The sequence below is a fragment of the Podarcis gaigeae genome (assembly GCF_964106915.1).
Source record: "Podarcis gaigeae genome assembly, chromosome: 8".
Lineage (NCBI taxonomy): Eukaryota > Metazoa > Chordata > Lepidosauria > Squamata > Lacertidae > Podarcis > Podarcis gaigeae.
In genome coordinates this window covers 7,965,342-8,107,533 of record NC_139684.1, presented here as the reverse complement: position 1 = coordinate 8,107,533, position 142,192 = coordinate 7,965,342, and the positions used below count along the sequence as shown (strand labels likewise).

General features: G+C 44.6%; 3 protein-coding genes and 1 long non-coding RNA gene across 7 annotated transcripts; 1 reads left to right on the top strand and 3 right to left on the bottom strand.

Annotated features, from left to right (window-relative positions):
* Positions 1-53,840: 53,840 nt before the first annotated feature.
* On the bottom strand, positions 53,841-68,830 carry LOC310851272 (maestro heat-like repeat family member 5). Its single transcript, XM_083753496.1, has 20 exons — positions 68,702-68,830; positions 67,862-67,929; positions 63,155-63,323; positions 62,666-62,807; positions 62,470-62,588; positions 62,207-62,356; positions 61,687-61,829; positions 61,433-61,547; positions 61,185-61,321; positions 60,880-60,999; positions 60,632-60,746; positions 60,230-60,364; positions 59,921-60,085; positions 59,469-59,627; positions 59,256-59,360; positions 59,033-59,138; positions 58,724-58,786; positions 58,295-58,477; positions 58,037-58,205; positions 53,841-55,809 (listed from the first exon to the last, which is right to left on the bottom strand). The coding sequence occupies exons 1-19, from the start codon at positions 68,723-68,725 to the stop codon at positions 58,171-58,173; spliced, it is 2,253 nt and encodes a 750-aa protein (XP_083609622.1). The 5' UTR covers positions 68,726-68,830; the 3' UTR covers positions 53,841-55,809; positions 58,037-58,170.
* A 2,838-nt stretch (positions 68,831-71,668) lies between these two features.
* Positions 71,669-73,073, top strand: LOC310851243. Its single transcript, XR_014567639.1, has 3 exons — positions 71,669-71,843; positions 72,088-72,283; positions 72,626-73,073. It is a non-coding gene; the product is annotated as an uncharacterized lncRNA (long non-coding RNA).
* Positions 73,074-74,674: 1,601 nt separating this feature from the next.
* Positions 74,675-108,131, bottom strand: MAPKAPK5 (MAPK activated protein kinase 5). Of its 2 annotated transcripts, none has more exons than XM_083753307.1 (14): positions 107,083-108,131; positions 102,818-102,891; positions 102,037-102,112; positions 99,465-99,562; positions 98,512-98,624; positions 94,146-94,231; positions 93,008-93,103; positions 90,817-90,897; positions 89,172-89,359; positions 88,204-88,324; positions 85,756-85,886; positions 83,272-83,393; positions 79,221-79,325; positions 74,675-78,411 (listed from the first exon to the last, which is right to left on the bottom strand). In XM_083753307.1, exons 1-14 carry the CDS (start codon positions 107,116-107,118, stop codon positions 78,317-78,319), a joined length of 1,422 nt encoding a protein of 473 aa, XP_083609433.1. In that variant the 5' UTR covers positions 107,119-108,131; the 3' UTR covers positions 74,675-78,316. The 2 variants fall into 2 exon arrangements, with proteins under 2 accessions (XP_083609433.1, XP_083609434.1); XM_083753308.1 differs by having other exon boundaries at positions 83,278-83,393.
* Positions 108,132-110,847: 2,716 nt separating this feature from the next.
* ALDH2 (aldehyde dehydrogenase 2 family member) lies at positions 110,848-140,242 on the bottom strand. Of its 3 annotated transcripts, XR_014567586.1 has the most exons (14): positions 139,994-140,242; positions 131,724-131,828; positions 127,250-127,390; positions 125,923-126,002; positions 122,698-122,809; positions 121,072-121,200; positions 120,384-120,497; positions 118,330-118,432; positions 117,084-117,268; positions 116,160-116,324; positions 114,428-114,759; positions 113,593-114,305; positions 113,110-113,292; positions 110,848-111,418 (listed from the first exon to the last, which is right to left on the bottom strand). XR_014567586.1 is itself a non-coding variant. In XM_083753299.1 (13 exons), the coding sequence occupies exons 1-13, from the start codon at positions 140,123-140,125 to the stop codon at positions 111,386-111,388; spliced, it is 1,572 nt and encodes a 523-aa protein (XP_083609425.1). In that variant the 5' UTR covers positions 140,126-140,242; the 3' UTR covers positions 110,848-111,385. The 3 variants fall into 3 exon arrangements, 1 of the variants encoding a protein (XP_083609425.1); XR_014567585.1 differs by lacking the exon at positions 113,593-114,305 and having other exon boundaries at positions 113,110-113,224; positions 114,602-115,129; positions 115,255-116,324; XM_083753299.1 differs by lacking the exon at positions 113,593-114,305 and having other exon boundaries at positions 113,110-113,224; positions 114,602-114,759.
* Between the last annotated feature and the right edge of the window lie 1,950 nt (positions 140,243-142,192).

Below are 142,192 nucleotides of genomic sequence, written 5' to 3'. Positions count from 1 at the left end.
GTGAATAGCTGAATGTCACATTTTTGCTGAAATTGTGACCGCGCGGCTTAGGGTTTTTTTCCTAAAAATGTTTTTCGGATGTTGAGGGCTAATTCTCTTTCCGATTATAAAAAACCGTCTGTTTCCACCGAAAAACCTTTCAGGGGAGCATTTGCAACAATTTGGCACCATTTTTGAATGAAATGCAGGACGTCAGATTTTTGCTGAAATTGTGACCGCGCGGCTTAGGGATTTCTTCAAAAAAAGTTGTTCATTCGTCGTCGGCTAATTCTCTTTCTGATAATACAAACCCGTCTGTTTCCACCGAAAAACCTTTCAGGGGAGCATTTGCAACAGATTGGCACCATTTTTGAGTGAATTGCTGAATGTCACATTTTTGCTGAAATTGTGACCGCGCGGCTTTAGGTTTTTTCTCAAAAAAAGTTGTTCATACGTCGTCGGCTAATTCTCTTTCCGATTATAAAAACCCGTCTGTTTCCACCGAAAAACCTTTCAGGGGAGCATTTGCAACAATTTGGCACCATTTTTGAATGAATTGCAGAACGTCACATTTTTGCTGAAATTGTGACCGCGCGGCTTAGGGATTTTTTCAAAACAGGTTGTTCAGACGTCGTCGGCTAATTCTCTTTCCCATCATAAAAACCCATCTGTTTCCACCTAAAAACCTTTCAGGGGATGGTTTGTAAGAGATTGGCACCATTTTTGAATCAATTGCAGAACGTCAGATTTTTGCTGAAATTGTGACCGCGCGGCTTAGGGTTTTTTTTAAAAAAAACGTTTTTTGGACGTTGAGGGCTAATTCTCTTTCCAATTATAAAAACCCATCTGTTTCCACCGAAAAACCTTTCAGGTTGAGCATTTGCAACAATTTGGCACCATTTTTGAATGAATTGCAGAACGTCAGATTTTTGCTGAAATTGTGACCGCGCGGCTTAAGGCTTTTTTTCGAAAAAGGTTGTTCAGACGTCGTCAGCTAATTCTCTTTCCGATAATAAAAACCCTTCTGTTTCCACCGAAAAACCTTTCAGGGGAGCATTTGCAACAATTTGGCATCATTTTTGAATGAACTGCAGAACGTCAGATTTTTGCTGAAATTGTGACCGCGCGGCTTAGGGATTTTTTCAAAAAAGGTTGTTCAGACGTCGTCGGCTAATTCTCTTTCTGATAATACAAACCCGTCTCTTTCCACCGAAAAACCTTTCAGGGGAGCATTTGCAACAATTTGGCACCATTTTTGAATGAATTGCAGAACGTCAGATTTTTGCTGAAATTGTGACCGCGCGGCTTAAAGCTTTTTTTCAAAAAAAGTTGTTCAGACGTCGTCGGCTAATTCTCTTTCCGATTATAAAAACTCGTCTGTTTCCACCGAAAAACCTTTCAGGGGAGCATTTGCAACAATTTGGCACCATTTTTGAATGAATTGCAGAACGTCACATTTTTGCTGAAATTGTGACCGCGCGGCTTAGGGATTTTTTCAAAAAAGGTTGTTCAGACGTCGTCGCCTAATTCTCTTTCTGATCATAAAAACCCATCTGTTTCCACCTAAAAACCTTTCAGGGGATGGTTTGTAAGAGATTGGCACCATTTTTGAATCAATTGCAGAACGTCAGATTTTTGCTGAAATTGTGACCGCGCGGCTTAGGGATTTTTTCAAAAAAAGTTGTTCATACGTCGTCGGCTAATTCTCTTTCCGATAAGAAAAACCCGTCTGTTTCCACCGAAAAACCTTTCAGGGGAGCATTTGCAACAGATTGGCACCATTTTTGAGTGAATAGCTGAATGTCACATTTTTGCTGAAATTGTGACCGCGCGGCTTAGGGTTTTTTTCCTAAAAATGTTTTTCGGATGTTGAGGGCTAATTCTCTTTCCGATTATAAAAAACCGTCTGTTTCCACCGAAAAACCTTTCAGGGGAGCATTTGCAACAATTTGGCACCATTTTTGAATGAAATGCAGAACGTCAGATTTTTGCTGAAATTGTGACCGCGCGGCTTAGGGATTTTTTCAAAAAAAGTTGTTCAGACGTCGTCAGCTAATTCTCTTTCCGATAATAAAAACCCTTCTGTTTCCACTGAAAAACCTTTCAGGGGAGCATTTGCAACAATTTGGCATCATTTTTGAATGAACTGCAGAACGTCAGATTTTTGCTTAAATTGTGACCGAGCGGCTTAGGGATTTCTTCAAAAAAAGTTGTTCATTCGTCGTCGGCTAATTCTCTTTCTGATAATACAAACCCGTCTGTTTCCACCGAAAAACCTTTCAGGGGAGCATTTGCAACAGATTGGCACCATTTTTGAGTGAATTGCTGAATGTCACATTTTTGCTGAAATTGTGACCGCGCGGCTTAAGGTTTTTTTTCAAAAAAAGTTGTTCAGACGTCGTAGGCTAATTCTCTTTCCGATTATAAAAACCCGTCTGTTTCCACCGAAAAACCTTTCAGGGGAGCATTTGCAACAATTTGGCATCATTTTTGAATGAATTGCAGAACGTCAGATTTTTGCTGAAATTGTGACCGCGCGGCTTAGGGATTTTTTCAAAAAAGATTGTTCAGACGTTGTCGGCTAATTCTCTTTCTGATCATAAAAACCCATCTGTTTCCACCTAAAAACCTTTCAGGGGATGGTTTGTAAGAGATTGGCACCATTTTTGAATCAATTGCAGAACGTGACATTTTTGCTGAAATTGTAACCGCGCGGCTTAGGGATTTTTCAAAAAAGTTGTTCAAGGACAATGGTCGTCAGGCTAATTCACTTCAGAATGGATGCCACAGTCTGTTGCAGAAATGCTGCCCGCTGAAAATTTGCAACAGATTGGCACCATTTTTGAGTGAATTGCTGAATGTCACATTTTTGCTGAAATTGTGACCGCGCGGCTTAGGGTTTTTTTCCTAAAAATGTTTTTCGGATGTTGAGGGCTAATTCTCTTTCCGATTATAAAAAACCGTCTGTTTCCACCGAAAAACCTTTCAGGGGAGCATTTGCAACAATTTGGCACCATTTTTGAATGAAAAGCAGAAGGTCAGATTTTTGCTGAAATTGTGACCGCGCGGCTTAGGGTTTTCTTCAAAAAAAGTTGTTCATTCGTTGTCGGCTAATTCTCTTTCTGATAATACAAACCCGTCTGTTTCCACCGAAAAACCTTTCAGGGGAGCATTTGCAACAGATTGGCACCATTTTTGAATGAATTGCAGAACGTCAGATTTTTGCTGAAATTGTGACCGCGCGGCTTCGGGATTTTTTCAAAAAAATTTGTTCAGACGTCGTCGGCTAATTCTCTTTCCGATAATAAAAACCCGTCTGTTTCCACCGAAAAACCTTTGACTGGAGCGTTTGCAACAGATTGGCACCATTTTTGAATGAATTGCAGAACGTCGGAATTTTCCTGAAATTGTGACCGCGCGGCTTAGGGATTTTTTCAAAAAAAATTGTTCGAACGTTGAGGGCTAATTCTCTTTCAATGATAAAAACCCATCTGTTTCCACCGAAAAACCTTTCAGGGGAGTGTTTGCAACAGATTGGCTCCATTTTTGAGTGAATTGCAGAACGTCAGAATTTTGCTGAAATTGTGACCGCGCGGCTTAGGGATTTTTTTAAAAAAAATTGTTCGAACGTTGAGGAATAATTCTGTTTCAATGATAAAAACCCATCTGTTTCCACCGAAAAACCTTTCAGGGAAGCGTTTGCAACAGATTGGCTCCATTTTTGAGTGAATTGCTGAATGTCACATTTTTGCTGAAATTGTGACCGCGCGGCTTAGGGTTTTTTTCGTAAAAATGTTTTTCGGATGTTGAGGGCTAATTCTCTTTCCGATTATAAAAACCCGTCTGTTTCCACCGAAAAACCTTTCAGGGGAGCATTTGCAACAATTTGGCACCATTTTTGAATGAAATGCTGAACGTCAGATTTTTGCTGAAATTGTGACCGCGCGGCTTAGGGATTTTTTCAAAAAAACTTGTTCATACGTCGTCGGCTAATTCTCTTTCCCATAAGAAAAACCCGTCTGTTTCCACCGAAAAACCTTTCAGGGGAGCATTTGCAACAGATTGGCATCATTTTTGAGTTAATTGCTGAATGTCACATTTTTGCTGAAATTGTGACCGCGCGGCTTAGGGTTTTTTTCCTAAAATGTTTTTCGGATGTTGAGGGCTAATTCTCTTTCCGATTATAAAAACCCGTCTGTTTCCACCAAAAAACCTTTCAGGGGAGCATTTGCAACAATTTGGCACCATTTTTGAATGAAATGCAGAACGTCAGATTTTTGCTGAAATTGTGACCGCGCGGCTTAGGGATTTTTTCAAAAAAAGTTGTTCAGACGTCGTCAGCTAATTCTCTTTCCGATAATAAAAACCCTTCTGTTTCCACCGAAAAACCTTTCAGGGGAGCGTTTGCAACAGATTGGCTCCATTTTTGAGTGAATTGCAGAACGTCAGATTTTTGCTGAAATTGTGACCGCGCGGCTTAGGGATTTCTTCAAAAAAAGTTGTTCATTCGTCGTCGGCTAATTCTCTTTCTGATAATACAAACCCGTCTGTTTCCACCGAAAAACCTTTCAGGGGAGCATTTGCAACAATTTGGCACCATTTTTGAATGAATTGCAGAACGTCACATTTTTGCTGAAATTGTGACCGCGCGGCTTAGGGATTTTTTCAAAAAAGGTTGTTCAGACGTCGTCGGCTAATTCTCTTTCCCATCATAAAAACCCATCTGTTTCCACCTAAAAACCTTTCAGGGGATGGTTTGTAAGAGATTGGCACCATTTTTGAATCAATTGCAGAACGTCAGAGTTTTGCTGAAATTGTGACGGGGCGGCTTAGGGTTTTTTTTAAAAAAAACGTTTTTTGGACGTTGAGGGCTAATTCTCTTTCCAATTATAAAAACCCGTCTGTTTCCACTGAAAAACCTTTCAGGGGAGCATTTGCAACAATTTGGCACCATTTTTGAATGAATTGCAGAACGTAAGATTTTTGCTGAAATTGTGACCGCGCGGCTTCGGGATTTTTTCAAAAAAATTTGTTCAGACGTCGTCGGCTAATTCTCTTTCCGATAATAAAAACACGTCTGTTTCCACCCAAAAACCTTTGACTGGAGCGTTTGCAACAGATTGGCACCATTTTTGAATGAATTGCAGAACGTCGGAATTTTCCTGAAATTGTGACCGCGCGGCTTAGGGATTTTTTCAAAAAAAATTGTTCGAACGTTGAGGGCTAATTCTCTTTCAATGATAAAAACCCATCTGTTTCCACCGAAAAACCTTTCAGGGGAGCGTTTGCAACAGATTGGCTCCATTTTTGAGTGAATTGCAGAACGTCAGAATTTTGCTGAAATTGTGACCGCGCGGCTTAGAGATTTTTTTAAAAAAAATTGTTCGAACGTTGAGGGATAATTCTGTTTCAATGATAAAAACCCATCTGTTTCCACCGAAAAACCTTTCAGGGAAGCGTTTGCAACAGATTGGCTCCATTTTTGAGTGAATTGCTGAATGTCACATTTTTGCTGAAATTGTGACCGCGCGGCTTAGGGTTTTTTTCCTAAAAATGTTTTTCGGATGTTGAGGGCTAATTCTCTTTCCGATTATAAAAACCCGTCTGTTTCCACCGAAAAACCTTTCAGGGGAGCATTTGCAACAATTTGGCATCATTTTTGAATGAACTGCAGAACGTCAGATTTTTGCTGAAATTGTGACCGCGCGGCTTAGGGATTTTTTCAAAAAAGGTTGTTCAGACGTCGTCGGCTAATTCTCTTTCCGATAAGAAAAACCCGTCTGTTTCCACCGAAAAACCTTTCAGGGGAGCATTTGCAACAGATTGGCACCATTTTTGAGTGAATAGCTGAATGTCACATTTTTGCTGAAATTGTGACCGCGCGGCTTAGGGTTTTTTTCCTAAAAATGTTTTTCGGATGTTGAGGGCTAATTCTCTTTCCGATTATAAAAAACCGTCTGTTTCCACCGAAAAACCTTTCAGGGGAGCATTTGCAACAATTTGGCACCATTTTTGAATGAAATGCAGGACGTCAGATTTTTGCTGAAATTGTGACCGCGCGGCTTAGGGATTTCTTCAAAAAAAGTTGTTCATTCGTCGTCGGCTAATTCTCTTTCTGATAATACAAACCCGTCTGTTTCCACCGAAAAACCTTTCAGGGGAGCATTTGCAACAGATTGGCACCATTTTTGAGTGAATTGCTGAATGTCACATTTTTGCTGAAATTGTGACCGCGCGGCTTTAGGTTTTTTCTCAAAAAAAGTTGTTCATACGTCGTCGGCTAATTCTCTTTCCGATTATAAAAACCCGTCTGTTTCCACCGAAAAACCTTTCAGGGGAGAATTTGCAACAATTTGGCACCATTTTTGAATGAATTGCAGAACGTCACATTTTTGCTGAAATTGTGACCGCGCGGCTTAGGGATTTTTTCAAAACAGGTTGTTCAGACGTCGTCGGCTAATTCTCTTTCCCATCATAAAAACCCATCTGTTTCCACCTAAAAACCTTTCAGGGGATGGTTTGTAAGAGATTGGCACCATTTTTGAATCAATTGCAGAACGTCAGATTTTTGCTGAAATTGTGACCGCGCGGCTTAGGGTTTTTTTTAAAAAAAACGTTTTTTGGACGTTGAGGGCTAATTCTCTTTCCAATTATAAAAACCCATCTGTTTCCACCGAAAAACCTTTCAGGTTGAGCATTTGCAACAATTTGGCACCATTTTTGAATGAATTGCAGAACGTCAGATTTTTGCTGAAATTGTGACCGCGCGGCTTAAGGCTTTTTTTCGAAAAAGGTTGTTCAGACGTCGTCAGCTAATTCTCTTTCCGATAATAAAAACCCTTCTGTTTCCACCGAAAAACCTTTCAGGGGAGCATTTGCAACAATTTGGCATCATTTTTGAATGAACTGCAGAACGTCAGATTTTTGCTGAAATTGTGACCGCGCGGCTTAGGGATTTTTTCAAAAAAGGTTGTTCAGACGTCGTCGGCTAATTCTCTTTCTGATAATACAAACCCGTCTCTTTCCACCGAAAAACCTTTCAGGGGAGCATTTGCAACAATTTGGCACCATTTTTGAATGAATTGCAGAACGTCAGATTTTTGCTGAAATTGTGACCGCGCGGCTTAAGGCTTTTTTTCAAAAAAAGTTGTTCAGACGTCGTCGGCTAATTCTCTTTCCGATTATAAAAACTCGTCTGTTTCCACCGAAAAACCTTTCAGGGGAGCATTTGCAACAATTTGGCACCATTTTTGAATGAATTGCAGAACGTCACATTTTTGCTGAAATTGTGACCGCGCGGCTTAGGGATTTTTTCGAAAAAGGTTGTTCAGACGTCATCAGCTAATTCTCTTTCCGATAATAAAAACCCTTCTGTTTCCACCGAAAAACCTTTCAGGGGAGCATTTGCAACAGTTTGGCATCATTTTTGAATGAACTGCAGAACGTCAGATTTTTGCTGAAATTGTGACCGCGCGGCTTAGGGATTTTTTCAAAAAAGGTTGTTCAGACGTCGTCGGCTAATTCTCTTTCTGATAATACAAACCCGTCTGTTTCCACCGAAAAACCTTTCAGGGGAGCATTTGCAACAGATTGGCACCATTTTTGAGTGAATTGCTGAATGTCACATTATTGCTGAAATTGTGACCGCGCGGCTTTAGGTTTTTTCTCAAAAAAAGTTGTTCATACGTCGTCGGCTAATTCTCTTTCCGATTATAAAAACCCGTCTGTTTCCACCGAAAAACCTTTCAGGGGAGCATTTGCAACAATTTGGCACCATTTTTGAATGAATTGCAGAACGTCACATTTTTGCTGAAATTGTGACCGCGCGGCTTAGGGATTTTTTCAAAAAAGGTTGTTCAGACGTCGTCGGCTAATTCTCTTTCCCATCATAAAAACCCATCTGTTTCCACCTAAAGACCTTTCAGGGGATGGTTTGTAAGAGATTGGCACCATTTTTGAATCAATTGCAGAACGTCAGATTTTTGCTGAAATTGTGACGGGGCGGCTTAGGGTTTTTTTTAAAAAAAATGTTTTTTGGACGTTGAGGGCTAATTCTCTTTCCAATTATAAAAACCCATCTGTTTCCACCGAAAAACCTTTCAGGGGAGCATTTGCAACAATTTGGCACCATTTTTGAATGAATTGCAGAACGTCAGATTTTTGCTGAAATTGTGACCGCGCGGCTTAAGGTTTTTTTTTTCAAAAAAAGTTGTTCAGACGTCGTCGGCTAATTCTCTTTCCGATTATAAAAACTCGTCTGTTTCCACCGAAAAACCTTTCAGGGGAGCATTTGCAACAATTTGGCACCATTTTTGAATGAATTGCAGAACTTCACATTTTTGCTGAAATTGTGACCGCGCGGCTTAGGGATTTTTTCAAAAAAGGTTGTTCAGACGTCGTCGGCTAATTCTCTTTCTGATCATAAAAACCCATCTGTTTCCACCTAAAAACCTTTCAGGGGATGGTTTGTAAGAGATTGGCACCATTTTTGAATCAATTGCAGAACGTGACATTTTTGCTGAAATTGTGACCGCGCGGCTTAGGGATTTTTTCAAAAAAAGTTGTTCATACGTCGTCGGCTAATTCTCTTTCCGATAAGAAAAACCCGTCTGTTTCCACCGAAAAACCTTTCAGGGGAGCATTTGCAACAGATTGGCACCATTTTTGAGTGAATTGCTGAATGTCACATTTTTGCTGAAATTGTGACCGCGCGGCTTAGGGTTTTTTTCCTAAAAATGTTTTTCGGATGTTGAGGGCTAATTCTCTTTCCGATTATAATAAACCGTCTGTTTCCACCGAAAAACCTTTCAGGGGAGCATTTGCAACAATTTGGCACCATTTTTGAATGAAATGCAGAACGTCAGATTTTTGCTGAAATTGTGACCGCGCGGCTTAGGGATTTTTTCAAAAAAAGTTGTTCAGACGTCGTCAGCTAATTCTCTTTCCGATAATACAAATCCGTCTGTTTCCACCGAAAAACCTTTCAGGGGAGCATTTGCAACAGATTGGCACCATTTTTCAGTGAATTGCTGAATGTCAGATTTTTGCTGAAATTGTGACCGCGCGGCTTAAGGTTTTTTTTCAAAAAATTGTTCAGACGTCGTCGGCTAATTCTCTTTCCGATTATAAAAACTCGTCTGTTTCCACCGAAAAACCTTTCAGGGGAGCATTTGCAACAATTTGGCACCATTTTTGAATGAATTGCAGAACGTCACATTTTTGCTGAAATTGTGACCGCGCGGCTTAGGGATTTTTTCAAAAAAGGTTGTTCAGACGTCGTCGGCTAATTCTCTTTCTGATCATAAAAACCCATCTGTTTCCACCTAAAAACCTTTCAGGGGATGGTTTGTAAGAGATTGGCACCATTTTTGAATCAATTGCAGAACGTGACATTTTTGATGAAATTGTGACCGCGCGGCTTAGGGATTTTTTCAAAAAAAGTTGTTCATACGTCGTCGGCTAATTCTCTTTCCGATAAGAAAAACCCGTCTGTTTCCACCGAAAAACCTTTCAGGGGAGCATTTGCAACAGATTGGCACCATTTTTGAGTGAATAGCTGAATGTCACATTTTTGCTGAAATTGTGACCGCGCGGCTTAGGGTTTTTTTCCTAAAAATGTTTTTCGGATGTTGAGGGCTAATTCTCTTTCCGATTATAAAAAACCGTCTGTTTCCACCGAAAAACCTTTCAGGGGAGCATTTGCAACAATTTGGCACCATTTTTGAATGAAATGCAGAACGTCAGATTTTTGCTGAAATTGTGACCGCGCGGCTTAGGGATTTTTTCAAAAAAAGTTGTTCAGACGTCGTCAGCTAATTCTCTTGCCGATAATAAAAACCCTTCTGTTTCCACTGAAAAACCTTTCAGGGGAGCATTTGCAACAATTTGGCATCATTTTTGAATGAACTGCAGAACGTCAGATTTTTGCTGAAATTGTGACCGAGCGGCTTAGGGATTTCTTCAAAAAAAGTTGTTCATTCGTCGTCGGCTAATTCTCTTTCTGATAATACAAACCCGTCTGTTTCCACCGAAAAACCTTTCAGGGGAGCATTTGCAACAGATTGGCACCATTTTTGAGTGAATTGCTGAATGTCACATTTTTGCTGAAATTGTGACCGCGCGGCTTAAGGTTTTTTTAAAAAAAAGTTGTTCAGACGTCGTAGGCTAATTCTCTTTCCGATTATAAAAACCCGTCTGTTTCCACCGAAAAACCTTTCAGGGGAGCATTTGCAACAATTTGGCATCATTTTTGAATGAATTGCAGAACGTCAGATTTTTGCTGAAATTGTGACCGCGCGGCTTAGGGATTTTTTCAAAAAAGATTGTTCAGACGTTGTCGGCTAATTCTCTTTCTGATCATAAAAACCCATCTGTTTCCACCTAAAAACCTTTCAGGGGATGGTTTGTAAGAGATTGGCACCATTTTTGAATCAATTGCAGAACGTGACATTTTTGCTGAAATTGTAACCGCGCGGCTTAGGGATTTTTTCAAAAAAAGTTGTTCAAACGTCGTCGGCTAATTCTCTTTCCGATAAGAAAAACCCGTCTGTTTCCACCGAAAAACCTTTCAGGGGAGCATTTGCAACAGATTGGCACCATTTTTGAGTGAATTGCTGAATGTCACATTTTTGCTGAAATTGTGACCGCGCGGCTTAGGGTTTTTTTCCTAAAAATGTTTTTCGGATGTTGAGGGCTAATTCTCTTTCCGATTATAAAAAACCGTCTGTTTCCACCGAAAAACCTTTCAGGGGAGCATTTGCAACAATTTGGCACCATTTTTGAATGAAAAGCAGAACGTCAGATTTTTGCTGAAATTGTGACCGCGCGGCTTAGGGATTTCTTCAAAAAAAGTTGTTCATTCGTTGTCGGCTAATTCTCTTTCTGATAATACAAACCCGTCTGTTTCCACCGAAAAACCTTTCAGGGGAGCATTTGCAACAGATTGGCACCATTTTTGAGTGAATTGCTGAATGTCACATTTTTGCTGAAATTGTGACCGCGCGGCTTAAGGTTTTTTTTCAAAAAAAGTTGTTCAGACGTCGTCGGCTAATTCTCTTTCCGATTATAAAAACCCGTCTGTTTCCACCGAAAAACCTTTCAGGGGAGCATTTGCAACAATTTGGCATCATTTTTGAATGAACTGCAGAACGTCAGATTTTTGCTGAAATTGTGACCGAGCGGCTTAGGGATTTCTTCAAAAAAAGTTGTTCATTCGTCGTCGGCTAATTCTCTTTCTGATAATACAAACCCGTCTGTTTCCACCGAAAAACCTTTCAGGGGAGCATTTGCAACAGATTGGCACCATTTTTGAGTGAATTGCTGAATGTCACATTTTTGCTGAAATTGTGACCGCGCGGCTTAAGGTTTTTTTAAAAAAAAGTTGTTCAGACGTCGTAGGCTAATTCTCTTTCCGATTATAAAAACCCGTCTGTTTCCACCGAAAAACCTTTCAGGGGAGCATTTGCAACAATTTGGCATCATTTTTGAATGAATTGCAGAACGTCAGATTTTTGCTGAAATTGTGACCGCGCGGCTTAGGGATTTTTTCAAAAAAGATTGTTCAGACGTTGTCGGCTAATTCTCTTTCTGATCATAAAAACCCATCTGTTTCCACCTAAAAACCTTTCAGGGGATGGTTTGTAAGAGATTGGCACCATTTTTGAATCAATTGCAGAACGTGACATTTTTGCTGAAATTGTAACCGCGCGGCTTAGGGATTTTTTCAAAAAAAGTTGTTCAAACGTCGTCGGCTAATTCTCTTTCCGATAAGAAAAACCCGTCTGTTTCCACCGAAAAACCTTTCAGGGGAGCATTTGCAACAGATTGGCACCATTTTTGAGTGAATTGCTGAATGTCACATTTTTGCTGAAATTGTGACCGCGCGGCTTAGGGTTTTTTTCCTAAAAATGTTTTTCGGATGTTGAGGGCTAATTCTCTTTCCGATTATAAAAAACCGTCTGTTTCCACCGAAAAACCTTTCAGGGGAGCATTTGCAACAATTTGGCACCATTTTTGAATGAAAAGCAGAACGTCAGATTTTTGCTGAAATTGTGACCGCGCGGCTTAGGGATTTCTTCAAAAAAAGTTGTTCATTCGTTGTCGGCTAATTCTCTTTCTGATAATACAAACCCGTCTGTTTCCACCGAAAAACCTTTCAGGGGAGCATTTGCAACAGATTGGCACCATTTTTGAGTGAATTGCTGAATGTCACATTTTTGCTGAAATTGTGACCGCGCGGCTTAAGGTTTTTTTTCAAAAAAAGTTGTTCAGACGTCGTCGGCTAATTCTCTTTCCGATTATAAAAACCCGTCTGTTTCCACCGAAAAACCTTTCAGGGGAGCATTTGCAACAATTTGGCATCATTTTTGAATGAATTGCAGAACGTCATATTTTTGCTGAAATTGTGACCGCGCGGCTTAGGGATTTCTTCAAAAAAAGTTGTTCATTCGTCGTCGGCTAATTCTCTTTCTGATAATACAAACCCGTCTGTTTCCACCGAAAAACCTTTCAGGGGAGTATTTGCAACAGATTGGCACCATTTTTGAGTGAATTGCTGAATGTCACATTTTTGCTGAAATTGTGACCGCGCGGCTTAAGGTTTTTTCTCAAAAAAAGTTGTTCATACGTCGTCGGCTAATTCTCTTTCCAATTATAAAAACCCGTCTGTTTCCACTGAAAAACCTTTCAGGGGAGCATTTGCAACAATTTGGCACCATTTTTGAATGAATTGCAGAACGTCAGATTTTTGCTGAAATTGTGACCGCGTGGCTTCGGGATTTTTTCAAAAAAATTTGTTCAGACGTCGTCGGCTAATTCTCTTTCCGATAATAAAAACCCGTCTGTTTCCACCGAAAAACCTTTGACTGGAGCGTTTGCAACAGATTGGCACCATTTTTGAATGAATTGCAGAACGTCGGAATTTTCCTGAAATTGTGACCGCGCGGCTTAGGGATTTTTTCAAAAAAAATTGTTCGAACGTTGAGGGCTAATTCTCTTTCAATGATAAAAACCCATCTGTTTCCACCGAAAAACCTTTCAGGGGAGCGTTTGCAACAGATTGGCACCATTTTTGAGTGAATTGCTGAATGTCACATTTTTGCTGAAATTGTGACCGCGGGCTTAGGGATTTTTTTTAAAAAAATTGTTCGAACGTTGAGGGATAATTCTGTTTCAATGATAAAAACCCATCTGTTTCCACCGAAAAACCTTTCAGGGAAGCGTTTGCAACAGATTGGCTCCATTTTTGAGTGAATTGCTGAATGTCACATTTTTGCTGAAATTGTGACCGCGCGGCTTAGGGTTTTTTTCGTAAAAATGTTTTTCGGATGTTGAGGGCTAATTCTCTTTCCGATTATAAAAACCCGTCTGTTTCCACCGAAAAACCTTTCAGGGGAGCATTTGCAACAATTTGGCACCATTTTTGAATGAAATGCTGAACGTCAGATTTTTGCTGAAATTGTGACCGCGCGGCTTAGGGATTTTTTCAAAAAAACTTGTTCATACGTCGTCGGCTAATTCTCTTTCCCATAAGAAAAACCCGTCTGTTTCCACCGAAAAACCTTTCAGGGGAGCATTTGCAACAGATTGGCACCATTTTTGAGTTAATTGCTGAATGTCACATTTTTGCTGAAATTGTGACCGCGCGGCTTAGGGTTTTTTTCCTAAAATGTTTTTCGGATGTTGAGGGCTAATTCTCTTTCCGATTATAAAAACCCGTCTGTTTCCACCAAAAAACCTTTCAGGGGAGCATTTGCAACAATTTGGCACCATTTTTGAATGAAATGCAGAACGTCAGATTTTTGCTGAAATTGTGACCGCGCGGCTTAGGGATTTTTTCAAAAAAACTTGTTCATACGTCGTCGGCTAATTCTCTTTCCCATAAGAAAAACCCGTCTGTTTCCACCGAAAAACCTTTCAGGGGAGCATTTGCAACAGATTGGCACCATTTTTGAGTGAATTGCTGAATGTCACATTTTTGCTGAAATTGTGACCGCGCGGCTTAGGGATTTTTTCAAAAAAGGTTGTTCAGACGTCGTCGGCTAATTCTCTTTCTGATCATAAAAACCCATCTGTTTCCACCTAAAAACCTTTCAGGGGATGGTTTGTAAGAGATTGGCACCATTTTTGAATCAATTGCAGAACGTGACATTTTTGCTGAAATTGTGACCGCGTGGCTTAGGGATTTTTTCAAAAAAAGTTGTTCATACGTCGTCGGCTAATTCTCTTTCCGATAAGAAAAACCCGTCTGTTTCCACCGAAAAACCTTTCAGGGGAGCATTTGCAACAGATTGGCACCATTTTTGAGTGAATTGCTGAATGTCACATTTTTGCTGAAATTGTGACCGCGCGGCTTAGGGTTTTTTTCCTAAAAATGTTTTTCGGATGTTGAGGGCTAATTCTCTTTCCGATTTTAAAAACCCGTCTGTTTCCACCGAAAAACCTTTCAGGGGAGCATTTGCAACAATTTGGCACCATTTTTGAATGAAATGCAGAATGTCAGATTTTTGCTGAAATTGTGACCGCGCGGCTTAGGGATTTTTTCAAAAAAAGTTGTTCAGACGTCGTCAGCTAATTCTCTTTCCGATAATAAAAACCCTTCTGTTTCCACCGAAAAACCTTTCAGGGGAGCGTTTGCAACAGATTGGCTCCATTTTTGAGTGAATTGCAGAACGTCAGATTTTTGCTGAAATTGTGACCGCGCGGCTTAGGGATTTTTTTCCAAAAGAACTTGTTCGGACGTTGAGGGCTAATTCTCTTTCCGATTATAAAAACCCGTCTGTTTCCACCGAAAAACCTTTCAGGGGAGCATTTGCAACAATTTGGCACCATTTTTGAATGAATTGCAGAACGTCACATTTTTGCTGAAATTGTGACCGCGCGGCTTAGGGATTTTTTCAAAAAAGGTTGTTCAGACGTCGTCGGCTAATTCTCTTTCTGATCATAAAAACCCATCTGTTTCCACCTAAAAAGCTTTCAGGGGATGGTTTGTAAGAGATTGGCACCATTTTTGAATCAATTGCAGAACGTGACATTTTTGCTGAAATTGTGACCGCGCGGCTTAGGGATTTTTTCAAAAAAAGTTGGTCAGACGTCGTCGGCTAATTCACTTTCCGATAAGAAAAACCCGTCTGTTTCCACCGAAAAACCTTTCAGGGGAGCATTTGCAACAGATTGGCAACATTTTTGAGTGAATAGCTGAATGTCACATTTTTGCTGAAATTGTGACCGCGCGGCTTAGGGTTTTTTTCCTAAAAATGTTTTTCGGATGTTGAGGGCTAATTCTCTTTCCGATTATAAAAAACCGTCTGTTTCCACCGAAAAACCTTTCAGGGGAGCATTTGCAACAAACAATTTGGCACCATTTTTGAATGAAATGCAGGACGTCAGATTTTTGCTGAAATTGTGACCGCGCGGCTTAGGGATTTCTTCAAAAAAAGTTGTTCATTCGTCGTCGGCTAATTCTCTTTCTGATAATACAAACCCGTCTGTTTCCACCGAAAAACCTTTCAGGGGAGCATTTGCAACAGATTGGCACCATTTTTGAGTGAATTGCTGAATGTCACATTTTTGCTGAAATTGTGACCGCGCGGCTTAGGGATTTCTTCAAAAAAAGTTGTTCATACGTCGTCGGCTAATTCTCTTTCCGATTATAAAAACCCGTCTGTTTCCACCGAAAAACCTTTCAGGGGAGCATTTGCAACAATTTGGCACCATTTTTGAATGAATTGCAGAACGTCACATTTTTGCTGAAATTGTGACCGCGCGGCTTAGGGATTTTTTCAAAAAAGGTTGTTCAGACGTCGTCGGCTAATTCTCTTTCCCATCATAAAAACCCATCTGTTTCCACCTAAAAACCTTTCAGGGGATGGTTTGTAAGAGATTGGCACCATTTTTGAATCAATTGCAGAACGTGACATTTTTGCTGAAATTGTGACGGGGCGGCTTAGGGTTTTTTTAAAAAAAAACATTTTTTGGACGTTGAGGGCTAATTCTCTTTCCAATTATAAAAACCCATCTGTTTCCACCGAAAAACCTTTCAGGTTGAGCATTTGCAACAATTTGGCACCATTTTTGAATGAATTGCAGAACGTCAGATTTTTGCTGAAATTGTGACCGCGCGGCTTAAGGCTTTTTTTCAAAAAAAGTTGTTCAGACGTCGTCGGCTAATTCTCTTTCCGATTATAAAAACTCGTCTGTTTCCACCGAAAAACCTTTCAGGGGAGCATTTGCAACAATTTGGCACCATTTTTGAATGAATTGCAGAACGTCACATTTTTGCTGAAATTATGACCGCGCGGCTTAGGGATTTTTTCAAAAAAGGTTGTTCAGACGTCGTCGGCTAATTCTCTTTCTGATCATAAAAACCCATCTGTTTCCACCTAAAAACCTTTCAGGGGATGGTTTGTAAGAGATTGGCACCATTTTTGAATCAATTGCAGAACGTGACATTTTTGCTGAAATTGTGACCGCGTGGCTTAGGGATTTTTTCAAAAAAAGTTGTTCATACGTCGTCGGCTAATTCTCTTTCCGATAAGAAAAACCCGTCTGTTTCCACCGAAAAACCTTTCAGGGGAGCATTTGCAACAGATTGGCACCATTTTTGAGTGAATTGCTGAATGTCACATTTTTGCTGAAATTGTGACCGCGCGGCTTAGGGTTTTTTTCCTAAAAATGTTTTTCGGATGTTGAGGGCTAATTCTCTTTCCGATTTTAAAAACCCGTCTGTTTCCACCGAAAAACCTTTCAGGGGAGCATTTGCAACAATTTGGCACCATTTTTGAATGAAATGCAGAATGTCAGATTTTTGCTGAAATTGTGACCGCGCGGCTTAGGGATTTTTTCAAAAAAAGTTGTTCAGACGTCGTCAGCTAATTCTCTTTCCGATAATAAAAACCCTTCTGTTTCCACCGAAAAACCTTTCAGGGGAGCGTTTGCAACAGATTGGCTCCATTTTTGAGTGAATTGCAGAACGTCAGATTTTTGCTGAAATTGTGACCGCGCGGCTTAGGGATTTTTTCAAAAAAAGTTGTTCATTCGTCGTCGGCTAATTCTCTTTCTCATAATACAAACCCGTCTGTTTCCACCGAAAAACCTTTCAGGGGAGCATTTGCAACAAATTGGCACCAATTTTGAGTGAATTGCTGAATGTCACATTTTTGCTGAAATTGTGACCGCGCGGCTTAAGGTTTTTTTTCAAAAAAAGTTGTTCAGACGTCGTCGGCTAATTCTCTTTCCGATTATAAAAACTCGTCTGTTTCCACCGAAAAACCTTTCAGGGGAGCATTTGCAACAATTTGGCACCATTTTTGAATGAATTGCAGAACGTCACATTTTTGCTGAAATTGTGACCGCGCGGCTTAGGGATTTTTTCAAAAAAGGTTGTTCAGACGTCGTCGGCTAATTCTCTTTCTGATCATAAAAACCCATCTGTTTCCACCTAAAAAGCTTTCAGGGGATGGTTTGTAAGAGATTGGCACCATTTTTGAATCAATTGCAGAACGTGACATTTTTGCTGAAATTGTGACCGCGCGGCTTAGGGATTTTTTCAAAAAAAGTTGGTCAGACGTCGTCGGCTAATTCACTTTCCGATAAGAAAAACCCGTCTGTTTCCACCGAAAAACCTTTCAGGGGAGCATTTGCAACAGATTGGCAACATTTTTGAGTGAATAGCTGAATGTCACATTTTTGCTGAAATTGTGACCGCGCGGCTTAGGGTTTTTTTCCTAAAAATGTTTTTCGGATGTTGAGGGCTAATTCTCTTTCCGATTATAAAAAACCGTCTGTTTCCACCGAAAAACCTTTCAGGGGAGCATTTGCAACAAACAATTTGGCACCATTTTTGAATGAAATGCAGGACGTCAGATTTTTGCTGAAATTGTGACCGCGCGGCTTAGGGATTTCTTCAAAAAAAGTTGTTCATTCGTCGTCGGCTAATTCTCTTTCTGATAATACAAACCCGTCTGTTTCCACCGAAAAACCTTTCAGGGGAGCATTTGCAACAGATTGGCACCATTTTTGAGTGAATTGCTGAATGTCACATTTTTGCTGAAATTGTGACCGCGCGGCTTTAGGTTTTTTCTCAAAAAAAGTTGTTCAGACGTCGTCGGCTAATTCTCTTTCCGATTATAAAAACCCGTCTGTTTCCACCGAAAAACCTTTCAGGGGAGCATTTGCAACAATTTGGCACCATTTTTGAATGAATTGCAGAACGTCACATTTTTGCTGAAATTGTGACCGCGCGGCTTAGGGATTTTTTCAAAAAAGGTTGTTCAGACGTCGTCGGCTAATTCTCTTTCCCATCATAAAAACCCATCTGTTTCCACCTAAAAACCTTTCAGGGGATGGTTTGTAAGAGATTGGCACCATTTTTGAATCAATTGCAGAACGTCAGATTTTTGCTGAAATTGTGACCGCGCGGCTTAGGGATTTTTTCAAAAAAAGTTGTTCATACGTCGTCGGCTAATTCTCTTTCCGATAAGAAAAACCCGTCTGTTTCCACCGAAAAACCTTTCAGGGGAGCATTTGCAACAGATTGGCACCATTTTTGAGTGAATAGCTGAATGTCACATTTTTGCTGAAATTGTGACCGCGCGGCTTAGGGTTTTTTTCCTAAAAATGTTTTTCGGATGTTGAGGGCTAATTCTCTTTCCGATTATAAAAAACCGTCTGTTTCCACCGAAAAACCTTTCAGGGGAGCATTTGCAACAATTTGGCACCATTTTTAAATGAAATGCAGAACGTCAGATTTTTGCTGAAATTGTGACCGCGCGGCTTAGGGATTTTTTCAAAAAAAGTTGTTCAGACGTCGTCAGCTAATTCTCTTGCCGATAATAAAAACCCTTCTGTTTCCACTGAAAAACCTTTCAGGGGAGCATTTGCAACAATTTGGCATCATTTTTGAATGAACTGCAGAACGTCAGATTTTTGCTGAAATTGTGACCGAGCGGCTTAGGGATTTCTTCAAAAAAAGTTGTTCATTCGTCGTCGGCTAATTCTCTTTCTGATAATACAAACCCGTCTGTTTCCACCGAAAAACCTTTCAGGGGAGCATTTGCAACAGATTGGCACCATTTTTGAGTGAATTGCTGAATGTCACATTTTTGCTGAAATTGTGACCGCGCGGCTTAAGGTTTTTTTAAAAAAAAGTTGTTCAGACGTCGTAGGCTAATTCTCTTTCCGATTATAAAAACCCGTCTGTTTCCACCGAAAAACCTTTCAGGGGAGCATTTGCAACAATTTGGCATCATTTTTGAATGAATTGCAGAACGTCAGATTTTTGCTGAAATTGTGACCGCGCGGCTTAGGGATTTTTTCAAAAAAGATTGTTCAGACGTTGTCGGCTAATTCTCTTTCTGATCATAAAAACCCATCTGTTTCCACCTAAAAACCTTTCAGGGGATGGTTTGTAAGAGATTGGCACCATTTTTGAATCAATTGCAGAACGTGACATTTTTGCTGAAATTGTAACCGCGCGGCTTAGGGATTTTTTCAAAAAAAGTTGTTCAAACGTTGTCGGCTAATTCTCTTTCCGATAAGAAAAACCCGTCTGTTTCCACCGAAAAACCTTTCAGGGGAGCATTTGCAACAGATTGGCACCATTTTTGAGTGAATTGCTGAATGTCACATTTTTGCTGAAATTGTGACCGCGCGGCTTAGGGTTTTTTTCCTAAAAATGTTTTTCGGATGTTGAGGGCTAATTCTCTTTCCGATTATAAAAAACCGTCTGTTTCCACCGAAAAACCTTTCAGGGGAGCATTTGCAACAATTTGGCACCATTTTTGAATGAAAAGCAGAACGTCAGATTTTTGCTGAAATTGTGACCGCGCGGCTTAGGGATTTCTTCAAAAAAAGTTGTTCATTCGTTGTCGGCTAATTCTCTTTCTGATAATACAAACCCGTCTGTTTCCACCGAAAAACCTTTCAGGGGAGCATTTGCAACAGATTGGCACCATTTTTGAGTGAATTGCTGAATGTCACATTTTTGCTGAAATTGTGACCGCGCGGCTTAAGGTTTTTTTTCAAAAAAAGTTGTTCAGACGTCGTCGGCTAATTCTCTTTCCGATTATAAAAACCCGTCTGTTTCCACCGAAAAACCTTTCAGGGGAGCATTTGCAACAATTTGGCATCATTTTTGAATGAATTGCAGAACGTCATATTTTTGCTGAAATTGTGACCGCGCGGCTTAGGGATTTCTTCAAAAAAAGTTGTTCATTCGTCGTCGGCTAATTCTCTTTCTGATAATACAAACCCGTCTGTTTCCACCGAAAAACCTTTCAGGGGAGTATTTGCAACAGATTGGCACCATTTTTGAGTGAATTGCTGAATGTCACATTTTTGCTGAAATTGTGACCGCGCGGCTTAAGGTTTTTTCTCAAAAAAAGTTGTTCATACGTCGTCGGCTAATTCTCTTTCCAATTATAAAAACCCGTCTGTTTCCACTGAAAAACCTTTCAGGGGAGCATTTGCAACAATTTGGCACCATTTTTGAATGAATTGCAGAACGTCAGATTTTTGCTGAAATTGTGACCGCGCGGCTTCGGGATTTTTTCAAAAAAATTTGTTCAGACGTCGTCGGCTAATTCTCTTTCCGATAATAAAAACCCGTCTGTTTCCACCGAAAAACCTTTGACTGGAGCGTTTGCAACAGATTGGCACCATTTTTGAATGAATTGCAGAACGTCGGAATTTTCCTGAAATTGTGACCGCGCGGCTTAGGGATTTTTTCAAAAAAAATTGTTCGAAAGTTGAGGGCTAATTCTCTTTCAATGATAAAAACCCATCTGTTTCCACCGAAAAACCTTTCAGGGGAGCGTTTGCAACAGATTGGCACCATTTTTGAGTGAATTGCTGAATGTCACATTTTTGCTGAAATTGTGACCGCGGGCTTAGGGATTTTTTTTAAAAAAATTGTTCGAACGTTGAGGGATAATTCTGTTTCAATGATAAAAACCCATCTGTTTCCACCGAAAAACCTTTCAGGGAAGCGTTTGCAACAGATTGGCTCCATTTTTGAGTGAATTGCTGAATGTCACATTTTTGCTGAAATTGTGACCGCGCGGCTTAGGGTTTTTTTCGTAAAAATGTTTTTCGGATGTTGAGGGCTAATTCTCTTTCCGATTATAAAAACCCGTCTGTTTCCACCGAAAAACCTTTCAGGGGAGCATTTGCAACAATTTGGCACCATTTTTGAATGAAATGCTGAACGTCAGATTTTTGCTGAAATTGTGACCGCGCGGCTTAGGGATTTTTTCAAAAAAACTTGTTCATACGTCGTCGGCTAATTCTCTTTCCCATAAGAAAAACCCGTCTGTTTCCACCGAAAAACCTTTCAGGGGAGCATTTGCAACAGATTGGCACCATTTTTGAGTTAATTGCTGAATGTCACATTTTTGCTGAAATTGTGACCGCGCGGCTTAGGGTTTTTTTCCTAAAATGTTTTTCGGATGTTGAGGGCTAATTCTCTTTCCGATTATAAAAACCCGTCTGTTTCCACCAAAAAACCTTTCAGGGGAGCATTTGCAACAATTTGGCACCATTTTTGAATGAAATGCAGAACGTCAGATTTTTGCTGAAATTGTGACCGCGCGGCTTAGGGATTTTTTCAAAAAAACTTGTTCATACGTCGTCGGCTAATTCTCTTTCCCATAAGAAAAACCCGTCTGTTTCCACCGAAAAACCTTTCAGGGGAGCATTTGCAACAGATTGGCACCATTTTTGAGTGAATTGCTGAATGTCACATTTTTGCTGAAATTGTGACCGTGCGGCTTAGGGTTTTTTTCCTAAAAATGTTTTTCGGATGTTGAGGGCTAATTCTCTTTCCGATTATAAAAAACCGTCTGTTTCCACCGAAAAACCTTTCAGGGGATGGTTTGTAAGAGATTGGCACCATTTTTGAATCAATTGCAGAACGTGACATTTTTGCTGAAATTGTGACCGCGTGGCTTAGGGATTTTTTCAAAAAAAGTTGTTCATACGTCGTCGGCTAATTCTCTTTCCGATAAGAAAAACCCGTCTGTTTCCACCGAAAAACCTTTCAGGGGAGCATTTGCAACAGATTGGCACCATTTTTGAGTGAATTGCTGAATGTCACATTTTTGCTGAAATTGTGACCGCGCGGCTTAGGGTTTTTTTCCTAAAAATGTTTTTCGGATGTTGAGGGCTAATTCTCTTTCCGATTTTAAAAACCCGTCTGTTTCCACCGAAAAACCTTTCAGGGGAGCATTTGCAACAATTTGGCACCATTTTTGAATGAAATGCAGAATGTCAGATTTTTGCTGAAATTGTGACCGCGCGGCTTAGGGATTTTTTCAAAAAAAGTTGTTCAGACGTCGTCAGCTAATTCTCTTTCCGATAATAAAAACCCTTCTGTTTCCACCGAAAAACCTTTCAGGGGAGCGTTTGCAACAGATTGGCTCCATTTTTGAGTGAATTGCAGAACGTCAGATTTTTGCTGAAATTGTGACCGCGCGGCTTAGGGATTTTTTTCCAAAAGAACTTGTTCGGACGTTGAGGGCTAATTCTCTTTCCGATTATAAAAACCCGTCTCTTTCCACCGAAAAACCTTTCAGGGGAGCATTTGCAACAATTTGGCACCATTTTTGAATGAATTGCAGAACGTCACATTTTTGCTGAAATTGTGACCGCGCGGCTTAGGGATTTTTTCAAAAAAGGTTGTTCAGACGTCGTCGGCTAATTCTCTTTCTGATCATAAAAACCCATCTGTTTCCACCTAAAAAGCTTTCAGGGGATGGTTTGTAAGAGATTGGCACCATTTTTGAATCAATTGCAGAACGTGACATTTTTGCTGAAATTGTGACCGCGCGGCTTAGGGATTTTTTCAAAAAAAGTTGGTCAGACGTCGTCGGCTAATTCACTTTCCGATAAGAAAAACCCGTCTGTTTCCACCGAAAAACCTTTCAGGGGAGCATTTGCAACAGATTGGCAACATTTTTGAGTGAATAGCTGAATGTCACATTTTTGCTGAAATTGTGACCGCGCGGCTTAGGGTTTTTTTCCTAAAAATGTTTTTCGGATGTTGAGGGCTAATTCTCTTTCCGATTATAAAAAACCGTCTGTTTCCACCGAAAAACCTTTCAGGGGAGCATTTGCAACAAACAATTTGGCACCATTTTTGAATGAAATGCAGGACGTCAGATTTTTGCTGAAATTGTGACCGCGCGGCTTAGGGATTTCTTCAAAAAAAGTTGTTCATTCGTCGTCGGCTAATTCTCTTTCTGATAATACAAACCCGTCTGTTTCCACCGAAAAACCTTTCAGGGGAGCATTTGCAACAGATTGGCACCATTTTTGAGTGAATTGCTGAATGTCACATTTTTGCTGAAATTGTGACCGCGCGGCTTAGGGATTTCTTCAAAAAAAGTTGTTCATTCGTCGTCGGCTAATTCTCTTTCTGATAATACAAACCCGTCTGTTTCCACCGAAAAACCTTTCAGGGGAGCATTTGCAACAGATTGGCACCATTTTTGAGTGAATTGCTGAATGTCACATTTTTGCTGAAATTGTGACCGCGCGGCTTTAGGTTTTTTCTCAAAAAAAGTTGTTCATACGTCGTCGGCTAATTCTCTTTCCGATTATAAAAACCCGTCTGTTTCCACCGAAAAACCTTTCAGGGGAGCATTTGCAACAATTTGGCACCATTTTTGAATGAATTGCAGAACGTCACATTTTTGCTGAAATTGTGACCGCGCGGCTTAGGGATTTTTTCAAAAAAGGTTGTTCAGACGTCGTCGGCTAATTCTCTTTCCCATCATAAAAACCCATCTGTTTCCACCTAAAAACCTTTCAGGGGATGGTTTGTAAGAGATTGGCACCATTTTTGAATCAATTGCAGAACGTCAGATTTTTGCTGAAATTGTGACGGGGCGGCTTAGGGTTTTTTTAAAAAAAAACATTTTTTGGACGTTGAGGGCTAATTCTCTTTCCAATTATAAAAACCCATCTGTTTCCACCGAAAAACCTTTCAGGTTGAGCATTTGCAACAATTTGGCACCATTTTTGAATGAATTGCAGAACGTCAGATTTTTGCTGAAATTGTGACCGCGCGGCTTAAGGCTTTTTTTCAAAAAAAGTTGTTCAGACGTCGTCGGCTAATTCTCTTTCCGATTATAAAAACTCGTCTGTTTCCACCGAAAAACCTTTCAGGGGAGCATTTGCAACAATTTGGCACCATTTTTGAATGAATTGCAGAACGTCACATTTTTGCTGAAATTATGATCGCGCGGCTTAGGGATTTTTTCAAAAAAGGTTGTTCAGACGTCGTCGGCTAATTCTCTTTCTGATCATAAAAACCCATCTGTTTCCACCTAAAAACCTTTCAGGGGATGGTTTGTAAGAGATTGGCACCATTTTTGAATCAATTGCAGAACGTGACATTTTTGCTGAAATTGTGACCGCGTGGCTTAGGGATTTTTTCAAAAAAAGTTGTTCATACGTCGTCGGCTAATTCTCTTTCCGATAAGAAAAACCCGTCTGTTTCCACCGAAAAACCTTTCAGGGGAGCATTGGCAACAGATTGGCACCATTTTTGAGTGAATTGCTGAATGTCACATTTTTGCTGAAATTGTGACCGCGCGGCTTAGGGTTTTTTTCCTAAAAATGTTTTTCGGATGTTGAGGGCTAATTCTCTTTCCGATTTTAAAAACCCGTCTGTTTCCACCGAAAAACCTTTCAGGGGAGCATTTGCAACAATTTGGCACCATTTTTGAATGAAATGCAGAATGTCAGATTTTTGCTGAAATTGTGACCGCGCGGCTTAGGGATTTTTTCAAAAAAAGTTGTTCAGACGTCGTCAGCTAATTCTCTTTCCGATAATAAAAACCCTTCTGTTTCCACCGAAAAACCTTTCAGGGGAGCGTTTGCAACAGATTGGCTCCATTTTTGAGTGAATTGCAGAACGTCAGATTTTTGCTGAAATTGTGACCGCGCGGCTTAGGGATTTTTTCAAAAAAAGTTGTTCATTCGTCGTCGGCTAATTCTCTTTCTGATAATACAAACCCGTCTGTTTCCACCGAAAAACCTTTCAGGGGAGCATTTGCAACAAATTGGCACCAATTTTGAGTGAATTGCTGAATGTCACATTTTTGCTGAAATTGTGACCGCGCGGCTTAAGGTTTTTTTTCAAAAAAAGTTGTTCAGACGTCGTCGGCTAATTCTCTTTCCGATTATAAAAACTCGTCTGTTTCCACCGAAAAACCTTTCAGGGGAGCATTTGCAACAATTTGGCACCATTTTTGAATGAATTGCAGAACGTCACATTTTTGCTGAAATTGTGACCGCGCGGCTTAGGGATTTTTTCAAAAAAGGTTGTTCAGACGTCGTCGGCTAATTCTCTTTCTGATCATAAAAACCCATCTGTTTCCACCTAAAAAGCTTTCAGGGGATGGTTTGTAAGAGATTGGCACCATTTTTGAATCAATTGCAGAACGTGACATTTTTGCTGAAATTGTGACCGCGCGGCTTAGGGATTTTTTCAAAAAAAGTTGGTCAGACGTCGTCGGCTAATTCACTTTCCGATAAGAAAAACCCGTCTGTTTCCACCGAAAAACCTTTCAGGGGAGCATTTGCAACAGATTGGCAACATTTTTGAGTGAATAGCTGAATGTCACATTTTTGCTGAAATTGTGACCGCGCGGCTTAGGGTTTTTTTCCTAAAAATGTTTTTCGGATGTTGAGGGCTAATTCTCTTTCCGATTATAAAAAACCGTCTGTTTCCACCGAAAAACCTTTCAGGGGAGCATTTGCAACAAACAATTTGGCACCATTTTTGAATGAAATGCAGGACGTCAGATTTTTGCTGAAATTGTGACCGCGCGGCTTAGGGATTTCTTCAAAAAAAGTTGTTCATTCGTCGTCGGCTAATTCTCTTTCTGATAATACAAACCCGTCTGTTTCCACCGAAAAACCTTTCAGGGGAGCATTTGCAACAGATTGGCACCATTTTTGAGTGAATTGCTGAATGTCACATTTTTGCTGAAATTGTGACCGCGCGGCTTTAGGTTTTTTCTCAAAAAAAGTTTTTCATACGTCGTCGGCTAATTCTCTTTCCGATTATAAAAACCCGTCTGTTTCCACCGAAAAACCTTTCAGGGGAGCATTTGCAACAATTTGGCACCATTTTTGAATGAATTGCAGAACGTCACATTTTTGCTGAAATTGTGACCGCGCGGCTTAGGGATTTTTTCAAAAAAGGTTGTTCAGACGTCGTCGGCTAATTCTCTTTCCCATCATAAAAACCCATCTGTTTCCACCTAAAAACCTTTCAGGGGATGGTTTGTAAGAGATTGGCACCATTTTTGAATCAATTGCAGAACGTCAGATTTTTGCTGAAATTGTGACGGGGCGGCTTAGGGTTTTTTTAAAAAAAAACATTTTTTGGACGTTGAGGGCTAATTCTCTTTCCAATTATAAAAACCCATCTGTTTCCACCGAAAAACCTTTCAGGTTGAGCATTTGCAACAATTTGGCACCATTTTTGAATGAATTGCAGAACGTCAGATTTTTGCTGAAATTGTGACCGCGCGGCTTAAGGCTTTTTTTCAAAAAAAGTTGTTCAGACGTCGTCGGCTAATTCTCTTTCCGATTATAAAAACTCGTCTGTTTCCACCGAAAAACCTTTCAGGGGAGCATTTGCAACAATTTGGCACCATTTTTGAATGAATTGCAGAACGTCACATTTTTGCTGAAATTATGACCGCGCGGCTTAGGGATTTTTTCAAAAAAGGTTGTTCAGACGTCGTCGGCTAATTCTCTTTCTGATCATAAAAACCCATCTGTTTCCACCTAAAAACCTTTCAGGGGATGGTTTGTAAGAGATTGGCACCATTTTTGAATCAATTGCAGAACGTGACATTTTTGCTGAAATTGTGACCGCGTGGCTTAGGGATTTTTTCAAAAAAAGTTGTTCATACGTCGTCGGCTAATTCTCTTTCCGATAAGAAAAACCCGTCTGTTTCCACCGAAAAACCTTTCAGGGGAGCATTGGCAACAGATTGGCACCATTTTTGAGTGAATAGCTGAATGTCACATTTTTGCTGAAATTGTGACCGCGCGGCTTAGGGTTTTTTTCCTAAAAATGTTTTTCGGATGTTGAGGGCTAATTCTCTTTCCGATTATAAAAAACCGTCTGTTTCCACCGAAAAACCTTTCAGGGGAGCATTTGCAACAATTTGGGACCATTTTTGAATGAAATGCAGAACGTCAGATTTTTGCTGAAATTGTGACCGCGCGGCTTAGGGATTTTTTCAAAAAAAGTTGTTCAGACGTCGTCAGCTAATTCTCTTTCCGATAATAAAAACCCGTCTGTTTCCACCGAAAAACCTTTCAGGGGAGCATTTGCAACAATTTGGCATCATTTTTGAATGAACTGCAGAACGTCAGATTTTTGCTGAAATTGTGACCACGCGGCTTAGGGATTTCTTCAAAAAAAGTTGTTCATTCGTCGTCGGCTAATTCTCTTTCTGATAATACAAACCCGTCTGTTTCCACCGAAAAACCTTTCAGGGGAGCATTTGCAACAGATTGGCACCATTTTTGAGTGAATTGCTGAATGTCACATTTTTGCTGAAATTGTGACCGCGCGGCTTAAGGTTTTTTTTCAAAAAAAGTTGTTCAGACGTCGTCGGCTAATTCTCTTTCCGATTATAAAAACCCGTCTGCTTCCACCGAAAAACCTTTCAGGGGAGCATTTGCAACAATTTGGCATCATTTTTGAATGAATTGCAGAACATCAGATTTTTGCTGAAATTGTGACCGCGCGGCTTAGGGATTTCTTCAAAAAAAGTTGTTCATTCGTCGTCGGCTAATTCTCTTTCTGATAATACAAACCCGTCTGTTTCCACCGAAAAACCTTTCAGGGGAGCATTTGCAACAGATTGGCACCATTTTTGAGTGAATTGCTGAATGTCACATTTTTGCTGAAATTGTGACCGCGCGGCTTAGGGATTTTTTCAAAAAAGGTTGTTCAGACGTCGTCGGCTAATTCTCTTTTCGATTATAAAAACCCGTCTCTTTCCACCGAAAAACCTTTCAGGGGAGCATTTGCAACAATTTGGCACCATTTTTGAATGAATTGCAGAACGTCACATTTTTGCTGAAATTGTAACCGCGCGGCTTAGGGATTTTTTCAAAAAAGGTTGTTCAGACGTCGTCGGCTAATTCTCTTTCTGATCATAAAAACCCATCTGTTTCCACCTAAAAACCTTTCAGGGGATGGTTTGTAAGAGATTGGCACCATTTTTGAATCAATTGCAGAACGTGACATTTTTGCTGAAATTGTAACCGCCCGGCTTAGGGATTTTTTCAAAAAAAGTTGTTCATACGTCGTCGGCTAATTCTCTTTCCGATAAGAAAAACCCGTCTGTTTCCACCGAAAAACCTTTCAGGGGAGCATTTGCAACAGATTGGCACCATTTTTGAGTGAATTGCTGAATGTCACATTTTTGCTGAAATTGTGACCGCGCGGCTTAGGGTTTTTTTCCTAAAAATGTTTTTCGGATGTTGAGGGCTAATTCTCTTTCCGATTATAAAAAACCGTCTGTTTCCACCGAAAAACCTTTCAGGGGAGCATTTGCAACAATTTGGCACCATTTTTGAATGAAAAGCAGAACGTCAGATTTTTGCTGAAATTGTGACCGCGCGGCTTAGGGATTTCTTCAAAAAAAGTTGTTCATTCGTTGTCGGCTAATTCTCTTTCTGATAATACAAACCCGTCTGTTTCCACCGAAAAACCTTTCAGGGGAGCATTTGCAACAGATTGGCACCATTTTTGAGTGAATTGCTGAATGTCACATTTTTGCTGAAATTGTGACCGCGCGGCTTAAGGTTTTTTTTCAAAAAAAGTTGTTCAGACGTCGTCGGCTAATTCTCTTTCCGATTATAAAAACCCGTCTGTTTCCACCGAAAAACCTTTCAGGGGAGCATTTGCAACAATTTGGCATCATTTTTGAATGAATTGCAGAACGTGAGATTTTTGCTGAAATTGTGACCGCGCGGCTTAGGGATTTTTTCAAAAAAAGTTGTTCATACGTCGTCGGCTAATTCTCTTTCCGATAAGAAAAACCCGTCTGTTTCCACCGAAAAACCTTTCAGGGGAGCATTTGCAACAGATTGGCACCATTTTTGAGTGAATTGCTGAATGTCACATTTTTGCTGAAATTGTGACCGCGCGGCTTAGGGTTTTTTTCCTAAAAATGTTTTTCGGATGTTGAGGGCTAATTCTCTTTCCGATTATAAAAAACCGTCTGTTTCCACCGAAAAACCTTTCAGGGGAGCATTTGCAACAATTTGGCACCATTTTTGAATGAAAAGCAGAACGTCAGATTTTTGCTGAAATTGTGACCGCGCGGCTTAGGGATTTCTTCAAAAAAAGTTGTTCATTCGTCGTCGGCTAATTCTCTTTCTGATAATACAAACCCGTCTGTTTCCACCGAAAAACCTTTCAGGGGAGCATTTGCAACAGATTGGCACCATTTTTGAGTGAATTGCTGAATGTCACATTTTTGCTGAAATTGTGACCGCGCGGCTTAAGGTTTTTTTTCAAAAAAAGTTGTTCAGATGTCGTCGGCTAATTCTCTTTCCGATTATAAAAACTCGTCTCTTTCCACCGAAAAACCTTTCAGGGGAGCATTTGCAACAATTTGGCACCATTTTTGAATGAATTGCAGAACGTCACATTTTTGCTGAAATTGTAACCGCGCGGCTTAGGGATTTTTTCAAAAAAGGTTGTTCAGACGTCGTCGGCTAATTCTCTTTCTGATCATAAAAACCCATCTGTTTCCACCTAAAAACCTTTCAGGGGATGGTTTGTAAGAGATTGGCACCATTTTTGAATCAATTGCAGAACGTGACATTTTTGCTGAAATTGTAACCGCCCGGCTTAGGGATTTTTTCAAAAAAAGTTGTTCATACGTCGTCGGCTAATTCTCTTTCCGATAAGAAAAACCCGTCTGTTTCCACCGAAAAACCTTTCAGGGGAGCATTTGCAACAGATTGGCACCATTTTTGAGTGAATTGCTGAATGTCACATTTTTGCTGAAATTGTGACCGCGCGGCTTAGGGTTTTTTTCCTAAAAATGTTTTTCGGATGTTGAGGGCTAATTCTCTTTCCGATTATAAAAAACCGTCTGTTTCCACCGAAAAACCTTTCAGGGGAGCATTTGCAACAATTTGGCACCATTTTTGAATGAAAAGCAGAACGTCAGATTTTTGCTGAAATTGTGACCGCGCGGCTTAGGGATTTCTTCAAAAAAAGTTGTTCATTCGTTGTCGGCTAATTCTCTTTCTGATAATACAAACCCGTCTGTTTCCACCGAAAAACCTTTCAGGGGAGCATTTGCAACAGATTGGCACCATTTTTGAGTGAATTGCTGAATGTCACATTTTTGCTGAAATTGTGACCGCGCGGCTTAAGGTTTTTTTTCAAAAAAAGTTGTTCAGACGTTGTCGGCTAATTCTCTTTCCGATTATAAAAACCCGTCTGTTTCCACCGAAAAACCTTTCAGGGGAGCATTTGCAACAATTTGGCATCATTTTTGAATGAATTGCAGAACGTGAGATTTTTGCTGAAATTGTGACCGCGCGGCTTAGGGATTTTTTCAAAAAAAGTTGTTCATACGTCGTCGGCTAATTCTCTTTCCGATAAGAAAAACCCGTCTGTTTCCACCGAAAAACCTTTCAGGGGAGCATTTGCAACAGATTGGCACCATTTTTGAGTGAATTGCTGAATGTCACATTTTTGCTGAAATTGTGACCGCGCGGCTTAGGGTTTTTTTCCTAAAAATGTTTTTCGGATGTTGAGGGCTAATTCTCTTTCCGATTATAAAAAACCGTCTGTTTCCACCGAAAAACCTTTCAGGGGAGCATTTGCAACAATTTGGCACCATTTTTGAATGAAAAGCAGAACGTCAGATTTTTGCTGAAATTGTGACCACGCGGCTTAGGGATTTCTTCAAAAAAAGTTGTTCATTCGTTGTCGGCTAATTCTCTTTCTGATAATACAAACCCGTCTGTTTCCACCGAAAAACCTTTCAGGGGAGCATTTGCAACAGATTGGCACCATTTTTGAGTGAATTGCTGAATGTCACATTTTTGCTGAAATTGTGACCGGGCGGCTTAAGGTTTTTTTTCAAAAAAAGTTGTTCAGACGTCGTCGGCTAATTCTCTTTCCGATTATAAAAAACCGCCTGTTTCCACCGAAAAACCTTTCAGGGGAGCATTTGAAACAATTTGGCATCATTTTTGAATGAATTGCAGAACGTCATATTTTTGCTGAAATTGTGACCGCGCGGATTAGGGATTTTTTCAAAAAAACTTGTTCGGACGTTGAGGGCTAATTCTCTTTCTGATTATAAAAACCTGTCTTTTTCCTCCGAAAAACCTTTCAGGGGATCATTTGCAACAATTTGGCACCATTTTTGAATGAATTGCAGAACATCAGATTTTTGCTGAAATTGTGACCGCGCGGCTTAGGGATTTTTTCAAAAAAGGTTGTTCAGACGTCGTCGGCTAATTCTCTTTCCCATCATAAAAACCCATCTGTTTCCACCTAAAAACCTTTCAGGGGATGGTTTGTAAGAGATTGGCACCATTTTTGAATGAATTGCAGAACGTCAGATTTTTGCTGAAATTGTGACCGCGCGGATTAGGGATTTTTTCAAAAAAACTTGTTCGGACGTTGAGGGCTAATTCTCTTTCTGATTATAAAAACCTGTCTTTTTCCTCCGAAAAACCTTTCAGGGGATCTTTTGCAACAATTTGGCACCATTTTTGAATGAATTGCAGAACATCAGATTTTTGCTGAAATTGTGACCGTGCGGCTTAGGGATTTTTTCAAAAAAAGTTGTTCAGACGTCGTCGGCTGATTCTCTTTCCGATCATAAAAACCCGTCTGTTTCCACCGAAAAACCTTTCAGGGGAGCATTTGCAACAATTTGGCACCATTTTTGAATGAATTGCAGAATGTCAGATTTTTGCTGAAATTGTGACCGGGCGGCTTAGGGGTTTTTTTCAAAAAAAGTTTTTCGGATGTTGAGGGCTAATTCTCTTTCCAATTATAAAAACCCGTCTGTTTCCACCGAAAAACCTTTCAGGGGAGCATTTGCAACAGTTTGGCACCATTTTTGAATGAATTGCAGAACGTCAGATTTTTGCTGAAATTGTGACCGCACGGCTTAGGGATTTTTCCAAAAAAAGCTTGTTTGGACGTTGAGGGCTAATTCTCTTTCCGATAATAATAACCCGTCTGTTTCCACTGAAAAACCTTTCAGGGGAGCATTTGAAACAGTTTGACACCATTTTTGAGTGAATTGCTGAATGTCAGATTTTTGCTGAAATTGTGACCGCGCGGCTTAGGTTTTTTTTTCCAAAAAAAGTTTTTCGGATGTTGAGGGCTAATTCTCTTTCCGATTATAAAAAGCCGTCTGTTTCCACCGAAAAACCTTTCAGGGGAGCGTTTGCAACAGATTGGCTCCATTTTTGAGTGGATTGCAGAACGTCAGATTTTTGCTGAAATTGTGACCGCGCGGCTTAGGGATTTTTTCAAAAAAACTTGTTCGGACGTCGAGGGCTAATTCTCTTTCCGATTATAAAAACCCATCTTTTTCCTCCGAAAAACCTTTCAGGGGAGCATTTGCAACAATTTGGCACCATTTTTGAATGAATTGCCGAACGTCACATTTTTGCTGAAATTGTGACCGCGCGGCTTAGGGATTTTTTCAAAAAAAACTTGTTCGGACGTTCAGGGCTAATTCTCTTTCCAATTATAAAAACCCATCTGTTTCCACCTAAAAACCTTTCAGGGGATGGTTTGTAAGAGATTGGCACCATTTTTGAATCAATTGCAGAACGTGAGATTTTTGCTGAAATTGTGACCGCGCGGCTTAGGGATTTTTTCAAAAAAAGTTGTTCAGACGTCATCGGCTAATTCTCTTTCCGATTATAAAAACCTGTCTGTTTCCACCGAAAATCCTTTCAGGGGAGCATTTGCAACAATTTGGCACCATTTTTGAATGAATTGCAGATCTTGAGTTTTTTGCCGAAATTGTGACCGCGCGGCTTAGGGATTTTTTTAAAAAAAACTTTTTCGGACATTGAGGGCTAATTCTGTTTCAATGATAAAAACCCATCTGTTTCCACCGAAAAAACTTTCAGGGTAGCATTTGCAACAGTTTTGCACCATTTTTGAATGAACTGCTGAATGTCACATTTTTGCTGAAATTGTGACCGCGCGGCTTAGGGTTTTTTTTTTCAAAAAAGGTTGTTCAGACGTCGACGGCTAATTCTCTTTACGATAATAAAAACCCGTCTGTTTCCACTGAAAAACCTTTCAGGGGAGCATTTGCAACAGTTTGACACCATTTTTGAATGAACTGCTGAATGTCACATTTTTGCTGAAATTGTGACCACGCGGCTTAGGGGTTTTTTTCAAAAAAGGTTGTTCAGACGTCATCGGCTAATTCTCTTTCCGATTATAAAAACCTGTCTGTTTCCACCGAAAAACCTTTCAGGGGAGCATTTGCAACAATTTGGCACCATTTTTGAATGAATTGCAGAACGTGAGATTTTTGCCGAAATTGTGAAATTGTGAAATTGTGCATAGGTATTTTTTCAAAAAAAAGTGGTTCAGACGTCGTCGGCTAATTCTCTTTCCGATAATAAAAATCCATCTTTTTCCACTGAAAAACCTTTCAGGGGATCGTTTGCAACAGATTGGCACCATTTTTGAATGAATTGCAGAACGTCAGAATTTGCTGAAATTGTGACCACGGGCTCAAGGATTTTTGCAAAAAAAAGTGGTTCAGACGTCGTCGGCTAATTCTCTTTCCGATAATAAAAACCCATCTGTTTCTACCGAAAATTCTTTCAGGGGAGCATTTGCAACAGATTGGCACCATTTTTGAATGAATTGCAGAACGTCACATTTTTGCTGAAATTGTGACCGCGTGGCTTACGGATTTTTTCAAAAAATGTTGTTCGGACGTTGAAGGCTAATTCTGTTTCAGTGATAAAAACCCATCTGTTTCCACCGAAAAACCTTTCAGGGGATCGTTTGCAACAGATTGGCACTATTTTTGAATGAATTGCAGAACGTCAGATTTTTGCAGAAATTGTGACCGCGTGGCTTAGGGATTTTTTTTTTAAAAAGTGGTTCAGACGTCGTCGGCTAATTCTCTTTCCGATAATAAAAACCCATTTGTTTCCCCCGAAAAACCTTTGAGGGGATCGTTTGCAACAGATTGGCACCATTTTTGAATGAATTGCAGAATTTCATATTTTTGCTGAAATTGTGACCGCGCGGCTTAGGGGTTTTTTTTTCAAAAAAAAGTTCTTCGGACGTCTTCGGCTAATTCTGTTTCAATGATAAAAACCCATCTTTTTCCACCGAAAAACCTTTGAGGCGATTGTTTGCAACATATTGGCACCATTTTTGAATGAATTGAAGAAAGTCAGATTTTTGCTGAAATTGTGACCGCGCGGCTTAGCGATTTTTTCAAAAAAAGTTGTTCGGACTTTGAGGTCTAATTCTGTTTCAATGATAAAAACCCATCTTTTTCCACCGAAAAACCTTTCAGGGGAGCGTTTGCAACAGATTGGCACCATTTCTGAATGAATTGCAGAACGTCAGATTTTTGCTGAAATTGTGACCTTAGGGATTTTTTTAAAAAAAAAGTTCTTCGGACGTCTTCGGCTAATTCTCTTTCCGATAATAAAAACCCATCTGTTTCCACCGATAAACCTTTGAGGGGATCGTTTGCAACAGATTTTTTCTGAAATTGTGACCCTGTGGCTTAGGGATGTTTTCAAAAAAATATTTTTCCGCCGGTTAAGTTGTCGAGGGCTGAATTCTTGTCCTGTGATAAAAAGACTTCTGTTTCAACCCCCAAACCTTTCAGGGGAGTATTTGCAACCGTTGGGCCCCATTTCTGAGTGAATTGCAAAAAGTCAGATTTTATCTGAAATTGTGACCCCGGGGCTTAGGGATTTTTTCACAAAAATCATCTTCCGCCGGTTAAATTGTCGAGGGCTGATTCCTTGTCCTGTGATAAAAAGCCTTCTGTTTCAACCCCCAAACCTTTCAGGGGAGCTTTTGCAACCGTTGGGCACTATTTCTGAGTGAATTGCCAAAAGTCAGATTTTTTCTGAAATTGTGACCTCGGGGCTTAGGGATATTTTCAAAAAAATATTTTTCCGCCGGTTAAGTTGTCGAGGTCTGATTTCTTGTCCTGTGATAAAAAGCCTTCTTTTTCGAAGGCCAAACCTTTCAAGGTAGCATTTGTGTAATGGTTATAAGTGGGTTACTTGTGCGCAAATTGCCTTCAGTTTAGTTAGATTGTTTGCTCGACCATGTTTAGGGTTAGAGCTCGCCCTCCGTGACCTGTTAGTCACTTGCAGAATCCGTCAGTGGGCGTTTCTGGAATCTCTTCCAGCATAAAAGCTGTTTGACCCCAAGTCTCCTCCTATGTTCCCTGCGCGGAACGCGTCTGCGCAAGTAAGGAGACGGTAGGGGCATGCCAGCGCTCTCTCTGCTGGTTTCGGTTGAAGGGTCTTGGAACCCTGACACCGATTCCTCCATCTCCCTCTCCTCTCTATTGGTGTCATGCTGAATTCCTTCCCCCCGACTGGTTCCCTTTCCGGCATCGCTCGGGAGCCCTGCCTCCGCTTCCCGCTCTGATGTCAGTTCCCTGACAATTTGCAACCGTTGGGTACCATTTTTTAGAGAATTGCCGAAAGTCAGATTTTTTTCTGAAATTGTGACCCCAGGGCTAAGGGATTTTTTCCAAAACATCTTCTTCCCCCGGTTAAGTTGTTGAGGGCTGATTTCTTTTCCTTTGATAAAAAGCCTTCTGTTTCAACCGCCAAACCTATCAGGGGAGCATTTAAAACTGTTGGGCACCATTTTTGAGTGAATTGGCGAAAGTCACATTTTTTCTGAAATTGTGACGCCGGGGCTTAGGGATTTTTTTCAAAAAAATCTTCTTTCGCCGGTTAAGTTGTCGAGGGATGATTTCTTGTCATGTAAAAAAAAGCCTTCTGCTTCGACCACCAAACCTTTCAGGGGAGCATTTGCAACCATTGGGTAACACGTCTGAGTGAATTGCCAAAAGTCAAATTTTATCTGAAATTGTGACCCAGGGGCTTAGGGATATTTTCAAAAAAATATTTTTCTGTCGGTTAATTTGTCGAGGTCTGATTTCTTGTCCTGTGATAAAAAAGCCTTCTTTTTCATCCGCCAAACCTTTCAGGGGAGCATTTGCAACTGTTGGGCACCATTTTTGAGTGAATTGCTGAAAGTCAGATTTTTTTCTGAAATTGTGACCCAAGTTGTCGAGGGCTGGTTTCTTGTCCTGTGATAAAAAGCCTTCTGTTTCGACCGCCAAACCTTTCAGGGGAGGATTGGAACCGTTGGGCACCATTTTTGAGTGAATTGCCGAAAGTCAGATTCTTTCTGAAATTGTGACCACGGAGCTTAGGGATTTTTTCACAAAAATCATCTTCCGCCGGTTAAATTGTCGAGGGCTGATTTCTTGTCCTGTGATAAAAAGCCTTCTGTTTCAACCGCCAAACCTATCAGGGGAGCATTTGCAACCATTGGGCACCATTTCTGAGTGAATTGCCAAAAGTCAGATTTTTTCTGAAATTGTGACCCAAGTTGTCGAGGGCTGGTTTCTTGTCCTGTGATAAAAAGCCTTCTTTTTCATCCGCCAAACCTTTCAGGGGAGCATTTGCAACTGTTGGGCACCATTTTAGAGTGAATTGCTGAAAGTCAGATTTTTTCTGAAATTGTGACCCAAGTTGTCGAGGGCTGGTTTCATGCCCTGTGATAAAAAGCCTACTGTTTCAGGGGAGCATTTGCAACCGTTGGGTACCATTTTTGAGTGAATAGCCGAAAGTCAGATTTCTTCTGAAATGTTGACCCCGGGCCTTAGGGATTTTTTCAAAAAAGTCTTTTTCCGCCAGTTAAGTTGTCGAGGTCTGATTTCTTGTCCTGTGATAAAAAGCCTTCTGTTTCGACTGCCAAACCTTTCAGGGGAGCATTTGCAATCGTTTGGAACCATTTTTGAGTGAATTGCCGAAAGTCATATTTTTTCTGAAATTGTGACCCCGGGCAGGGCTTAGGGATTTTTTCAAAAAAGTCTTCTTCCGCCGGTTAAGTTGTCAAGGTTTGATTTCTTGTCCGGTGATAAAAAGCCTTGGGTTTCGACCGCCAAACGTTTCAGAGGAACATTTGCAACCGTTGGGTACCATTTTTGAGTGAATTGGAGAACGTGAGATTTTTGCTGAAATTGTGACCCCGGGGTTTGGGGTGTTTTTCAGAAAAGTCTTTTTTTGCAGGTAAAGTTGTCGAGGGATGATTTCTTGTCCTGTGATAAAAAGCCTTCTGTCTCGATCGCCAAACCTTTCAGGGGAGCATTTGCAACCGTTTGGCGCCATTTTTGAATGAATTGGAGAGCGTCAGATTTTTTCTGAAATTGTGACCCCTGGGCTTAGGGATTTTTTTTTGAAAAAAATCGTTTTCCGTCGTTTAGGTTGTCAAGGGCTGATTTCTTGTCCTGTGATAAAAAGCCTACTGTTTCGACTGCCAAACCGTTTTTTTTTTCCAATCTGATACTTCTGGCTGTAATAGAGCAAAACCTACGAAGAAAGCTACAGCAGAGGGCTTGGTTACCAAAGTGGATCCCTCTGGCAAGAAGAAGCTGCTCCAGGCATGGGTTTCACCCTCTGGAACACATCCCAGTCAGAATCTGCAGAGTGACGCAACTTATCCTGCTGAGCTCCAACTTCATCCTGTGAAACCAATGCATACTACAACAAGCAAATCATCTGCAAAAAAAGAACAACAGAGTATAACATCGAAGATCCTTCAGATCCCGCCTACACTTATGGTCAGCTGACACACAGCGAGCTGATCCAGCTGGTCTTGAAGCAGAAAGATGTGATTGCAAAGCGAGATCGGCAGGTGCGGGAGCTGGAAGACCACGTTGATAACTTGCTTGTCAGAGTTATGGAGGAAACCCCTAACATTCTTTGAGCTCAAGCTCGTGCGACTAAAAAAGCTGGAAAGATGTGAAGGAACCAATTTAACCCAATTAGTGGCTTTCTTACTCAAACTTTGGAAGTAGTGAATGTGGAAAAGCTGCTTGTACCGAAACACATTATTATTTACTTGTCTTAGGATAGAGTTGACTTACCTAGGAGACTGCCTTATATAATCTACAAAGTCAATAGTGAGTGAATTGGAGAACGTCAGATTTTTGCTGAAATTGTGACCCCGGGGCTTACGTCTTTTTTCAAAAAAATCATTTTCCGCCGGTTAAGTTGTCAAGGGCTGATTTCTTGTCCTGTGAGAAACAGTCTTCTGTTTCGACCGCCAAAGCTTTCAGGGGAGCATTTGCAAGTGTTGGGCACCATTTTTGAGTGAATTGCCGAAAGTCAGATTTTTGCTGAAATTGTCACCCCTGCAGCTTAGGGATTGTGTGCTGGTCCCGGGGGAAAGGTTACCGTTGGCCTGGGTCAATAGCCTGGAAACAGTCCACAAGGTGCTGGGTCAATAGCCAGTCAAAATAGTCAAAAGTCCGGTCCTGGGTCAATAGCCTGGAAACAGTCCACAAGGTGCGGGGCGAGGTCCGAAGCAGGAAGCCGGGCGGGGACAGGGGCACTGGAGAGTCAGGTCTGGGTCCGGGCAGGAACAGCTACTCAACAACGATGTTGCTCCCACAACCTGGGACCGGGCCGACTGGCCTTTATCTGTTCTGAGGCCAGGGGCGGTCCCGGCCCCCAGGGGACCCGCCTCTCCCGGCCTTAAGGCGAGCACTCCTCCTGGGAGAAACCAGCTCCCTTCGCCTCTCTGCCCTGAGTCTCTGCAGTTCAGGAGAGGCTAAAGGGTTACTGGGCCCAGGGGGAGACTCACCTGCAGGCACTGAGTCCTCAACCACCTCCGGAGCCAGAGTGGACTTACCTGGTGCCTGCTCCTGAGGATCCGGCACAGGTGCAGGCGCTTCAGAATCAAGGCCCTGCCCCAGTTCAGCCGGCCCTGGAGGCGGGGACTCCTGTGCAGGCTGGGATTCCTCTGGTTCAGCCTCTGAATCGGAATCCCAGGCCATCACAGATGGTTTCAGAAAAATGTTTTTCCGCAGGTTACGTCGTCGAGGGCTGATTTCTTGGCCTATAATAAAAACCCTTTCCGGGGGGAATTTGCAACAGTTTGGCACCATTTTTGAGTGAATTGAAGAATTGTAGATTGTTGCTGGAATTGTGACCCCGGGGCTTAGAATTTTTTTTTCACAGGTTAAGTCATCGAGGGCTGATTTCTTGGCCTAGGATAAAAACCCTTCTGCTTTCACCGCAAAACCTTGCAGGGGAGCATTTGCAACAGTTTGGCACCAGAGTGAATTGCAGAATGTCAGATTTTTTTGTGAAATTATGACCCAGCGGGTTAGGGCACAGACAGTTTGGAGCAGACCCAAGCCAGTTGGAGCAGGTGCAGGTCATTTGAAACTGGCCAAGTTGGATGGAACAGGTCCAGGCTGGTCGGAACCTGTCCAAGCCAGTTGGAACCTGTTGAGATCGGTTGGAACCGGTCCAAGCCCGTTTGAACAAGTCTAGGCTGGTTTGAATCCGTCCAAGCTGGTTTGAACCGGTCTAGGTTGGTTTGAACCGGTCTAGACCCGTTTGTGCTGGTCCTAGCCAGTTTGAACAGGTCCAAGTGGTTTGGAACCGGCCCAGACGGGTTGGAGCAGGTCCGGGCCAGTTGGAGCAGGTGCAGGTCATTTGAAACTGGCCCAAGCTGGTTAGAAAAGGTCCAGGCCGGATGGAACAGGTCTATGTCACTTGCAACCAGCCCAGCCCAGTTGGAACAAGTTCATACCAGTTGGATATGGTCCAAGCCGGTTGGAACCAGCACAAACCAGCTGGAAAATGTCCTGGCGGGTTCCAACTTGCCCAGACCAATTTGAACTCATCCAGACTGGTTGGAACTGGTCTAGGTTGGTTTGAACCAGTCCAAGCCGGTTGGAACATGTTCAGACCGGTTTGAACCTTTCCATGCCGGTTTGAATAGGTCTAGGCCTGTTTGAGCCCGTCCAAGCCGGTTTCAACCCGCTCAAACCAATTGGAAAAAGTCCAGGCTGGTTCTAACTTGCTCAGACCAGTTTGAACTGGCCCAGACTGGTTTGAACTAGCTCAGACTGCTTGGAACAGATCTAGGCTGGTTTGTGCTGGTCTCAGCTGGCTTGTGGTGGTCCAAGCAGGTTTGAACTGGTCGAGGCTGTTTTGACCTGGTTCAAGCAGTTTGGATCCTTTTGAGACTGGCTGGAAGCGGTGATCCAAGTCAGTTTGAGCTGGCCCAAACCAGTTTGAAGAGCTCTAGACAGCTTTGAGCAGGTCCAGGCCAGTTGGAGCAGGTGCAGGTCATTTGAAACTGGCCCAAGCTGGTTAGAAAAGGTCCAGGCCGGTTGGGACAGGTCTATGTCGCTTGGAACCAGCCCAGACCAATTGGAACAAATTCATACCAGTTGGATCTGGTCCAAGCCGGTTGGAACCAGCACAAACCAGTTGGAAAAGGTCCCAGTGGGTTCCAACTTGCCTAGACCAGTTTGAACTTGTCCAGACTGGTTGGAACCTGTCTAGGTTGGTTTGAACTGGTCCAAGCTGGTTGGAAGCTGTTCAGACCAGTCGAGGCCGGTTTGAACTGGTCTTGGCCAGTTTCAACTGCGCTAGGATGGTTTGAACCGGCCCAAACCAGTAGGAACCAGCCCAAACTGGTTAGAAAAGGTCCAGGCGGGTTCCAGCTTGGCCAGACTAGTTTGAACTAGTCCAAACTGGTTGGAACTAGCTTACACAGGAACAGGTCTAGACAGTTTTGAACCAGTCCAAGCAGGTTGGAACTGGTCCAGGCAGTTAGATCCTGTTCAAACCGGGTGGAACTGGTGCAAGCCAATTTGAAAAGGTCTAGGCTGGCATTAACTGGTCTAGGCCGGTTTTTGCCAGTTCAAGCCGGTTTGAACAGGACTAGGCCGGCGTGTGCTGGTCCAATCCGGTTTGAGCCAGTCGAGGCCAGTATGTGCCGGTCCAAAGTTTGAACTGGCCCAGACTGGTTGGAACTAGCTCAGACTGGTTGGAACAGGTCCAGGTAGGTGGAACAGGAGTATGTCTCTTGAAACCAGCCCTGATCTGTTGGAAACAGTTGATAACGGTTGGATCCAATCCAAGATGGTTGGAACCAGACCAAACGAGTTGAAAAAGTCCATGCAGGTTCCAACTTGCCCAGACTGGTTTGAACTGGCCCAGACTGGTTGGAACAGAGCCAAGCTGTTTGGAACAGGTTTATGTCACTTGGAACCAGCCCAGACCTGTTGGAACCTGTTCATACTGGTTGGATCTGGTACAAGCCGGTAGGAACAAGCCCACACCAGATTGAAAAAGTCCAGGCAGATTCCAAGCTCTCCAGACCAATTTGAACTGGTCTAACTTCCCCAGACCGGTTTGAAGTGGTTGGAACAGGTCTAGGCTGGTTTGAACCAGTCGAAGCCGAGTACAACAGGTCCCAGCCGGTTGGAACCGGTCCAAGCCGGTTTAAACCATCTCAAACTAGTTGGAGAAAAGTCCAGACAAGTTCTAACATACCCAGACTAGTTTAAACTGGGCCAGACTGGTTGGAACCGGACTAGGCTGGTTTGAACCAGTCCAAGTTGGTTGAAACCGGTCTAGGCCTGTTTGAACCAGTCCAAGCCGGTTGGAGCCTGTTGAGTCCAGTTTGAACCAGTCCAAGCTGGTTTGAACCGGTCAAGGCCGGTTTGAAATAGCCCAAGGCAGTTTGAGCAGTTCTAAGTGGGTTGGAACTGGCCCATACAGGTTGGAGCAGGTCCAGGCCAGTTGGAGCAGGTGCAGGTCATTTGAAACTAGCCCAAGCTGGTTAGAACAGGTCCAGGCCGGTTGGAACAGGACTATGTCACTTCGAACCAACCCAGACCAGTCACAACCAGTTCATACAAGTTGGGTCTCGTCCAAGCCAGTTGGAACCAGCCCAACCCAGGTTGGAAGCAATCGAGGCCGGTTTGAACCGGTCGAGGCCGGTTTGTGTCGGTCCAAGCTGGTTGGAACCTGTTGAGAATGGTTGGAACCGGTCCAAACTGGTTTGAACCAGTTGAGGCTGGTTGGTGCCAGTCCAAGCAGGTTTGAATCTGCAAGGGTGTACCAAATACAGACCCTTCCATTGGGGTTTGGCTCTGCTGGTGGCACCTCCCCCCTTAGGTTTCGCTCTGAGGTGGCATCTATTCTCCTACTTTCCCCAGTGGTGAAGAGGATCATTAAAAGATGCCTGCAGTCTTGCCACGTGGGCAGATGGGTTACCATGATTGAGGCCATTAGGTCCTGCATAGCTTGAGGCTTTTCAGAAAAAGGCAGGGTATGGGTTTTCCAGTTTAGCAGGTCAGTAGTAGTGAATGGCACATATTGCACGGTAACAGGCCTAGACCGGTACAAACCTGCCTAGACTGGTTCACACTGGCCTAGACCAATTCCAACCAGCTTGAACCTGTTTCAACCAACTTGGCCTGGTTTAAACCAGCCTAGACCTGTTCCAACCAGTCTGGGCCAGTTCCAACTGGTCTGGGCAAGTTGGAACCTGCCTGGGCATATTCCACCCTCTACCACGAGGATGGCATGCATCTTTCCAATGCGGGAAACGATGTTTGGTTGGCTGACATATCTGCGGGGATTAGGGATTGGTTGCAGGTCTGAGGGTACTGGCGGCAAGCTTTGCTCCCCCGGATATTGAAGGGTAGTCCGACAAAGGATTCTGGTGGGTTTTTTTTAATAATGTTTATCGAGCCTTGAATGTCCTACTGTATGCGGACGATGCCGCCCGATTAGCTACCTCCCCCATCGGATTAAGGAGGATGCTTCGAGCTCTTCATGAATATGAGACCCAACACGAGCTCCAACTAAATTATGCCAAGACCAAAATAATGGTCTTTGCCGCTCGACCGAAACCTAATTTATGGTCAATTAATGGTATTCCTTTAGAGCAGGTCAGTTGCTTCAAATACCTGGGTCAGGTTGTAAGATCAAATAGGTCCTTCTTGGCGCACAGAGAATACATAGCCTCGAACGCATCAAAGCAGCCTTGGTGATTAGAACCCTGTACTCCAAGAAACAGGCACAAACTGTCAAAGTTGCCTTGCGACTCTTTAAAATGACAGTCCTCCCTCTTCTACTGGTGGGCATTGCCTTGGGCTCACGTAGGGACTTTGAAAAATTGGAATCTATCCAAACCTAATTCCTCAGGGCCATACTCAGGATCCCCCCCCCCCTGTGGCAGGTGTGATCATGAGATTGGAAACCGGTTGTCAAGCCTTTAGGTATGTGGCCCTGAAAGTGAAGTTATGGCTATGGCTCAAGCTCTGTTTCAGACCGGTGGGTTTGGCCCCCTTGATTCTGAGGGATAACCTTAAATCTCCATGGGAAGGGGAGATAGTGGAGGAAGTGCAGAAGTGCGGGTTGTCCTCCCTTTATATAGAGTCCATGACGTATAGCCACACAAAGGCGGTGATCGCCCAAAGATTAAGGGATATTGTCAGACAGGAGGACATAGCCTGTGTGAAACCTGGGTTGTTTCTGGGGGAGCAGATGTATCGGGCTGCTCCAGCTCGCTACCTGGCGGATATCCACTACGTGGAATACCGCAGACTATTTACTGCGGCTAGGCTGAATGTTCTTGACTCGGCGGTTCTGAAGGGAAGATATGGAGGAGTCCCATATGACCAGAGATTATGCCATTGTGCGTTGGGTGAGGTAGAATCCACAGAGCACATTTTACTGAGTTGTCCCTTCCAACGGTTGGAACCGGTCTAAACTTGTTTGAACCAGCTAAACCAATTGGGAAAAGTCCAGGCAGGTTCCAACTTGCCCAGACCAGTTTTTACTGGCCCAGACTGGTTGGAACTGGCTCAGACTGCTTGGAACAGGTCTAGGCTTGTTTGAACCGGTCCAGGTCGGTTGAAACAGGTCCAAGCCGGTTGGAACCGGTCTAGGGTTAGGGTTAGGGTTAGGCCGGTTTGAGCCGGTACAAGCCAGTTTGAGCCGGTACAAGCCAGTTTGAACCAGTCTTGGCTGGTTTGAATAGGTCTAGGCCAGTTTGAAACGGCCCAAGCCAGTTTGAGCAGTTCCAAGTGGGCTGGAACTGGCCTGTTCAAACTGGCCTAGAACGGTACAAAACAGCCAAGACCAGTTCAAACCAGCATGGACCGGCACAAACTGGCTTAGATAGGTTCAAACAAGCCAAGACCGGTTTTAACCAGCTTGGACCTGTTTCAACCGACTTGGACCGGTTCAAACTAGCCTAGACCTGTTTCAACCAGTCTGAGGTCTAGGCTGGTTTGAACAGGCCCAAGCAAGTTTGAACAGTTCCAGACAGCTTCAAGCAGATCCAGGCCAGTTGGAACAGATGGATGCCATTTGAAACTGGCCCAGGCTAGTTAGATTTGGCCTACCGGAAGGGCATGGACTTAACGTGGAACATTTTCGATGATTTTGATGATCTGAGGATTTCTTTCCCAAATTTAGTCATAATTTGGTCACCACTGTTGGAAAGGCGCACTTGAAGGGACTGCCAATGTCCTATTGCTATAAACAAATCCAGAAAGATCCCGGAACGCTCAGTGGCTCGAAGAGTGGCAGCGCTGGGGGGGGGCGGGACATTGACCAGCCCAACATCCGGATATTGAAGGCTAGTCCGGTAAAGGATTCGGGGGGGGTGGCCCCGTCCAAAGCCTATGGAGGCCAGGGCCCAAGGCACGCCCCCGAGCGGTGACCCCGGGGGAGTCCCTAGTTGATGTGCATCAGCAGGGCTCCCCCTGCTGGTGTTAACCCTTCCGGATCTTCAAGCAAGCAGGCTGAAGCTGGATAGTCAGATAGGACCAATGCCTAAGCCAATACCGCTCATCACCTGTAATCAATAAAGTTGCAGGCAATTTTACAAGTACTATTACAAATATTGTATCAGAAGGAAAGTCTGTAGAGAACCCTGTGGACATAAGAAGATGCTTTCAGAACTGTATAAAAAGGGTAAAGAAGATAAAGCTAAAATTGAGCAATTTATCAGAACTAATGGTTTGCAGAAGATTCCCAAAGGTAAAAGGATCCTACTAAATGGTTTAATCACAAGACAGGAGGTGGAAAGCGCAATAAATTTAATGCAACTTGGCAAGGCCCCAGGACCAGGTGGTTTATCAGCAAAATACTATGACATTGAAAGACTGGCTTATCCAGCCATTGTTAGAAGTTTGCAATAAGATTATAGGAGGGGACAAAGCACCCGAAACCTGGAAGGAAGCCTATATTACTCTGATTGCAAAACAAGATCAAGATAGATTGAACGTCAAAAATTATAGACCAATTTCCCTACTTAATGTGGATTACAAAATCTTTGCCAATATATTGGCCAACAAGCTTAAGAAGGTCTTATACATGAGAACCAGACAGGTTTTCTGCCTGGAAGACATATCAAAGATAATATCAGGAATATAGTAGATATTATGGAAAAATTGGAAGCAAAAAAATCTGTAAAGCAATGTTAATGTTCATTGATGCGGAGAAGGCCTTTGACAATGTATCTTGGAATTTTATGACACAAAATTAAGAAAGTATTGGGGTGGGTCGGGAATTCTTAAATGGTATCAATGCGATTTATCATGAACAAAAAGTTAAAATTATAGTAAATAATGTGGTATAGGAGGAAATTAGAATTGAGAAGGGAACCAGGCAAGGGTGCCCACTTTCCCCTCTGCTTTTTATCTCGGTCCTTGAGGTCTTGTTGAGTATGATAAGGACAGAAGAACAAATTAAAGGTATAGTAGTAGGATCCTAACAATATAAATTAAAAGCCTTTGCTGATGACTTGGTGTTGATGCTTCAGTATCCAGACTCCAGTGCAGTAAAAGCACTGGAGATGATACAGGAGTTCAGACAGGTAGCAGGATTTAAGTTAAATGAGAGCAAAACCAAAGTATTAGAGAAAAGTCTGGACAATGAGGAAAGAATATTATTACAAAAAAAGACAGGCCTAGTCTTTGTGATAAAAGTTTAATATCTGGGGGTTAATTTGTCGGTGAAAAATTTGAACTTTTACAAAGATAATTATGAGAAATTATGGAATGAAATCAAGAGAGATCTGGAGATTTGGTCAAATTTAAAATTGTCATTAATAGGTTGGATTTCTGTGGTTAAGATGGATGTATTGCCAAAGATGCTGTTTTTGTTTCAAGTCCTCCCAATTATTGAGAATGTGAAATGTTTTAAAGAATGGCAGAAAATTTTATCTAGATTTATCTGGCAGGGGGGGAAACCCAGAATTAAGTATAAACTACTAACGGACTCAAAAGAAAGAGGGGGATTCTCCCTGCCCTGCCATATTTGAAGATTTACTTTGAAGCTGCAGCTCTTTGTTGGGTTAAGGAATGGATACAACTGGTCGAGGCCAGTTTGTGCCGGTCCAAAGTTTAACCTGGCCCAGACTGCTTGGAACAGGTCCAGGTCAGTTTGAACAGGAGTCTCTTGGAACCAGCCCAGACCTGTTGGAAACAGTTGATAATGGTTAGATCCGATCCAAGACGTTTGGAACCAGACCAAACGAGTTGAAAAATTCCAGGCGGGTTGCAACTTGCCCAGACTGGTATGAACTGGCCCAGATTGGTTGGAACAGGGCCAAGCCGGTTGGAACAGGTTTATGTCACTTGGAACCAGCCCAGACCTGTTGGAACCAGGTCATACTGGTTGGATCCGGTACAAGCCGGTAGGAACCAGCCCAAACCAGTTTGAAAAAGTTCAGGCGGATTCCAACTTCCCCAGACCGGTTTGAAGTGGTTGGAACAGGTCTAGGCTGGTTTGAACCGGTCAAAGCTGAGTGCAACAGGTCCAAGCCAGTTAAAACTGGTCGAAGCCAGTTTGAACCAACTCAAACTAGTTGGAGAAAAGTCCAGGCAGGTTCCAACATGCCCAGACCAATTGGAACTGGCTCAGACTGCTTGGAACAGGTCTAGGCTGGTTTGAACCAGTCCAAGTTGGTTGAAACAGGTCCAAGCTGGTTGGAACCAGTCTAGGCCAGTTTGAACCGGTCTAGGCCGGTTTGTGCCTGTAAAAGCCAACATCCAGTTCAGCAAGGTGACCCTCTACTGCGAGGGTGGCATGCATCTTTCCAATGCGAGAAACGATGTTTGGTTGACTGACATATCTGCGAGGATTAGGGATTGGTTGCAGGTCTGAGGGTATTGGCGGCAAGCTTTGCTCGAGTGGTGGTTAGGCACTGGTATGGGTATTGTTATGTAGATGTCTGGGGAGAGGAGCGCCATCACCTCCCCCGGATATTGAAGGCTAGTCCGGTAAAGGATTCCGGGGGTGGGGTGGCCCCGTCCAAAGCCTATGGAGACCAGGGCCCAAGGCACGCCCCCGAGCGGTGACCCCGGGGGAGTGCCTAGTGCATCAGCAGGGCTCCCCCTGCTGGTGTTAACCCTTCCGGGTCTTCAAGCAAGCAGGCTGAAGCTGGATAGTCGGATAGGACCAATGCCTAAGCCAATAGCGCTCATCACCTGTAACCAATAAAGTTGCAGGCTATTTTAGCCCATTAACCTTCAAATAATGGTGTCATGTGTCTTTATTCCTACTGGTGGGAGGTGGGAAATCGCCACACAACCTGGCTTGGCCAAATCAACTCACAATGCGTTCTCAGTCAGTTTGACACCATAGTCCCCTGAGAAAGCCCTTTTGAAATTTGCTATCATACAGCCTAGTGGAGTGCTTGAATTACAAGCTGTTGAACACTCCCCCTGCATCGCTATGTCCCTTGTGAAGTGCTTCTCACCAGATTATCAGAGATTCGCTTCCCTTTGTTCCCAATCAAAATGCAGTCGCCTGATTTGGAAATGCGGTACTGAAAGGTCCACATTCAGTGCCCCGGTGCCCTGTTACCATCAATTCTGTTGGAACCGGTTCAGACCGGTTGGAACCGGTCCAAGACAGTTTGAACCAGCTGAAACCAGTTGGGGAAAGTCCATGCGGGTTCCAACATGCCCAGACCAGTTTGAACTGGCCCAGACGGGTTGGAACTGGCTCAGACTGCTTGGAACAGGTCTAGACTGGTTTGAACCAGTCCAAGTTGGTTGAAACAGGTCCAAGCCGGTTGGAACCAGTCTAGGCCAGTATGAACCAGTCTAGGCAGGTTTGTGCTGATCCAAGCCGGTTTGAACCGGTCAAGGCAGGTTTGTACCGGTCTAGGCTGGTTTGAACTGCTCCAAGCCGGTTGGAATTGGTCTAGGCCAGTTTGAACTGATCCAGGCCAGTTGGTGCTGGTCCATACCAGTTTGAACAGGTCCAAGAGTGAGACGGGTGTGCGTCTACCCATGCCGACGCATGCGCAGTTCTGCTTGCACCTGGCTTTAGAGCTACTACAATTGGTGGTAATTTCAATTCTGCCCCTTTAGGCGTGAAGGCTATTTGAACTTGAATTTTAGATAGAAAATCACGTCCCAAAAGGGTAATTGGACATTCTAGTACATAAAGAAACTCATGAGTGAGGGACCTCCCTCCAATCTGGCACTCTTGAGGTTGCAGAAAGGCTTTTAGGGTTTTATTGCCAGCTCAGACTGGTTTGAACAGGTCTAGGTTGGCTTGAACCGGTCCAAGCTGGTTGGTACAGGTCCAAAACCGGTTGGAAGTGGTTAGAGCAGTTCAAACCAGCCTGATCTGGGCTGGTTCCAAGTGACCTATTCCTGTTCCAGCCGGGACCTGCTTGAAGCTGTCTGGAACTGTTCAAACTGGCTTGGGCCAGTTCAAACCAGCCTAGACCTCAGACTGGTTGGAAAAGTTCTAGGCTGGTTTGAACTGGTCCAAGTCGGTTGAAACAGGTCCAAGACGGTTAGAACCGGTCTTGGCCCGTTTGAACCGGTCTTGGCCTGTTTGAACAGGTCTAGGCCGGTTTGAAATGGCCCAAGCCAGTTTGAGCAGTTCCAAGTGGGTTGGAACTGGCCCAGACAGGTTGGAGCAGGTCCAGGCCAGTTGGAGCAGGTGCAGGTCATTTGAAACTGGACCAAGCTGGTTACAACAGGTCCAGGCCGGTTGGAACAGGACTATGTCACTTGGAACCAGCCCAGACCAGTTGGGACCAGTTGATACCAGTTGGGTCCGGTCCACACCAGTTGGAGCCAGCCCAAAGCAGTTGGAAAAGGTCGAGGCGGGTTCCAACTTGCATAGACCACTTGGAACTGGCCCAGACTGGTGGGTACTGGCCCAGACTGCTTTGAACCAGTCCAAGCTGATTTGTGCCAGTCGAAGCCGGTTTGAACTGGTCTAGGCTGGTTTGAACCGGTCAAATTCAGTTTCAAATGACCTCAACCTGCTCCAAGTGGTCTGGACCTGCTCCAACCTGTCCGGGCCAGTTCCAACCCACTTGGAACTGCTCAAACTGGCTTGGGCCATTTCAAACCGGCCTAGACCTGTTCAAACTGGCTTGTTCCAGCATAAATCGACCTAGACCGGTTCAAACTGGCTTAGACCGGTTTGAACCGGCTTGGACCTGTTTCAACCGACTTGGACCGACTCAAACCGGCCTAGACCTGTTCCAAGCATTCTGAGCCAGTTCCAACCAGTCTGGGCCAGTTCAAACTGGTCTGGGCAAGTTGGAACCCGCCTGGACTTTTCCCAACTGGTTTCAGCTGGTTCAAACTGGCTTGGACCAGTTCCAACCAGTCTGAACCAGTTCCAACTGGTTTGGACCCGTACCACCCAGCTTGGACCGGTTCAAACCAGCCTAGACCTGTTCAAACCAGTCTGAGCTGGCAATAAAACCCTAAAACCCCTTCTGCAACCCCAATAATGCCAGATTGGAGGGAGGTCCCTCACTCATGAGTTTCTTTATGTACCAGAATGTCCCATTCCCCTTTGGGACGTGATTTTCTATCTAAAATTCAAGCTCAAATAGCCTTCACGCCTAAAGGGGCAGAATTGAAATTACCACCAATTGTAGTAGCTCTAAAGCTAGGTGCAAGCAGAACTGTGCATGTGTCAGCGTGGGTAGATGCACACCCGTCTTGCTCTTGGAACTTTAAAAGCCTGAAAAACAACTCTCTTCAAACTGATAGCTGAGATAACTCACTGAAAACTGGGCTTAGCTCCAAGTCCTGGATTGGGGTGAGTTAGTGTTTAAAACGGTGGTTTATCTATTTATTTGGGAAAAACTTGAGAAGGACTTAACAAGATGGCCAAGTCTTTGAAGGAGCTGGGTGAAATGATTCAGCGTTCGGAAGCAAATGTTCGCGCTGATATGCAAGACTTGAAAGGAGAGGCGAGAAGAATGACTGCTACAGTAGAAAAAGTTATGAAAATAGCAGAGTATGCAAAAGAGGTAGCTGATGCAAACGTAAACAAAATAGAATCTGTGACAAAAAGGATTTCACAAATGAACGATAGACAGCGCAGAAGGAATTTAAAATTCGCTGGTATTTCTGAAGATATTGGGAATACGGACCTGGAAAAGGAGATGTTACAATGGCTCAAAGAGCAAGGAATTGAAATTGAGCAGAATGAAATTGTGTTCACATCACAAGGAAGCTCTGGACTTCCCAGGGTCGTAATTATGGCACTCACAAGAGAGAAGTTAAGAGATCAAATTTATAAATCACTCCGGCAGAAAGCAGACCTGCAGATTAAACAGCGGAAGGTCATAGTGAGACAAGACTTTTCTCAGGAAACGCTTCAAGACAGGAAACATATGCAGCGGTTTGCACAAGCTCTCTACAATCATAAAATCCTCTTTACCTGGGCCTACCCTGCTACACTGTTGGTTTTTAAAGACAGCAGGAAATATTCTGCTAAGAACCCTGGTGAAGCAAAAAAAAAAAAATGCTAGCTGATTTAGGAGTTGGACGACAAGGACAGACTGAGCAAGAACTCTCATGTTTGGAAGAATTACAGGTAGACCAATAGGGAGAGTCAAGTGAAGAATCTCAAGAATCTCTAGTGCAGAGACAAGAGAATAAAAGAAGACGGAAGTCGAGAGGGGAAGGAAACAGCAAGAAATAATTATATACTAGAGACATCTAAAATGGTCTTTTGTAAATATATATATGTTGCTTTTTCTGATATAAACTTTCCAAGAGCGAAGGGAGAGGAGTGTGTTTCTCCAAGATACCATGAGGCAGGGATCATGGAGATCCCTAACTGAGTCTCAGTGGGGAGTTGAATGGGCCAGAATTGAAAATATAATATATGTACACAGAGGGACTCAAAAAACAAACAGTAGCTGGGATAATGGATAGATCTTTAAAGGTTTTATCTTTAAATGTTAACGGGCTGGCCTCAAACACCAAACGCTACAGGGTACTGACATTGGCAAAGAAAACGAAAGTGGATATACTATGCCTTCAGGAGACTCATAGAGCCAAAGTAAACAACCGACCTTTGTTATGCTCTCAGCAATGGGGCCTAATAGCAGAATCGAAAGCGACGAACAAGGCTAGAGGCGTCGCTATACTATGTAATGCAAATCTTAAGCGGGAGGTTCTGAGCCAGAAAAAAGATAATGATGGTAGATTTATATTCTTAAAAATTAAAGACACAAGACTTTCTCTTATATTGACTGCGAGCTAATTAAAGAATGGAATGAAATCAGTGTTAGAACAGCAAAGACTATGGGAATATGGATTTCAGACCATACTCCACTATTTGTGAAGCTGAGACTGGAAGAGGATGGAAAAAGTAGGAGATGGCGGTACAATAACCTAATAATGGCAAAAGAGATTGACAGGGAATATATTAGAAAACCAATTGGTTGGTATTTTAAAGAAAACAATAGTTCAGCCGAGATCCCGGTAGTATGGGACGCTTTCAAAGCTGTTATAAGAGGACATTGTATACTGAAAGAGATTGCGATTAAGAAGGATTGGTACTCGGGGAGACAAGAAAAAAATGAAAGAGATTGAAATCTTGCAACAGCAGCAACAGGTTAAACTTCTAAGGAGGAGACAGGAGCAGTTAAAAAAGTTAAAACAGGAATTGGATGAGCTGAATATTCAGAGAACCTCAATAGGATCATATAAGAGACTGGCAAACTATCTAAAGAAAAGGAGGGATAAACAGAGGGTGAAGGCCATTAAGACCCGAAGGAAAATACTTACACAAAGCTCTAGAGAAATAAGGAAAGAATTTGCAGAATTCTATCAATCTCTATATAAAGAAGAAAATAAAAATATAAGTAGGGAAAGTTTAGGGTTTAAAATCGAAGAAACTGATAGATGAAGACTGAAGGAGGAAATTTCTCTGGAAGAAATAGAGAATGTAGTTAAATCATTTAAAAGTAAGAAATCCCCAGGATTAGATGGAATTACGGCAGACTTTTATAAAGAAACAATGGATATCCTGGGCTCAGAACTGAAAAAAGAATTTAATAATATCTTAGAAGGGGGGAAAGCCCCAGATACTTGGAAACTAGTGGAAATAGTAGTAATTGAAAAACTACAAAAGGACCCTACAGAGGTGGGGTCATACAGACCAATTAGCCTATTAAATCAAGACTATAAGATATTTACAAAGATCCTGGCAAGGCAACTGGAAAAGGTACTACCTAAAATAATTAAGGAAGATCAATATGGATTTGTTAAGGGAAGATACATAGGCCATCATATAAGAAATGTGTTTTAATAAATACATTTAATAAATATATATTTTTTATTTTTTAATTTTTTATTTTTTATTTTTTTTTATTTTTTATTGTTTTATTGTTTTAATAAATACATTTATTAACAAGCTGGGTAAAAGGAAAGTTGGTGGTCTTAAAATTGGATGTGTATAAGGCCTTTGACACAATTAGACATAAATTCTTATGGAATATTATGCAGGAGGTAGGATTAGGAGAGAACTCTGTCAAGGCAATCCGGGAATTGTATAGAGAAGGGAAGGCTGTGGTCAGAGTGAACGAGGGGGTTCCAGATCAATTCAATATACAAAGAGGAGTTAAACAAGAATGTTCACTCTCACCACTACTATTTGCATTGGGTATGGAGTACTTGGCAGACAGAATACGAAAATCAGTAAGGATAAAAGGATATAAGAAAGGAAAGGAAGAAATTAAGTTAAACATGTATGCAGCTGCTATCCTATTATTATTTACAAACCCCTTAGAGGGTGTGAGAGAACTTATGATAATCCTGAAGGACTTTAAAGAGGAGTCGGGGAGTAAATTTGGAGAAGTCTGAAATTTTATTTTGGGATGTAAAGAAAGAGGAGAAGAAGGAAAATGCAAAAATGACAAAGATGGATATCAATAGGAAAAAAATTGAATACTTGGGGTAAATATTATTAAAAATAGTGCTAGGATTCCAGATGTAAATTACAAAGAAGCGTGGAGAAAGATCAAGAAGGATATAAAACCATGGAATAATAAGAATTTATTTATTCTAGGTAGGGTTAGAGCAGTTAAAATGTTTTTGGTACAGAAATTATTATATTTATTTCAAGTAATTACACTACCCATTAGGAAAATATGGTTCAAAACATGGAATAAGGTATTTTAAAATTGGAATTTTTGGAAGTAAAAGAGTTAGAACCCCAGACATAGTAAATTATTCATCTCAAGAAGAGATGGGATGGGGAATAGTGAACTTAGAATTTTACTATGAAACGTTCCAATTGAAAAATCTAATAGATATTGGATATAAGGAAGGGATTAAATGGATAAGACTGGAGAATGAAATAAATGAAAGAATAGGAAGAGAAGGGCTATTTAACAGAGATATTAACACAAGGCAGCAAGGAAATCAGCCCTGGAGGAACCTCTACCAGACTCTATGATAGCCTCCCTTTTGCCGACAGTTATTAATATGCAGGAAATGAAGCCCATTTATACAGAGAGAGAAGCAAAATGGGCCCACCAGGAAGGAAGAACCAGTTTCCCTCCCCATAAAGGATGGTTCATATTGCCAGATCAGCGGGTTTTTGTCCCAGAAACCCTAGGCAGAGAGGTGGTGAAGCAGTACCACGAGTCCACTCACTATGGAGCCACAGCATTGCGAGAAGGCCTAGGCAGGCAATTCTATATTGCCAGGCTATCTCAGCTGGCTGAGGCCGTGTCAAGAACGTGTCTCCTATGTGCCAAAAACATAGGAGTACAGCAGACAGGCTTAATGCCAATGGAGAACATGATTGTGGAATTCACGGAAATGCCTAGGGCAAGAGACTATTGTTATCTACTCATCTTTGTGGATACTCTGACGGGGTGGGTTGAGGCGTATCTCACAAGGACTGAGACAGCCCTGGAAGTTGTTAAGCACCTCTTAACCGAGACCATCCCGAGATTTGGGCTACCAAGCAGTATAGGCAGTGATAATGGACCAGCCTTTATCGTTTTGTCAGTGGAAGGTGTATACAAAGCCCTGCAGATACAATGGAAACTGCACGCTGCCTACCGACCACAGAGTTCCGGCAAGACAGAAAGAATGAACTGGACTCTTAAATCACAGCTGGCCAAATTGTGCCAGGAAACTCATGGCAATTGGGTGGACTTTCTACCCGTAGCCTTGCTCAGGATCAGATGTGCACCCACCAAGAGGCTGAAGCTCTCTCCCTTTGAGCTTTTGTATGGAATACCTCCTCCACTTACCACAGAAATAAGAGCAGACTTAGTGCAAATGGGAGGACAGATTACATCAGAACAAATCTAGTCTCTCTCTCGTGTTTTGATTTCTCTTAACAGGTGGCCCCTTGAATGTATGCCAATCAGCCTGGCTGAACCAATACAGCCCTTACAATCTGGAGATGACGTGTGGGTGAAGGAGTGGAAGAACAACCCGTTGGCTCCTAAGTGGCGTGGTCCATATGCCATCTTGCTTGCAACGCCTACCACGGTGAAAATGGCCGAGGTGACCCCCTGGATTGATCACTCTTGTCTGAAGTGGTCTGAGGGTCATTGAAACTGTGAGCAGAATCCTTCAGACCCCCTGAAGTTGAAGATCACCAGGAACCCCTGCCCCTAGCCCCACCGGGAGTGGGTTAGGGCACGAGCCCCAGACACCCGGTCGGCTCTCACTGCACCGGAAGCCAGTGAGTCTAAGCACACCCGAAGATTGAGGAACTGCACTGCCAGATGGGAGGATCTTTACCAGCTGAATTATCAGCTAGTCCTCAATTTGTGCCAGATTTAAATACAGACCCGCTGTACAGATTGTAGTTAGGAATGTGGATGGGCTAGGGAACATAATTGATAAGTGGGTAGAGTTGTTGGAGGATTACGGATGTCATATCCCCTTGTATTTTCATGATTGGTACATACCCGTTTGGGTACAAGCATTACCAAGGCAGCTGTGCCATATACCCATATACCCTTAGAAGGGTTTCGGCCAAGACCAACCTATCATAGGAGGTAAATGCCCGGGGAACCTAAAAGAACCGTAGTCGGGTTCTCTCACCCACCACCCCAAGGTGCACTTCCTCCCACCATACTGGTCACAGTAGCCTTCTTTCCTCCTCCACCCACAAACCCTTTTTGAGTAGCAATAGCAGGGTGTATACAGTGTGAATTGACCACTCCAGTTTGACTAGAACCCGGGGACCACTAAGAGGCTCTACTGGGTGCAGCGGAACGGAGGGTTGGCTCACTCTCCAGGTATGCTCTGGTCTTGGTTACCTCCAGTTCTTCTTACAGTAATAATAACTGTTCTCCTTCTTATCTTCTTTTACTACCCAGGAGGAATTGTTGATATCCTTGGGCTCCTTGAACCCGTGGAGTTCCTTGATCATGATGAAGTTGATGTTAACCCTGATGTGCATCTTGACCTTGAGGAGACCAATGACAAAAGAAAATGTTGTTGTAAAGAATGCTAAGCAGATGTTTCAAATATATGGAGAAAATGTCACCCTTTATTATGAACACCCTAGAAAGGTAGCTGACATATCCCAGGACTAATCAGGGACCCTGACATTGTCTTGGCAGGCCTAGTGTATAATCAAAGTGGCCTTTTCGTGACACCTCCTTCTGAAATGAATGATACCTCCTACCGATATTTCCGGTTCTCCAGAACCACCCAGGGCTTGTGCTTTTGTTGTTATGCCTCTGGATCATGGAACGCCAAATGGAAAGATTGGCCGCATGTCCAGCACCACCAACATAAAGGTTGGCTGGGAAATTACACACAGTGCACTGCTAAGTTATGGTTGTGGGGTTCCTTCAATGCCTCTTACCAAAGCAACACCACATCCTCAGATCTGTATCCATACTTTCCCAGTCAACTTCACTGGACAGGGATCCATCTGCTCTGGCTGGCTGATCAAGGACCCGAATCTTTGGTTCTTGTATAATGGGCCAGCCACTAATTACCACCCTGGTGATTATCAGTGTGTGGGAATAGGTGCCTTTACTTTCCCTGTGACTGTGGAGGCTTTTCCTCCTCTACCCTCTCTTAGAAACAGAAAGAGGAGAGAAGTCCAAGGGGAACAGTGCAGTGATGAGATTTTCCTGGCCCAGTCTGTGGGTGCTATTGGTGGAGGCTTTGTTAGCATCCTCACCATCGGCATACATCCAGGAGTTGTGGCTGAACAAAACCGTGAAGCACTATTTGCCCTAACATGCAGGTTGGAGAAAACCATCAATGCCACTACACATATCCTCCGACAGTTGCAGTCTGAGATTGAGGATTTGAACCAGATAGCAGCAGCTAATAGACTTGCTCCTGACTATCTCCTCGCCAAATCAGGAGGTTTTTGTAAAATAGTCCCGGAAGGCAAATGCAGAGTGAAGTTTCATGACCTCAACAACACTACTGAAGACGAGTTGCCAAAATTACAGGCCCTTATAAGTGATAACCATTGCTGCGTCTGTCGATTCTTGAGCATATTTTAAATGGGTAACAGGTATTCCTTATAGGTTTGCAACATACGCTTCTGGTTTCTTATTGAATGGTTTTTTAAAAAATCTTAATGATTTCTTCATGAACTTTGTTCCAAAAGCTTTTTATCTCCTTACAGCCCACCATATATGGTACATTGTTCCTATCTCAGTGTTACATCTCCAGCACACATTGGTTTTTTGCTTATAGTTTTTTGCCGATTCCTTGGGGCAGGGGTTAGGTACCATCGGTAGATCATTTTCATTAGATTCTCCCTTATTGTATAACATGCTGTGAACTTGATGTCAAATTTCCACAGCTAACATTATGTTGTGGCCAAAATCCTGTGCCCACTTTATCATAACGTCCTTTAGCATCTCATCCTTGAGTTCCCATTCCAAAAGTAGATCATACATCCTAGATAGGGTCTTTTTATTAGTTTGTACTAATTCCTTTTGTAATAATGACTTCTTTTCTCCAAAACCAATTTTCTTATCCTGATTAAATATATGCACTATTTGGTGATATTGAATCCAGCCGTTACAATACTGTTTAATTTCTTCATACGATTTTTAATTGGCCCTGTTCTTCCTTTATTAATTGTTGGTAAGTTGCCCAATTTGTGTCCATGTTTGTCTTTTTTACCGTTATCATCTCCACTGGGGATACCCACCAGGGTATTTTGGGCTCTAATAGTCTGTGGTACTTATCCCAGACCTTGTATAATTAAATTCTTACTATATGATTTTAAAAGTCCTTATGCACTGCCACTTTGTTGTATGATAGGTAGGCGTGCCATGTAAACCTTGTATTCCAACCTTCTAAATCTAATATATCAGCCTTCTTCAAGAAGGTGGGGTTGTTTTAAATGGTTGTTAAATGTGTTACGTTGATTTAGATTTTGTATTGGTGGGCTGGAGTGTTGTTTCAGGGCTTTTGTATTGTTTATTAGTGTGCATACATTAGTCTTGTGGCTCTTTTTAGTATGTTTTTATTATTTTAATTTATATTATGTTCTGATATTTTTATTATGAATTTTGTCCAGTGATTATTCTTATTATGTATTTTGTGCTTCGTATACTTGGTGCTGTGAACCACCCTGAGATTCAAAATCAAAAAAATCAACAATCCAAAACAACATCAACAAGAAACACAAAACCAACAAAAAGGTTTCCTACCGCTGTGTACGGAAGGTCGTGAGGGCAGCACCACTCCTCTTGGTCCATCCTGATGGCGTTGATGTTCCGGGCGCTGGTCCAGACTGGATCCCGTGGAGAGCAGAAGATGGTATCACTGCAGCACAACTCTGATGTTACGTTGCCTTGGCCTGGCGCAACTCCGGATGTTCTGTGAGGAGGAGAAAGGAGCTCCTTGAGAAACGTCCCATCCAGACATTCCACCAGATGTCCCAATAGCCCACCAGATGCCTCACTCACCTGGCATGCAGCTCAGGAAGTCCTGTGGGTAAGGTTCCCTGTGAACGCAGTGGAGCAGCCTCCTCAAAAAGCGCTGGACCCTGCCTTTCTTCCGATGTTTATAGGCCCGCTGCATGATGTTCAGGCAGCTCCTCCCTGTCTGCCTGAGCCCTTCTTCCTCGTGCTGCTGCATCTCTTCCAGCCCTGAGTGGCAAGGGAGAAAGGTTGAGCAAGGCGGAGATACACAGGAAAAGAGCCATGCATCAACAATATGAAAACAGCCGTCAGGTGTATTTGTGTGTGGGAGAGAGCAGTGAAGTCACATTCCAATTCTCTTTGCATGTTCATCTTGTGGCACCTCTGTCTGAACATACATCTGGGAATTTGCCTTCCCCTGAAGACCTTTCTCAGCAGAAGCATCCCTCCCTGCCCTCCGTACGTCTCACTCACATGTTCCATAGGATGCCATGTCTTGATCGTGGATGAAACTGGCATCCCGGAAAGCCAGATGACCTAGAGAGAGAGAGGGGGCAAGAAAAGGGACGTCATCTCAGTGCAAAGCAAGTGGAGACAGAGGCAGCTCGGCAGGAGGACAGGTATGCTCTATTGGTCTCCACCCTCGCGGAGCACTCAGAGCAAGATCTGGGCACAGATGGAGGCCTACCTAGCAGGTGGCCTGGGGACTTGTCCATCCTCCCTGCCATCATTACCAAGACGTTTCTGTCCATCCCTACCAGGGAAGGACGTTGCTTGACTTACCCAGAAGCAGAGCTGCCACCCTGGAGACTGATGGCAGCCTGTTGGCGGACGGCTTCGTACATGTCAAGGCAGCACTCCGAAGGATGTCCTTGCTGAAGGTCTTGCTCTGTGGGCAAAGACAAAGGAGAAGTGGCATCAGAGAAGCTTGAGAGCACAGCAGAAGAGCCTTGCACTCCCAGAGACATGCCTGGGCAAAGCTGCCAACGAAGCAGAAGGACCTTACCAGATGCTTGGCAGCCTGGTGCAGAGCAAAGTGGAGGCTAAATTTGTTGGGATGAGCCCACCACTTCACTTGTAGGGCTAGATGGGAAAGAGCCCTCCTTGCAGCCTGCAACACAAGAAGAGAAGAGGGTTACAAATTGCGGTACATAGTCTTGAAAGCTCCTGAGAACAATCTGTCCCTCCTACTGTGTAAGTCCACCTCTTTGGCCCTCACCTTGGCCACCTCGTCCTCGTCTTCGAGGTGAATGAGGACCACAACCAGTTCGTGAATGGCTTCTTCTTCTGTTGATGTTATTGGAAGCCTTTGGTCTCTCACCCAGCCCCGAAGCAGCCCCAGATGTTGGATGGCTGATGCCCGGACGGAGGCTTCCTCCTGTAGGCAGAAAATATCAGAGGTTGTATTTCTCATCAGATCAGTTTCCTTTATCCTGCCCACTGGGGTGCTTTGAGGCTGCTCAGCCCCCTATCCTCCTCCTGGGGGAAACTGGGGGCAGGGGTGACTCTCCCCCTGTGTTTTCCAGGCAGGCTTCCAAGAGAAGGTGCTCCAGAGGAACACCCTCCTGAAACCAGAACATCTCCGCTGCATGCCAGTCTAAATCCCACCCTTCCTCTTCCAAAGCATTCCTCCTCCACCGGGTGTGATGTCATGTTTTCCTTCGTACTCACATGGGCAGCCAGACCGCAGTAGGTTGCCGCCAGCATCTTCAGGTCTTCCTCTCCCAGCTCCCTGGAATGGTAGGCTTGGTCTACTAGCTCTATCAACTCTGGGAGGACATCAGCTTCTGCAGAAGGGAGGGAATCCAGCAGCAACAGCCGCAGAAGCGAAGGGTCCTACACAAAAGAGAGAATCCTTTCAAAGGTCTGAAAGGCCTCATGCACAGGCCCTTCAGTATTGTGCCAGCAAAAGAGTGCTGGACCATGATTAGAATCGAGATCTGTACCCCTCCTCCCTCCCTCCCTCTGAGCATCACTTGCCATGTCAGAGTCCAGAAGCAGGGATATCCCTCTGATGCTGAGCTTCCGGACTTGCAGGTGGTCGTGTGCCAGCCAGTTGAGGAGCTGCTCCAGTGTATCCTCACAGGGATAGACCTCCAGACGGCAGCTGAGCAGCTAAAGAGGCCCAAAGAGAAAGAAACTCTTCAGGGATGAGAGGCTGAGGCAGGTTCTCCTTTTACCCACCATTTGCAATTCTGCACAGAGCAAACCCACTGAAGTGAATGGACCAAAGTTTGTCATGTACATCAAATCCAATGGGTCTACTCTGAGGAGCACTAAAACAGGCAACAGTCCTTAGGCTCAAAGTAGCCCAACACTTGGCAGAATCCAAGCCAGGGCCTCCTTGCTGCACCCATTTCCTCCCGCGTCAGTCCCCCTCACCTCAATGTAGATAGCTGCCGCGACTTGTGGCATTCCGGCAAACTCCTGGTCCTTGAGAGCAGCGATGATGCTTTCCACCATGGGAGGGATCCACCAGTGTCGCTTTCTGATAGCTCTGAAATGGAGAAACAGATCTTGGTAAGGAAGGGAAAGACACCGCAGGAAGCAAACAGGGGCACAGTCCGACCCCGTGCCTTCAGCTCCGTTTGCCGGACTACTGGGGAAGGTCACCGCGTTCTTCCTCTTACCTCACCATGGCAGACAACCCCTGGCTGAAAGTCTCCCGGCAGAAAAGTTGGTCGACGATGGCCGCCTCCACTTGCTCTCCAGTGGTGCCAAGAAGGAGGTGCAGAACTTCCTTAGCCCCTCTGCAACAAAAACAAGGCCAGTTTTACCAGAAGGGTCATTGCCACACACTCAAATTCCTTCCCCATCCCTCCTCCCCAGCAGCCGCCTGAAGGAGAGCCTCCCTTGGAAAACCAAGCTGGACCAGAAACCCCCCGAGGTTGAAGGGGAAAGGACTCCATTGGTCCCTTTGCAACACACTACTCACCCGAGGAATTCCTGATCATAGTGGAAGTTGATAACCATCCCCAGGAGAGCGATCAGCAGCTGTGGGAAGTTCCGGCGCACAGCTGCCTTGAAGTCCTCCATCCTGAGGATGGCGTGCAACAGGCTGGTGAGATGTTGCTGGAAGAGAGAGGGGTGCAAGTCACTTTATCTGCTTTCCTGCAGAATACAGGAATCCCTATATATTACCCTGGGAAGAAGGAAGCCAGAATGCAGGTAGTTGGTCCTTACCACTTGGGTGGCAGATTCCGCCAAGGGGCTTTGGTAAAGCTGCTCGGCCGTGAGATGGATCAGTTGTTCTGGGTCGGCCGATGCTAACACCTCCTTCCACACTCTCTCGCAGTCTCTGTGAATGCAAAAACAAGAGCAATGGTCAGATTCAAGTCTTCTGCTTGCTGCCATGCTCCAGAGAGAGGAAATTCTGAGCAAGCCCTGCAGCTTGCCAACCTTCCCCTTAGCCCAGTAGAACCTGGAGGGCTCCATACCTGAAGGGAAACTGGAGGAGGTATTCAACCACTTTGTCCAGGTGGTGGTGTGACAATATGGACAAAGCGAAGACGGCCATGCTTCTGCCTTGCACTGTAGGCCCCTGGCTGATCTTATAGAAGGCCTCCAGCAGCACCTTCACCTGTCAGAGAAAAGGAGAGGGTTGCTTGGAGAGTACAAGGAAGCGGGGCTGTCTGCAGGCGGATCCCTCCATCCCAGCCTCTTCCTTCCAAGGTACCACTCAGGGTCCTGGGGAGTATTGGACCCAGGCAGCTCCAGGTCACCAGTTCCCCTATCCATTGTGGGCCAAGAGAAGAAGCTTGCCAGCCTGCTCCCAGAAGGAGGAGGATTCCCCATCCCTGAATCCATTTTTCTCAGGACCCTTGGCTGAGGTTCTTGTCCTGACATTGCCAGGCCCCTCTCAACTAACATGTATCCTGGCCACCCAATGGCATGAGGTGGCCTCCCCTACACCAAAGCAGAGAATCTTCTTCTCTCCTACCTTTGCAGATGCCTTACCTCCACTTTTGTGCCGCCAAACTGCTTGATGAATTCTTGCAGTAAGTGGGAGATATCCAACGGGTTGAAGCTGCTCTCGACAACCAGGTCTCTGGCCAGGAAGCACATTGCCTCCAAGAGCTGGTCCGCAGGGAGAAAGGCGCCAAAGACCTGAAGCAAGAGAGGAAGGTCAGAGATGCCCACAGGTCAGGGCTGGGGAGCAGAAAGCCCAGGTGCTGCCTCTGCAGAACCCAGAACATGTGGCTTGAGAGACAGCGACTTACCCTGGCAAGATGGTAACAATTATTCACGAACAATTCAGGAACCAGTCCTCCGGTGGATTTGAGGACCTTCTCAGCTCTGGTGATAAGTATATGGTTCCATGACGTTCGTTCCAGCATCTCTGCAAAGGAAAGCCAAAGGGTTAGTTTGGGTCTTGCTCATCCCAACCCATTCTGGGATACATTCTTCTAGTCTTACCTTCGTTGCACCGCAGGATGGGCAGAAGATGGCAGAGAGCCTCTGCTGCCCGCTGCCTGCTCTCCGGGTCTGGATCCAACGCACAAAGACAGGAAATCGCCACCAGTTGGCCAAAGGAGGATGCAGAAACCGCTACTGATGGCTGAGAAGAAACCCAGAGAAGGGACTGATAAGAGAAGCAACCCATCACCATTTTTCCTATAACATTTTAATTAAATCTTCCAAACATTCCAAAACATTTAGCATCCTATGCAGAAAAAAACCATTTCTTTTTGACTCCCCACCCCTCTTTTCCTGATGTTCACTTTTTTTCTCAGCTGTTTTACTCACTGGGGTTCGTTCTGCTATGGCCCAGCTCTGTTCTCAAAATTGGGTAAGTGCTGGGATGCCTGATTGTCCCTTGGGCACCTTGCAGGGTGGGCCTAGAAGCAGCAGCCTGAAGGCCTTGACAGCCCTGCATGATTGCAATTCTTCCCTTCAGAAACTCACAGATTCCTGGATCTTCTGCAGGAAGGCGGAAAGATCTTGGAGCGCCTTCCTTCGGATCTTCCCACTCTTCATCGTTGCGACGACCTCCGTAAGTCTGGTCTTCAGCTGGTCTCTGCTGTTGCTTTCAGGAAGAAGATCAGCCGCATCCGGAGAAGCTGTGGTTGGGATGCTGAGGGGAGAGAGGAGGAGCACTTTTGTAAAATGGTTTTATTGCCTCCCATCCTTCAAAGACCCCAAGCACCACCACCATAGAAATGGACCGGGGTTTTTTGTTTTGTTTTGTTTTGTTTTAAATAAATTTTATTAGTATTTTCCACACAACAACAACACGAAAGATATATAAAAATAACAATATACAACACACAAAAATCAACCTTCGAAAACTAAAGCAAGCAACAAAAAACAAATAAAAAACCTAATCCATATCTTACAAGTTACTATTATAAACACTAAAACAACAACAAGAAGACACTGACTTCCACCAATCCCACAGCACCTCCTTTATCTCTCATTGTGTCTTCCTGTTTTCCTGTTTTCTTTATCACCTCTATCCTAACATCTAGATAAAAATCCCTCTTTCATATCCTTTCACTTCACAAGGTTATTCCAGACTCAGCCAGATTTCTGTCCTCGAACTTTGACTTTTGAGGTATTCATTTAGGCACTCCCATTCTTTTTTTACTTCACTTTTTGGTTTTTGTCTTATTATGTCTGTCAATTTGGCTAATTCTAAGTATTCTGAGAGCTTACATAGCCACTCTCCCTTAGTGGGTAACTGATTCCCTTTCCAGTACTTAGCCACCAGGATTCTTGCTGCAAACGTTGCGTACAAGAAAAATTTAGTTTTGTCTTTTGGAATATAGTCATTTAAAATTTATAAAAGGAATGCCTCTGGCCTTTTACTATATGATATTCTTAATATTTTCTTTATTTCTTCGTGGATCATGCTCCAAAATTTCCCAATTTCGGGGCATGTCCACCACATATGGTAGAAGGTTCCTTTTTGTATCTTGCATCTCCAGCACTTATTATTATATGAGCTTCCGGGGAAGATGGCGCCAGGTCAAGTCTCAACTGAGTCTCTGCTGCGTGAGTAGGAGCTCTAATGATCAAATTACCCTGATAAAAAGGCTCAACCTATGAAAATATCTGCCAACTTTTATCAGTAAAGGACTCCGGGAGCTGTCGGGTGGACTTTTAAACCTCCCCTCCCTTTTAAAGCTACTTAAATCAACTTTGAACCACCTACCTTGAAAAGCCCATAAAGTGGGTTGGATAAAACAGCCCCATTTATTTCTGAGTACGAAGATGGTACTTACGAGACAATGTTGCAAAGAACTGGGGATTTCACCTTTACAACCTGTCACAACTCCCCCAAAGAAAAAACAGGCCAAAATTTCAACCTACTTCCATCCCAAGGCTGATGAAGCAAATAATCCAGGAAACCTCCATTCTCATGAGTGGTCTATTGACCACACCTGGATTGGAAGGGAGGAAAAAACTAACATTGGAGGTGAGGGAGTGGACCTAGCAACAGAACTAAAACAAGCTGAGCTAGCCAAAGAGGGACCTGAAGCAAGTTTAGAACAGGAGCTATTCCTGGAAAACCTAGAAGCCATGTCAAACGAGCCTCCTTTCCCCTCCCTATCAGGATAGTTCCAATCTATAAAAAGGGCAACAGAGGGGACCCAGCAAATTATAGGCCAATTCGTTTATTAAGTTTGATCAGTAAACTCTACGCAAAGCACCTCCTTAATAAGTTTACAGAATGGCTAGAGAATGAAGATGTCCTGGCAATAGAACAAGCGGGCTTCAGACCTGGGAGGTCCATGACAGATCACTGCCTAACGCTACAACATCTCATCGACAATTACAAATCAGGAGGACAGGCCTCACTATACACTGCCTTTGTCGACCTAAAAGCAGCCTTTGATACAGTCTCCAGAACCAGACTCTGGGACAGACTCCAGCGTACCAATATAGATAGAAGGCTCCTGCTCTTAATCCAGGCACTGCACGCAAACACGGCTCTTAGAGTCAGGTGCAGCCGCCTAGGACACCTAACGGACCCAATTAATACCTTCAAAGGAGTCAGGCAAGGGTGCCTATTGGCCCCTCTACTATTTAATTTCTATCTAAATAACTTAGTATCTGCACTCAATGACTGAGAACTCCACCTGCCAAAGCTTGCAAATCGGCATATTTCGGTCCTGCTATATGCCGATGATGCGGTAATTCAATCTAGAACCCCCATTGGACTCAAAAGAGCACTAAGAAAGCTCACAGCATACTGTGAATCTGAATGTCTCAAAATCAACTATCAAAAGACCAAGATACTCACTTTTGGGGGGAAAACCAAAGCTTAGAAGCTGGGAATTCCAAGGCCATAAATTAGAACAAGTCACAAACTACAAGTATCTAGGAATGGTGGTACAGGCCTCAGGAACCAACAAACTACACATAAACTCCATCGGGAGTTCAGCGGGGGAAAACCGCAAATTGTATTCTTAAATTCTTCAGAGCACAAGGGGGCTTCTTCGTCTCCGCAGCTCTAAAATTATACAAGGCCAAAACTTTGGCACAACTCCTGTATGGTTCCTTTTTGGGTCCGTCTTCGTCTGCTTTCTCCCCCCTTGAGAGATTTCAATCTAGACTTCTTAGAGCTCTCCTCCAAGTCCCCAGATGTGTCTCAAACACATGGGTGAGATTGGAAACGAGGATGATGAGAGTGGAGGCTAGCATCTGCCTAACATCAATCTACAAATGGCTGACATTGAACCTGCTCCCCCGAGGGATAGCCCCACTGATCCTCTGTGACCAATTCCAGTCGGGCTGGCAGACTGCAGTTCTGAACACCCTCCAGAAACTGGGTTTTGCCCCTCAAGCCCTTCTAAGTCTGGGCTTGGGCCAGGCAAAAGCCATGGTCAGGCAAAGAATATTAGATACCGAGAGACAACAGGACTGTGCAAGGTGCCCCGACTATAAAATTGGAGAAATCGAGAGAGATATAGCTGCATCGGCAGCATAGCTCTTCTTTCTCGTATCTAGAAATGCAAGAAGGGCCTTTACACTCGCCAGAAGCGCAGCTCTTCCCTCGCCGGTCCTAGATGGAGCCTTTAGAAAAGTCCCCTATGCTCAGAGACTTTGCACCTGTCCATTGAGAGAGATAGGAAGCCCAGAACACTTGTTCTTTAAATGTCCCTTTTACGAAGAGGCACATAGTAAGTTCATTGATCCCCTACTGGTGAGGCTCGCCGACCTCCCGCAAAAGCAAAAATTTGACCTTTTGCTGTTAGGCAAAGATCAGAAGATGGTCGCCTGGATGGTCGCCAGATTCTCTGTACAAATCTATAGGCGCAGACCATCGCCCAACTCAAAATAGTCCGGCATGAAAATTCCCAAACTCGGTTCCATGGGTGACTCTGAGTCAACTCCCTGGGATAGTTTATTGTTGCACATTGTTTCTAAATTTATTGTTGTACATTGTTTTAATTGTCTGTTTTAACCATATTTGCACATCAGTTTCTAATGCTGTGAGTGTCCTCTATTTCAGAGGCTTCTACTCTGCAGCCTCTTATAGTTGTTTTAACTGCGAGTCTTTTAGTTCTTAACGCTCTTACAGTTGTTTTAAGTGCATGTTTTTATTTGTTTTAGTTCTTATCTGTTTTAATTATCAATTTTTATCCATCCATTATCCGTGTTTAATCTTGTATCTTATTCAGATGTTTTATCCTATGCTTGTTTCTTTGTTCTTATCTGCTGCAACATTTATCAGTTAAAAAAAATCCTACCCGCTATTTTATTTATATGTTGTTGTTTTTTTATCCTGGTCTGTGACCATAATAAAGTTCATTCATTCATATTATGTTTTATTCATTTTTGCAAGCCTTTCTGGTGCAAGGTACCACCTGTGATGCATTTTCATATAGGTCTCTCTTATTAGGTAACATGCTGTAAAAATTTATATTTTTTGTCCATAGTCTTTCCCATTTATTATATTCAATTGGGTGGCCCAGATCTTGTTCCCATTTTTAATAGTGTCTCCTTTTTCCTCCTTTTCTATTTTCCCATTTTGTACCAGTTTTTATATTTTTGAGAGAGTCTGTTGGTTGTTATATAAAATTTCTTTTTCCCATGCCGAGATTTTTTTATCAAACACCTTAAGCTTACTATCCTTCTCAAATATTATTTTTAATTGGAAATATTCTAATCAATTCACCCCCCCCCTCTCTTTTAATTCTTCAAATTTCTTTACTGTTGGGCAATCTTTGATCTCTTCTACGAGTTCCCTATATGTTAGCCAGCTATCTTTCATATTGCTTCTATGCAAGGCTGATGACTCTATAGGTGATAGCCACCATGGAGTTTTGGCTGTTGCTATTGTTTTATTTCTTTCCCAAACTTCAAATAGGGCCTTTCTCACCAAATGATTAGTGAATCCTCTATGTGTTTTTATTTTATCGTGACCCAGGTAGCCATGCCACCCGAAAACTTTGTCCCAGCCCTCCAGGTCTAACATTTCAGTATCTGTCAGTAACATCCAATCTTTCAGCCATGTCGTGCATGCAGCCTCAAAATACAGCTTGAGGTTTGGGGCTGCAAACCCGCCCCTTTCTCTAGGCTCCATCAGTACTTTGAACCTTATTCTTACCGGGGGTTTTTAAAAAAAGCAATTGATTATGGGGGAGGGGATTACCACAGGATTACCTTGGAGGAAGATCCTCCCCATCTTCCAGGCTGATTTCTGATATTTGATCTTCATCAAAATCAATTCCCTGTCCATGAGAAAAGAGAAACGTCAGAATGTGAAGAATGGATTAGACCCATCAAGCAGTTGGTCCCTTACCTTTCCCGCCCAACCTGGCCACAGTGATCCATGCGACGGTCACCTCCAGGCTTGACTACTGTAATTCGCTCTACGCGGGGCTGCCCTTGAAGCTGTCCCAGAAACTCCAGCGGGTGCAGAATGCTGCAGCGAGGCTCCTCACGGGGTCTCTGCCATGGGAGCATATTCACCCAGTGCTTTTCCAGCTGCACTGGCTCCCAGTGGAGTACAGGGTCAGATTTAAGGTGCTGCTTTTGACCTTTAAAGCCCTTCACAGCCTCGGACCCTCGTACCTACGGGACTGCCTCTCCCGGTATGCCCCACGGAGAGCCTCAAGGTCCATAAATAACAACACCCTAGTGGTCTCAGGCCCTAAGGAAGTTAGATTGGCTTCAACCAGAGCCAGGGCCTTTTCAACACTGGCTCCAGCCTGGTGGAACGCTTTGTCTCATGAGACTCGGGCTATGCAGGATCTGATCTCTTTCCGCAGGGCCTGTAAGACAGAGTTGTTCTACCTGGCCTTTGGCTTAGAATCAGTTTGATTCCCTCCCCCTCTTTCTATTTCCTTTTCCCTCCTGTGAAGAGGCTGCATCCTACTATTTTAATGTTGTATCTTAATCTTTTAAATTGTATTTTAATCAACTTGTTTTTATTATTGGTTGTTAGCCACCCTGAGCCAGGTCTTGGCTGGGGAGGGCGGGGTATAAATAACCTCTATTTACCTCCAGGAGTCTTCGGGACGCCATCCTCTCCTGTAGTGACTGCGCGAAGGTCACTACAGCCCACCTCCTCCAACCTCGAGATGCTGAGGAACCTCAAACGGTCACAAGCTCCGTTGCTAGGCAACGGCAGTTGAGACCATGGAATTCCCGGCCTCAGTGCCAAGGTTCTAGGAGAGTCCGTGTGGCCTAGTGGTTAGAACAATGTTAATAGATAGATAGATAGATAGATAGATAGATAGATAGATAGATTCTTTATTGTCATTACACAAGTGCAACATTGCACAAGTGCAACGAAATTGGATGCCATCCCTTAAAAACAACAAAAGCAAAACAACAACAACAACCAAACAAACCACATTCCAGCCACACCCACACCCACACCCATCAAACTCCCAGGTCACACTATCGAGTTACTGCATTTAAGAAGGCCACAGCTCTTGGATAGAAACTATTTTTCAGTCTATTTGTCCTTGACTTGATGTTTCTGTATCTCCTGCCAGAAGGCAGTAGTACAAACAGACTGTGTCCCGGGTGAGATGCATCCTGCAGGATATTGTTTGCTTTCCTAAGACAACGGGAACCGTACAGTTCTTCCAAAGATGGGAGGGGATGACCAATAATCCTTTGGGCTGTGGTTATGACCTTCTGGAGCACCTTCCTCTTCCTAGCTGTACAGCTGGAGAACCAGGCACAAATACAGTATGTGAGAATGCTCTCTATGGAGCCTCGGTAGAAGGACACCAGCAGTCTCTCACTCAGATTGTTCTTCTTTAAAAGTCTGAGGAAATAAATTCTCTGCTGGGCCTTCTTCACCAGAGCAGTGGTATTTGCGCTCCAAGTCATGCCCTGATCGATAGTCACTCCCAAAAACCTGAATTCCGCCACCCTCTCCACCCGTTCCCCGTTGATATACAAGGGCTGAATGTCCGCCTTTTTTTCCCTGTAATCCACCACCAATTCCTTGGTCTTAGTCGTATTAAGAGCCAGATTGTTCTCTCCACACCAAGCACAAAGCCGCTCCACCTCGTCCCGATAGGCGGACTCATCCCCTCCTGAAATGAGCCCCACCACCGTAGTGTCATCAGCAAACTTGATGATTTTGTTGCTGGAATAAATGGCTGTACAATCATACGTATAGAGAGTATAGAGCAGGGGACTCAACACACAACCCTGTGGTGAGCCGGTGTTAAGGCTAAGGGCTGTGGACATATGTGACCCTACTCTAACCCTCTGAGAACGTTCTGACAAAAAGTCCAAAACCCAGAGACAGGTGGAGTTGGAGAGTCCAATCGCCTCTAGCTTGGACACCAGTCTATGGGGGAGGATAGTGTTAAAAGCAGAGCTAAAATCCACAAACAGCAGCCTCACATAACTCCCCGGCTGCTCCAGATGGAACAGAGCAGCATGGAGAGTGGTAGTGATAGCGTCTTCCGTGGATCTATTTGCCCTGTATGCAAACTGGTAGTTGTCAAAAGTTGATGCAAGACAGGAAATAATGTGACGGCGCACCAGTTTCTCGAAACACTTCATGATGATTGGAGTCAGTGCAACTGGTCTGTAGTCGTTCAGACTACTGATTGTGGATTTTTTAGGCAGAGGAACAATAGTTGACGACTTCAGGCAGGGTGGGACAATAGACTGGTGTAAGGACTTGTTGAAGATCTTAGTAAAGACCCTCGCCAGCTGATCCGCACAGCCCTTCAACACCTTTCCCGTGATGCCATCAGGTCCAGCAGCCTTCCTCGGATTCACCATCCTCAATACCTGTCTCACCTCATGCTCCTCTACAGTGAATGAGGGGCCCCTATGGGCTGGTGGCTGTAATACCGGCGTCTCAGGTGGCTCCTTCTCGAAGCGAGCAAAGAAGAAGTTAAGCTCCTCCGCCAGCAAAGGGTCACCGTCGACAGCACCAAGGTTAGGTTTGTATCTAGGTTTGTAAGGTTTGGTATCTGAAGAAGTGTGCATGCACACGAAAGCTCATACCAAGAACTGACTTAGTTGGTCTTTAAGGTGCTACTGGAAGGATTTTTGTGTGTGTGTGTGTTTTTACATTCTTTCTGTGAGGCTCCAGAGCCCAGCTATGTCACCCCTTGCCAGCAGAGCTGGCAGCCTCTCGTCCTTTTTCTGACTCCTTCCTTTGTGGAGTATTCCTTCTTCTCTTCTTGCCTCTCCTTCGGAGTCCTCTGGACAGCCGCAGCTGCCGCCCCTTCCCTAAAGAGAGGTACCTCCTCATGCTGCCCCACAGGGGCCTGGGAAGTACCCCCTGGCCAGCTCCAGAGGCACCGTTCGCCTGGGGAGCTTGTAGCCAGGGGTGCTGGAACAAACAGCTGTGTAAACCTTTGGGAGGCAGAGATGCAAGAAGGCATGAGGAGGGGAGAGAAAGAGGGACAGAGGCCAGTGTTGCTCCCAGCACCCTTGACCAAGCACCCTTGACCATTCAAGGCACCAAAGGGTGCCACAGCACCCTGGTTGAAAACCACTGCCCACCCAACAAGCATCATACATGCATCACAGAGGCAGTCTTGTCTCCTGGCTTGTCTCTTGTCATGATACCTGACAATGTTTGCTGGTTGCCCTTTCCTGACCAGTCTGAGCCTTTCCCTTGAAATGGCAAATATCTCAGTTCTTGAATCCATTGTCACAGATCTACCCCTATTTATGTGAGATGTTTATAGCTTTGGAAGGATTTGTAAGTGAAAAGAAGTATTGGGAAAGGTTTTTCCTTCAACTGCAGAGTAAATATCTGGGGTCATTAAGAGGGTTAAGATGGCTTCAGGATTGCTCTATGAACTCAAAGAAAGTGTCTTTTTTTTCAGGGAATATTTTATAATTTTTGAATGGTGAAGGATTGTTTTTTCTCTAGGGTGTGTGTCTGCTATGTGTGCACCTTCAGATTTGTGTAACACTCATGCCAACTTTGGTTGCCCAGCGCCTGCAAGCCCCCTTGCAGTTTTTTTTTTTGTTTTTAAACCACACCAGCAACTGCTCACCAGGAGCAGAACTGAGCAGCTTCTGTGAGTGAAGTGAAGAGCTGTTTCTCAGAAGGGGAAACCCTGGGAGAGACTAGGGTTCAAATACCTCCTTATTCAGCTGTGCAGCTCACTGGGTGACCTGGGGCAGGTTGTGGGGATTAAATGAGAAGGTGAGAACTATGTATTTCATCTTGAGCTCCTTGGAGTAAAAGATGGGATATCAATTCAGACACCCTCAGAAGATGGTGGACTCTCCTTCTTTGGAGGTTTTTTATACACAGAAGTTGGGTGGCCATTTGCAAGGGGTTCTTGAATTGGATTCCTGTTTTGCATGCAATTGGACTAGATGCCCCTTGGGGTTCTTTCCAAATCTACAGTTCTATGATTTTGTTTAAGTGTCATTTTATTGATTAGATAGGAAACCCCTTCGAGACTGCTCTGAGATCCCAGGTTGGATATAAGCACCATAAATGAGAAAAGAGAGAGACACGTCGGCCTGTGAATGACCCCAGGCAGCTGGCAGAAGGACTCGGACATAGAGGCAGAGGGAACCCGGAGGCTTCAGGACGAAGTTGCTGTTAAGCACTGGACGTAGTGCCGACTGGAAAAGGTGAGTGGCCGTCTGCAAGATCTTACAGAGCTCAAGAGATCTTGTGAGATTTCAGGAAGATCTCACAAGATTTTGCTAGCCCAATACTGCTATTAAACCAACTAGATTTAGTAGGATTATGTGTAGGGTTTCCATGTTGGGTTGCAGCTAGCACTGTGGGCAGGGTAAAGTCCTGGCACTTATATGACCTCCCACTACGGACATTGCTGGTGCTGGCAGGGTTGAGTAAGGTTGGCACAGTGCAAACACACCGGTGCAGCCAAACTCGTGCTCATGCCAGTGTGTTCACACCACATCAACCTCACCTCCTTCCTCCTCTACCTGTTCCCTTTTGAGATGCAGATGAGGGCATGTTTGTGGATGAACCCAGCTTCATGGCCGAAGATTCCCTGTGGTTACAGCAAAGACAACCCTAACCCAAGAAGGACAACAGGAAATGATTAATTGCATGAACATGCAATCGCCCTGCCCATTTTCTCCCCTATCTTTATAGGTATCAGTTCCAGCCTGTAACCTGGTGTGACGTAAGATGTGGAAAGGAAGCCTCACCATCCCAAACCTGTGGTGGACATTGAACCTCCAAACTCTCTGGGGATGGATGCACCGGAAGCCACCGGTCCCACAGAGGAAGATGTTCGACCGTGGATCTTACAATTTTTTGGTGGACCTGAAAATCCTATTCAGGAAACAACCAGTGGGAAGGAAATCCTCCCAGGCCTTGGAAGAAACACATTCTGCTCAAGGGCCAAGTGACTGTTTCAGTACAAATAAAGTGACAGTTGCAGGTGAACCAGGAAACTGAGAAGTGGTATACAAAACTAAATATGCAGGAGGGTGTAAAGGTAAAAGGACCCCTGACCATTAGGTCCAGTCGTGACCGACTCTGGGGTTGCGGCGCTCATCTCGCTTTATTGGCCGAGGGAGCCAACGTATAGCTTCCGGGTCATGTGGCCAGCATGACTAAGCCGCTTCTGGCGAACCAGAGCAGTGTACCGAAACTCCGTTTACTTGCACTTTGACATGCTTTCGAACTGCTAGGTTGGCAGGAGCAGGGACTGAGCAATGGGAGCTCACGCCATCGCGGGGATTCGAACCGCCGACCTTCTGATTGGTTTAACCCACAGCGCCACCTGCATTCCGCAGGAGATGTAGATAGTCTTTAAGAAAGGATGCTCTTCAAAGGCTGGGGGGGGTAACAAAAATTGGAAGTATTGCAGACCCTTTTTCTGACCTGAGAAGTCAATTGTCTCTTATTTAATCAGCTGAATAAACCAAGTCTGACCCCCTTTCCTTGGGGGCCAGGAGTGAATCTGGAACATGTATCCCAGGGAAGAGCAGCATAGATTTAGGCAACAGATTGTAGGCTCCATTGCTCTTCCCCCAGCGCAGCAGCACTCTTCCTTTCCCAACAGGATTCCCCCCTCTTCTTCACAGTAGGGTGTTGCTCCTCCCTGCACAGCCTCCAAATCAGCCTTCCAATAGACAACCTTGGATTCAAGCGTTGGTTTCCAGCAGGGCTGTGAAGTGCTGAAGGGGGACAATTTGCAAAAGTTTGGCACCATTTTTGAGTGAATCAGATTTTTACTGAAATTTTCACGGGTTAGGGATTTTTTTTCAAAAAAATGTATTTCTGCAGGTTAAGGCCTCGAGGGCTGATTGTTTGACCTATGATAAAAACCTTTCTCTTTCCATAGCCAAACCTTTCAGGGGACAATTTGCAACAGTTTGGAACCATTTTCGAGTGAATCGGATAACGTCAGAGAACTGGCCAAGACTGGTTGGAAGTAGCTTAGACTGGTTGCAACAGGTCTAGGCTGGTTTGAACCAGTCCATGCTGATTTGTACTGCTCCAAACTGGTTTGAACTAGTCTGGGCCGTTTTGAACTGGTCTAGTCCTTTATTCCAATGTTTTGCAACATATATACATGCTTAAAATATTGGGGCAACTGACAAAACTGTGATGGAAAGAGCATTTAGACCAGGGGTGGGAGATCTCTAAGACTCCAATTTCTATCATATACCTGCCCTTGCAGGTTGGGGTGGATAGGAATTGGGAGTCTGCCAACATATGTAAAGAACAGGTTCCCCACCTCTGATTTAGATCTGCACCCACATAAGCCAAACTGTCAATGTCAACAAGCTCTGAATGCATTACATGGGCAATGGGAAGCCATTCATCAAAAACTGGTGGAGTTTAGCAACAGACCTCATTATTCTGCAAAATGCAGAAAGACTTTTTACTCTGCCCAATTTTGCCATGCTGGGGGTGAGGAAACTGGCTATCTGGCCATGAGGGCACTCAACTGATCTTGAGACGATACCAGTTGCTAAAATGCTAATATGCAATTTAATTTCTAAAACTTTTTTTTAAAAAAAACAACAAGAGCCAGATACTTTTAAAAGTTTTAGTAAAATTATTTATGTACACCAATGCATAATATTTACATTTATATAATACTGATGGGGCAGGGGGAAAGAACTGAACCGAACCATGGTACAACCAAAAGACACACTGAAATGGTGAAGAAAGAAGATTTTGAGAGAATGACGATTGAATTTAGGATTCACAGCTACACCCATGCTGCCAGCCAGCCTCAGAACAAACTCCCCTTTCCTGGACAAGTCCCTGCTACTCTGAATAACAAACCAGACAAGCTCATAGGAGCTAGTTGGAACATGATGCCCACCTTAGTGAGGGGTTGATGAAAATTCCAACAGGGAAAATAAATGTGGAAAACATTGCATCAGAAAAAAAGAAACCCACCTGCATTTCCAGTTTCACAAATGATTGGCAGGTGCTGTTATGAATCTGGTACCTTTGCAAACAGTGTTTTTTTTCCCGGCCAAAGGGAAAGTTGGAAGTTTTTCACAAATCCTCTATAGTTGCCTTCCCCAACTTGGTGCCCTCCAGATTTGTTGGACTACAACTTGCATCAGCCAACTGTCAAGTTGGTTCGGCCAAACGCTAGAAGTCAGCTGCAGGAAACTTGCAAGACTCCTGGCACCACCAGATCTGGGCCACTGCTTTAACGGAAGAAATTATAACAAAATGCAGCTGAACCCTGCGCAATCCAAAAGCAAAGGACAGCTTTTCTAAAACCTTCTATTGCACCATGCATTAAAGGAACACAACTGGCATCTACCTCAGGGATTCCTTTGTTTAATATGCTTATGAAGGACAATCGTCTGGAATTATAATGCTGTTTTTGGAGTACTACCACTCCCTTCTCTCACCTCATATCATTCCATTCTCTTTCTTCTTTAGATCACTTTTTCTCTTTTTCCTTTATTATTGCTATTACTGCTTTTTGCATATTAGAAAATGAAAACAATTTTTTAAAAAAGGACGATACAAGTTGCAGTCCAAAACATGTGGAGGACGTGGTTGGGGAAGGTGGCTCTAAACGCATTATCCTAGAAGCACTGCCAGGGTGGAAAAACAGAAGGTTGCACAACTCATTTTGTCCCATTTTGCTTACTGATTTCTGTCCACCCAACTCAGAAAACAGCTACTGATGCAGAAGTTTCCTATGTACGTATGAAGCTCTCTTTCCTGCAAGGGCTCCCCTGGTTTACTTCAAAAGTGACGGCAAATCTGTGCCAGTATTCCTCTGAAGTAAACAAAATACCCATGCCTAAGTTCTACACATGCTTAGTGGTTGAGCTACTGAGTGGGCTGTTGGTATTCTCAAGAATTCTTCCTCAGCAACCCACTCCCCATGGACTTGTCCGTTGAAAGCAAAACTCCTATCCAGTATCTGCCTGGCCTTGTATTGTATTATGAAACACATACTTAGAACCAAAACCAACCCAGAGATCTCAGCCATTTAACCTCCTTTAAAATAAGATATGCTGGCAGCATAACAAGGAATTAAAAAAAATAATAAACCCACTTAAAACAGTTAAGGAAATAAAATTAATCTTTCGTAATAAAGGGGGGGGGGGGAATAACAGCATTTGATCTTCAACCTCAAGTTGCCATACTAACCTTAATCTAATCCATTTTTTCCTTATTGTTCAAAGTGACGGATCTGGCAAGAGTTGCCAGGTCTTGTTAACCAGAGTGGTGAAAGCAGAGCAATCTGGGAACTCCTTATGCTAGCGGGGAGGGGGTCAGCTACTGGAATTTAAGAACATCCTCAAAGCCACACTTGTTTCACCACAGTCTACTCTTTGCACATGTAAGTTGTCACAGAATTTCTGCAGAAAATGGCAAGACAACCACTGTTGTGAGTTCTTCGTCACACCACTGCAAGCCAGTCACTCTTAATGCCCTCCGTGGGGAGGGAAATCGAGGAACAGTGGTTCCAAAACAAAGGTGTGTGTCAAATTCTTGAAGAATACGGGTGCCAATTTTCAGAGCAGAACAATACCGAAAGGGAAGACGCTACTGTTTATTTCACTGAGAACAGGACCAGAGACATTGGCTTCTGAATAGTTTGATGTTCCCACACAGAAGTAAATTCCAGCTGACAAGCTGGTGGTAAAGATTCATCTCACCTGGAACTTTTGAAGAGCATCCAAGAGCCTCTTTTCCACTTCAGCATTGCTCTTGTAAGTAGAAGCCTCCATCTGCATTGCAGGAGGTTGGAATAGACGACCCTTTGGCCGAATTCTAATTCTATGAACCTCACTCTGCACAGCGTCAGTGAATATAATCCTGCTGTGAGCCAGACTTCAGAAGGCCCATCTCTTGACATTTGGCTTGTGGCTATGTCCAGAGAAGGGCTTCTCCAATAGTTTCCTGGTGCGTGCTCTTAGTGCCCAAGTCAGATCATGGTTTTGTACTTACGCCTTGCCCCAATTTATTAGCTGTGAGCATGGAGGGTGCTCTGTTGATGCACCTTCCTCCCAGCTTGACAACACAGCTGTCAGCGCTGAAGACCGAAACCAAAAAACATAGGGCTCCCACCTTAAAATTTACCAAATCAGTTTAATACTTTCCACTGGGAATTGTTGGAAAGAACTAAGAAAAAGGCTGTTACACATTGAGACAGCATCCTTGTTAGGCAAGGGTTCCAGTCCTGACTTACACAAAATTATGGCAGAGGCAGCTAGTGAGCAATGAGCTAAATAGTGGTAAAAGGACAAAAAAATGGAGCATAGCAACTGATGAGGCAAGATGGCTCAGGAAACCAAGTGTAAACAATCCCAGAAGTAAGTGAGCAATGAAAAAGTATCCACATGAAAAGTCAACAGCTCCTAAGAAGCCTTGAAGCAGCACTTTACAGGCTAAACGGCACAAGGGATTGTACCAAAATAATTCTATAAAACCGTCATCCGTCAAGTCGTAAAACGCAAACGTGTCGTAAGATAAAAAACTAGAAATATGTACAGATCTTTGTTAAATGAATTTGTTTAAAAAAAGGAAAGGAAGAAAACCAACCTATCCGGGTTAGAGGGACGGTTTCTGTCCTTTTTCAGCTTCAGAAGTGGGGTGGGTGGGGAAGAGGGGCAGCATGAAACTCAAGAGACCCAGGAGCAGGCAGGCTGCCTCTGCTAGAGGCTCTTTGGGTCACCCTCCACAAGCCAGCTCTTCTGCCATCAAAGCAGCTGCCTTGGAAGAAAAGTTGCAAAGGACAATCATGCTGTTCGTATCCTTCAGTGCTAAGTTCAAGTAATTTACTGAGCTGAATGCAAAGGGCAGAGATAGAACAAGGCTAAGTGATACAGGCTGTTAACTATTTGATACAGGCAGCTGGAGGGAGAGAAGACAGCATCTGGTTATTGAAAAGAAGACAATCATAATTTGCCCCGTCTAACAGTCATGTGTTAAAACGGTACATAAAAATTATATTATATATATATATATATATATTCTGAGGAACTGAGCTTTTAAAAAAATATTACAGTACCAATGATTCTCGTTATCTACATCTATACAGCATTTCTCAAGCTGCATGAAAATTTAAATGAAATAATTGTGATTTATTAATTTACATAAAAATACTTTTTTACATTTTAAAGGAGAAATCTCAAATGGTTAAAAAAAAGGAGGGGTGTTTTTGCTTTGTTAAGAATAGGCAGCTCCAGCTACTGAGAGTCATGGGAGTTTGTCTGTTCTTCAATAACTTGTTTCACAATTTCTGCAAGTTTTAGTCGGTCCACTTTGTCTGTGAATCCTCTGCCTAAAATAGAAGACATGACCTTGGTTAGTCCCAAACTGGTGAAATGGGGAAAAATAAAGACACTATCAAATGCATTCATTGGCTTAGTTCAAATACGACATGAAACCATGGCTTGCCTCCTGGCAACAAACCAAAATGTGAAGCAATGATTTTTTGCTGGCTTACAAACTGTGGCTGGTTTTAACTATGGTTTGGCACTGTGTCTGAACTGAACAGCCCTGGTTGACCATGGTTTGCTTAGCCACCCCACTCCAGATACCAAGCTACAGAGGCACAAGGCAACAGCAGTGGCTAAGCACCTGTGATTTCTTTGCCTATAGGAAGGGCGACTTGTGGTTTACTGAGCAAATGGTTAAAACAAACCATGGCTTAGCATTATGTGTGTATGCAACTACAGGCCAGGCAAAGAATCAAGTCAGAGGAGGTGCCTCTTGGTCCCAAGCAGAACATAAGGAGGGCCCTTTTCAGCCTTTGCAACAATTCCTGAAGTTAACAAAAGCTGGCAAGTGTTTTTTTGCAAACAGTTCAGTACGGCGATAACAGAGCCATCACTGAGCATGGACAGAGAGCTGCAGCTTCACACGACTCTTGTCATCACATCTGGATCCTGAGTGACCTCCAAGGAGCTCAAGAGTGCATACATGGAATGTCCCTCTTTATTTTCACAACTCCATGAGACAGATTATATTGAGTGGAGGTGATATCAAGGCCAGGGAAACCAGAGAGTGGGGCAGAAGAGATGCTCAGCTGTGCTTAAGGCCTCTTGAGGCTGGGCTTCCCGCGCTTTTTTAATGTCAATAAATATTTACCGTTCCAGCTAAAGGTCTGCAGCGTGTCTCGCAGCAATTTACACTCCCTGTTATATTTCCAGGCTTCCAGCATCACCTCGTTCAGCTTCTCGTCTTCGTTCTCACCTGTTTCAGAATGGGAAAAGCGTCACAGAAGGGTCCCTTCACAGCCCTCGCCAAGGCTGCACAGACAGGAGGAGAAGGGCAACTGTACCCCCACCCCACAGCAGTGCAGAGGCATCAAATGTTCTGCGGTTCAGCCCCAAAATAAAAGTGCGGGGGGGGATCCTTCAATGGGCGGGGGAACCCACAAGGCCACAGATCTCACAACTCTGATGTCTGCAGAGGTCCCACAACTTTGCCCCATCTTAACTGAAATCACATAAGAGGCATTCAGGAGAGGGAATACTGGGGAGTGCACTGGCAGTTTGCAGTGGGGAGGGTCCTTGCCATCCAGAAAAGCCACAATCCCAAACCTGTTAAGTTCCAAGTCTATTTTTGAGTAAGTGCCTGTCAAGGGAAAATTCTCCTATTTGCTCCTTCATAAACGTAATTCAGTGAAGCTACCTGAGAGGTACAATTAATCCAACAAAGCCAAGAGAGGTTAGATTTGCTCCATCTTGGTTATCCTTCTGCAAGCAGGGCTAAGACCTTCTTATTCAGACAGCCCTTTGGAAACCAAGATGATGATGACGACCACTGGGCCAAAGTGAGGACAAACTGTACTTTAATGGTTGGTTTTTATGTGTTTAGATGTACTTCAATCATTGTTTTGTACTAGTTTGTTTGTTTTTTTACTTTATATTTTATAAGGTTGTGAACCGCCTGAGTCCCAGCTTGGGAGCAGGCAGGGTGTAAATATGTAACAACAACAACAACAACAACAACAACAATAATTGCTGTAGTTAACTTAACCAGGCTGAGCTGCACTTGCCCATTTCTAAAGATATAGGAGAAACACACTAGGAACTTGCCCGTTTCTGGAGCTGACTTTTCTTTTCTGTATGGATTTTTACAGCTCTTTTTTGATTCCCAGGTTTGTTTTCTGCTCTTTCCCATCCCTTTGCAGTGCTTGCCCACCTCCCCAGCTGCTCAACATGGAGTGAAAAGGCAGTGGGGATGGGACATAAGTTACCGCTATTCCTTTCACCACCAGTTTTACTGTGGGAATAAGTGAAAGGAAGAAGGTGGAAGAAGGGCCCATTTTTATTTAACCAGCTTACAGCCTGCAGTTAAAAATACTAAATCAGCAACAAAACAACAGTTAAAATCAGATCAGAACCAGTAATGTAGAGAAGACACCTAAGATGTGCATTTTGACAAGGTGCCTAAATGCCAGGAGTGAAGGAGCTTGGCCTGACATCCCCATGGCAAATTCCAAAGAATGAGGGCCTCGACTCAGAAAGGCACCAGCCTAGCATCAAGATTTTATAAGGATGTGCAGGCAGGAGGGCAAGAACCATCAAGAAAGGTGCCCTTGATTTTTCTGGATAACCTGGAAGCACCAGGCCGTGTGGCTATTCGCAGAAGGCCTTTTCAATCACTGCACCTGTCATGCAATGCTCCTAGGATAAGGCCTGCCTGGTCCTGTTGGTGGCAGCCTTCCAATACGTGGCTAAGAGCTGCTGTGACAGAAGAGCAAGTGAGGAAATGATCTGACAGGAGGGGAATGGTATGGAGCCTTGCGGGGACTGAGGCTGGTAGGTAAGAGTCTGTCTGTTGGGGAAACGACAGCAAGGGGGAAGAGAGTGGCTGTGAAGGACAGAGAGAGAGAGAGAGAGAGAGAGAGAGAGAGAGAGAGAGAGAGAAATGAGATGAGGGATATATTATAATAGCTGTTATGGAACTGAAGTTATGCTAGATCAAGAAACTAGAGCTACAGTGGTGCCTCGCAAGACGAAAAGAATCTGTTCCGCGATTCTCTTCGTCTAGCGGTTTTTTCGTCTTGTGAAGCAAGCCCATTGACAGCTTAGCGGATTAGCGCTACAGCGGTCTAGCGGCTTCTAGCGATCAGCTGTTAAGCGGCTTATCAGCGGATCAGCTGTTAAGCGGCTTAGCGGCTTAGGAAAAGGGCGGAAAAAAACCGCGGGGACTCGCAAGATTTTTTCGTCTTGCGAAGCAACCCCATAGGGAAATTTGTTTTGCGAAGCACCTCCAAAATGGAAAACCCTTTCATCTAGCGGGTTTTCCGTCTTGCGAGGTGTTCGTCTTGCGGGGCACCACTGTACAATGTTAACGCAAGATATAAAGGCTGCTTGTTCTGACTGTTACGCTCCTGAATTAAATATATGTTTAACTTTCCGTGTTCTGCTCTGGGTGGATTCCAAGGCAAACATCTCACCGCATGTAAAAGTGGTATTTTATTATCATTATTTATTGAATTTCTATACCACCCTATACCCGGAGGTCTTGCTACATTAACTTGCTTTAATGGGTTTCTAAAAAAAACAATTTGTTAGCCGCCTTTTTGTTTTTGAAGACAGAAAAGTAGGACGTAAAATATGCATTATTTTTCAGTTCCACTCCCAGAGCAGAATGTTGGGAAAGTCTAAAAACCAGCATTAATTGCATGTCAGTGGTGGCGAAATGGTAAGTGGCCAGTAGAGGGAGACAGAAGGATAGTTCGGGGTATAGGGCCAGTCTAGGCCTTTGACAAGGTCACTGGGCCAGACACAGCTGTCCTTACAACAGATACACATGTCAAACAGAGAGAAAATTTTAATGTGTGAACACTCAGTAATGAGAGTTCCATTTCTAGATAAAGAAAATACAATCAACAGGGGGTGGAGGTTTTCAGCTGTGATGCCCCACTTATGAAATGCTGTTTTGAAGGAAGCCCACCTGGTAACTTCAGTGTTATCCCTCACACAGACATTTTAAATTTTCCTGTTTTTGTTAGCTTGTTCCAGTAAATGATCTGCCGCACTGTTACTCTGGCTGTGTTGTGAGATATTATAAACGTAGGTCCCGCAATCCGCCCATTTGTTATCCGCATATTCGCTTATCCGAACACAAAGAATGATGCCCAAATCTTGTGACACACATGGCCGATTCAGATATTCAAACAGCCACAGTTTGCCCACTTCTGTACTTGTTTGTCCTTTGCTGATCAAAAGCACCTATTTTGGTGCAGCAACCACAGAGAGAGGGAGCAGGGAGCGAGATCAAACAAATCAGAGAGCAGAAGAGATAAGACAAAACTGTTTTTCCTTTGTCTCTCTTTCTTGCTGGTTGGCTGCAGCCATTTTAGGAAGAAACCATGGTGAAAAGGGGGGTGGGAGAGATCATGGATTAGAAATGTTCCCATAGGAAATCCTCCAGAAAAACAATCTCTCAAAGGACCTGTTGATGGCATTTTACCATTGTACTGCAGAGTGTGTATTAACTTACAGTCTGTTTGTGTGGCTTGGGAGCTGCACGGTCAGGGGAAAAACAATGCTGTCCAGGGTTGTAAAGACTGCGGAGAGAATAATTGGGTGCACTCTTCCCACCTTGGATCAAATCTATGCTTCCAGGTGCCATAAGAAAGCTGCAGAGATAGTGCAGGATAGTGCGCACCCCGGAAATTATCTCTTTCAGCTTCTGCCTTCTGGAAGAAGGTACAGGGTTATAAAGACTCGGACTAGCCACCTGAGAAACAGCTTCTACCCAAATCCGATTTTGGTTTTAAACGCAGTTTAAGGAGTCTCTATGGGAGTATAATGTATTTAAAAATGGGGTATCAGAGTTTTTAGGGGGCTAACCAGGTTGGGATAGCTGGGATAGCAGGCTTGTTGGGTTCTGAATGTTTTATGTAGATTTTTCAATTTCGTTGTTCTATATGGGACAATGACAATAAAGATTATCGTATCGTATCATAATGGAAATCATAGACTCATTAGGCAAACGCTCGCCTAACCAATGATTTTTCGGTAAGCGGGACCTGCGTGTATCGTTATGCTTCCATGCTACTGTAAACCAGTGTGATGTGCAAACTGTGGCTGTTGGGAAAAGGGTTCAAAAGCACAGGCGACCTGCAGCCCTCCCACCATCTCCCTCTCCCACAAACACAGCTTGTCTTAAAATCTGCGACCTTTACCAGCCTGTGGCAGGATGCACTGGGCAATCACGTCACGGAGCTTTTCCAGGGCGACATTGGAGTCTTCGCTGCTGTTCTCAGGATCGTGGATATACACGCTGTCCTTTGGTTTCGTTCTGTAATGAGACAGGGGAGAAATGTGAGTGCCCCAAGCATAAGGGTCTCCCAGAGCCTCCTTCAGCTACTATCAGGTGGGAGTTCTGGGTTCTTGTTTTGCCTAAGAGAGACGTTTGCCGCCCATGAAGAAGGAGGTAAGAGAGTGACCAAGATGGAGATTCCTTGCCTTTGAGCTTGTTCCCTCCTTCTACACTTATTCCATCTTCTGGGATTCCCCACCACTCCAGCTCCCTGACAAGCACATATTTAGTGGCTGTGAAGAAATTCTCCCAACAGCATCATGCATCCATTACTGCAGATTATGATGAAGACGTTGAAGGAAAACCAATTTTCCTTTCTTTTTTAAAAAAAGCTCTCCTCTTCCCTTTGCTGTTCTTCCCTTTCACTGTCTTGCTGGACAATGGGGCTGGAAGAAGAGCCTCAGAGCAACTCTTCCTCCTTCCAGTAGGGAGCCACACTCAAGGATCTAGGAGTCTTGGTTGACCACAAACTTGACATGAGCCAACAGTGTGACGCGGCAGCTAAAAAAGCCAATGCAATTCTGGGCTGCATCAATAGGAGTATAGCATCTAGATCAAGGGAAGTAATAGTGCCACTGTATTCTGCTCTGGTCAGACCTCACCTGGAGTACTGTGTCCAGTTCTGGGCACCACAGTTCAAAAAGGACACTGACAAACTGGAACGTGTCCAGAGGAGGGCAACCAAAATGGTCAAAGGCCTGGAAACAATGCCTTATGAGGGAGCTAAGGGAGCTGGGCATGTTTAGCCTGGAGAAGAGGAGGTTAAGGGGTGATATGATAGCCATGTTCAAATATATAAAAGGATGTCACATAGAGGAGGGAGAAAGGTTGTTTTCTGCTGCTCCAGAGAAGCGGACACGGAGCAATGGATCCAAACTACAAGAAAGAAAATTCCACCTAAACATTAGGAAGAACTTCCTGACAGTAAGAGCTGTTCGACAGTGGAATTTGCTGCCAAGGAGTGTGGTGGAGTCTCCTTCTTTGGAGGTCTTTAAGCAGAGGCTTGACAACCATATGTCAGGAGTGCTCTGATGGTGTTTCCTGCTTGGCAGGGGGTTGGACTCGATGGCCCTTGTGGTCTCTTCCAACTCTATGATTCTATGATTCTAAGAGCAAGACACCATCCCAAACCCCAATGCCCATGACTTCCCTAGCCCTAGTTGTCAGCTTTTGGGCAGGTCCCTGTGAAAGGAATTTTGAGGTCTTAAATATATGGTCATGTTCATAAGCATACCAACCAAGCACGTACATAGATCAGCTCAGGAAGACTGATCTGGAACCATTTTGATTCCTAAACTGAGCAAATGTTTTCTCTGCAAGGTCAAAGTGGGAAACCTCCCATTGTCTCTTTCCTCACAAATCCTGTCTTGAGGGCGCATTTAAGATATGAATAGGGTGTGAGCCTGTGACCTGGCCCAGGAACTAAGCATTTATCATTACAAAAGGCTAGCCAGGCTCCCCAGGAAATCCAATCAAGTAACCTGTGCCAGACAGGATATAAACAACGACAGGAGAAAAACAACATTCAAATTTCTGTTTTAGACCACCTTTTCTGTGATGTAGGTATGATGTATCTGAGGGGTGGTCTTAGGTTACACCCCTTTCTGTGATGTATGTATGATGTTTCTGGGGGATGGTCTTGATCTACAGGGTGGCAATTTCAAAAGTCTTTATAGGACCTTGCGTGTCATTTTTCTGGATTCCTCCTCTCTTCTGCGGGTGAGGGGAGCACCCTGTTGCAACAGATCAATAAAGATCAAGCATACTAGCTGCTTTGCTTCCCAATATTCTCTGGTTGGCCTTTGTTATTTTCTCCTACCAACAGGGAACCTATGTAAGGACTATATGGGCTCTTGGATACCCCATAAGGGAAAAGGGCAGATTTTTGTTTACAACATCCCCAACTCCTCTGCTATAGTAGTGGGGGACTTGTGGCTGGGGCCAATGTGGCCAGGAGCCCAAAAAGAGCTGCAGGCTCCCCATCCCTGCTCTGGAGGAAGCGGAATACCTGAAAGGTGTTTCAAACAGGCCACACAGGCCAGCTCCTTCCCAAGGACAAGTTTCTTGCTTTAGCAGATTTTTTATTGGAGGGTGAGGGTTTGGAGCCCGTGGCCATCTAGGTATTGGGCTGCAGTTCCCACTCGTGCCTGACCGCTGTCCATGCTGGCTGGGTCTGATGGCAGCTGGAGTTCAACCATGTCCAGAACGCCACGAGTTCCCATCCCCACTCTGCAAGGCTTCTCTCACTATTCTTCCTTAATAAGCATTTGACTCTTTTCAGCTCTTCCTTCCCCTGCCCTTGAACTACCCCCTCCTGTAGCCTTTGCTTTGGGATATTTACCCCAGCAGCTTCCTCTTGCGCAGGATAGGGTTGTTGACAGAATGGAGGGGCTTGAGGCTGACTTTGAGATCCTGGATCCTCATGTTGGCCAGCTGCTCTGCGTGTGCCTGCTGAATCCCAGCAACCATTGCCTGGTACAATCAGGGTGGGGCGGGGGGCAAGAGAGAAGAGGGAGGCAAAGAAGTCACAAGTCAGGTTATGAATTAACGCATAGAAGTGATAACAGAAACCAATCGCAAGAAGAGTGTTAAGCCTGAGTCAGCACGTGCTTCCTGAAGGCCACAGAGAGATGCGAGCCACCCCAAGGGATGCAGACCCCAAAATAAGGTTGGCTCAGAATGATCACTCAGCAGCCTAGTACAGTCATACCTCGGGTTACAGACACTTCAGGTTTTTTTTGGGGGGGGGGGGTTACGGACGTGCCGAAACCTGGAAGTACCGGAACGGGTTACTTCTGGGTTTTGGAGGTTGCACATGCACAGAAGCGCTAAATCACGCTTTGCGCATGTGCAGAAGCACCGAATCGCAACCCACACGTGCACAGACCATAGCTGTCAACTTACAGATTTGAAAATAAGGGACCAGCAGCCATGAAAATAAGGGACCAGCAGCCAAAATAAGGGACCTGCAGCCTCACCTGTTCCAGGCACTCCAGTCTTCCTGTCCTCCTGCAGGCTGGTAGCTTTGAGAACACTGTCCAACCAACTTTGTAACCAGAGGTTCAACTGAATAGAATCTGAATCACATGCACCACAAGGCCTATGCAGCCTCAACTTAAGATGGCTCCCCGGCCTGGCTTTGCACTGCAAAGTTTGCAGCAGCACGTGCAACAAAATGGCGTCCAGCATTCAAAAAACCCCTCAGCTTGCTTTAACTAGCCACACACAAGGCATGCAAGCTCCACCCCCCAGTCATTCTTAGACTTATTGGGTGAGCAACACAGCCAAGCAACACAGTTGGAGCCTCCCTTCTCCCTGGCCAGCAGGGAGGGAGGGAGAGGAGCTGCTTCCTTTGAAATTTAAGGGACATCATTTAAGGGACATTTAAGGGACATCCAGCAATAAGGGACAGCAGTGGGACATGGTGCTGGTATAAGGGACTGCCCCTTCAAATAAGGGACACTTGACAGCTATGGCACAGACGTGCCACTGCGGGTTGTGAATGCTGTGGGTTGCGAACGTGCATCCCGCACGGATCACGTTCGCAACCCAAGTGTCCACTGTATTTAGATTACTTCTTGACAAGAGGGAGCGATTTACAAAACCCTCTAACTAGAAAGCGCTTGGCATGAACTTGCCATGCAAGGTTTCCATCAACAGCACAGACAGACAGCGCTTGGGTGAACAATTTCAGATCTCCTGGAAGTGGGCTCCGTAACAGCATGGTCAGCTATCAAACAACATCATTTTGGAAGCTTCAAGGAAATGAGACAACCTGCTTTCGAACAGGGATGTGTTATTAGAACCACACTGCCATCGGCCCTCCAGTGTCTGCCCTGGCTCTGACATCCAAAGCCCATTGGGCGGGGGAGCAGCAGGCACAAGAGGATTGCCTCCTCTCCTAAAATCAAACTCGGCTTTTAAGACAGGGAGTCTAAAACTCCTGAGAGTCCTGTACTTAGTCAGGACTTTAAGGGTGCTCAAAGAAATGGCCTTAGTGCAGACTTCCTCAACCTCAGCCCTCCAGATGTTCTGAGACTACAATTCCCATCATCCCTGACCACTGGTCCTGCTAGCGAGGGATCATGGGAGTTGTAGGCCAAAAACATCTGGAGGGAAGAGGTTGAAGAAGCTTGCCTTAGTGGCTGTCCCTCAGCTCTGGAATTTCCTGCCCTTGCAACCTGCCCAGAACCACACATGGGTCGCCTAGGATTATGAAACTTTGCTCTGCAACTTGACATAGCAACAGGAGGGACACCTGTTGGTCCCGGTCTCCCCAACAGTAACAGCAAATGGCGCAAGCTGACAAACACTCCAGTGTTCATAAGGACAAGTTACGTCATGTATGAAAAACACTACCTGTAAACCAGGGGGATCCAGAACACTTTTACGTCATCTGGTGGGGTTTTATATCCTTTGCTTCAGATTTAGAAGTTTAACCTTTACTGTCCATGCCAGCTCAGCAAATGTGAATGTTTTGAATTATATGGATGTGTCCCCATTTTTTCCTCTTACTATTTACTGCTTGTTTGCTTTGTGTGTGGTATGATGCGATAGCCTGCCACCACACTTTTGGGTTGTTAGTAATGTTAATAAAGGCAAAAATATTTATTTTATAAAAAAAAGAAAGAGGAGAAATATTTATCCTTGCTCACTAGACGCTTGGGAGAATATCGCCACTGCAAATACTAGCCTAGACAAGTAGATGGGCCTGGGATAATTTTCTGCTGACCAATGTTTCTTGAGCCTTGAAAACAATCTATTTAGGAAAGCCAAAAATAGTACAAACCTTGTCCATCATTAACTGGGCAGAGGGCAAAATGTTATCAAGAGCCTCCGTGGAGTTCAGCCAAGGGTGGTCCAGCACACCTTCTATTGTCAACCTTTCCTCCGGCTTCACCTTCAGCAGCCTAGGAGTTTAAGGAGTTATAAACATCAATCACAAACCCACCCGTTTCCTTAAAAGATGCACTCCTATCCTGTTCCATTTTTCCAAGTGTGCCTTTAGACTTCATAAAACCCTGAGCAGCTCAGCGTCAGCTCTTCTCCGATTACCATCTTCATCCTCCTTCACAGAGTGAGCTCAAGTTGTCCATTTCGGGAGACAAACACCTACAGAGAGGCGACATCCATTGCGTCCTGGTGCCCTGTGTGTTAAATGGTACTGGCCTCTAACTTCCATCAGCCCCTGCCAGCACGGCCAATGGTCAGGGACGGGAGCTGTAGTCCAACAAAACTTGGAAGACACCAGGCAGGGGAGTGTGGGTTTTCTCATTAAGAAGGTAATAGCGAACCATCTGTTGTTTTAAACTTTTTATGATTTTATTGTTTTCATACTGCTGTAAACCGCTGAGATATATTTTCATGGTTCAACGGTATATAAATATTTAAATAAATAATCAATCCATATAAGTGGCCAAGCCACTGATACTGTCCCTCACAAACCACCACAGGAAAGTGTTTAAGCATATTTTAGGACACATTCTGATTATGCAAGAAAAGGATAGGAAACCTCTCCTGTGGGCCTCATTAGGACCTTCCCATTTGGCCCACAAGACCATTTGTGCCAAGCCATACCCACCTTCCCCACGGTAAAAGATACTTGTGGCAGAGACCGATTTATGGCTGGGAAGTAGCCACTTTGTGAATGGAAGCATCCACCTGCTTGTATTAGCTCTGACCCCCAACAAGCACTACAGGCAGCATGACTCACCCACCTGGGAGAGTTTTGCACAACCCACTGGTGATGGGACTTACTTGCGCACCATGTCTTTTGCCATTTCAGAGATCTGGCTCCATTCCTCCTCTGGAAATTCAAAGCTCCCTGTCATGATCTTCTTCCGCATGTCCTTGGGAATTGTCCGACTGTGGTGCTTAGAGTAGAAAGGTGGGTAGCCACACAGCATCACGTAAATGATGACACCCAGGGACCATAAGTCACAGCTCTGGGAGAAGGATAAAAAGGAATCTTAACTTTGTATGGAGCATGACTTGAGAGGGTTGGGATGAAGGAATAACGGTCCCACAAGCACCCCCAAGGGACGCGGGTGGCACTGTGGTCTAAACCACAGAGCCTAGGGCTTGCAGATCAGAAGGTCGAGGGTTCGAATCCCCGCCACGGGGTGAGCTCCTGTTGCTCGGTCCCTGCTCCTGCCAACCTAGCAGTTTGAAAGCACGTCAAAGTGCAAGTAGATAAATAGGTACCGCTCCAGCGGGAAGGTAAACGGCGTTTCCGTGCTCTGCTCTGGTTCGCCAGAAGCGGCTTAGTCATGATGGCCACATGACCCGGAAGCTGTATGCCGGCTCCCTCGGCCAATAAAGCGAGATGAGCGCCGCAACCCCAGAGTCGGCCACGACTGGACCTAATGGTCAGGGGTCCCTTTACCTTCAAGCAAATTCTTTATGTGCCCCTCCATGAGTGGTTTGGAGGCTTGGAGCCTTGTCAGTGGTAGTCCTCTGGTTATACAATGCTCTCCCCAGGAGGCATGCTTAGCACAGTCTTTATCTTTTTTTGGAAACCAGGCAAAGGCTTTTCTCTTTACCCGGGCTTTTACCCTTGCTTTGAAGGGATGCACTGTGGTCTCTTTTAGTGGGGTGCAATCAGGAAGCCCCAATTTGTTTAGCAGTATAGCTGTGTTTTTAGACTTGCACCGGATGTTCTTAACTCATTTTAGCACAAGTTGCTTTGGGTGAGAAAAGCAACTTTCAAATATGATTAATGCTGATAATAGATGTGGCTGGGTAAATATTCCACACTGAAGAAAGAGGCAAACTCTGCACTGGGAAAAGTCAAATGCAAGTCTTGCATTAGGCAAATCAATGCGTACAAGAGAGTCCCCCCTTTCTTTTTCTGCACAAATGTCTCTCATACAATGCAAACAGGTGGCAGAAGAGTGTTTTTAATATACACTAGGAAGAGCTTGATGGTGGGAGGAGAAATATAACCGAGGGTGTACATAGTTCCAGGAAACTGACTGGAGGTCACAAAAGAATGGCATGGAATCATGCAGACACACATTTCCACTCCCTCTTCCCTATACACAATTATAGTAATAATAATAAAATTTTATTTCTATCCCGCCCTCCCCAGCTGAAGTCGGGCTCAGAGCGGCTAACAACAGTAAAATAATACAACATTCTAAAATCATTTCAACTGATTTCTGCTGCTGGTGTCTGCAACGTTTAAGTCATTTCCCTAACTTGGAGGGCAAAAACCTGTATTTTAAAAAGCAACAACAACAAACCACAGAAAAAAAATTAATGCCTAACACTGCAGAATTCCATACCAGCCATCATCTTCTGTGCCGGGCATAAAATTCCCCATGAAAAATCAGGCAAGTGGAAAGACAGCTGCTGGGTATTTCTGAAACACAGCCAAGGACACTTGGGTTGAGAAGTATACCTTATTGTAAGTGTAGGGCGTTGGCGAGGTAGGAATGATACCAGATTTCTCTTTCTGATGCCTTCTCTGTGCCTCTAGTACCTGTGGGGGGTGGAGGGGGAACATGGGCAATCTTTAGACGTTAACAGCAAAGAGGAGAGAGAAACATCAAAGACACACCTTTGTGATCAAGAAACATAGACCATAACCAGACTTCAGCATCTGCTGCAAGGACTGGGAGCAGGGGGTAAAGTTAGCTGGTTACACTGGCTCTTAGATGCATTTGATGCTGCTTACACAAGGATTTTTTAAAAGCAAGCTTCTCACGTCAGTTGCTGTCAACTGCTATTGCAATGCTGCTCTCAAAGATCTCAGAACAAATAAAAGTTGTCATTGTCCTGGCATATAAAAGCTGAAGTCCATGAATGGTAAAAAAAAGTTTGCAAATGTCTGCTTATTTATTTTGCTTGCGTTAGTTATAATGGCAAAGGAGTTATATAACACACCAAAACCCCATTCCCTCGGAATACAGTTCAGCTTCACTCTTCCTTCCAAAATTTAAGCAAGCACTACTAACATATTTTCAGATTTTTACCAACACAGGAGCTAGAAAACTCAAGATTTTATTTATTTATTTTTTAATGTGAGACGAAAACGCAGGTTGCCAAAGTTCAAAACAAATGCCTAAGATTTGTACACTGACGCCCGGTCTTGTAGAGGGCCTAGGAACAAAACATCTTGAGCGGCAAAATAGGCTTATATGTGCTGCATATGTAATGTTTTGCATAATGCAACTACTCTGGTCAGGGTTCTCAGCCAGAAAGTTCTCGTGCACTAGCAATCTTATTGCCCAAGTGCCATTCAGGCTTTTGGGCTTGGACAGAGAACTACCTGACGGGACTTCTAGAGCATGGGTGCACAACCTTTCAGAATGCAAAGGCTACACACCAGCCATGCAAAAGTCAGAGGTTTCTAGACACCCGCCCGCCCACTGATTCAGCCTCTGTCCAGGCAAACAAGAGGCATTATTCAAGGGCATGTTCCTGCCAGGCAGAAGCACTCAAGAGTGTGCAGAACAGGGCTGGTGATGGGTATGGCCAATGGAGAAGTTGTGTGGCACAGGAAGAGTCCTGTGGCCCAGATAGAGAGGTTTAGATTGGGGGGGTTTCATTTTCAGCAACCAGGCCTAAGGGACTGCCTCTGCAAGATTCTTATGGTGCTAACTCTGTTCTGTGCAGACTCATGTTCCATTACAATATACAAGCATCAGAGAAATTTGGGAAGGGATGACATTCAGTTCAGGCGAGAGTATAGTCAAACCTCGGTTGTCGAACGTAATCCATTCCAGAAGACCGTTCGAGTTCCGAAATGTTTGGCAACTGAGACACAGCTTCCAACTAGTTGCAAGAGCTTCTTGCACTCAGGTGGAAGCCGTGTCAGATGTTTGGGATCCAAAACGTACGATAACGGAGGCATTTGGAAACCAAGGTCTGACTGTACTGGGAAGATCTATGTTACAATTATGATTATTTATTAAACTTATTAGTCACCTTTTCTACAAAAGCAGCCCAAGGCTACTTCTAAGAATAAGGAAACAAGCAAACAAACATTAAAACCAGCAAAGGAAAAATATAAAAGATAGGCTTATTTTTAAAAGCAGGATTAAAACATCCCACCTATTCATGGAGGCCACAGATAATTAAAAACCAAAGGCCTGGTGGAAATGTTTTTGCCTGGTACCTAAAGGCAAGTATTCCATGAGAGAGAGAGCGCCATGACTGAAAAGGCCCTTTCTCATGTTGCTATCCTGCAGACCTCCTGTGGAGGAGACACACAGAGAAGAGTCTCAGATGATGATCACAGGTCCAGGTTAGCTCATATAGGGGCCCTTGTGGTACTAGGATCCTGAGCCACATAAGGCTTTATAGATCAAAAGCAGCACTTTGAATTGGGCCAGGAAATTAACGGTTAGCCAATGCAGTCATGCCAGGATTAGTGTTAAATGCTCAGACCGCCTTGCCCCAGTGAGCAACCTGGCTGCCAAATTCTGCACCAGCAGCAGTTCTCAATCATCTTCAAGGGCAGCCCCACGTATAATGCATTGCAGTAATATAACCTAAAGGTTACCAGAGCACAGACAACAGAGGTTAATTCTATCCATGTCCAGAGAAGAGGTCTAGCTGGACCACTCTTGGTGGAATCCATCCTTTACCTGAGGTGCTACGTAATACGGAGTGAACTGCGGTGTCATCAGGTCACCCTGGTCCACCTTCGCAAATCCAAAGTCACACAGCTTCACTGGGGCATCCTAAAGGCAAGCAGCAAGGGACACCTGAGAGACGGGTTCAATCCCAATTTCACACCTTTCCCCTCGCGCACACATTTCACACTCGGCAACCGAAGGTGGACAAAACAGCACGGCTTTTGCGAGAGACATTATGTAGGAACTGTGGGTGAGGGGCTGGGATCACACGGGCGCTGAGGGCTGTGATCCTGAGTGGGAAGAAAGAGGAGGGGTAAAGAAGCTAAGAGGCAAGGAGTTTGCTGGCTGAAAGGGAGAGGACAGAATACCGTATTTTTCGTTCCATAAGACACACTTTTTCCTCCTAAAAACAGTTACAGATAGGTAGCCGTGTTGGTCTGCCATAGTCAAAACAAAAAAAATTCCTTCCAGTAGCACCTTAAAGACCAACTAAGTCAGTTCTTGGTATGAGCTTTCGTGTGCGTGCACACGAAAGCTCATACCAAGAACTGACTTAGTTGGTCTTTAAGGTGCTACTGGAAGGAATTTTTTTTGTTTTGTTCCTCCTAAAAAGTAAGTGGAAATGTTGAGTGCGTCTTATGGGGCGAATGGCACTGCGCAAAGAGGGAGAGCTGCGCAGCGCCCCTTCAGTGAAGCGCCTCTCCTGGCTTCTGCCTCTTCGGGCAGGGGGAGCCTTCATCCCGCTGCCCTGAAGAGGCTTGGCGCGGCTATCCCAGAAGCCAGATCCCTCTTGCTGTTCTGGCTTCTGGGATTCAGAATATTTTTTTTCTTGTTCTCCTCCTCCAAAATCTAGGTGCGCCTAATGGTCTGGTGCATCCTAGAGAGCGAAAAATATGGTAACTAGGGAGCTGGGAAATGGTTAGAATGGAGGGAGGCAGCAAGAGGCCTAGGAAAAGAGGGCCAAGGCTACAGAAGGGTAAAGGGGAAACTCATACAGGGCCCAGGGACAGAAAGGGCTGCCGCTGGCTGGAGGGACAGGTAATGTGAGTTTGGGGCAAAATGAGAGTGGCCATTTCACATTCTGATTTGAACTAACCAGCAGCATAGCTGATTTAACAACACCCAAAGTAGCAAATCTCCATCTTACCAAAGAATTATCCTTGAAAAGGAGGTTCTCAGGCTTGAGGTCTCGGTGCGCAATGTTTAAAGAATGACAGTGTTGCAAAGCCAAAGCTATCTGGAAAGAGGGCACAAGGAGTCAAAACACAGTAACCAAAAGGCTCTCATTGACATGATGGCATCTGCACTTAAAAAAAGAAAAGGAGCACAGTAGATACCCTCAGCACCAGCACAGAGGGTGTCCCTTAGAATGGCTCAGGAGGTCAAAGGAAAAGCAGTTGGAGATCTGGGATGAAGACACAGCACCACAACTCTTGACTCTGGCTCAGTCTCTGTGCTCTGGGGTTCTGAGATCACAAATCTCCACCAGATCACCACCACCCATCCTACCCATCTGCACGTACTGGAAGACTATGCATACATGTGGGGAATAAAGACAGATCCTGAAAGCACACTGCTAAGGGCCAGGTGGAGCATTTCTTCAAAAGGGTTGTCTGAGATCTGGCAAAACAAACTGCTGAGCAAACGGCAAAGAGGGTGGTTTACTCCCAGGGCTGGGGTAGGGAGAGGCACACATCCAGCAAACAGCTGTTTCTGCCTTTGCAGGCTGCTTCTATCAATCAAGCCATCCATTCCAGCTTGAGCCAAGCAGCGTCTACACAGCAAAAGGTTCCTTCTGTTTTTACAACACAGATTCTCAAGGTTTGAGGCAAGCGAGTTCCGTCACGGAGGGTGCAAGTAAGGAATTGCAGGGTATGCAAAACCAGGCTTAAGGCGGCCTGCTGCTTGGGCCCTTGGGGAATGTTTTCAACTCCTGCTTTCACCTCTCTAGGTGTTTAAGCTGGATGAAGTGCAGCAAGCATTTCCTAATCTTCTCAGCGGACCTGAGCAGGGACCTCTTTGCGTTCCTGCAGAGCCACAATGGGGGAGAGGAGGGAACACCACAAAAGCCCACCTTGCAACAGTTGGAAAAGTTGTGCTTGAAATTGCCTTGCCTTGACCCAGGGTCTAACGGAAACGTTAAGAGAAAGACACACACACACCCATCCCAGCTTGTTGCTAATTGCTTTCAGTTTCCAAGACTAAAGTGTTAATCCGACTTATTAAAAAACATTTTCAATAGTACAATTGTATCTCAACAGTGGCCCTTCATTTGCTGTTAACAGGCCAACTGAATCTCTGAAGTAATTAAGTGATTAGGTTCTGCTCAACCCTGATGTTTACGTGCAAGATTTAAACGATGAAGGCAGGTGACAGAATATTTACTGCCTTGTTTGCAACTTGCTATGGGGCTAATCAGCAGCTCCAGCCACTTCTGATCACGCAGCAGCCACAGCAAACCACAAGTCTACTATGAAACACAATGACTGTTTTTGAATGGCAGGCCATCTAGAACCAGAGCAAGATTAAGGGCACCATTCAAAAGGTGCAAATTGAAAGCAAAGATCATTCCACCTACGTTCAGTGCTAACAGTTTTAATTTTGTTAAGGGCATATTTTGAAATGAAAAAGAATAAAAACCAAAAGGTGGTCAATTTGTTTCACAGAAAATGTTAGGCTAAAATGCACAATTAGCTGCAAGAAAGAGAAAATTATGTAAATATTTTCATTAATATAACAGGTAGCAGGCCAGTGGGCACACTAATTCTTCACAGCATTCTTTTTTGAAAATTGAGGCTGCCAATGGTAAAAGCATAGAGTGGGACTTGAAAAAGCTGTATATATGGGCTCTGGAATGGGAATTACTAGAAATTTTAAAAGTTGACACAAAAACCATCTCTGTCCACTTACAACCAACCTTGGATAAAACCAGGCACTCTTGAGCTAACACCCCATACTTCTCAAGATAGGCAAGGAACAATTCAGACAAAGTCAAGCATTTTTAACTTCCACAGATTCTAACTGGAAATATGATGAAAGTTAAAAAAAGGTAAAGGTAAAGGACCCCTGACAATTAAGTCCAGTCGCGAACGACTCTGGGGTTGCGGCGCTCATCTCGTTTTACTGCCCGAGGGAGCTGTCCGCAGACAGTTTTTCCGGGTCATGTGCCCAGCATGACTAAGCCGCTTCTGGCGAACCAGAGCAGCGCACGGAAACACCATTTACCTTCCCGCTGGAGCGGTACCTATTTATCTACTTGCACTTTGACGTGCTTTCAAACTGCTAGGTGGGCAGGAGCTGGGTCCAAACAACAGGAGCTCACCCCGTCGCGGGGATGTGAACTGCCGACCTTCTGATCGGCCAGCCCAAGGCTCAGTAGTTTACACTACAGCGCCTCCTGCGTCCCCATGATTAAAGTTATCTCCCACTAAATCAACAGGACGTACACATAAGAAATCATAGGATCATAGAGTTAGAAGGAACCACGAGTCATCTAGTCCAACTGCCTGCAATGCAGGAATCTTTTGCCCAAATGCTTAAATCCAGCGGGATTAATATTCTAACAACATATATTTAACCTTGTGTTTCTGAAAAGAAAACATCATTTCAAAGCAGTATTTTAAAAGTAGTTGTCAACCTGCCAAAATGGATGGAACTAGATGGAAATATAAATGTTATAGCATTCACAACCATCCCTTTGGGGCATCTACCAGCGAGACTCTTTAATGAGTCTCCATCACATGCAAGTTGGAGGTGAATTTAATGATGCCTTTTACCAGATCCACAATGAACAGCGCTCTGCTCACGCAGGATTATTTTAAACAAAAAACCTTCGCAAATCTTAGAATTTAATGTTTCTCCAACAAGTTACTTTTCTGGAAAGAACTCTCCCTGAAGAAATTATCCTGTGTTAGATCAGAACAAAGCACTGCAACTACATTGCGATGAAAAAGTCGCAGCAGAAAACACACAGGAAGAACAAAAGGTGGATTCACGGGTAACACTTCATTAGAACAAGAGACAAGGCACCCAGAGACCTCCCACCACCCCAAAAAAAGGTAGAGAGAAGAGGTCACCCTGTCACCAAGGCATATAACCATATTCCTTAAAAAAAGACCAGCAACACAAACCATGACAAGAGATAGGAACAAGCAACCACATCAAACATGAATACAAAAAATACATGTTCGTTCCCAGAAGGGAAACTGATTTATTCAGCTTTGTGCTACAATATTTCTCAGCCTGCTATTCCTTGAGGACCATAACATTTCGAACAGCTTAGTTCTCGAACGTTTTGGCTCTTGAACACCGCAAACCCGGAATTGACTGTTCCGGTTTGCGACCTACTTTTGGAAGCCGAACATCCGATGGGACTTCTGATTGGCTGCAGGAGGTTCCTGCAGTGAATCAGAGGCCGCACTTTGGTTTCTGAATGTTTTGGAAGTCGAACGGACTTCCAGAACGGATTCTGTTCGACTTCCAAGGTACGACTGTACTAAGAAAGGGCTGTCTCTCTTTGGATACTTCATAGGACCCAAAAACAGCTAGTTCTTCCACTGCTCAGAGACTGCCCACATCTCACAAAGGTCCAGGGGTTTGAGATTCAAGTCTTGCTCTCACATCTGCTGGACTGTGACCAAACTGCACATTGGCCTATTCCCTAGGGCCTACATGGATCTCCAGAGTGTGAAGAACTGGAAGAGTCTCAACTGACCCAAGACCATGCTTCTGCCTTGAATTAGGGGACCCTGTGCTGATGACACACTTTGTCACTCTTTCTTCAAAGGCTTTGTAGCGGTTGTGATGGCAGGGAATTCATAGCTATGTTAAGTTTACCCTGAGTAAAGGGCCCACGGATAAGAATTTCCCTGTGATTTTTCTTCTTTATTTAAGAAGAAAATTCTTTATTTCTTTATCTGCATAGACTAGAAATCCCCAAAATTGTGTGCTGCAAGAGAATAAATTCAATGTTTCTTGGAGCTCAAAGCATCTGCCAGCAAAATAAGCTGCTTCCTCCATCTTTGGACAAGTCATTCATTGTTCAGGCCTTGCTGCCTTCCCATCAGCCTTTGCTGGAAGCAGGTGATTATGCCCAACCTGACACTGCGAAATCACCTCCCATCCACCCAAAGGAGGCAGCCCACTCAGTCTTTATATGAGAAACTGGTGCTGGGCAGACCTCCTCTTCAGAACAGGGACCTGAAGAGGCAGGTTTGGATGGGCTCTGTTAAGGGAAAATAATTCTTGTCCTCATACACCCTAAAAAAACACCTTTGGGAGTGCAAAGGATGAAGTGTTCCTCCAGTTTTAACTCAAAAAAGAGAAAGGCTGTCCAGGAGATCATAACAAAGCAGGCAATCTTCTGATTAGATCAGAGGGTTGTTTTCTTAAAAAGCTTGCCGCTTGCCCTCCCGGTAAAATTGTCAGTTATTTTATGGGCTGTTTCCTCCCATGCTTTTCGCTAAGACAAGGGCGGGGTGGGTGTTGGGGGTGGGTGGGGTTAAGTTAAGAACTTGCCTGCTTTGTTACTTGGCTTGCTTGCTTCTCAGTAAAGTGCCGATGTTGGCTGATTCTGTGAAACAGTTCTCCCCCTTCCATCATCTCCATTACAATTAGGAGCCGAGCCCTGTTTTAAAAGTATTCCAGTTCGTTATATGAAAAAAAAAAAGTCAAAACGTTAATAAAAACTAGAGCTAACACCCCACACTTCAAACCAAGGCGGGGTCTGAGACAACTGGGCTCTATTGCCCAGTTCAATATTAAAGAGAAGGAGATCAGTTTAGGATTTGGAAATTCCAGGGAATCTGTTCTTCTGGGCATCATTGAAAGAGGAAACTAGAAACAGGGAAGACCCTTTATTTCCAGAGAGTGGGGAGCAAACATTTCATGGGCAAGGATTTTTCTCCAAAGGAATATGCACATTAATGCTACCATTTGCCATCTGAGGTTTGTGCAAGCTTGTGGTAAGTGACAAGTCAAGACAGCTCTAGCTCCTGTTTACTTCTGTGAAGCTTGAGCAGGAGAACCTCCTGGCAGATCCTGCCCTGTGATCTTTTGCTGTTCTGCCAGCATTGATGGCACCCAAGATGCATCTGAGTTGCTGTGCCTTACCTCACAAGAGCACTAGTCTTTTTTAAAGAAAGCGGAAAGCCCATCGGCTATCTCAAAAGGGCCGCTATCTATGCTGCACACCCCCCAGTGTCCTGAACGCTGGGAACCAAATGGCTAAGAAGTGAGACCAGCTGGAAGAAAGAAAAATGTTGACATATTCTGAACAATACGTTTGCCACAATGGAAAGGAAGGCACGCTACTATGAAAGGGGTGGGGGGGACACGAGACATATGGCAGTTGCAGTTTGCTTTGGATAAAAGGCGGTTTTTAAATTCCAGACAGAATTCCACACTGTCAAAGCCAGATTGTAGAACGGATGCAGTCAGAAATCAAACCACCTTGCCAGAGTCTTACCTTGGACTTGACTCATGAGGGAACTGCACGCTGTTCGCATAAACCTCGATGATCTGGACAATATTGGGATGTGTCGCGCACATCATGTGCAGCCGGACCTGATGGAGAAGAGAAGACAAGTTAAAATGCAGCCGTTCTCATCCGCCTTAGCAACTGTCTCTTTGCTTCTCCCCCACCCCATTTTTATACCCCTCTGCCTGCGGGCAGAATTAAGGTCAGCTTGAGGAGCACTGCCCCTCCTGAAGTTCTTACCTCTAATCTTTTTTTTTCCATATAAATTTTTATTGGTTTTCCATCAATTATACATATATACAGTCTAGATTACATAAGTTGCATATAACATAGCTGTTACAATAATCATATATATAGTACACAGTTATTTTGGGCTCCGCCGAGCCTCGGACTTCCTTTCACTTCATTGATAAGTATCAGATAATTTCTAAAGTTACATGTTTTATTTCCTTTACATATTTGCCAAACACTGTTAGAGTTGTTCCAACCCTGCCAGAGTCATCGAAGTTCTATACTTATCTCTTATATACGTCAGATATTTGTTCCAATTTTCATGAAACTTCTGGTCATCCTGGTCTCTTAGTCTTCCTGTTATTCTAGCTAGTTCAGCATAATTTATCATTTTGATCTGCCAGTCATTTATAGTAGGTATTAATTCCATTTTCCAGCTTTGGGCTAACATAGTTCTAGCGGCCGTTGTGGCATATAGAAACAAATTTTTATCCTCTTTTTTTATTTCCTTGACAACTATTCCTAGCAGGAAAGCTTCAGGCTTTTTGGGAAAAGTATACTTAATTTTTTTTTTAAGTTCGTTGTAAATCAGTTCCCAAAAGCCTTTTACTTTACTGCATGTCCACCACATATGATAGAACTCACTATCCCCCTCTCCACATTTCCAGCAATTCTTAATCTTCAGTTTATAAATCTTAGCCAATTTCACTGGTGTGAGATACCACCTATAAATCATCTTCCAGAGGTTCTCCCTTAGTGCCGTACACGCCGTGAATTTCATATTTACATTCCACAATAATCAACTTAGTTTGGCAATGAAGGAAGCACATCAGCCACAAGCTCAATTCTTTTTCCAGTTTATACTGGCTGCCTGGCATGTTCTTGATCAGCCTTCCCCAACCTGCTGCCCTCCAGATGTTTTGGAGAAGAGCTCCCATCCTGGCTGGGACTGAAGGGAGTTATACTCCGTAACATCAGGAGGGAAGCAGGCCGGGGAAAGGCTGTCCTTGCATGCGCGCCAGTATTTTTAAAGCCAAGATAAGCCCATGCTTAGCCTGAGCCTTGGGGTGTAGGGTAGAATCAGGCAAGAGGCAAAGGAGCACAATTGTGCAGAGGAACAACAAGGCAATCAAGGCTGGTTGGCGGAATGCAAGACACACGTGGGTGCTGGCTGGCTAAGTCTGCAGAAGACGTCAGGCAGACAAAAACAAGGAGGATTACAAACAGGCAAGCAAAGTAGATACAGCAAAGCAATGTTTGCCAAGAGGTCCATCTGCTCTGGGAAGAATGTGGAGCAGCCTGCTAAGCAGCCTCCCTGCTTCCTTCTGGTGAGGTGCTCAGAAGCTGAGCTCAAGGAAGCTGATCCCAACTGCAGGGCTTTCAAGGGTCAACGGGGCAAGGCTGAATAACTTTCTTGACACAGCAGAGTTAGCGAAGGGGAATTGAAGAAATAAAGAAATGCCTCTGAGTAACTCACCACGAGCACCCATGTGTGGGTTCGTCAGAAAGCTGGGACTACCTCCAAAATTTCACCCACGAGTAACAGTTTATGGAGGAAACTGTGAGACAGGAGCAGCCCCGACCCCGTAATCTGGATATCATTGCCTGCTCCACTTCCAGATCTGAGTCGGGGGTTGATTTTCAGCCCAGCCCAGCCAGAACCATCACTAACATCAGTACAGGTGGAGAGCAATTTCATCAAGCTTCTGTGTGGAATCTTACTGCCATTAAGGCAGGACCAGAGCAAACCTCAGGTGTGAAGTGAGGGATTCTAGGGCATAAGGCACACATGCGCACCACAATTTTAAGAAGACTTGGAAACCAAGTCTTATGATGAACGGTTCAGAGAGCTGGGTATGCTTAGCCTAGAAAAGAAGAGACTGAGAGGAGATATGATCACCATCTTCAAATATCTAAAGGGCTGTCACATGGAAGATGGAGCAAGCTTGTCCCTTGCCAAAGACACCAGCAGATAAAAATGTCTACAAATTGTGCCCAGCATCACCAAGGAAATGAAATGCCTGATCTCCCACAGGATAATAGTTATATATTTTTTTAAAAAAAAAAATATGATGCATTATGCTTTATTTTACATTGTAAGCCATGCTGGTTTTATTTGACATGGAAAATAGACAGAAAATTATTAGACAATTAGGAAATCACAATGGCTCTAAATAAAACAGCAACCATCCACATATATTTAATGGGGTGTGTTAAGGAGTGCTTCTTACTGCTATAAATTGTTTTAGGATAACTGAGTGGGCAGGGGAAGAACACACAAGTGGAGCAACAGATCTATAGAACATTTTTCAAGAAGAGTGGACTATACCTCATTTCTAGCTTTAGGGCGATCGAGAAGGATCTTCAGTGCAAACCGTTCTTGAGACGATTTTTTCATGCAGACTCTGTCCAGAGAGCAGCAAAATCATTTGGTTAGTGGGGAAGCTATAAAGAAGCTACCGACATATGAATGAATTCCTCATTTGAAGACAGAGCCTAAATCCTTCCCAATCTAGACTCCTGCATTATTAATGTTTGGAGATAGTATGTTGGGAAACATCCCTTGAACAGGGCACAACATCCTGCCTGGAAGCCACGGCATCTCCCCACACCTGATGAACATAGGAAAAGTAATTTGATTGGTCAGAACCCAAATATAACCCCTGCCTGATCCATGGTTCCTAAAATAAAAAAGAACTGCTGGGGCCACAGCAAGCTTATTTAAGTAGCTGGATTAAAAAGTGGTTTATGCTCCTATGCATCAGCACAAAAGCAGTCCAAAACAATTTGGAGGTATGTGTGACCATGTCTGAAAGTCACATTTTGCTGTGATTAAACACATATGAGAATGGCATTTTAGTGCATTTATTAAAAAAGAAACACCACCATTGTAAAGGAGTCCTGTGAACTGCTGGAGTTACGTATGTGCAAATTGAGGATGGAAACCTTATGCAATAGTCGGACAGAAGCCTAATAAATAAAAGCATTAAAGATGTGTTACACAAACCGAGTAAGAAATGAGCGAAGGAATATCCATTTCTGCTCACAGCATAATTAAAGCATTCGGTATTTCATTATTATCCTGAGAGCAATAAAATGCATCTTCTTACCTTACTGGACCACTGATACCAGCTCCCAGCTTCTGAGTCCAGTTTATATGATATTCTTCTAAAATAGAAGTTTCCTGTTTTAAAAAGGGAAAGAAGAAACATGGAACTGAAGCATAATCTTTGGAGAGCTCAGGCAGAGCCCTATGTGATGCCAGCTGCAAATCCTATATAGTGTAATATGTAATATATAACTGTATAGTATTGTAATTATATAAACAGCATATCCACAAATCTACAATACCAATTTGTTCTGTTCAGTTGACATGCTGGATCTTATTTAGCTGTAACTCTAGCATTTTGCTGTTTATGAGATATTTACAACAAATGTGGATATATAATAATAAATAGGGAAGGGAGAGGCAGCAGGAGAGAGGGGCAGCAACACAGGCAGGCAGCATTATGTCATTTGGGTGCTGCCAAGTGATGACCTTTGTCATGGACTGGTTGGATGCAGAGGAGTGGAAGGAAGACCCAGCTGGGGAACAAAGCGCCCAGGGATTGGGGGTGGGACAACAAGTGGCCAGAGGGAGAAGTCTGGGAAGAAGAGGTGCCGGAAGCCGAAGAGGCAACTGGGAGAGTCTAGTTACAGTTGGTAGCCGTGTTGGTCTGTCGTAGTCAAAACAAAATAAAAAGAATGCTTCCACTAGCACCTTAGAGACCAACTAAGTTTGTTATTGGTATGAGCTTTCGTGTGCATGCACACTTCTTCAGATACCAAGAGTCTGTGACAGAAAGAAGTCCAGAATCAGAGGCATAAGCTGCAGCAGACGAGTGGGAGAAGGGAGGCCAAGATGAGTCAGGCTGGTGAAGAGTCACAGGTGTCTCCCCCTACTGCTGCAATAGATCTCCTCCTCCCTAAACCAGAAGAGGGCTGAAATGGGCGGAGCAGCAACAGGCTTCATGTATGCGCAGTTTCCGACTGCGTGGGAAAAGCCCTGGAGAGGAGACTTAAGATGGCTATGGGGAAGCAGGGGCTTCCAGTCTTGACAACGGATTCATCGAGTGAGACCTACTGGGGATGAACTGCTGTGCTCATTAGACCTGACATCAGCTAAGTTTGCGCAGTTCATGTTTTTGCTAATAAAGACTTAATTCCAACTTTGAATGGTGTGACTTACAGCCAGCTCGCTCTTTGGCACCTTTATACACTCACAGGCATTTTAGAATCTCTGGCATTTAGATCCTGATCTTCTGTTTCAGTTAGATGCCAATGCTATTGTAGACCCCTTGGTCTTTAATGACTTCTTTACACTTGTATTTATATTTTCTATTTCTAAAGCCATCCAACTACAATAGGTAGTGGGGAAATTTCACCCTCCGGATGTTGCTGAACTACAAGTCCTATCAACCGTGGCAATTGGCAATGCTTACTGAGGCTGATGGGAGTTGCAGTTCAGCAACATCTGGAGGGGCAAAGGTTCACCACACCTGGGTCTATAAAGAGAGGTACAAATTTAATGTATGTGTACAGCAACATCCACACATTCTTCCCTCAATAAACATTTCCTTCCTGCTCCTCTACAGCAGTGATGGCCAAACTTGGCCCTCCAGCTGTTTGGGGACTACAGTTCCCATCATCCCTGACCACTGGTCCTGTTAGCTAGGGATGATCGGAGTTGTAGTCCCAAAACAGCTGGAGGGCCAAGTTTGGCCATCCCTGCTCTACAGTCTCCCTTGTGCAGGCATACATGTGTATGTTATCGCAAGCATCTTGGGGCAGAGACTTCTCTTCCCATTGAACCCTGAATACTTAATTAAATATGTTGAACCCAAATAATCAAACATTTTCCTATTTGCTCTGCCTCCTCCCTCTGCTGTCTCCCCAATATCCAATTTTAGTCCGTAAGCACCCTGAGGCAGAGACCTGTCATCTTATATTGATGGAAATATATCGTGCATGTAATAAATAGTTAAGAACACTGCCACATTAAAGTTTGTGTGGCCACACAAACTACAGCGCACTGCAAACTACAGTGCAATGACAAATTGGGCCCTCAGAGTGAGAAGGAGGGAACAAGAGATGAAGCAAACAAGTGGGCGGGTGGCCTGGTAGGTGGCCCAGACCCACAAGCACAGTGGTAGGTGGGGTTGGCAAGTGAAGTGAGCTGGGCCACAGACCCTAGTAAATTTGTAAAATCAATAATAAGAATCATTGTTTGGGAATGCTGTGTATGTGAATGGAGCTACAATACTAACACCATAGTAACAAATAAATGTTCTTTCATTTTCTGATAAGTGCTGTGAATACAGTGGTACCTCGCAAGACGAAATTAATTCGTTCTGCGAGTTTTTTCGTCTTGTGAATTTTTTGTCTTGCGAAGCACCTCTTCAAGCAATGCACCCTGGGTATTAACGGTTTTAAGAAAAAGGAAACAAACTTGCAAGACGTTTTCGTCTTGCGAAGCAAGCCCATAGGGAAATTCATCTTGCGAAGCAACTCAAAAAACGAAAAACTCTTTCGTCTTGCAAGGTACTACTGTATATAAATGGCTCTACACTACTACTACTACTACTACTACTATTAGTTCAGTGATAGAGTATGCAAAAAATCCTGGGTTCAATCCCTAGGATCTCAGATAGGGCTGAGAAAGACTTCTATCTGAGATCCTGGAGCACCACTGTCAGTGGTCTGATACGGTATAAGGCAGCTTCCTTTGCCTGAATTAATCCTCATATTCCTAACAGAGAACAAAATGTGTAAGCATTGGAACACATTTCTGATTAATAATGCACTATTCTCTGAGTCACTGTACTCCACAAGCCCAGACCTGTGGGACATGTGACTTATTGGCCATGAATCATGGCAAGGGGGAGACCAACCTGGCCCCAACCATTCTCCAGTGAAGTAGCAGCTGCTTCAACACTTGCTTTCTTCTTTCCTCTGTACCCTTCTTTCCTTTTGCATTGTGTCCACTAAGATTGTAAGCCAGTGATCAGTGACTGTCTCATATTTGTAAGTATAATGATTAGAAAATTCTAGCTGCTTTGTAGGTATAATATAAGAATAACGGGTGCCCTGTCAAATGAAGTGAGACCCTTTAAGTCCCTTCTAACTCTACAATTCTACAGTTCTAAGTAACCATCAAGAAGAGGGCCGTTTTCATAGAGGTTGTAGAACAAATTTCCAAGACCATAATTTCAGCACCAACGGAAAAGCATCCAGTTCGCACAGGCCTTTAAAATAAAGTACATCATGTGGCCCACCATTTTTAAATCCATTTAACTTTGCAGCTGCAGAGTTTCATTTTTGTTGTATCGGTGTCCATTTTTGATGCCTATTTGTGTTTAAGCTTAGCTATTATAAGCCACCCAGGGAAATTTATGTCACAGAGCAAACTACAAATGCCATTAAGCCAGTCTTCCCCCAGTGTATAGTCTCCAGGTGTAGTTGAGACTACAGCTCCCATCATTCCTGACCACTGCTGCCCTGGGTTTATGAGAGCCCAACATCATCTGGTTAGAAGGGAAGGTTGCCATAAATAAATAAAAAATATAAGAGATGCATGATTGCCAAGGTCCAGGACTTGGACCTTGCTGAATCAAGGCACAAGGAGCCCATCTAGTTCAGCATCCTGTTCCCATAGCAGCCAAACAGATGCCTATTGTGGGAAACCCATAAGCAGGACCCAAGCCCAAGAGCCCTGTGGTTCCCAGCAACTGTTAATCCTGAGCATTTACTGCCTCTGACTGTGGAGGCAGAGCATAGTAGCCATCGATAGCCTAATAATAATAATAATAATAATAAGCCATCGATAGCCTAATATTATTATTATTATCATTATTATTTATTTATTTATTTATACCCCGCCCATCTGGCTGGGTTATCCGCCACGGCTCCTCTTTTAAAGCCATCTAATATATATATATTATATATATACAAGCATATATATATATATATATATACACACACACACATATATATACACACCCCGCCCATCTGGCTGGGTTATCCGCCACGGCTCCTCTTTTAAAGCCATCCAAGTTGGTGGCCATCACTGCCTCCCGCGAGTTCCGCGGTTCAGCCAAGCGCTGCATGGACAAACACTTTCTCGTATCTGTTTTGAATCTGCCAAGAGGCCTGGGGTGGGGTTCCAACCCCGCGGCGAAGGCCCTGCTGCCGTCCGAACTCTGCCCACGCTCAGAGACACTGCGCCCTGGACGTTAAACCCAGGCTTCAAGTAGAACAATGAAGCGGCCTCCTCCTCTTCCTCCTCGCCCACCCCTCGGCGCGTCGTCCACGAAGGCCGCCCCGCAGGCCCCGCTACCTTGATCATCTTGTCCGCGTCCGGCTCCTCCGACATCCTCCGCCGCTTCAGGCCCGGCGAGGGGAGCCTGTGGGGAAGGAGGGGGAGCGGGGCCGGGCTAGGCGGGGGGCCGCCCCTCCAAGTCGGTGTCGTCGGTGTCGTTGTTGTCGCCGCCCGCACCGCTGCCGGCGCTGCTGCTGCCGCTGCCCCCTCCGCCACCGCCTCCTCCGCCGGGCTGCCGCCTCATCCCCACCCAGCCAGGGAAGGAAAGCGAAGAGGGCGCGAGAGGCCTTTCCTCACGGCCGGGAGGCTGAGGGAAATGAGGGGATGGAGGAAATTATTGCCGCCGCCGCCGCCGCCGCCTTCTCCTCAGCTTTTCCTAATCCGGGCTCCGCCTCAGGCGCCGAGGCTCGACTCCGGCTAAGGAGCCACCAGCCATTGCCACAGCTTCGCCCCCGCCGAGGGCAGCCGCGCCTGATCTGCCGAGCAACTCCAGCGGGGTCGCGTTCGGAGCCGGGGCCTGCCTAGCTCCCTCTCTCCCCCGCCGTCTCGCTCCCAGCCCCTCTCGGTCCCAAATGGGCCTCTTTCGCGGCGGGGAAAAACTTATCAGGCGAGTGAAATAGGCAGCTTCAAGCATCACGAGCTGCACATCAGCGACGCGACGCCTTAGGTGAAAGGCCCTTCCGCCTATCTTCACAGATGTTTTTAGGGCGTGCGGGTTTTTTTATTATTATTATTGCCCGGGGACCTTCCTCTCTTTCGCGTCGCTTTTTGATGGCGCTTCGGTGCGGGGTTACCTGAGGGTAGGAATAAAAGCGGAGGGAACTTGATGCCGGCAGAGGGGAGGGGTTTCCGTGGCACGACTTCGCTCCGCCCCCTTTCGAACACGCCCCTTTGTGGGTTGATGGGGCTGTTTGGGTCACTCGACACTTTTCGAGGCGAAGTCTCGCGATGTTTGGAGATCGTCAAGCTCCCGGGGAGCAGCGAAGAAAGAAGGAAGCGAAGCTGGTGGCCATTTTGGCAGCGGAGTTCTAACCGTAGTTAAAACCTATGTAAAATAATAAAATGTAACCCCATACTAAACACACGCACCCACAATGACATAATAAAAACGTTGTTTTTGAGCACGTCTTTACACGAACATAACCGTGTATCATTTCCTTTCACACGTTTGTGTCTGTGGATTGCAGCATTTTAACTACCCCTGTATCAGCCAATAGGTACCAAAAAAAAAATATGGTTTTGTCCTTAGTAAAGAGCGGAAGAGATAAGAAATGCCAGTGTTTGTCCTCTAGATTTTTTTATCAGGCTGCTTTGAGGCACGTTTGGCTTCCACTCAGTGGGGGGGAGACTTTTGGTGTCAATTTTAAGGGAGAAAAGTTAAAAGCCCAATGGGCTGTGATAGGCTCTTAGGTACCAACTTTCAGGTCTCTAACGTCATTTGTTTATTTAAGCATATTACCAAACTACCTAGTAGTGCATTCAACATACATAAGTAGCAAAAGTACTTTTAATTTTGATACTCTCTCAGGAACTGAGGTCAAAATTCTCTGCGCATACAAAAAAAAGGATAAAGGACTTCCTTGCAAAACTTTGTTCCAGATCTTTACCTGCATGTAAAATAAAAATAGGACCAGCACCAAAATGCTATAGTGTGCAGTGCTCCTGTTGAGCCAGCCATGACCTTTACGGCAATATGCCATTTTATTCCCCTCCCAGATTCTGTTATTTCTTCTCCCAGTTCAGCATCGTGTAGCCAGTCATACTTTTTGCTCTGTCCCCATTTGGCCAAGCTGTGTGTTCTCCCTATGGTTCACTTCCTGAAAGTATTTATTTCCCCCCACACTTCTGCAAACTTTGATGATGCCCCAACCCTGGGGCTAGCTCCTTTTTGTAGATGATGGAGTTTTAGTTATGCAAGTTTAAGCAGCTAGAGAATGAGTTCAAGGGTAGCATATTTTGCCATAGCTAAAGGCAAAAGTGCCCAAGGTAAAATGTATGTGACTTGGACATTACGCTACCCTTGGACATTACGCTACGCTTCAGCTATGCATGTCAGTCCTGAGGGCCATGTAGAGAGGCTGGGAGGGCCACATTCAGTCCCTGTGCCTGATGTTCCTCACCTCGATATAAAGGATATGAAACATGCTGCCACATAATGTGGCAACACAGATTATATTGCTCCGTGAATTTGTTTAATAGGTGGCTATATGAAAGATTTGCATTGCTTGCATGCCTGGCTTGCGGACTTCCAGGAAGCCATAGGACTGGCCAATGGTGGTTCTTGAAGTCTTGTGTGCAGAAGCCAACTCCTCTTGCTGCTAAATTACACCCTCACTTTAATAATGTCCCTCTCAGCCAATTGCATTCTGTATGGAAAAGACTGTCAGTCACCATATTGTCTACACAACAATCTCCCTACTTTCAAAGTGTTCAGAGTATTAAAATGAAGGTTCCTTGGTTGCAGATGACTTGCAGCAGGTAATATATCCTATATCCATGGACAGTTGACAAGGGATGCTCTGTGACCGTCCATTTTCCCCTGCGATAGCCTGGTGGTTTATACCCAGTGGGGTTTTTTTCTGGGGGTATGCATATCCCTAAACATTTTGTGAATTTTTGTACTTTGTCCATTTACTGTATTTATTTTTCCTGATTTGAACTATAAAATGGTGATTTTCTTGAGTCAAAATGAGAGTACCCCTAAACATTTTTAAAGGGGGAAAAATCGCTTCTGATACCATATAACAAAGCTGGGTTTTCAAATATTCTAAGTAGCAAACCTATGAAAACTCAAAACAAACTAAACCCTGAAGAAAGTGGCTGCTGAGGGAACATGGAATTTGAACCCTATGTTTTTCACTTGAATAGTGAAGAACTCTAAGGCTGCATTCTCACCAGGCACTGAAAGTACTATGATACAACCTTAAACTCATGGTTTTCCCCAAAGAATCCTGGGAGTTGCCATTTTTTAAGGGTGCTGAGAATTCTTAGGAGATCCCCTATCACTGAGAATTCTCAGTGTGGTTTAAACAGGGGACTCTGGGAACTGTAGCTCTGGGGGGAATAAAAAGGTAAAGGTAAAGGTACCCCTGCCCGTACGGGCCAGTCGTGTCCGACTCTAGGGTTGTGTGCCCATCTCACTTAAGAGGCCGGGGGCCAGCGCTGTCCGGAGACATTTCTCGGTCACCTGCTAGCGTGACGAAGCTGCTCTGGCGAGCCGGCACCAGTGCAGCACACGGAAACGCCGTTTACCTCCCCGCTATAAAGTGGTACCTATTTATCTACTTGCAGTTTAGGGGTGCTTTCGAACTGCTAGGTGGGCAGGAGCTGGGACTGAAACACGGGAGCTCACCCCGCCACAGGGATTCGAACCGCCGACCATACGATCGGAAAGTCCTAGGCACTGAGGTTTTACCCACAGCACCACCCGCATCCCTACCTGGGGGGAATAGGGGTGTCCTAAAACTTTCAGCACCCATCACAAACCACAGCTCCCAAAATTCTTTAGAGAAAGGCACGACTATTTAAAGTAGTATGGTGCTTTAAATGTATGATATGAATGTGGCTCAAAACACTCACCCATCTTTCTTGTTTCCATTGTAATCACTAGAAAAAGTCCTGGCATGTTGGGAATTCAAAAGAAGAAGAAGAAAACCACCAAAGAGTGTCCCTTCCTCTAATATACAAATCATTTTCTCTCTATTTCATCTTACCCCATTTGCACTAAGAGAAAAGGGTAGCCGTTTTAACCAAAAATGGTCAGCAACTGAACAAATGCATGTTAACTGTGAAATTTTCTTTATGTATTTGATATAAGATCAGGAGGGAAAAATCACAGCCCGCGCTGGCTTCACAGCATTGATTGTCAAAATAAGCAGACAGTTTTAGAGCTCTCTTGTATAAAAGGGGCAGTTTCTGTTTAGGTTACACATGGAGAAAGGACGGAAGTTCTCATTACTTAGGTATTTTCTCCTATAAACAAACCTCAAGATACATTCCAGATTACCATAAATGGGGACCATATAATCAGTTTGAAAAACCAGTTTGAGAAATTATTCTTAAAGCTCAAATGGATATCTGCATCCATTAGTGTAACATTAAGATATAGGGGTGCCTGGTACAGAAAAAAAAGTGAAGTAAAATATAAGCAGGTAAATAAAGATTTTTCTTAAAATATATGAAATAAACGATCTTAGGTTGCTTGTAGAAGTGAAGGCTTTCTTCATGAAGGAGGTTCCTCTACTTCAATCCTGCTTAAATGCCGCTATCAAGAGGAATGGCACCTTGTTACCGACGGTTTCAGATATACAGCTGGTGTCCTTTAAGAATTCTTCTGTGGAACTTTGATGGTTACCTAGAAAGAATGTGGTTCATTAGACTTGGCCAACTTTGCATCTCTGACTCTACAAGACAATCAGTCCCAAGATGACTCCCATGTCAACCCTGTTAATGCAAGTAAGTTTAGCAGAAACTTAGGCAGCTGTTAGGACTTTTTGCATGCAGAGCACATGCTCTACCATTGAGCTTCAGCCCTTCCTCAAAACAGGAGGCAGTCTACCTAATATTGTGCTGGATTAATAAAACCCTACAGTTTCCCATTTACAACAGAATTGGCTGGAGGCATCCACTAGCATTGGACAGAGCAATACTCAAATTTCACTGCTTTCAAGACTATAGCCCAGTGCCTGATCCACTTGGCTTATTGAAGTAGCACTGTATATGTCTCCTAATTCTGTTGCTCAAGTTGTGGTATACTGGGACAACTGCTTGCCACTTCAACTCTTTAAATTGACTCTAAGGTGGGTATCAATTCTTCAAAAGTAGAAGAATTCCAGTGCTTTCTTTACATAATAAGAAATGCTTCCATGCAGGTACTTAAAAGGTGCCTAAACATTTTCGTTATGATCCAAAGGTAGGAATTCTACGATAACCTAGCATACCAAAGCATTAGCTCAATGTTACACCACAAACAACACTTAAAGACAGTAATGTTTGGAGCCTATTTATTCAAGATTTACTGCTCTTGTCTTGTCCAGTTGTAATTTTACTTGCAGACAGATGCAGTCACCCTTAGGCCTGGAAGCCCAGTTTTCTGTTCACAACTAAAAGGTTGCCATCAGCAAAAAATGGTTTATTGAAAATAGGAACACGGTTTAGATGTCCATGATTTGTCATGAGGCCTGACCCAACACCATCTGAACCACAATGGCCGCCAAACCATAATCTGCTGATAGATTTTGAAGCTGGCTTGCCACCTAGGTCAGGCAAACAGTGGTTTAGTGTTACGCCTGAACTATGGTTTGGGAATTCCTCTCCCCTTTGAGGATGTCATCAAGGGATTCTCTGGGAATATTGGGAAAGAAGATCAGACAAACCATGATTTGCAGTTAAGCCAGAGTTCGTGAAAGACATGTTTCATGTTATGTCTACGAAAGAGACAACATTTGACAATTCTTTATTCCGCTCTGTACAAAGTGAAACACCGTCAATTCTCCCATAAGCAAGACAAGTTTTATTTACCGTATTTTTCACCCTATAGGACGCACTTTTTCCCCTCCAAAAATGAAGGGGAGATGTGCGTCCTATGGGGCGAATGCAGGCTTCAGGAAGCTATCTGCAAACCTTGGGAGCCCGCGGGAGTTCTCAAGAGTAATCTCATAGCAGCCTGCATCCCGAAGCCTGGGGCGCACTGAGCAGCGCGCCCCGGGCTTCGGGCAGATATCTGCAAGCCTGGGCAGACCGGCGCGACTTCCTGCCGGGCTCCCAAGGCTTGCAGATAGCAGCCTGTTCTGGGGGCTGGGGTCGAGGGAAGCTCGGGCTTCCCCCGCACCAGCCCCGTGCCTGGGGGGGGGGGAATAAATTTTTTTTTCTTTATTCCTCCCCCCAAAAAACTAGGTGCACCCTATGGGCTGGTGCGCCCTATGGGGCAAAAAATACGGTACTACTTGGATGTCCTTGCCATTCTCTACTGGAAGATGCAAAATAAAAGCTTCAGTTTTCAAAATACTTAAAAACCAAACTAGGACGAGAGTTTCAGATCCTCACCGTTTTTACTTCCATGTATGGCGTGAGACCATATTCTCCACCTTCCCGTCCTTGTCCGGATGCTTTGTACCCACCAAATGGTGTCTGGCTGCCAAACACGTTGTAGCAGTTAATCCTGCAGGAGACATTGGGGGTTAGGAGTTATTTCTGGAGCATTTAGATAACAGAAGACTACAGTGGTACCTTGGCTTAATTCGTTCTGGAGGTCCGTTCTTAACCTGAAACTGTTCTTAACCTGAAGCACCACTTTAGCTAATGGGGCTTCCACCTACCACCGGAGCACAATTTCTATTCTCATCCTGAAGCAAAGTTCTTAACCCGAGGTACTATTTCTGCATTAGCAGAGTCTGTAACCTGAAGCCTATGTAACCTGAAGTGTATGTAACCTGAGGTACCACTGTAATCTCATTTCTTGTCCACCTGATACCAAGTCTAACACTGCAGGCCTTGTCCAAGTCGCCTATAAATTTGGAGAACAGGCACTAATTTGTCTGAGAGGTTTGAATACAGAAGATGAGATGTGAACTTCCAGCATTTCACATTTGAGGAGGAGAGGAAGGGGCCTTTTGTTAAACCGGCAGACTCATGAACAGAGTAATAAAGGATGTAATACTTTCACTGCCTGTTATTTCTTCATCTGATATATGTAACCAATGACAGAAAGAATGGATACTGAAACAAAAAAAATATGAATTGTTACTGGTTTAAATATTTGCCTGTGTTCACCAATCTAAACATCACAATGCAATTGCACATCATAATGTAAATGTAATTACTCTTCTCTCATATATCTCAGTTTACAAATTTAAAATGACATTATTTTGACGGTTTTATTTAATTGTTTGATTATGTTATATGCTCATGTGCAACAAAACGTGTACGTTTAGGCAAATGTATTCATTTTTTTGAAATTAAAAAACACACAATTAAAAACAAATTTAAAAAACAAAGGAAATAATATAGCCTCGTGTCCATATGAGTTCCCACTCATCTGATATTTCTGGTCAGCCACAAAGACTAGCAAATTGTTTCCCAAAAAAGGGTAGAAAATTTAAACCAGGTAGGAAGTTAAATTCTGAAGAATGTCATACAGTTAGCAATACATAACAGTTTCAAAAGTTCGTTGAAAAGAGCAACATAGAAAGCTAATTCATAGCCCCTTGGTGCCTCTAGCTCAGGAATAGCCAAACTCGGCCCTCCAGATGTTTTTGGCCTACAACTCTCATGATCCCTAGCTAGCAGGACCAGTGGTCAGGGATGATGGGAATTGTAGCCTCAAAACATCTGGAGGGCCGAGTTTGCCTATGCCTGCTCTAGCTCAGTATTGTTACCATGACTGACAGCAGTTCTCCAGGATTTCAAGTCAGGAGCTCCTGGCATACCAGAAGATGCCAGGGACAGAACCTATAACCTTGTGCCTGCCACGCAGGTGCTCCTCCTACAGCATTTCCTAAAGCATTTGGTGACTGCTCCCCAACGTTTAGCCTCTTACCAGACGGTTCCAGCGCGCAGACCCTGGGAAATGTAATTTGCTTTGTCAATGTCCTTGGTGAAAACTGCTGCCGCGAGGCCATATTTGGTGTCGTTTGCTCTGTGGATGACTTCCTCTATGGTTTTAAATTTCAGTATCTGCATGACTGGCCCAAATATCTGTAAGACAGAGCAGGATGCATATGGAAACAGATAGGTTCGGCAGACAGGATCTTATAAATTCCTAAGCAACTTGGGACCTGGTTACCTGAAGGAATGCCCTCCCTCATATAGTCCTGCCTGGTTGTAGGGATTAGGAGGAGGAGGAGGAGGAGGAGGAGGAGGAGGAGGAGGAGGAGGAGGAGGAGAAGAAGAAGAAGAAGAAGAAGAGGAGGAGGAGGAGGAGTTTGGATTTGATATCCCGCTTTATCACTACCCGAAGGAGTCTCAAAGCGGCTAACAACCTCCTTTCCCTTCCTCCCCCACAACAAACACTCTGTGGGGCTGAGAGACTTCAGAGAAGTATGACTGGCCCAAAGTCACCCAGCAGCTGCATGTGGAGGAGCGAGGAAGCGAACCCAGTTCACCAGATTACGAGTCCACCGCTCTTAACCACTACACCACACTGGCTCTCTAGAATCCGTTTCAGATTAGGATAGCTAATCAACCTTTAGCTGTCAACCTTCCCTTTTTTGTGGGAAATTCCCTTATTCCAGTGCCGTTTCCCGCTGCTATCCTGGATTGTTATATATCCCGTACGCTGTCCCTGGGACAGGTGAGGCTGTTGATCCCTTATTTTCGAGGTTGCTGATCTCTTATTTTCAAATCTGAAAGTAACAGCTATGGCCCAAGGTCACCCAGCAGCTGCATGTGGAGGAGCGGGGAAGCGAACCCGGTTCACCAGATTACGAGTCCACAGCTCTGAACCACTACACCATGCTGCCATCTGGCAGCAAGCAGGGGAAAGGCCTTTTCTGTCCTTGCACCCAGCATATAGAATCATCTCCCCCCCACAAAATAAGGCAAGCGCAAACTCTGCAGTTTTTCGTGCCTCCTATTCCCTCCGGCCTTTGCTGGTCATTGATACCAATCAAACCACTGAGAAGTGTCTGAGACTGTAGTAAATGATTCAATTGCATTTTAATAGATTGTTCTTGTTCTTACAGTACTGATATTTGTGTTGGCATTTGTGTTGTAAACAGTCTTGGGATTAGAAATATCTTATTTTATTATCTCCACAAGATTTATATACTGCTTGATTAGACTAAAACCCCAAAGTTGCTTACAAAGCAAATAAAACAATGACATTTTCAGTAAAAACCAAAATTGCAACTTGCATTCTCTGCGCTAACAGCACTCAAAGTGAGATGGGGCGATACAATAAAAATCCTAACAGGTAATTGTAAGTAAATCATAAGTGAATGTACAGATAAAAGAGGATGGTTGGTCGGTTCTGGAGGTCTCTCTGAGACACAGACCAATACAGCAGGAGAGAAAAAGAGAGGGATCGCGTAGACCCCTCTAACCACAGCACTGTTATTCAGAGACTAACAAGTACAGGAAAACATTTTGCTGCTGACCTCCTCTTTTGCAATGGTCATGTTGTCCTGCACATCTCCAAAGATGGTTGGCTGGATAAAATAACCTCTGTCTGCAGCTGGACTGCCACCACAGAGCAATTTGGCACCTTCCTTTTGTCCAGTACCAATGTATCCAAGGATCTTCTTATACTGAGTCTCATCCACCTAGAAGACAAAAAAGCATGGTATGGCAGGTCAGTTCAATCCTTCTCAGAATACAGAAAAATACACTTTTAACACAACATCATGTGTACATGCCCATATGCGAACAGCGATTCTACAGGCAGAATGAAAGACATCAACTTTTTGTTGATGAGGTTATGAAGATCCTCTGGGGCTGACGAGAGTTGAGAGACCAATAACATCTGGAAGCGACTGCCGGATCCCCATCCCTATTTTAAATCAACTGCCTTTGGGATTGGGTAGACAACAAGCTTTAAAATATTTTATTTGTTGAATATATACGTTGACAATTCCCATCATCCCTAGCTAGCAAGGCCAGTGGTCAGGGATGATGGGAATTGTAGTCCAAAAAAGCTGGAGACCCAAGTTTGGGAAACATTGCTCTAGATCAGTGGTTTTCAACCAGTGACCCCGTGGCCCCCTGGGAAGCCTTACGTTGTGGGTGGACTGTGTCCCTTCGCCCCCAGTCTCTTGGCTACAGCAAATGCTCCCCCCCCCTTTCCTTTCCTCCCCATCTTTGCCTCCAGATTGGCTGTGAACACACATGTAGAGCCATCATTTGCATTATCACGGTAATAATAGCCATCTGGGTAGTATTAAAAATGAATTATGAATACATAAACTGAAAGCTCTTTTGGGGCCATTTGCCAGGGCGAAATTCCTTCCAATCTAGAATGTCTCACAGTTCTTCCAATCCAGAATGTGTTTTATAAGGGCAAACTGGAATCTCTGTGCTCTCACCTGAGGGCCCTGCTCCGTTTTGTGGTCAAATGGGTTTCCAACCACTCTGGATTTGGCCCTCTCCACGCTCCGCTCCACAAACTCATGGTATATATCTTCTTGGACGTATGTGCGGGACCCAGCACAACAGCACTGCCCTTGGTTGAAGAACAAGGCAGAATGAGCCTGCTCAACAGCCCAGTCCACTGGAGGAGAGAAGGAAGCCACAAGTCAGGAGATCTGGAAAGCAATTATCTTCACCACCAACAGCATTAAGAATTACCAACACATCACTAAGATATGTTGCATGAATCCACCGTGGGGTGGCCCTGGTCTGTGGTGCATGTGCAATAATAGGTCAGAGTGTTTCAAGAGATTACAGCCATTGTTAACCAGGTTATTTTTCTTGTCCCTTCTCTCGTTATCTCCTGAAAACAATAATGGCTTCATTTACAAAGACCTACTCTTGTAATTAAAGGGACGCGGGTGGCGCTGGGGGTTAAACCACAGAGCCTAGGGCTTGCCGATCAGAAGGTCGACGGTTCGAATCCCCGCAACGGGGTGAGCTCCCATTGCTCAGTCCCAGCTCCTGCCAACCTAGCAGTTCGAAAGCACATCAAAGTGCAAGTAGATAAATAGGTACCACTCTGGTGGGAAGGTAAACTGTGTTTCCGTGCGCTGCTCTGGTTCTCCAGAAGCGGCTTAGTCATGCTGGCCACATGACCCGGAAACTGTACGCCGGCTCACTCGGCCAATAAAGTGAGATGAGCGCCGCAACCCCAGAGTTGGCCACGACTGGACTTAATGGTCAGGAGTCCCTTTACCTTTACCCTTGTAATTGATAGCTGCTACTTGGCTAAAGCTAACCCATCAGTGGAAGTCCTCTACAAAGTTGTCATTGCAGGGATGGTGGTTCAAAATCTGGCCTCTTGTGCTAGCTGAAAATATACCCAAATACCTAACGTAATGAGGGGTGGAATTAAGTGGCCAGTTAGAGATGAGACGTACAATCACCACTTCTCCAGAAAACTTTCTGATTAGAGTCATTTTTGAGATACTTCCCAGTCTAAGCAGTTCCTGGTGCCTAGTGGACACATTTTGTGTCTTTTGGAAATTTATCTTTTAGTTTGTTCTAAATCGTTGCGTGCTGTATTGTTACGTTAAAATTCTTTTGTGTAGCTATGTAACGTATTATGTTGTGATGTCATGGATTTATAAATAAAACTATATCTTAAACACTAAAGAATTACTAAGAAATGTCTCTTACTTTCGGCATCAGACATGATGATGTTTGGGCTCTTCCCACCAAGCTCAAGGGTCACCCTCTTCAGGTTACTCTCTGCTGCAGCCTTCTGGATCAGGTGACCAACCTAGAAATTGAAAGACGGGCAAGCTTGATCTTCGGTATAAAAATAGGCTTGGCTTAAGGAACCACCACGGTGTGGCAGGCTTAGCTCTAGATTGGAGGGCTAGGGAATGGGTGGGGTGTCTCCTCTGGTGGACCTCCTCCATTGGTGTCAGAGACCAGGCTGGGGAGTACAACTCTGATGAGGAATGGCAGGAGCCTCCTCCTCCCCCTGCTCGTGGCCAGGATCCTGAAACTCCACAGGAGCAGTGGAGTAGTGTTGATTTGGAACAATGGTTTGCTGAGGGGCACAGTTTGGAAGACAACAGCTGGGCAAAACCGGGAGGTGAAAAGCAAGAAGAAGAACATGAAGAGAGTGAGCTAGCAGACTCTCTCTCACAGGAAGATGTGCAGCTTCTCAGTCCCTAGGCTAAAAGCTTAGTTAAGGTGGCTTCACAAAAGGCTCAATAATAATAATAACAATTTATTATTTATACCCCGCCCATCTGGCTGGGTTTCCCTACCCACTCTGGGCAGCTTCCAACAAAATATTAAAATACAATAGTCCTTCGGATATTAAAAGCTTCCCTATACAGAGCTGCCTGCAGATGTCTTCTAAAAGTCTGGTAGTTGTTTTTTCCTTTGACATCTGGTGTGTTTTATAAGCTGGTCTCCGACCGTAATAAATTATCTATCTATCACCATAATTTTCAGGGTATGCTTTTTTTATTTGCAATTCTTTTTCTTATCAGCAGCTTGGTTATTAAATGTGATCTGCTACTATGCCTATGTAAACCAACTGATCTGATCTGTGAAATTCTAAAATCATAGGAACACAGGATTGTTCTTGGCTTCACCGCACTCCAAAAGAGCCTGTGGCAGCTTGGAGCAGCCTTTCTGTGTTGTGATTATGTATTGTACCAATGGTTTAATTGTATGTTGCTAGGTTAATATTAAGGGGTGCAGGTGGCTCTGTGGGTTAAACCACAGAGCCTAGGGCTTGCCGATCAGAAGGTCGGCGGTTTGAATCCCCTTGATGTGCTGAGCTCCCATTGCTCGGTCCCTGCTCCTGCCAAGCACATCAAAGTGCAAGTAGATAAATAGGTACCACTCTGGCGGGAAGGTAAACGGCGTTTCCGTGCGCTGCTCTGGTTCGCCAGAAGCCGGCTCCCTCGGCCAATAAAGTGAGATGAGCACCGCAACTCCAGAATTGGCCACGACTGGACCTAGTGGTCAGGGGTCCCTTTACCTTTACCTTAGGTTAATATTGCACTGGATATAACTGTATCTCATGGTTTCATTTGCAGTTTAGAAGAACATCAGAAGAGCCTGCTGGATGGCCCATCTAGTCCAACATCCTTTTGTCACGGTGGCCACGCAGATGCCCCACTGGGAATGGCAGATGCCCACAAACAGGATCCGAGCACAAGAGCGCCCTCCTTCTCCTGTGGCTTCTTACAATGCAAATTTTGGAACTATTAGACTTGAGGGTCATTTTACCTACATAAAGTATGATTTGGGCATATTTCAAAGTATAATACAGTCATACCTTGGTTCTCAAACAGAATGCGTTCTGGGAGTCCGTTCGACTCCCGGAACCGTTCAAAAACCAAGGTGCGGCTTCCGATTGGCTGTAGGAGCGTCCTGCAGCCAATCGGAAACCGTGGCGGACATTTGGCTTCTGAAAATCATTCGAAAACCGAAACATTCACTTCCGGGCTTCGATCATTTGGGAGCCGATTTGTTCGGGAGCCAAGTCGTTTGAGATCCAAGGTACGACTGTATTTATTTTTTGTAAAGAAAGAAATCAGTAAAAGTCAGAAGTCCAAAACAAGTTTAAAATATGCACCTCAAAATGAAACTGCACATTAAAATAATTGTCTACTTTACAGATCTGGCACAGGGTGTGACCTATCCTACACCTTTCAGAAGGGAGGGAGAAAAGGGAAAGATTCGTACATGCAGATATTCCTCACCTCTGTGGAGCCAGTGAAGGCAACTTTATCCACTTCCATGTGGGAGGAAATGGCCGCCCCAGCGGTGTGCCCGTAGCCAGTTATCACATTCACAACGCCTGGTGGGAATCCAGCCTGCAGGTTTATAAAGACAAGTGAAAATCTTCACAATAGTCTTGTCCGTTCCAAAAATCAAAAGTTTGACAGGGTGCTCAGAACTCAGCACCTCCATGCCTTCTGAGCACCCAGACAAGGAAAAGAAGGGGAAAGGGTTTGTTTGGAGCTCACGCATCGTCTGAGTCAGCGAGCAGGATAAGGGTGAAGAACGAAGCAGCGAGTGGCAGCCCCAGAGACCTCTCTCTTAACATTTAAATTTTTATTTATTAAATTTTCATACTACATAAAAGGGTGAGGCACCATTCCAATACAAAAGAAAAAACACACTGTCATAAACATATATAAACCTATATCCTCCCCCCCTCATGAATCCCCATCACCCCACCCTATCACTCCCCTCCACCACACCTCGATTTCCTTAACTTTTAATTTCAGTACTCTCGTTGCAATCTTTATGTTATTGAATTTTCACCTCCTTATCACATCCTAATTGGTTTTATCCTTTCCGCTTTACTCCTTTAGTCTAAGCATATCAACATGTTCTGCTTTGAACAGTGTTTATTCATATAGTCACCCCGGAGACCTCTCTCACCTCTTGGACCAGGCTGGCCATGTACAGACCAGTCAGAGGCGTCTGCTCGGCCAATTTCATCACCACCACGTTGCCTGTGGCCAAGGCAGGCCCCAGCTTCCACGCCTGCATCAGCAGCGGGAAGTTCCACTGCAATAAAGAGAAAGGGACCAGATCAACATCGAGGAAACACAGGAAGAGGAGGGAATCTGGGGGGACGGGGACGGACACACCATTTTATTTATGTACAGTGAGAAAGAGTGAGTAGGTGGCACAAGGGATCTGCCTGAGAAACACAGAGCTAAGCGGGTAAAGTCCCTGAGAGTACAGTCATACCTCACGTTACAGCCGCTTCAGGTTGCGTTTTTTTTCGGACTGCGGACCACCGAAACCCGGAAGTACCGGAATGGGTTACTTCTGGGTTTCAGCGGTCGAGCATGCATAGAAGCACTAAATCGCGCTTTGCGCATGCGCACCGAATCACAACTCGCACGTGCGCAGAAACGGGTTGCGATCGCTGCGGGTTGTGAACGTGCCCATGATCACATTCGCAACCTGAGCGTCCACTGTACATGCCTGCATACATCATTTTATTTATTATGCCTCCTTTCCATGCTCATGGTGGCTTACAGCATGGAAAAAATACAGCATTAAAAATCATAATAATGACAAACCTAACAAAGTACAGTGGTACCTCGGTTTTCGAGTGTCTCGGAAGCTGAACGTTTCGGTTTCTGAACGCAGAGAACCCAGAAGTGCCGTGTTTTTCACTCTATGAGATGCACCCGACCATAAGATGCACCCAGTTTTTGAAGGAGGAAAAAAGAAGAAAAGCCAGCAAGAGCCGCAGACACGCTCGCTCGGCACGGCTCTTTAAAGATAGAGCGGCTCTTGCTGGCTTTTCCCGGAGGTGGGAGAAGGGACTGATGGGCTGCCCTCCGTCCCTTCTCCCACCTCCCTGAAAAGCCAGAGCAAGCTGCACAGCTATCGCTGAAGTCAGAACAGCAAGAGGGAGAGCTGCGAAGTGGGAGCATTCCTCCTTCAGCTTCGCTGAAGAGGCTTTGTGCAGCTATAGGTGAAGCCAGCACAAGATGTGCTAGAAGCGCTGCACAGCGATCCCTCTTGCTGTGCCGGCTTCAGCGATAGCAGCCTGCATTCACTCCATAAGACGCACACACATTTCCCCTTACTTTTTAGGAGGGGAAAAGTCTTATGGATCGAAAAATACGGTAATTGCTTCCATTTTCAAACACGCCTCGGAAGTTGAACGGCTTCTGCTGTGTTTTTTTTCAGTTTTCCCAATTGAACTTGCAGCCAGCCCTCTGCGCCTCAGTTTTCGAACATTTCGGAAGTCGAACGGTCTTCCGGAACGGATTACGTTCGAGAACTGAGGTACCCCTGTAGTTACATCTGGGGCAAACACCGAAGGAGAAAAGTGTTTTTAAAAAGTCTTCTAAAAATTCCTCTTTCCCCACTGACAGGAGATTGTGTGTGTGTTGTGGTGGCAGGAGAGTGGCATGACAGGGTGGGCATGCTGGGCATGGTGCCCAAACCTAGAGGAGGCAGAGAGCAGAACACAAAAGGCTTCTGGCTTCTCTGGCTCTGGAGACAGACCTGCTTCTATCTTCCAGCAGCGCCTTTACTTACCGGAATGATCTGTCCGCAAATCCCCACTGGCTCATGGCGCGTATAGGTGAAGAAGTCTCCATCGAGAGGAATGGTCTTCCCTTGGATTTTGTCAGCCCAGCCGGCATAGTACCTGACGCAGAGCAAATAATAATAATAATAATAATAATAATAATAATAATAATAATACAGTGGTGCCTCGCAAGACGAAATTAATTCATTCCGCAAGTTTTTTCTTCTTGCGAGTTTTTCGTCTTGCGAAGCACGGTTTCCCATAGGAATACATTGAAAATCAATCAATGAGTTCCTATGGAGACCGTCCGGGGACAGAGGGGAAGCGCCGCGCGCCTTCCCCTCTGTCCCCAGACCTGTTTTAAAGCAAGGGAAGGGGCAGCGGGGAGAATCGCTTCTCCCCGTTGCCGCCCCTTGGTTCAAAAGGGGTCCGCCTTCCCCTCTGTCCCCGGAGATTGCGGAGCTGGCAACGGGGAGAAGCGATCTTCTCCCCGCCGCCCCTTGCTTCAAAAGAGGTCCGGGGCCAGCGGGGAAGACGCGCTGCGCTTCCCTGCTATCCCCGGAGCTTGCGGGGCAAGCTTCGTTTTGCGAAGCAAGCCCATAGGGAAGTGCGTCTTGCGAAGCGGCTAAGAAAACGAAAAACTCCTTCGTCTAGCGAGTTTTTCGTCTTCCGAGGCGTTCGTCTTGCGGGGTACCACTGTAATAATAATAATATTTATTTATACTCTGCCCTCCCCTGCCAAGACTGGGCTCAGGGCGGCTAACACCAGATATAAAAACAAATTGATTGAAATACAACTTACAAACAAGATTAACATACAACATTAAAACATCAAAATATTAAAATACAGCCTCATTTCAATGGAAACTCAAATCAAAAACTTTTTATGGGGGGAAGAAAACGTCATGTCTTCACCAAGGCTAACTTTCCAGACCGGTCCTACATGGGCCAGAAAAAAGCCAGGGAAGTCCTCAAATAGGAGTTCCATCACAGAAGGAGAAAGGAAAAGAAAGATGGGGAATCAAATTGATTCCAAGCCGAAGGCCAGGTGGAACAACTCTGTCTTACAGGCCCTGCGGAAAGAAATCAGATCCCGCAGGGCCCTGGTCTCATGAGACAGAGCTTTCCACCAGGCCGGAGCCAGTGTTGAGAAGGCCCTGGCTCTGGTTGAGGTTAATCTAACTTCCTTAGGGCCCGGGACCTCTAAGGTGTTGCTATTTATGGACCTTAAGGTCCTCCATGGGTCTGTCACATCAGTTTGACACACACACACACACACACACACACACACACATTCCATAGACATCAGCGCAGGGCATAGTTAAACGATGGAACGCACTTCTGCAGGAAGAAGTGATGGCCACCAACTTGAAGCTTTGAAAGAAGATGGGGGTCAACTCATGAAGGAGAAGAAAGCTATCGATGGCTACTAGCCGAGTTGGCTAAGGTCTGCCTCCACAAGTCAGAGGCAGCAAGGGTCGCTAGAAATTGCAGGAGGGTGTGCACTCTTCTGTTCGGGTCCTGCTTGCCCACAGCTGTCAACTTTTCCCTTTTCTGGTGAGGAATCCTATTTGGAATAAGGGAATTTCCCTTTAAAAAAGGAAAACGTTGACAGCTATGTGCTTGCCAGTTTCCCATTGAGGCATCTGGTTGGCCACTGTGACAACAGGATGCCTGCTTGGCCTGATCCAGCCAGCTCTTCACAAGTTCTTATGAAATTGACAGGCCTATTGTTTTAATTCTTCTTGTAATATTCTTATACCCCACTCAGCTACCATACTAAAACACAATAAAATTGCATAAAGCAATTAGAACAATGTATAATTCAAAAACAGGGACACAGGTGGCGCTGTGGGTTAAACCACAGAGCCTAGGACTTGCTGATCAGAAGGTTGGCGGTTCAAATCCCCGCGACGGGGTGAGCTCCCGTTGCTCGGTCCCTGCTCCTGCCAATCTAGCAGTTCAAAAGCACGTCAAAGTGCAAGTAGATAAATAGGTACCATTCCGGAGGGGAGGTAAACGGCGTTTCCGTGTGCTGCTCTGGTTCGCCAGAAGCGGCTTAGTCATGCTGGCCACATGACCTGGAAGCTGTACGCCGACTCCCTCGGCCAATAAAGTGAGCGCAGCAACCCCAGAGTCGGCCACGACTGGACCTAATGGTCAGGGGTCCCTTTACCTTTATAATTCAATAACAATTCTCAAAGGCAATGCCGTTCCTGCAAAAGTGTTCAGATAACTACCAAAGGCGTGGCAAAATAAATAACCTTTAAGCCCACGCCCAAACATCAACAGCATGGGGGACCATCAAATCTCGGTCAGGAGAAGTTCCTATGTGGAGAGGCACTACGGAGAAGATCCTGCATGTGCCCCAGTGCCCCCTCCCCGTTCCTCGCTCACTTATGGCACCGCTAGCAGAGCCTCCCTGACGATCTTAAAACTCAGGACAGAAAGTATTGGGGGAGCACTGACAATTCCCTAAGAATGGCTGAATGAAAAAGAGCAACAGCAAATAAATTAAGATTGAAGTGATTGAAATCATTGGGCTTTTTTAAAAAAAAAATAGTGCGCACACAAACACACACAGTTTCAGATGATTTTGGTAAAGCCTGGAGACCATTCATTGAAATTTATAATACAGAACAAAATAAATACAGCTGCTGCGTTCCATATTGCCTTCTTAATTTTCTTTTCTTCTGATCTGTGAATAGGCATCTGTGCTTACACTGGTTTTTTCCATAGCACAGTTATTGACTTTTATTGCTCTTATCTGTCAACAAGCATATATACTTAACTTTGTTTTCAATGAGCCGGTATAAATGCATAAAGATCAGACTCGTCCCATGTGAGTGACTGTTTGCAACCAAGAGTCTGCTGAAATCAAGAGTTGAGCTGGTCTATAGCACCGGTTCTTAGGGAAAGCACTAAGGAATAATAGCTATTCACAGCTACACCAGTAGTCTATAACTTCGCTAACCTCCAAACTATCTCCAGAACCTATATAAAACTGTGAGCAATGCTGCTGAGTGCACACACCACACCAGTCACAGCTCCTGTGCGATTCCTCTTTACTTCCATGAGGTTTGTGCAGGACAGACACGCCAAACGCCAATGCTCTCATGTTCCTCCCATGCCTGTTTAACGGTCAGGGCTATATAGAATCACATAATGCTACAGCTGAAAGAGACCCCCAAGTGTCATACAATACAAGCCCCTGCATGATTACAACTCCTTACCGCAGGTGTTTGACAACCATGTCTAAATCCACCAGATAGGCGATCGAGTATGGCTTGCCGTTGTCTAAGGTTTCCAGGGCCTGAGAACAAACAGAAATCAACAAACCCTAATGCATTACAACTTTGATAGCTTTCAAGGAGGATACAGATAATTTTGGGGAGGATAAGGCTATTGACGGCTACTAATCATGATGGTGTCATTTTGCATTTCTTAGTATAGAATGTATTGATCTGATGTATAGAGATCTTTCATATTCTACTTAATTCCAGAGGGTTCTGGAAGCTTCTCTGTGTGAAAGAAACAAGCAGAAACTTCATGATGTTTGGGTTATTCCTTCAGAGAAGCTGAGTACAGCTGGTTTAAATTGGTTCTGTTATCTCTTTCTGTCAATGTCATGTTGACTATAATAGTAGGGCCAGAAGGAGCCTGGGTTTTACACTTTCTCGTTCTATCTCTTTTCTGTCTGGTGTGGTGTTCTGTATATAGTGTTAAGGTTTAGTCTTATTATAAGTTCTTGTGAGCTTTAAGTTAAGTCTGCTGCAACTGGATTTCTTATTGGGCAGTGCCAATCCTGAATGTATTGGATTTGTGACCATTATGCTCATTTGCCTTCAGTAGCAGTAAAGCTCTGATGGATGAAATATAATTGCCTCTGGTCTATTTTATGGGAATCCTGCAACACATTTAAGTTGCTACTCTGCTAAATATATACAGTGGTACCTTGCAAGACGAATGCCTCGGAAGACGAAAAACCCTTCAAGACGAAAGAGTTTTTCGTTTTTTGAGTTGCTTCGCAAGGCGATTTTCCCCAGGGGCTTGCTTCGCAAGACGAAACGTCTTGCGAGTTTGTTTCCTTTTTCTTAAAACCGTTAATACCAGGGTGCATCCATGCTTCGCAAGACGAAAAATCCGCAAGACGAAGAAACTCGCAGAACGAATTAATTTCGTCTTGCAAGGTACCACTGTATTGGAATCTACTCTGGATCAATATTGAGTAGAATTTCAATGTCAGATGGCTACAACCTACTTTGCGGATCGGAAGCAGCAGACCTCGAAATACCAATTTCTGGGGCACGCGGATGAGGGGAGAGCGTTCTTGCACTCAGACACCTCATGGGCCATTGTGAGAGTTGCTGAAATAGATTGGCCTCTTGTCTGATTCTTCCCACCCCACTGCCTGTTCCTGTGTTAAGGAACCAGGTCTGCTAGACACTTCCAAAAGTGAGACCTGTGGGTATATGTCAGTATATAAACTCAGTGAAGAAGAAGAAGAGAAAGGATCCAAAAGAGGAGAATGCACCTGGGAAAAAAAAGTTCAAAACATACCGCCAGGTATGCGCGGTCCCTCTCAACCAGATCTGCAAGGCGGTGCAAGAGTTTGCCCCGGTGGGCAGCATCCATCCGCCTCCAGGGAGATCCAAATTTGAACGCCTCTTTGGCTGCCTGAACAGCTTTGTCTACGTCGGCCTGGAAGAGAATCAAGGTGGGACACAATGAGCAGGCAAATCCGCAAGCATATCTGAGACACTGGAGAACTGCCTGTTCAGACACCAAGCTAGTCTACAGCATCTTCCCATTCTTCCATGGTGAGGGCATCAAGTCTAGGTCTCAGGAAAGCAAGAGATCCGCTGAGGCAGTGTCTCTGTGAGAGGGACAGGGAGCCTGTGGTCCTTCAGATGTTGCCGGACTACAACTCCCATCACCCCTGACTCCTGCACACCATAGCTGACAACTTACAGATTTGAAAATAAGGGATCAGCAGCCAAAATAAGGGATTTTAGTCAACCAGCTGAAATACGAGGTTAAAAGGGACCAGATAATTTGGGAGAGTGGCGCCGGTTTTTAGCCCTTTGTTTCCAGAGGTTGCTGCTCAAGACACCAGCTGATGAAACGCTGCAATTAAATAACTACAAGCAGAAACCACTTTTCGCACAAAACGAAGTCCAAGCTACGAAGATGCTGCTGCAGTTCTGTATCTTTTCTCTAATGCTCCATCTGCAGCTCTCAGTTCCATTAGGCGGGGTGGGAGGAAGGGGGGGGGAATAGCGCCTGAAGCAGATCAGCCCAGCTATGCTAGTCTACCACTACAAATCTATGGGAGAAGTGCTTCCTCCGCTTTCCCCCTCAATGGTTAGCCATTGCAACACCTGCCCGCGCCTCCACCTCCTCTCTCTGATTGCCCTCGCTCTCCTCTCAAGGCTCCTCAGCAATTCATAAGCTGTCCATCTCATTCGGGTCCTTCGTCGGCGCAGCCGCAGTACGGCCTAGCAGGAGTGGTGGCGACGGGCAGAGGGGAGGCCCCAGGCAGAGATGCTCAGTTTGGCGGCCGCGAGGAGGATGGTGGCGGAAGGGCCTGGGGCTCCTGGCGGGGAGGGACTCCTGGGGGCCGAGGCTGGTGAGAGGAGGCTGGAGGGGGGCAGGCCGGGCAGCCAAGCAACACAGTTGGAGCCTCCCTCCTCCCTGGCCAGCAAGGAGGGAGGGAGAGGAGCTGCTTCCTTTGAAACCCAGGAAATTTAAGGGACATCATCAATAAGGGACAGGAGCGGGACACGGGCCTGGGATAAGGGAGTTTCCCACCAAATAAGGGACGATTGACAGCTATGCTGCACACACTGCCTAGCAGTAATGGGAGGTGGAGTCCAACAGCCTCTCAGGTTCCCCACCCCTGCTCTTTGGTATCGAACGACAGAACCATTTGCCCACTAAGGAAAATTACGTCTCTCATAAGAATGTTTCCTACCATCTTATCTACAAGATCCAACAACTCTAAAATGTAAGAGAGCTTTTTTATATACAGTGGTACCTCTGGTTACAAACTTAATTCTTTTCGGAGGTCCGTTCTTAACATGAATCCGTTCTTAACCCGAGGTACCACTTTAGCTAATGGGGCCTCCCGTTACCACTGCACGATTTTTGTTCTCATCCTGAGGTAAATACCCGAGGTATTACTTCTGGGTTAGTGGAGTCTGTAACCCAAAGTGTTTGTAACCCGAGGTACCACTGTAACAATTTTTCACCCAGTGAGCTTCACAGACGAACAGGCATTTGAACCCTGGTCTCCCAGGTCCTAGTCCAACACCAACCGCTACTATGTGGACTTGTCAGTATTGATGCAATGGTTCTTACATTGCTCTTCTACTTTGTTATCATCTCAGTACAGTGGTACCTCGGGTTAAGTACTTAATTCGTTCCAGAGGTCTGTTCTTAACTTGAAACTGTTCTTAACCTGAAGCACTACTTTAGCTAATGGGGCATCCTGCTGCTGCCGCGCCGCCGGAGCACAATTTCTGTTCTCATCCTGAAGCAAAGTTCTTAACCTGAAGCAATATTTCTGGGTTAGCGGAGTCTGTAACCTGAAGCGTATGTAACCCGAGGGACCACTGTAAATTTTTCTCCCAGGGGACTGAAACAACCTGATGACAGAAAAGTCCACCAAACCTGTAGCAGCTGCCGTTAAACTGAGGACCTCTGAGCCTTGTTTTAAGTGGATTTGTTGTTTTTGTGTGTGTTTTAAACTGTTTTTAATCATTTCATGTGCAAATTTCCTAGAAATCGTAGTTTAGAAGGTGAGATAATAAATAATAGTTGTTAAGTTGTGGGTGAATATCTCAGACAACACAGCGATTCTTCAAGCTCTTATTTATTCAGAGGCAGAACAGAACTGAACTGAAGGGTTCAGTCAGCCTGCTTATATAGAGCTCCAGTACAAAGTTACTGTAGCAACTTTCTAAAACTATCCAATCACTGAACGTCACTTTCGATCCTTCATTTGCATAACTATCTACAGTATCCCCCTGCTGGCCCAGGGTGAGAACTTCAGTACATAATAATAATAATAATAATAATAATAATAATAATAATAATAGAATTGCCTGCAAATAAGATATGTGTGCAAGATTGCAGACAAAAATGTGTGTGTTAGGAGAAATGCGAACTAAAACACTGACAAACTTTCCCAAGACCTTTTTCTTTCTTAACTGAGGCTGATGCAGATATGTGGTGCTCTACACCTAAGTTTAGGAAAACAAGAATCTGAGAGAAAGCCAGACTGACAGCTCTCCCCACCCTTCCTGCTTGCTCGCTCTTCCTGGCCAGATGCTACGCAGTTAATAATTCCTCCTTGGGTGCTGCCTGCAGGGAACCAGCTCCTGGGTGCTGTACAGTTTTTGCTGTGTCATTCCTGTTTGCTAACCCAGCTTCTGCCCAGATATAACATTACCATGTGGAAAGGAACAGCCACATATTTGCTGCCAAAACGCAGCCGTATAAAGGCTGCTACTCTGGTAAAACAAGGGAATGTTTACTCTGTGTGTGGCCATCTGCCAGGAGCAGCCTGTTTGTTTCGCAATCTCTGATTAAGGCCAGACAATCAGACGATTTCTATGTTGCTGGAAAGTTATGTTTGGTGTAATCGAGAGGAAGAACCTGTAGAAAGCTGCAAGCCCTTAGGTGGTCAATTACTGCTCTACCTGTTCCTATAGGCTCACGGAAGCTTAAAATACAGGAATAGACATACTGATATGACCCTTAATGCCATTGTAGGCTAGTATCTTTATTAAGGACACACACCCCTCGCAAAAAGAAGGGTCACCAAGTTGCAACAAACTCCTGAATCTGCCAGAACTTGCCAAGGCTCCATTAAAGCAAAGGCAAGCAGAGGACTACATCAAAGCCCTCAAAAGTACCAAGAACCATAAAACTTAAAGGTGCCACGTGACTCTTTGAGTCTAAGCTACCTGGGAGATTGTATCTCCTCATAAAAACCTGCCTGAGGGCTAAGGTCTTCCAGTGAGCAAACGGCTGGTGGTGACACAAGAGACTTTCCTGTGGCTGCTCCCAGATTGTGGGATTTCTTCCCAAGAAGGGTCAGCCTGGCAGGCTGAGACATTCCTGCCCAGACAGGTCCTTGGAAACTGAGGCACAGGTGCTGCTAACCACCGCTGTCAGGGAAAACTAGGTTTTAATTAATGGTCCTAAATGTGTTTTGATTTATTTTGACGGCTGTTTTTAACTACTTGGTATTTTATAATTTTGTGGGAAGCCGCTTTGAATCCCAGGTTGGGAGAAAGGCAGGATCTAAATAATAAATAATAGTAAATACCTTAACAGTCAGTTTTGCAATAATACTTGTGATATTATTATTACCACGTGCCAAGTGCAAGGCTGCAATGCACAGTTACAATCCAGTACTACAGGGATGTCCAACAGGTTGCGATCTACTGGTAGATCCCCGTGCGGTTTTGGTAGTTCTCTGGCTCCCTTTCCGTAGCATCACTAAAACTGACTCCTGCCCTGCCCTCCATGGTTGGTTGACCTCTGGAAGATGGAGCTTTCTCTGTGCAATCTTTTTGTGAGTGACTTTTCCCCTTTTCCCCATGCTTTTAACCCCCCCCCCAAATGGAAATCCTCCCAAAAGCTTATTTTTTAACCTCCCAAAAAATGGGGCTCTCCTCCCCTAAAAAAGCTCAGCAACTTTGAGCTGAATCCCCAAAATGGGTCTTTCATTCCCAAAAAAAGCTCAAGAACTTTGAGCTGAACCCCCCAAAAATGGGGGTAGATCACTGCCAGTTTATAATTCTGAAAGTAGATCGCAGTCTCTTGAGAGTTGGCCACCCCTGAGTGTACTGGATGGTCTGATTCCATTTAAAGGCAGCTGATATTGTTCCAACTTGCTAACCTTTGCTAACCTGTGCTTTTCAAAACATCTGGAGGAGACTGGGTTGGCAAAGGATGCACGAAGCAAATGCCAGGCATAAACAAACTGGGACAGGCGTTTCCCCTGACCCCACTGATGTGGTACCTTGTCTCCTTCTGCAACCTGGCAGATAACCTCCCCTGTGGACGGGTTGACGGTCGGGAATGTCTTCTTGCTGGCTGCATCGTGCCATTCATTGTTGATGAAGATCTGCAATTGAAAACGTGGACTGTAAGCTTTTGGGATGCAAACACTTCATAGCGACAGCTGACGGCGAAGAGATTGATGCTTCAGGAACCAACACACTGCTAGGCGGAACCTTAGTGTTGAGAGGCAGATTTGGGCGTGCCATTCCCCTCCTGAAGTAATGCCATAAAAGGTAAAGGGACCCCTGACCATTAGGTCCAGTCGTGGCCGACTCTGGGGTTGGGGCGCTCATCTCGCTTTATTGGCCGAGGGAGCTGGCGTACAGCTTCCGGGTCATGTGGCCAGCATGACTAAGCTGCTTCTGGTGAACCAGAGCAGCGCACGGAAATGGCGTTTACCTTCCCGCCTGAGTGGTACCTATTTATCTATTTGCACTTTGACGTGCTTTTGAACTGCTAGGTTGGCAGGAGCAGGGACCGAGCAACGGGAGCTCACCTGGTCGCGGGGATTTGAACCACCGACCTTCTGATCGGCAAGCCCTAGGCTCTGTGGTTTAACCCACAGCACCACCCGCATCCCCATTTTAAACCCCATTGTAAATGAAGACCCACAGATGCTCAAGTACCGAAGTGGACCCTCAAGCACTACCCTAAATGAAATAAATTTCAAGAAGTGGCCTGAACAGCATCTTAAGCATTACAATAAAGTAAGAGAGCAAGAAATATTGGCCTATTCAAAACATCTGCTGCCCTAGGTGTTCATATTCTTTAGCCATTTATGAAAAACCTTTGATACATGCAGCAACCGTTGATTCAGAAACTGCTGCCCAGCTCATTTACCCAGCGCAAACAGAGATAAGCACCAGAGATAAGCACTTATCAGAGTGTAGCAAAAGGGACAATACCCTCTTCCAAAACAAGTAACTGATTCTAGAAGAAATAAGAAGTGGCCCAAGCATGCCTGACGGCTTGCAACACAAAAAATGCCTACGATGTTTGCCAATAAAAATAAATACAACCTGCCATTTACAGCAAGGATAATTGCTGCCCCGATCATCCCGGTTGCTTGGGGGAGAGAATGCACCCACAGGCAATATTTATGACCCCTTTTCAAATGCCAGCAACTGTCCCATAGTGCTAGTTATAATACAATTTGGCCCAGATATTGTAATAATATTAATAATAATAATAATAATAATAATAATAATAATAATAATAATATATTTATACCCCTTCCCTCCCTGGCCAAAGCCGGGCTCAGGGCGGCTAACACCAATAAAATTACAATAAAACATAATAAGGGGGGACAAACAAACAAATACCCAGTTTATTAAAATACAATTTAAAATGCAGCCTCATTTTAATAGTAGCCCATAAATCAAAACCACAAGGGGAGGGAAACATAAGGCTCAGACTGAGTCCAAACCAAAGGCCAGGCAGAACAGCTCTGTCTTGCAGGCCCTGCAGAGAGATGTCAAGTCCCGCAGGGCCCTAGTCTCTTGTGACAGAGCATTCCACCAAGTCGGGGCCAGTACTGAAAAGGCCCTGGCCCTAGTTGAGACCAATCTAACCACCTTGAGGCTTGGGACCTCCAAAGTGTTGTTATTTATGGACCTTAAGGTCCTAACTGGGGCATACCAGGAGAGGCGGTCCTGTATTGTGTGTCCTCAGTTCATTTTGACAGCAGCTCCGAACAGCTGACAAAATTGTACACATACAGGAAGCATTTGTTTGTAATAATAAGACACATCTGTTTGGTCTGCATTCTGAACTGAACCAACTCACTTTGCACCTCGTGTATTAATACATGGACCTCTTAACCTTTTAGACTTTGCATTTCTCCGAATTGGGCAATAAAGTTCCTGTTTCAAAATGTGTTCAATATGTGTATTTCATGATAAAATACAATCAGAACTGCATGCTTAGAAAAATATGCATATTAAATATGGATTATGTGATAAAATGCATATTTAAGGACATATTTGAAGAAAAATGTGCATATGCATTTTCATACAGATTTAAAAAGAAATCTCAGATTAATGCAGAAACTAGACCAAATGTCCTAGTGAACAAACACAGAGCTACAATTTCCAGAGTGGTTTAACAAGCAATCCCTCCTCCCAGGGAACTCTGGGAATTGAAACACTGGAATTGAAACACCACTCTCAGCACCCTTTACAAACAAAAGCTCACAGGATTTGGGGGAAAACTGTGACGGTTTAAAGTGGCATCACAGTGCTTTTAAGGTACCGTGCAGATAGGGCCTGAGTTAATGCAGTCCAAATGCAGAAGTGGGGAGATGGCAACCAGTGTTTTCCAAAACGGTTTGTCAGCTGCTTGGTTTCAAAAGTGAGACGTAAAGGAAGATGTAAGTTTTGGGGAGAAGCTAGCTGCTGCTCCCAGGCGTGGAAGAGTTCAAAAGCCAAACTTTTACAATCGGGGGCTGTAAACTGAGAGGTCAGGGTAGCTTGCCAAGTGCTGCATAACTCACACACAAAAAATTCCAGATCAACATTTTCTCTACAATGAACAAGGATGAAGTCTGATTGTTTGTTTCGTAGAAGGCAGATTACGGAGGACGCATGATAAGAGTGCATATCAATTTACGCAACCTTCCCAATCTGGGACCTGAAGAACTGAACCTATGCTGTCAATTCTCGTAGTAAACCAGGATAAATTAAGCAGCACATAAGCGGCACACAAAACGCTACCAAATCATTCTACGTTCTAAATCTTATATTAATAATCCCAAAATTGAGAGAGCTATGTACAAGATCTACTCTTGACTTGAGCATTTATTCATTTACTTAGCATATGAAGTTGAAGGTATGTAAATACACCAAAATCTTGAGGGAGAATTTCCTGAAGAAAGAAATTAAATATTGTAGCTTAATCTGAGAAGAAATGTAACATTTGGACTTGATAAATATATCAAAACCGTGAGAGAGAATTTACTGAAGAAGCCCGAGACTCTTCATGGGCGAAACAGGTGACAAACGCCGGCACCCTGTCTAACTTGTGTGTAACATCACCGACACTTCATTTGATCAAACTTACTTTTGTTGATATCTACAGGAGCCTGGCTAAAGGAACTTTAAAGACTGAATCTTCCTTTTGGACACAATTTGAAGGTGTTTTCTGTTTGTGGCTTCTGTAGTAGATCTTGTACATAGCTCTCTCAATTTTTGGATTGTTAAAATAAGACTTAGCACGTAGAATGGTTTGGTAGCGTTTTGTGTGCTGCTTATGTGCTGCTTACTTTATACTAGACCCAGAAGGAAGGCCCACACTACTTGCAATATTATATGTCTCCATCATGTTTCCCCCAAAGTCTTTTTGGGCTGATGGCCTGGGGCACCATGGAGACTAGATAAATTAGAGTAAGAGGGTGAACGGATAGAAGTTTATAAAAACATGCATGCAGAAAGTAGACAGAGAAAAGTTTTCTTATACAGTATTCCTATCTTAGATCTCAGCCCTCAAGCATTTCTCTTATATTTTTATTCATAGCAATCTTCTGAGTCTGTTGCTGGAAACCATAGAACAGGCATCCCCAAACTCGGCTCTCCAGGTGTTTTTGGGACTACAACTCCCATCATCCCTAGCGAACAGGACCAGTGGTCAGGGATTATGGGAATTGTAGTCACAAAAACATCTGGAGGGCTGAGTTTGGGGCTGCCTGCCATAGGAGAACACAGTGTTCTGGTGCTCAGGTCCTGCTTGTGGGTTTCCTGCAGGCATCTGGTGAGAGCAGGATGCTGGTCTCAGTGGCCCATGGGCCTGATCCAGCAGGCAGCAGCAACAACAATAATAATAATTTTATTATTTATTATTTATACCCAGCCCATCTGGCTGGGTTTCCCCAGCCACTCTGGGTGGCTTCCAACAAAATATTAAAATACAGTAATATTAAAAATATTAAAATACAGTAAAAGCTTCCCTAAACAGGGCTGCCTTCAGATGTCTTCTAAAAGTCTGGTAGTTCTTTTTCTCTTTGACATCTGGTGGGAGGGCGTTCAACAGGGTGGGTGCCACTACCGAGAAGGCCCTCTGCCTGGTTCCCTGTAACTTGGCTTCTCGCAGTGAGGGAACCACCAGAAGGTCCTTGGAGCTGGACCTGAGTGTCTGGGCTGAACGATGGGGGTGGAGACGCTCCTTCAGATATACTGGACCGAGGCCATTTAGGGCTTTAAAGGTCAGCACCAACACTTTGAACTGTGCTCGGAATTGAATTATTTCTTACAGCCTCCCATCAACCTCTAGACCAAGGGTGAGAACCTCAGGTCTGGGAGACAACTGCGATGTCCTCTTATCACAATACTCAGAAAGAGCAAAATGTACAGTGGTTGATATTCAGAAGGGCCCACTGAGAGCTGATTTCTTTCCCTTTTTCTGCCCCCACAGTCACCAATCTGCCAGCAACACTCTGTTCCCAAATGCATGCAAGAATTACAATGACCACCCCTCCGCCAGCAAAAGTAACAAGCTTGCACTGCTGTGGGTTTTTTTTTCTTTTATCAGGGAAGAGTTGGTCAAGGATCAGAGTGCCCACAACTTTCTCTAAAGCACCCCGTCAGCAATCCCTAAGGCAACACACGAAAGTCACCCTGCAGGAAAATCTGGCTGCCTTTCTAGTTCTCTCTGGCTAACGGCATGGCACATCACCAAGAACTGTTAACAAAAATCCAATTAGAATAAAACGATCAAAGAAGTTGAGACGACACCCACCAACAGCTCAAAAAAGGAAGGGGCGGGGAGAAAGGGAAGAAAAGGCGGATTATTTGTAGATAATAAATCATGTTATATAAGCAGTACACGCATTCAAAGTCTTAACCAGCTTGTCTTACATCTCCTCCGAGATGTTCTAAGCACCAGCCACCTTCGGCTTGGTACCCTTCAGACTACAATTTCCATCAGCCCCAGCCAGCACAGCTCCACGATGGTGGAAGGACAAACACACTGGCTGATGGGAGTTGTAGTCCAAAACATCACATCGTACATTTAAAGTGCTATTGATACCATTTTAAATAATCATGCATTTCCCCCCAAGAGCTGGAGTTTGTAAAGGATGCTGAGAGTTGCTAGGAGACCCTATTCCCCTCCCAGAGCGACAATTCCCAGGTTGGTTTAACAACCTATCCCTCTTTCCAGGGAATACTCAGAATTGTCGCTCTGGGAAGAGACTGGGTCTCTTAACAACTCTCAAGCACCCTTCACAAACTACAACTCCCAGAATTCTGTGGGGCAAGCCAGGACTGTTTAAAGTGGTATCATACTGCTTTAAAAGTACAAATGGCTTTAGATAGGGAAATTGGCTGCAAAACATATTATTTATTTATTTATACCCCGCCCATCTGACTGGGTTTCCCCAGCCACTCTGGGTGGCTTCCAATAAAAGATTAAAATACAATAGTCCTTCAAATATTAAAAGCTTCTGCCTTCAGATGTCTTCTAAAAGTCAGGTAGTTGTTTATTTCCTTGACATCTGAGGGGAGGGCGTTCCACAGGGCGGGTGCCGCTACCAAAAAGGCCCTCTGCCTGGTTCTCTGTAACTTGACTTTTCGCAATGAGAGAACCGCCAGAAGGCCCTCGGCGCTGGACCTCAGTGTCCAGGCAGAACGATGGAGGTGGAGATGCTCCTTCAGGTATACAGGACCGAGGCCATTTAGGGCTTTAAAGGTCAGCACCAACACTTTGAACTGTGCTCGGAAATGTACGGGGAGCCAATGTAGGTCTTTCAAGACCAGTGTTATGTGGTCTTGGTGGCCACTCCTAGTCACCAGTCTAGCTGCCACATTCTGGATTAGTTGTAGTTTCCGGGTCCCCTTCAAAGGTAGCCCCACGGAGAGCTCTTTGGGGAAATTGTGGCTGACAGACGACGCCCATCAATGATTTGGGACAGGATCCTCCAATCACTTTTGATGGAGGGTTGGGGAGTCGGAGAAGGAAGGAACCTCCAAGGAAGTTTCAAAGAAAACAGAAGCAACAGCCTAAGTAAGCGGCAAGGAGGACTCCTCCTGAGAAACCATAAATAAGTTTCTAGACAGTAGCTAGCTATTTTCTCCATTTGCAAAACCCAGGATTGAGTGTGGATCATGGGTAGGCAAACTAAGGCCTGGGGGCCAGATCCGGCCCAATCGCCTTCTAAATCTGGCCCACGGAGGGTCTGGGAATCAGCATGTTTTTACATGAGTAGAATGTGTCCTTTTATTTAAAATGCATCTCTGTGTTATTTGTGGGGTATAGGAATTCATTTATATATTTTTTACAAAATATGGTCTGCCCCCCCCCACAAGGTCTGAGGGACAGTTGACCGGCCCTCTGCTGAAAAAGTTTGCTGACCATCCAGACAGAGGAGAGGAGAGGACCGGCAGGCTTGCAGAAGTGCAAACATTTTGGGGAGGACAAGCGATGTTAATGGGACACTGGTGGCGCTGTGGGTTAAACCACAGAGCCTAGGGCTTGCTGATCAGAAGTTCGGAAGTTCGAATCCCTGCAACGGGGTGAGCTCCCGTTGCTCGGTCCCTGCTCCTGCCAACCTAGCAGTTTGAAAGCCCGTCAGAGTGCAAGTAGATAAATAGGTACCGCTCCGGTGGGAAGGTAAACGGCGTTTCTGTGCGCTGCTCTGGTTCGCCAGAAGCGGCTTAGTCATGCTGGCCACATGACCCGGAAGCTGTATGCCGGCTCCCTCGGCCAATAAAGCGAGATGAGCGCTGCAACCCCAGAGTCGGTCACGACTGGACCTAACGGTCAGGGGTCCCTTTACCTTTACTAAGTGATATTAAAGGGGGGGTGGATCCGGAAGCAGCCAAACGAGGACTGAGCGTGGACCTCAAGGCTAGCTGACTGTTGTGGGGGCAATGCAAAAATATGAAAAGGGGATGTCATGGTGTGTCGTCTTGCAAAAGGGTATGGCTACAGCACTTCATACTGCAACATGTTGTTGCAGGTGTTACTTTAAAAAAGGGTGTGTTTCCAGAGCCACTCAGGACAAGAGGCTGGCATTGCACATGCAAAATTGCAGTTCTGTGCATGCTCCTTTTTCACGATTTCAGCATTCCTGAGGAGGGAGTGCAGGTGTGTGGTCAGTAGAAACCAGGAACCTCCACCGTTATTTCCACCTGCAGCCAACCTTATAAAAAAAGTGGCAGAAGTTTCCACGAGACAAACTATGGATTACCAAACTGAAGTGTTCCTCTCTTTAAATGACTGCCTAATTAAGAGGGAATGAGAGACAGGGGCGTTCCTTTTTTTCTTCCTTTCCCTGCGAATGCTACATTTTATGTTTCTTAATACAGTATCTAGCAGAAGAGGAAAAGGCCAGGGCGAAAGAGAGAAACTTCTCATCTTGCTAGAAATCAGGGCTTTTCACACTAAGGAGGTCTTGGAGGGGGAGACCAGAATTTGATCCGAAATCCAAACCCCCGGCCATTTCCTTTGCAACTTGAACACTTTCTCCTCCCAGATATATCCTGGAGCCATGGAGGCTGCAGAGTTCAGTGTTCAGCAAGATAAGCCCTCTCTGTGATAGAAGAATGGCACATGATGGATTTTTCAGAGCTAGCCAACCTAAATGGAAGAGTCCGTGATCAGGAGGAGGAGTAGTATCAGGAAGAGTGGATTAAATTTAATAATTACTTAGTTAAATATGTTAAGTTAAATTAACTGAAAACAGCTTGCAGATACTTAATAGGCTTAGGATTTTATTTATGTGAAGTGGTGAATTAATTTGTTTAATTTCATAATGTGAAAATCTAAGGATATTAAGGTGTAAGTTAAATTTTATAAGAACTGTGATTTGGAAAACCGTTAAAAGGATATGCAGTGAAATTCAACCAAGGGGAAGCGAGGAAGTCACTTAACAATGTTAATAAGTGTAATTTTCACTAAGGCTATGATTTGTGTTGGTTTGTCTTATGTGTTTGTTTGTTTATAATGTGAAAACCAATAAAGAAATTTTGGAAAAGAAACAAAAAGATAAGCCCTCTCTGCAGGTGCGGAAGATCCGGATGAAGACCCCCTTCCTCCTTTTTTCCCCCAGCTGGGGGAGGGTCCGGGGGGTCCGGGTCGGAGAAACGGGTTGCTTGCGGGTAGCGAGGGAGAGCCGGCGCTCTGCACGCGCTCCAGGAACCTCTTGCCCGGCCGAGGGAAACAAGGCTGGGGGGGCGGGCAGGAGGCGCGGCTGCTTCCCCCGCGAAGAAGCCGGGGCCGCTCCGGCCTGCTCCTTACCTGCGTGTAGGCGATCTCCGGACGCGGGTTGGGCGCGGGGACGGCGGCGGCGGACCAGGCTCGGGCGGCGAGGCGCAAGGGGGCCGCCCGAAGGCGCAGCGGGCCGGAGCGGAGCGCCAGCGTTCGCAACATGCTCGCCTCCTCCTGCGAAACGGAGCGCGCGCTCCCGCCGCCTGGGCTGCACCCCGATGCTCCGCCTGGCCGGGGGAGGGACGGCGGGTCGGCCAACGGCCCTCTCCCGCCTCCAGGCAGCCAATGGCAAGCGGTTTGGCGAGGGCCCGCCCCCGCGACGCTCAGCTGCGCCCTGCGTGTCGGAGTCGGGAGGATTCACACGTTACGCGTGTCACGAACGGAACCCGGCAAAGCGCGCCGCCGCCGGAGCGAGGGACCCGCGCGCGGCCCGCCTCCGCGGCGCTCAGCTGCGCCCTGAGTGTCGGAGCCGGGAGGGTTCACACGTTACGCGTGTCACGAACGGAACCCGGCAAAGCGCGCCGCCGCCGGAGCGAGGGACCCGCGCGCGGCCCGCCTCCGCGGCGCTCAGCTGCGCCCTGAGTGTCGGAGCCGGGAGGGTTCACACCTTACGCGTGTCACGAACGGAACCCGGCAAAGCGCGCCGCCGCCGGAGCGAGGGACCCGCGCGCGGCCCGCCTTCGCGGCGCTCAGCTGCGCCCTGAGTGTCGGAGCCGGGAGGGTTCACACGTTACGCGTGTCACGAACGGAAACGGCGTCCGCGGGTGACACTCGCGCGGCGTGATTTCTCCACGGGATGAGGGCACAGCTGCCCTCGTGGCTCGTTCGCACGCGCGGAAAAGAACAACAAAACCCTATAGACTGCGGGCTTCAAAGCACGTGTGAAGGACCTTAGTTGCGGGCAGGGCAGGAGCTCGGCTAGGCCATTGCTTGCTAAAGTTGCCAACGTGACTACACGCCCAGGTGAAGACGCCCAAGGCCCCGCACCTCACATTTCTTCAAGTTTTCGTTTTGTCTGCTGCCTAAAGCTGCTGCAAAAGCAAGTCCTGTCAAAAGAATGTTTTGTTGCCAGTGTGAGGGTGGCATTCCTTCCAGATAACCTGCTGTCCATAAGTTCCATTAAGCATGTGCCACTCCTGTGCCAAGCATCAGTGGCGTGGCGTGGGGGGTGCAGGGGGGGCCGGCCGCACCGGGCGCAACATCTGGGGGTTAGGGTTAGGGGGCGCAAATCCACGGGTTAGGGGGCGCAAAGTACTTGCCTTGGTGTACAACCCACGCTACGCCACTGCCAAGCATGGGAGCCTGGGGCCTTCCAGACACTGCTTACTCCAACTGCTCTCAGCCCCCTCTGACTGGCCCAAGGTCAACCAAATGAACTCCGTTGTTTTAGCTGAGTTTCCTGGAATGCAGGGGGTTGGACTAGATGACCCCTGGGGGTCCCTTCCAACTCCACAATTCTATGATTCTGTGGTCAAATGGGGATTTGAACCCTGGTGTCTCCCAGGGTCTAGTCCAGTACTCTACGCCACACTGAAATATTGCTCACACTGAAATTACCTGTCAAGGTAAAATAGAGAGTAGGTCTGGGGAACCTTCTATGTTGTTTAGGCTTGCTATACATTCGGATTTCCCCAGACATTACTGGGATTTCAAAGGCGGAAGTGATGTCTGGGGGGAATTTCTGGAAGGCGGCGGTTTGTCCTGCCTGGATCTTCGGCAAGTAAAGAGAAAAAAACCACATTTTTCTGGTGTGGTTTTTTTTTTGGGGGGGGGGAGTTCAAGAATGTTGGGGTTGTTCTAAGCTCAACAATTTTGGGGTCTTCCTAAAAAAATGCTCCTGGTTTTTACTTTTTGAAATATGGCAACACTCAGTTGGGACTCCCGATCCCATCAGCCCAGACCCAACGGCGGAAGAGGTGCCACATAATACTTGTCCCACCCTTTTATGTCATCCATATTTCAGTGTGGCAGTACCTACACTTTGAAACTTCCCTGCGACTATGCTTCCCAAGGAGTACTATCAATTTAAAAAAAAAATAAAAAAGAAAAAAAAAATGAAACTCCCTGCCTATTGACCTTGTGTTCATCATCTGAAGCCCTTCTTCACGTGCCTTTTCGACATGAGGTCTGGCGGGCGGCAACAACCAGCTTCTACCTATAAGCACCCCATAAGCACCTCGTTTTCACCTGCTCCCGCCCCCCAAGTACATCTTTTGTTTAAGTACCATA

Bases quoted from the DNA above. Each gene is read 5' to 3' on its own strand.
- MAPKAPK5 (XM_083753307.1), bottom strand. From the start codon at position 107,118: ATGTCGGAGGAGCCGGACGCGGACAAGATGATCAAG. The intron at 94,232-98,511 runs GTTCTTAACTTA...CTTTCCAGATAG, and splicing joins CCAAGTAACAAAGCAGGCAA to CTTTGGCTTTGCAACACTGT. The intron at 78,412-79,220 runs GTAAATATTTAT...CTTCTATTTTAG, and splicing joins GCAGACCTTTAGCTGGAACG to GCAGAGGATTCACAGACAAA.
- LOC310851272 (XM_083753496.1), bottom strand. From the start codon at position 68,725: ATGGCGTCCCGAAGACTCCTGGAG. The intron at 60,747-60,879 runs GTAAGAGGAAGA...TCTCCATTTCAG, and splicing joins GGGTTGTCTGCCATGGTGAG to AGCTATCAGAAAGCGACACT. The intron at 60,365-60,631 runs GTGAGGGGGACT...GGGCCTCTTTAG, and splicing joins CGGCAGCTATCTACATTGAG to CTGCTCAGCTGCCGTCTGGA.
- ALDH2 (XM_083753299.1), bottom strand. From the start codon at position 140,125: ATGTTGCGAACGCTGGCGCTCCGCTCCGGCCCGCTGCGCCTTCGGGCG. The intron at 118,433-120,383 runs GTGAGGAATATC...TTCAATTTCTAG, and splicing joins CCTTCACTGGCTCCACAGAG to GTTGGTCACCTGATCCAGAA. The intron at 116,325-117,083 runs GTGAGAGCACAG...TTTGTCTTCTAG, and splicing joins AAACGGAGCAGGGCCCTCAG to GTGGATGAGACTCAGTATAA.